This window comes from Heloderma suspectum, chromosome 8 (genome assembly GCF_057233095.1).
Source record: "Heloderma suspectum isolate Gila_16-S chromosome 8, 16-S_ref, whole genome shotgun sequence".
In the NCBI taxonomy this organism is placed as follows: Eukaryota; Metazoa; Chordata; class Lepidosauria; order Squamata; family Helodermatidae; genus Heloderma; species Heloderma suspectum.
In genome coordinates this window covers 38,273,736-38,400,584 of record NC_139465.1, presented here as the reverse complement: position 1 = coordinate 38,400,584, position 126,849 = coordinate 38,273,736, and the positions used below count along the sequence as shown (strand labels likewise).

General features: G+C 43.5%; 1 protein-coding gene across 2 annotated transcripts; it reads right to left on the bottom strand.

Moving 5' to 3' along the window:
* Window positions 1-11,996: 11,996 nt before the first annotated feature.
* On the bottom strand, window positions 11,997-88,892 carry NFATC3 (nuclear factor of activated T cells 3). Of its 2 annotated transcripts, XM_084812009.1 has the most exons (11): window positions 88,348-88,891; window positions 76,099-77,221; window positions 66,045-66,207; window positions 41,147-41,346; window positions 37,989-38,161; window positions 36,107-36,247; window positions 33,792-33,847; window positions 32,852-32,978; window positions 30,237-31,298; window positions 14,760-15,923; window positions 11,997-14,623 (listed from the first exon to the last, which is right to left on the bottom strand). In XM_084812009.1, the coding sequence occupies exons 1-10, from the start codon at window positions 88,463-88,465 to the stop codon at window positions 15,802-15,804; spliced, it is 3,285 nt and encodes a 1,094-aa protein (XP_084668135.1). In that variant the 5' UTR covers window positions 88,466-88,891; the 3' UTR covers window positions 11,997-14,623; window positions 14,760-15,801. The 2 variants fall into 2 exon arrangements, with proteins under 2 accessions (XP_084668135.1, XP_084668136.1); XM_084812010.1 differs by lacking the exon at window positions 11,997-14,623 and having other exon boundaries at window positions 15,830-22,455; window positions 22,591-31,298; window positions 88,348-88,892.
* Between the last annotated feature and the right edge of the window lie 37,957 nt (window positions 88,893-126,849).

Sequence of the window (126,849 nt, the reverse complement as noted above, 5' to 3'; positions counted from 1 at the left end):
GGCCGCTTAACAAGATCAGCCTCGGATGGCCTTCTCTCTGTCCCATCAGCCAGGACAGCTAGACTGGTGGGGACGAGGGAGAGGGCCTTTTCTGTGGTGGCCCCCACTCTGTGGAACTCCCTCCCTAGGGAACTCTGTCATGCCCCCTCTTTAATGAGCTTCCACCGTGCATTAAAAATGTGGTGGTTCAGGCAGGCATTTGGGGTGGGTTAGGGTATTTTAGAAAATGTTTTTATTGTAGAATTTTATTGTTTTAAACTGTTTTATTATATGCTTTGTACATCGCCCAGAGTGGCTGGGTGACCAGCCAGATGGGCGATTAATACATTTAATAAATAATGTTGTCTGAATGCAGCCAGGGTGGCTTGTCAACCACCCCGAACAATCCCACAACAGACCACGGGTTCTCAAGGTGGCTTGTTTGAGAAAATAAGCCACGCTGCATGGTTAGCAAGCCACCCTGGCTGCGATCAGGCAACAGGCTAACCCACGGTTCAACAAACAACCCACGGTTCAAAACAATCCACACTCAGCCACTGAGTCTGGGTTAGCATGTTGTGTGAACAGCCCCACAGTGTTTTTAACGGCGGGCAGGCAGGTGGGCAGGCGGGCAGGCATGTTCTTGGGAAACAGTGACACTCAGAGGGTATGCAAAGGATCAACAGTAATAGTGAGGGGCGAAGCTGTCCTTCAGGGAACAATTGTCCACTGTAACTGAGAGTCTCGTAGCGAGAGAGCCAAGCTTCCCGATAAGTTTGAAAGCCACTGAAAAGTTTGTCATCCTTTATTGTTGCAGATGCATCGCAGGAGGAAAATGCCTGGTGCAGTGTAAACGGGGAGCAAATACCTCCTTCAAGCAGTGGTGCAGTCAGGGCTCAAGTCCAGGGGCCTGCAGCCGGGGGGGGGGGGTGAGCACCCAGACAGGGGCAGGTGATGAGGGCATCCAGGCAGCAGAAGCAAACCCCACTGGATTCCTGTAGTCATGATGGTGCTTTGATTTGAGTGAATTTAAAAAGCAAAGCCACATGTGCTCAGAGTATTCATTTTTAAAAATGGGGGTTGGCAAGCAGTTTTGTTGTTCTAACCCATTAGGACAGCGCAAGCACTTTTGAAGCATGTCATGGCAGTTGCGCAGCAGGGTGGGGGGAGAAAAATGTTGGTTGTCTTCCTCACAACTGAATATGAGTGGCTATCTAAAGCCCCCCCCCCCCACACCATTAAGTCCAGGGTCTAAAATTACCTAGCTGCACCGCTGCCCCCAAGGAAACTTTGGGGGACAAAAGGACTACAATTCCCACGGGGACGTCAGTTTCCAGGTTTCTAATCTCTTTGGTATCTCCCGCTAAGTGCACATGCCCCAAAGGAAAGACGAACCAGAACACAAATCTCATACAAGCAGTCTACTCCAATCTGGTGCCCTCCATATGTATTGGACTACAAATCCCATCATCCTCTAACACACATGGGCATTGGGCATGCAACCTTCCGAAAAATCCTGCTTGCCATGCTGTGTGTGGCAGAGATTAGATGTGCTCAAACAGAGCCCCTTAGGATCTCAGGAGCACAGCGGGCTTCAGAACAGATTTGTGATACTTCTTAGCATTGTATTCAAGATTGACACCCCACCTTTAGGCCAAAGGATCTACCAGCTAGCCTACCACAACACACACACACACCTACGCAACATCCTTGCTGCTCTGGCTAGTGGCAGAAGGTGGAACATCTTTACCCTGCCAGTGCTGCAGTGTTTTTTCTGTGGGGGGCGGGGGTGGGCAGAAAGGTACTTGCAGTCACATTTGGGAGGGCAGACATCCGGGGCCAGGTTGGTCTTTCTCTTCCATGTTCTAAGTGCCTGGGGGTGCATACAAAAAGTCCTCTGTGGCAGTGCATGCACCATCTTTTGTTCACCTAGACAAACCTCTCCAGGGGAAATCAGTTTTGCATATTGGCCAAAATCTGTGCCCCTCCCTGGAGCAATCTTTTAGCTATTTTAAGTTGTGCTTTTTGTTGTGTGTGTGTGTGTGTGTGTGTGTGTGTGTTTTAAAGGGAACAAATGTATATCGAATTGGATGAACATGCACACAGAAATTGAAAAAAAAAAAAGTAGGTAGCTGTGAAGAGACACTGATTTCATTATTTCCCATATTTCGGAGTTAGCCCTCCCTGTCCATGTACATATATCTATGCACCCGCACTCACAGGGTTATTATTTCTGAACAAGTTTGCAGAATTTCACCCAATAAGCCCTAACCACCCCACCGCAACCTAGCCCTACCCAATCTCTCTGATTACCGTACAAGTATGAAGTCAATGGATTAAATGCACTCTTTATGGTGTAGTAAGATGGGGTGGATAAATCTTTCTTGCTTTTTTGTCCGGGCATTTTATTTTATTGTGGGTTCCATTTGTCCTAATGCACGATACAGAAAGAAACTTAATGAATGCTTGGAAATGTACAAATGAGGCTTTTTGCTCCAGACCTGAAATAGTAATTTAATGGATGTTGCTAGCAGAAGAGTGGGAGAGGCTGGTCTGAGAGGTGTCAAGGGAGGACACGGAGAACGAAAAGTGCCTCTGCCAGCTTTTAATAGCTCTCTGATGAAGCTAAAGGTGAGACCAGCTCCTGCACAGAAGTCAGCAAGGGAGGAGGAGGAAGAAGAAAGGAGGCGGCCTGCTGACCAAGGTACCCCTTCCTAGTATGGAGAATAGTAAAACAGCTCCCATGTGTACTCCCAAGCAACTATGCTTTTATTTATTTCTCTCCCAGTGCACAGAATTCCTGGAGCTGTATGATACAACTTGCCTCTGTCTGTCTGCCTAGTATTTTGCACGGAAAGTGGTATCTGCTGCAGAATCTCATGACTCGTAGTGAACACAGAGAGCTGGTTTGCACATAATAAGAACATACGAACATGAGAAGACCCATGCTGGATCAGACCCAGGGTCCATCTAGTCCAGCATTCTCTTCACACAGTGGCTAACCGGCTGTCTACTGGGAGCCCACAAGCAGGACACAAGTGCAACAGCACTTCCTGCCCATGTTCCTCAGCAAGTGGTGCACATAGGCTCACTGCCTCTGGTCCTGGAGGTCATCAGGACTAGTAGCCATTGATAGCCTTTTCCTCCAGGGATTTGTCCAACCTGCTTTGAAAGCCATACAAATTGGTGGCCATCATCCTGTGGTAGCAAATTCCATAGTTTAACGATGTGCTGTCTGAAGAACTTCCTTTTATCTGTCCTGAACCTCCCACCAAGCAGCTTCATGGGATGACCCTGGGTTCTGGTATTTTTGAGAGAGGGAGAAAAATGTCTCTCCATCCACATTCTCCACACCATGCATAATTTTGTAGACCCTACCCTCCTTTTTTCTAAGCTAAACAATCCCAGCTGTTGTAACCTCCTCTCACAGGGGAGCTGCTCCAGCCCCTTGATCATTTTAGTTGCTCTTTTCTGCGCTTTTTACAGGTCTACAATATCTTTTTTTAGGTGCGATGACCAGAGTTGTACACAATATTCCAAGTGTGGCCACACCATAGATTTGTGAAGGGGCAGTATGATAGTGGCAGTTTTATTCTCAGCTCCTTTTCTAATTATGCCCAACGTGGAGTCTGCCTTTTTTTTTTACAGTGGCTGCACACGGGGTTGGCATCTTCATTGAGCTAGTCACCCATGCTAGCCCATAGTTTATGTGACCCATGTCTTGTTGCCCTTCTCAGGGTTTGTCTCGCAGATGATGTAACAAAGCACAGTTTTGTTTTTTCAATACCTGGGTTGTTTCCCTCCTCCTTCAGTTGCACCCTTCCTGTATCCCAAATGCCGTTGTGGTGCTGTAATGTAGACCAGTTGGTTATTTTTTACTGCTCCTGCCTGCCACCTGCGTAGCCTGGCAAAACAACCCATGGGTATGGGTTCACCCTTAAAAACAACCCATGGTTTAAACAGCCCAGTGTTCACAAACCAACAACAAACCATGGGTTGTCTTTCTGGGTTGTTCATGGTTAACAAGCAACGGTTTGTTAGTGTGGCCACATTTGCACAACAACCCATAATTTAACCCATGCGTTAAATGAACCGTGGGTTGGCATTATGTGTGAACCAGGTCAGAGTCAAAGTGGTATATCGTAAGGGCCCTGCTGGATGAGACTGAAAGTCTATCCAGCCCAGCATTCTGCTCCCACTTTGGCCAACCAAATGCCTATGACAAGCCTGCAACCATGTTCCCCAGCAACTAGTAACTGGCATTCAGAGGCATACTGCCTCTTATACTAGAGTAATATATAGCTGTCATGTTTAGCAACCATTGATAGCCTTATCCACCATGAATGTGCCTAATCCCCTTTTAAAGCCATCTGAGTTGATAGCCATCACTAAGCCCCGAGGTAGTAAATTCCCTAGTTTAACAATGCACTGTGTGAAGAAATCCCTCCTTGTCTGTCCCGAATCTCCTTCCGCTCAGCTTCATTAGATGACCCTGGGGTTCCGGTGTTACGAAACACAGAGAAAAACTTCTCCCACTCCACTTTTCCCCACCCCATGCAAAATTGTATACATCTTTATCATTTGTGTGGAAGTGTTCACACCAACCAAGTCACCAGCCCTCATGGTTGTGCGTATCTGTTGAAGGAGATACAAAGACCATAGAAAAGGAGGCGGGATGACTACACGAAAAGGAGAATCAGAGTTGGTCTTTTTCTGAAGATGTGCCACCAGCATCACCTGCCACCCCCTCAGGCTTCCCTGTTTCCTCTGATTTTAGCTGCAATCCAGAGAGCCAGTGTGGTGTAGTGGCTAGAGTTTTGGACTGGGAGCCTGGAGATCCAGATTCTAGTCCCCACTCAGCCATGGAGTGAGCCAGTTTGGGCCAGTTACTGGCTCGCAGCCCAACCTTACCTCACAGGGTTGTTGTGATGCTAAAATGGAGAGGAGGATTATGTATGCCACCTTGAGTTCCTTAAGGAGGAAAAAAGGTGGGATAGAAATGTAATTAATTAATTAATTAATTCCTCACAGCAGCTGGGGGACACACACATACATTTTACCAGCAGTGGTGGTTGGTGCCCACTGGGGCTGGTGAGGCAGGGGCGGGGCAGATACTCATTCTTCTTCTGAGATTGTCACGGAGAGGAGCAGAAGATCATGTGTGGCAATCAGCAGCGGCATGCATTGCACTGGAGCAGAAGTGCCTGGTTGTAGGGGGATTTTTTCTGCCACAAGCAGGTGGGAAAGAGGAAGAGGGTTGCTGCCCCATTCACCCCAAATATAGAGTCACCTTTGCCAGCAGCGATATTTTGTTCCTTGTTGTAATAAAAAGTATTTTGGGGAGGCTTGCTCTTCAAATGGCAACGAAGACCCATTAGCCTTACAAAAGAACTGCTCCTGGTGGAGAGGAAAACTGCTGGAACTGGTTTGTTGAGACGGATCTACCCAAATTTTGGGACTCTCTTTGGGGGCGAGGCTATGGGGATTGTCATGATGAACACCTGCACTTCAAAATTTACCACTATGTCTCTGTAAACTATGTGTGCAGCACTTGCCTGATGGAGTCCCTCTCATGAGATGAGTCCAAGATGACCTGCTCTGATCACTTGTTGTTTGCAGGTAGGAAGTGCAACCAAATACACACACACGCACACTTCACTCCCACCCATGCAAGTATGCCCTTGAGTATGCCCTCTAGTAGCTAGAGCTGAGGGATCAGAGCACAGACCCCGCAGGAAAAAGGCACCAGGTTTGGTCCCTGGGATCTCAAAGTAAAAGGATTCCAGGTAGCAAACGATGGGTGGGATGCCTCTGTGCCCGAGACCATAGAAGGCTGCACTCGCTCAGAGACAACACAACTGGGCTAGATGAAAAAAAAAAATAGTCTGCCCTGGTTTTAGGCTGCCTCCTGTGTAAACATTGCGGAACCTAGATGGACAGGTGCTATGCTTATTGGAAGCTGCAACTGCTGCTTCAGTGAGGCTCAGGTAAACTTTTGCGACACAGAGGGGGACATGCATGTGGCATACTCATAGAGTGCCTGTGCTGGGTTGGGGCAAAGAGCTGCCAGAAATAAAATTAAAAAACACTGATCTTGTTCAGTGGTATTGCTAATGGCCTGAGCCCCAAATCTATTTCCCAGGGCCCCAAATCTATTTCCCAGGGCCCAAAACCTATTCTCCAGAAGACTGAGTGTCCATTGGTCCCAGTGGAAAGCTTTTTCCCACCCCAGCTTAATCCCCCCCCCCCGAATGGCAAGTAAGCTTAGAAAAAACACTTCCATTAGAGCCAATGGAAATATTGGGCCCCAAATCTGAGAACCTAGCAACAGCCGCCCCTGCCCCCCAATCTTCTTCAACAGAGTGGTGGAGAATTCTTTTATCTAGCAAGGGAAATACAACCTCCTGTAGCTGTAAATGAAGATCTCTGGATCCAGCAATTTCGGGCTAGGATTAAAAAAAATACTATTTGCATAGACTAATTCTTTTAGGGCACAATCCTATGCATGTTTAGACAGAAAGAAGTCCTACAACTCCCAGCATTCCGAGCCAGCCCTTAGGCTGCAGTCCCATACATGTTTACCTGGGAGTAAGTGCCATTAAACTTCATAGGACTTACTTCCAAGTAGAAATGTATAGGATTGCACTGTCAATCTCTTTTATTTGGGGGCATGCTCCATCACTAAGAGAGGTTAAATTGGGAGAAATATGGGATAGGGTCTTGTCTGTAGCAGCACCCTGGCTGTGGAACTCTCTCCCAAATTAAAATGGTTCACACTGTTTTCAAATGGTTTTAGACCTGTTGTTTTGAAAATAAATGTTAACATTTTTAAATAGTTGCAAGTTTCAACTGGAAGTTACCTTAGGGACCCTATTTGGGCCAAAAGGAGACTCAGACATATATAAATATAAATAAATACATTCATATTTAATATTCCCATCAGCTAGCGCTGAGACTAAGAAAAGTGTGTGTGTGTGGGGAGGCAGGGGGTTGGCTGGAGAGGGGAGACAACAAAGAGTACCTACTCTGCCATGAAGCTCACTGGGTGACCCACACAGCATTGTTTAGATCAGCACGTTATATGTACAATATATACACACAGCGTACTTAATTATACATAAACTCAAAAAGAAACCTAACATGACCGCAGAGTATCTGGCTGGTGGAATTGTACTAATTTGCTAAAAGTTTGCAGCAAGCACTAGCAGCTTCACAAAACCTGGCCACCTGATCTGTGATCTGAGAATCCTGATCAGAAAGAGGAACAAAGAGAAAATTCACTTGATCTGCCTGGCATTTTTTGGAAAATACATGTAATAAAAGCACAAATTTCTCGATAAACCCCCCAATATAATAAAATTTGTTGTTGTGAGGATAAGGAAGAGATGAGGGGGGTCATGTACAGTGCCTTGGGCTTCTTGGGGGAAAAGGACAGGATATAAATGTAACAAATATATCAATCAATCAGCCAAGCCAGCTACTACCCTTCTACCTCCTGGCCCACCCCGAGGAGGCAGCCTTACTCTCTTTCTCTTGGCACTTATAATGTGCTGCTTTGCCTACTCAGGATGATGGGAATTGTAGTCCAACACATCTGGAGGGCACCCAGCCTTCCCCAGCCATTGGAGAAGGCTGGATTACAAGGTCTTCCTAATTCAACAATGGGGTTGGGTGTGCAGATGGGAAATGGTTCTTCCTTCCTGTATGTGCACCTTGGATCTCCTCGCCCAGAACAGCAGGTAGCGGTAGACCCAATTTTGACATGCCCTGCCCCAATTTCCACTGTGACGCCATCACCTAATTAATATTAGCACAGCTAATTTGAGCTTGAGAAGATGCCAAGTGGAACAAGATTGCCAACAGAAAAACAAGCCAGCCAACCAACCCCCAAATTGCACAGAAAATTGCGCTGTTCTGAGTGGATGCCAATATCATGCAGCAACATCCATAGGAAGCTGCCTTATACTGAATCAGACCATGGGTCTATCTACTGCAGTACTGCAGACCTTAACTGGCGGCAGCTCTCCAGGGTTTCAGGCAGGGGTTGTTCCTGCCCTACCTGGAGACGCCAGGGATTGAACCTGGGACCTGCGGCATGAAAAGCAGGGGCTCACCATTGACCCCGTGGCCCCTCACAAAAGGTGGTCCCCTGAGCAGGCACCAACATCACTTGGGTACAAAGTGGTCAAGGCGCTGAACTGCAGACCGGAAGGTCGGCAGGACAGCAGTTCGAGACCCGAGTGCTGCGTGACAGAGTGAGCTCCCGTCTTCAGTCCCAGCTCCTGCCAACCTAGCAGTTCGAAAGCAAGAAATTGCAAGTAGATAAATAGGTACCGCTTCGGCGGGAAAGGTAACAGCGTTCCGTGCACCTCAGTGTTCAGTCATGCCGGCCACATGACCACGGAAGCGTCTTCGGACAGCGCTGGCTCTTCGGAGCACCACACCCTAGAGTCGGACACGACTGGTTGGGGACACCTTTACTTTTTTTTTTTACCTGCCAAAAAACTGCAGGAAGTTTTGTGAAGATCTTCTAACCCAAGGATTGAAGGTGGGGTTTAGTTCCTTTAAAAGAGTTATTGCCTTTTTAAAAATGCAGATTACGTAGTCCCTCTGTAGGGGTGGTGGAAGGGGTTTGCCATGAAAAGATGTAATAATGGGCCTCGCCTCATGGCTTAATACAGATTCACTTCAGGTCATTAATTGGGGAAAATATTTTTTTATTCAGCAGGGGTACAAATCGAGGGCACATTTCCTATTGATGTTGTTTTGGTTCTGCTGTAATGGGCATTTCAAAAGACTCTTAAAGATGACCTTCCCTTCTAGCACTGAGGCCAGTTGTATTAAATTAATGAGAACCTTTTCATCTCCGTGTGTATACCATTTATTGATACCGTGAGGTTTACATAGTGCTTTTAGGAGGTTCTGTTTCACGGTGGCTTCGCACTAGCTGAAAGGCACTTCCACTTTTGCATGGTGGGTGCGCTGGTTTCTGCTGATCCCTCCCTCTCTCCCTCCTGCACTCTTCTGCACCAGATCCTATACTGCTCAAAGGTCCCCAAGCTTCAGGAGCAGCTGAGAGCACATGGGGGGGGGGGCACTCTAGGGCACCCTGCCTTGTGAGAGTGAAGATGTTCTCCACCAGTGCAACACATCACCATCGGATACAACCTAGGGCATTTAAAAGCACATTACAAACCATCTGGTAAGGTAGCTCGCTATTATTCCCATATTGCACACAGGAGGCTGAGGCCAAGAGTTAGCGGCTTTGGGTCAGGCCTGTAGCTAGAAATGGAAGCTTCTCTCTTAAAAGCAGTTGTTTGGGGTGATTTTCATTAGGGCTACTACAGGAGTGGGGGGCAAGAGTAGGTTAACCCCCCCCCACTTCCCTGCATGCCACGATTCCTATCCTGATCCGCTGCTGTATACAATCCACTTAGCTCAGGGGTGCAGAACCTCTTTCAGCTTGAGGGCCAGATTCTGTTTCAGAGACGCTCTCGGGGGCCACATTTCAACCTTTTAGAGCATGTGTGTGTGTGTGGGGGGGAATAGCACCAAAGCCAGGAAACCACATGATTGGGGAAAGTGTGTGGGGCCAGGGAAACAGGTATGAATTTCTGGGGAATCCCAGAAGACCGGATATGGCCCTCTGGCTCTTAGTTCTGCACCCCTGGCTTAACTCCATGGTGCCAGAGAGATGCAAAGTTTTTTCCCAGTGGAGGCAGACTAGTGAATCTACCTAGATAGCATATGAAAGGCAAAGTGCTTCCATCACAACTCTTCATCTTCAAGGTGATGGTGCCGAGAATGAGTTATGGGCTAATTGCCCCCACCCCCATGTCACACAGCAAAGGTGTGAAATGGGGGTTAAGTGGCATCTCCCATTCCTTGGGGAATGTGAGCCATTTATGGCACTTCCCAGCCTCATCCACTTCAAGCCCCAGCTGATCATACAGAAAAGCCCAGTCTAAGCAGCAAATTACCCTTCCGTAATCCATCCCCGGTTTCAGGGTTGCATTCTAATTATCTCTTAATTACATGGCAAGAATGCGGAGCAGGGTTCAAGCCTCCCAAACTATATTTAGAAAGCCTCAGACATCACTGCTTAATATGAAATACTGGCAGGCCCTTCCAGTCCCCGCTATTTATAGTGCAAGAGCCATACATAAAGACAGAGGCGCCATCAAGGAGACTAATCCTGAATTGGTCAGGGGGCTCTTGCTAGGGCACGGGATTTGGATCCTTGCTTTTTCCTCTCATGCACAAGGAGGCAAATACTACCAACCTCAAGGGATCTGGAATGTGCAAACCTATCTGCAAGTTAACACCTTAGTAGTACAGGCACATGATCCATCACTAGGTGGCTGTAGCTTTGGGGGATTATCAACATACTCTTCATCTTGCCCTATATTGTTTGCTTGACTAGCTGTGACTTGCTGAAATCTCGAGTACAAGAATTTTGCTGCCCAGCTAGCTGGGATCCTTTTAAAACAAAGATGTCAGAAAGGAACCCAATGCCTTCTGCATGAAAAACAAATACACTATCATTGAACTATGGCCTTTCATTAAAGGATTATAGAGGGGTGAATATTCATTAGGCTATGCAGCTGGAGAGGAAGGTGAGATGGTAAATTTATCTTTACTAGCCCACGTGGGACCAATCACCATGACAGATTAAAGCAAAGTCTTGTGGGACCCACCACTTGCGCAACGGGAACTAGCGCTTTCCAAAGGTGACCCCAGAAATGAGGGGAAATACTCATTTCTGAATTGGGACAGGTCAGCAGGGCCTGAAATGCCTTGGAAATGAGTGCTATGCTTTTTTCTGATTGCTGCAGGATACTGCCTATCATTATAGTTATAGCATAAGCTTTTATGGACCAGAGTCCACTTCATCAGAAGTATGAACTGTTATCTTCAGTTGGCAGGACTACACACACACAGGTGTAGGAAGAAAGTTGTAATAAGTGGAGTCAAATAGTAATAAATTAAAGCTTAAATGTTTGCACAGTGACCATTCACAAAAGCAGCAGTTGGTGAAAACAGTCACCCTGTAGTAGTAGGATGGGAAACCATTGTCCTTATTCATGCCCAAACAAGTTGAAACTAAACTTCATCCCTAGCTCCAATTCAGCTGTTTCATGCTGGAACCTTCCACTGAAATTCCTATAGGAGAATGGCAATGTTCAAGTGCCAAGAGAGATTTAATCCAGAAGACTTCATTTTTGTTGCAACGGAAGTCCATTTCAGACAGAGCACCACACATTGGGGGGGAGGGGGAAAAAGTGCAAAACCACACCTGCTGCCTGTGCCATCAGGCTCCCCGCCCCCCAATGATTCAGAACACTGATTATACCATGAAACCGGTACTGAAAGACAAAACTCAACCGGGATCATCTTTTTCAATGCCCATTAGCTTTTTGAGCATTTGTAGCAAATGCCCACAGCACCAATCTCAAAGGCATTCCAAGGAAATCATACCCATCCTCTGAGGTGTCAATTCTGTGGCAGGATCCATGACTGGCCTCTGCCCATATGGTTGGGTAATTTTAAATGTTGCCACAGCTTATGGAAAAACAGCCTGGAGTGCTGTATAAAGGGCACCACATTCAAGTTGCTGTGGAATGGATACTTATTTGGATACTTGGTCTCCTTTTGTTGAAGTTTATATATAATTCTTAGAAAGCCGTATTTTTTTATTTATATACACACACACTTCACATGCATGCAAATTTATGCAGTTACATATTTTTCTTTTCCTTTGTTTTGTTGAAATTTTACAATAAAAATTCATTTTTAAAAAGCTGCTGTGGAATAAACCACCCCATCATCTCTACAAGTCTCTGAGGCAAATTTGAAATCTTCCAAGCACCAAGAAGGTCATGAGAAAAGTCTCATTCCCTCATACAAAACATGCCAGAGCAGGCAAAGGTCTCCCAAAATAGTATGCACAGTTAAATGAGGACACACTTGTATGCATTTTCTTGTTTATTTCAACACTATGATTCAAGAGCCTAAAACACATTTTTCCCTTTGTATTTCTGCATATAGCACTGCAATCATAACTTACAAAAGGTTTAATACACAAAATGTACATGAAATTACAATACAAGGCTCTGTAAACATCTAGAATGTAACCTTTAGTCTTAAATCATTATTGTCCCACATAGTTAAATATAAAACTTCAATTTGAACAATCTCCAAACCTTAAGGAATGACATTCATTCTGTGTATCAAAAATAGAGTTTTCCAAGATTTGTTTGCATCCAAACAAATGTTGTCGTTGTCTTCTTTAATCTTTGGTTTATAAAGGATGGCAGTTCCATTTTTCTGATGAACAGTTTATTACAATGAGTGCCAGATTGTGGTCAAACTTTGGTAAAACCAAAACTACTTTTAGAGCCCATGTCAAATGGGCCATTGACTGCCCCCTCATTTGATATACAAAAGCCTCCAATCTTTCTGCAAAAGATGTTACTTTATTAATGCTTCCCATCATATTTTTTAAAAATTGGACACCAGCATAGAAAGCAATTGTCAATTCGGAGGCAAGAGAGGCTAGCAAGGTAGATGCCAGTCACAGGCTGCTGCTGAAAATTGTAAGTTGCATAGTCCAATGGAGATCGTGTGCTTTTATATCCACTACGTTACACAAGATTAACAGTCTTATCTATAGCATCACACAAGCAAAAAAATAAAATTAAGACCCTTGTACTGAAGCTTTTACAAGGCAAATACAACCATTTTAGTACCCAAAGTCTATATTTTTGTTTTAAATAGGAAAGCATTTCTACATCTACAGGCATCAAGGTATTTAAAGGCATCAGAAGATTTTGTGAACAATTCACCAACTCCACTGCTGCAAAATCTCCATTTTTTCCAGTAGGCATTTACAAGGGGCTCCTATGCAAATCTTGCTGAAATGGAGAGAGGCTGTGACTCTGCAGTACTAGGTGGATTGCTCACTTAGTGCATAGCAACTTGGGATTGCTTGGGTTCCCGCATTTTAGATACAATATAAATCCAAACTACTCAAGAAGACCTAGAAGGGAGAAGAGACTGTACCATGCACCACCAAGGAGCATAAAATCCCACAGAGTGCAGAAAGCTCTGAAACATGAAATCTCCCTGCAACCACTGGTTACTGCAGACCCATTATAAGGAGTGAAAACTGTAATACAGCCACCATCACAAAGTATACATTACAGGCTTCAGCTATTTAAAAAGGAGCGAAGTGCTACAGTGTAACTAGCCATACTTCAGCTTCTTTTAAAACTGTCTGAACTCAGTGAACAGAAGACAGATTTACTTGCAAAGAAACACTAGAGAGAAACTACCTTCTCCAAATGACAGAACTGCCCCCTTTGGTTTACTGATATTTATGCATGGTAATCTAGTACTCACAGAACAAATGAGAATGTTACATATCTCAGGAGCAAATGCAGGTCTGCTGGGGACAAGGGACCGGGGGGAGGGGGGGAGGAATAACACTGCACCAATTTAGGAGATACCCAAATGTGATATCCACCTGATTACAACATTCAAGATAGCAGCTCATCTGAAGGCAGATTCCTTTCCTGCTCTTAAAATGTGGACTCTAACAAAAAAAACCCGATATATTAGTTTGGATGGTCATCTAATATTATCATGCTTAAATATTAATTCTAAACTTTACTGGAATTGTTTTGTTGTTCTTGAAAAGGACGGGCAAAGTTTTCTGCTGAAGCTGAAAAAACACACCTGAATAGGCTATATTTCATTTTTACAATAGGGCAGTATGTAACTTGAAGACCAAAATGGTCTCTTCACAGGAGAGGAGACTGCTTAAAACTCACTGGGCTTCCTATTCATGTTTCCTGGAAAGTTCCCAAGACAGGCATTTCAACTTCTGTCAGGAGGCTGATGATAACATGTGAGTAAAGAGCCCACCTTGCTGCTAACCATTTATCCAAGGAATCAAAACTTCAGATGCACTTAAGACTTACAATGCAATGTAAATGAGCTTAAAAAAATAGGAGAAAAGTCGGTTTTATCTTATGCCCGTGGCTTTAAAAAATATTTTTAATGTTGATTCCAATCTGGAGCCTCCCATTTTATTTGGTCAGCCAAAGCTGAATAAGCTTGATTTTCAGTTTTAGTAGAAACATTATCTATACACAGACCAACAGAAATCAACTTTATCTATTGGGCATTCTCATCTGAAATGTTTGGATTCCATATCAGCCAAATTCTGTAATCAGACAAGCCTATAGAAGTTATACCATTGTATGAAATACAAACAAGAAATGGTGTCACTTGGCAGTTTCAGTCCCATTCTTAATTTTTTTTAAAATTCAGATTGGCCTGACAATTCAAAGGCAAAGCGTAATCATTATTCCTTGATAGTGTGGGCTACAGGAGTTGCAAAAGGGCACAGACCCCATTATTTTCAATGGAGCTTGCACAAGAGTTCATGGTAGACAGTGCCCCTGATCAGTGCCAACTACAGTAAGCCGCCTTTGTTAGCAGTGTTAAGCACCTCTGTTGCAGCATGAAGGCTTCAAAAACTGTTCAAAGTCTGAAATATGTTCCACTATTTTATCAAAATGTTACATTCCTTTTACTATATACTGGGACTACATAAAACAGGGGTGGGCAACTTGTGGCCCTCCAGATGTTCTGGCCTACAACTCCCAATAGCCTTCACACCATAGCAAATGGTGAGGAACTATGGGAGTTGTAGGCCAAAAGATCTGGAGGGCCACAAGTTACCCACCCGTCTTAGAGGATGAACTCCTGTGAACAGAAGTGCTACAATGCCATAACATATTTTAGAAGCTAATTTTAGTAACAAGAGATATAAATCAGATTTACCTAACAGAAAAAAACCTAGCTGAGAGATTTCAAGACAGTGGGGATAACCCTTGCTTAAAACAGTTCTGACCAAAAGGTCTCCTTATAAAGTATGGCTTTTTTATATATCCAAAAATCTTAATTGCCATCTTAAAAATGAGCATTCATAGAAATTGTTCTGAACAAGTAAAGCTGCTTCTGTTAAAAGGGGCCCGTGCTAGCATGGGGTATAAAGTTATAAAAGATAGATTTTGGAATGTCATTTCTATCCCAATATTTCCATGGTGGAATGGTCTCTTTGCAGACTACCAAAGGTTTCAATGCATGAAAGACACAGACCGACATTTGGCTTTGCTTCCTAAAAATCCAAAGAAAATGCTAATAATCTTCTATACACAAGACTTCCAAAGGCATTGGCTTAAGATGACAGGTACATTTGTGCCTCTGGAAGATTTCATTATAAAAAAGTTCTCTTTTAAACAATATAAGCTTAAAGGCTCTTCAAAAAGACCTCCCGCCCAAAGGTATACAAATGTATATTACAATCCTAATATCTCTTCTAAGGAAAAGCAGCATATGAAGATGTGTATTTCTTAAAAAACTCCCCACATTCATTACTGTGCATATTGAGAGCAAAACTAAATTTCTCCATACAATTAAGCACTTAATATAAAAGAATTCTATTAAATGCACAAAACAAGCAAAGCTCATTGGTATTTTTTTCAAGGTTAAAGTAGCTTGTGCCGTTTCTTTGTGTCCATTTTTACAAAGAATTTTTACAGCATCCTAAAAAGCGAAAATCAGTCTGCTCTGTCCCTAAATTAGACGTGTAACCCCTTCCCATTCTCCCAGAACAGCTCTGCAAGGATCCACTGTTCCAGATCATCAAGGCCACAAAGTCGAAAGCACAGTACATCTAAAGAGGGGATGAAGCATTATTCAGAGAAAAGTGCGAAGTTTTCTGGATCACTTAAGTCATAACCTTAGTTGCTGCTAAACTCCATCCGATATTCCTGCCTCCAAAGATGCAGAGCATGTATGTGGAGAATGGATGGCTACGCCTGCTCCATGGGACACGGAGATCTGCGACATGTCTCTTCCTATTATTTCATTCACTAAAGTGGAAGAGAGGGAAAGGATTAATGTATTTTTATAGTTTTCATAAATATTTTCTCAGCAGCACATTCTAGAGCTCTCCATATAGGTCGATACTTATACCATGTCATATTAAATGAAGTTACAACTCTTCAGGCTTAATGATCCCTAAGATACAAGGCTTTTAAACACGCACAGTGAAACTAGGTTTCTAAATATCCTAGAGGAGCTGGAGAACACACCTTTTTTGGCAGACTACAGTAGAATTTAAGACAGTTTACCCCACTCCTCAAACTACAGGGCTCCCAGAGTACCTTACCCCCCAAAATCAACAAGAAATCAGTAAAACAAGAGCAGTCATTTTATGATAAAAACAGCATTAAACAGAGGTTTCCACCTGATGCCAAAAATAAAAATAGACTCAGTGCCAAATGAGCATCCCAAGGTTGGGGTGCTACAGCTGACAAAGCTCTATGTGTGATTACCACCCCGCCTCACTGTGAGAGCTGTGATCTATATTCTCAGTTTCGGTTAGCAATATAGCTGCTGTACTTTACACTAACTTGCAGTTTAGAGGCAGCCCCACAATGTGTTTTGCACTTGCTAGCTTTTTGTTTTAGCTTACCCTCATTCTATTCACTGCGTAAAATAAATACACAGCTGAGCTCTGAAGAGGTGGCAATCCTCTCTCCAGCTGCAACGCCCGATGTCATGAGGCAATAGCCATCAGATGAGGAGGACCACACAGTAGGACATTCTGGGCACTGCTGACCTCTCAAAAAAGATATAGACAACACTCCAGCAGTCTAAGGTACACTTGGGCTTCACTGGATTTCTCAGCTGCAGCACGTTACTACATTCCCTACCCTAAAAGCTCTTCCATTCTGTCTACTTGTCACTGACTCCAAGCATAGTGATTTTGGCAATACTTAATAGGAAGAGCCTGCCACTGCTGTGAGGTGCCTTCAAAAAACCCTCAAGGGACTGAGAGCTTCAAGATCTTAAGAGTGCCAGGTCTAAATATGCCAAGATCAGGATTTAGTACAGATCTGTTTCTCTTCTTAGTTCCTTATGCCTGGCCTTTTCTACTGGACCATGAGCTAATTATTTCTTATTCTGCTTCCATGTTAGCTAAAAATCTCCACTTTTAAAATCTTCCTGCAGAGGTATGTTATTTCTCAGCTGAGACTCACAACATGCCCATACACAGAGGATGTCTTGGAGATGCTCACTGTAATTACATAGCAACGACTTGATTTTAAATTTTGGATGTTTTAAAACCCCAAGTGCCTTGGGGCCAGGGTATCTAAGAGACCACCTCCTCTTGTATGAACCTGCTAGGAACCCAAGTTCTTTATCTGAGGCCCTGTTATGTGTCCCACTTCCTGGAGAGGTGAAGCTGATGGGGACCCAAGACAGACCCTTCTGTTTAGCAGCACCCTGGTTATGGAACTCTCTTTCCTAGTAGGTCAAGTTGGCTCCCTTGGCCTTTAGTCACCTGGTAAAAACTATGCTGTTCTGCAAAGCTTTTACATATTAAGTCTGCTCTTTAATTTTAGAAGGTTCCCCTGTTTTACTGCTATGTATTCTATCAGTGTTGTTTTCATTTTTGCAGTTAATGTTCACCTCCTTGCAGGGATAAAATCACACAAATGTATATATTACTATTAAGTGCCTGTGAAAATCTACAGGCAGGAGGGAGGTAAGCAGACAGTCTCCTCTTCTCCTCCATTATCCCCACTCCTGCCCTCCAACCCTTCTCCCTTTCAGCACTTACTCTTCCCTACACTCTGCTTCATCATGTGTTTGGCTTTGCTCTGAAAACCAGTATACATATATATCACTGGAACTTATTCTATTATAAAAGAGGAGCAAGTGTCTCCACATAAATTTAGATGCACAAAATGGGTGTGGACAGCATTCTGCACTCTCTACCAACCATAGTTGCCACGAATTGGCTGAGTGTGTCAGTATTTGTTCTTTCCTTAGCCCTAGGGTATTTCTAGATCAGGCTTTTATTGTGCAGCGACCATGCCTCAAACAGGGAATTTTATGGAGGTCCAGATGATGTCACCTTCCATTTGTAACCCTCCTGTGTTTTCTCACTGCTTCTTCTGCCTTTTCTTACCACAAAAAAACCATTAAGGGGGGAAAGATGCTGCACAGTGTCCTTTGATTGTTAGTGCTAGGAGCCGATCATCTGGAAGCATCCCTAAACTCTGCAGCCTGTGCCAAATCTGCCAGGCTAGGAAATAGTTTGGGGAGTATGGATGAAGCCAGTTTAGCGGAAAATAAAATGTTTAAGAGCCTACAAACTTTAATTATAAAGCACTGAGGAATTTTTAAAGTACTAAGCATATAACATGAAAGATTTTGTCAAAACACATTCAAACCAGTCAAAATGCAGTTCTTTCAGTCATAACTGAAGGCCTTGTGTAAAGCTAATAACGCACTTTGCTTCAGAGAATGACTGTCACATTCTGAAATTACAAGCTGATTAGTTAACAAGTCAATCTATTGATAAGTGACATCAGATTGTATATATTTTGCAAATTTATTCTTTATTTCAAGTTTTACTATGCATTTTTCATGCTGGTTTTGATGCCTTAGTACAGAAATAGAATAGTCTCAGCCTGCAATACCACCGAATTACAAATGATATGTTGCCCTTGGATGTGCTGCAAGCTATTGAGTACAATTGCTGTACAAGTCAACAGCTGCAGCTGCTCGTTAACTGTTAAATTTTTGATGAACAGCCCAAACAAGGCAACAATTGACTCGAAAACCATACATTCGATTGTTATGAAACTTTCAGGATTTGTTCTACCTCTATCTGGGATGGTTTTAGGCATAGTGAAAATTTTGTCCCCCATCTTGAAACAAAATGGCAGCCTATCAACATTTGTAAAGATATACTGCTTCAATACCATTTGATCAATTTCAACCAAATCTCTCATCCTGATTCAGCACTGCAGTGAGCAGATTTTAACCATATAACATTCGTGCTTTTGACATTTTTTTAAAAAACAAGCACCAAATATTGAAAAAGAAACCCATGTTGAAGTATGAAAAAATAACAAGCACAGTTTGAAGCCAGGGAAGATTATTAGGCCAAGTTATAGGGGCAGGTCCATCTAAGGGGATGGAGTGGACAGACCCTTCCCTCAGTGGGCTATAGGGGTGGACCATCGCAGGAACCATGTCTAGGTGTGCCAACAGGCATGCCTTCACTATGCTGGGCCAGGCACAATGGGTCCAACTGTGACAGCTGTGTAAGTCTGCTTGAAGGCTTCTCTGTATCAAACTAAGGGCAATTCCAGCCCATGCAAAGTTGGGTCCATTTGTGCGCACGTGCACGCATATATATATATTTATATATATGGAATTAGATTGCTTCTGCCCTCCAGCTGTGAGATTTAGATTATGCTTAGTGAGTTGGATCCATTAGAGAAGGTCCATTGAAATCAATAGTACTTATGTTAGTTATGACTAACTTAAGTCCCATTTATTTCAATAGGCCTACTTACACATCCTTCCCCTTCAATACTCCATCTGGTCTCTAGGCCTAGAGTTCATTTAAATGATCAGTTTAAACATACTAACACATTTCTTAACATCTTAGCAGTTTAGCCAACAGGTAGGGACATCCCAAGCTCTCACAACCAGCACATAGACGTTTCAGTGTGCAGACTGGGTTTACATGTTCCCCACCTCCACTTTGTTGCATGTACTCAAGTTGGGGAGCTAATTTTCTCCACTTCTTCAAATGTTTTGTTCTGATCCCTTACTCATCTTGATGACCATAGTAAATGCCCTTAAAACAGGGGTGGGCAACTTTATGGGGCCCAGGGGCCAATTTCCAACATCACCCCGGACCTGCCTGGGCACCCAGGCATCGTGGCACTGGCAAAGGAACTGGCCGTTTGCTGCCAAATTTCATAGGCGTGACACAACAGAGGCTAAAAGGGGGCAAATGTAACTTGTTTTAAAGCTACATTTGGCCCCTTTCAGTCTGTTGCATTCCACCACTGACATTCACAGCAAACCACTGATTGCTTTGCCACCACTGACGCAGGCCCAATCCTGTTGCCCAACCCTGCCCAAAGCAATTCAGAGTTCGTGTTTGACTTGTAAGATAGATATATAGAATAAATTTTGGATGAATGACACTAGAGGTGCTGAAGTCCTATATAAATCACTATGGTGTTTTCAGTTGGCTCTTCAAATAATTGGATTAAATTTGTATTTTACAAACCTTTACATTGAATGATGCCAAAAATAAGGAAAGATATGGCTAGTATCAAGTCATAGGATAAATCATTAGGGAAAATGCTGTATTGCTAATATGATCTGCCTCTAAAACATGTATGCGACAGATTCCGGAGCACCACTGTTCACTTTCAGTCTGATCTGGAAGGGTTACATCCCTCTTGCATTGTCTCAATATTTTTACAGCAACTAGTGCTGGCAAGCTAATCTGTTTCAAGGTACCCAGGGGAAAACACACACACACACACACACACACACATCACACAAAGTTGGCTGCAGTCCTACAGATACTCTTACTAGGAAGTAAGTACAATTTATATCAATGGCCTTATTTCTGAATGGATCATTAGAATAGTTATTGCAAAGGAGGGCCCAGTGTTCACTGCAACAGAATGTGGCGACAGTTTATCTGATAAATATTGTACTGATAGAAGCATCAGTTAGGAAGAACTCATTGTTATAACTCCATTATAGTGTTTTATTTCTTGTTCTCTTTATAGAAGTATCCTCAATTTCATAAACTTCTAGGCTGCATGTATTTTATACAAGATATTCCAGAGACAGAGGCTTTGAGAGGAAGAAAAGTAAAATGGGAATCCTGTTTACATGTAGCTTGAGAACTTGGAATTACAGACTACTTGATTACCTGCTGACCATTTGGAAATTATTTTGGGGCAGTATAGCTGTTAAGCACAACAGGTGGCAAGTGACATTTGATAAAGTTGCTGGAACGATCTGCTTTGCCTTTTGATCTTTGAAGTTGAAGTATATTGGCAAGCTACACAAACTTGCTTTCAAACTGTAGAACCTCTCTGCAAACACAACTGAATCATACAATAGTTGGGCTGTTGTGCGCATGTATGTAATCAATTAGAAATGGCTAATTTCTGGACTGAAAAAAATCACAGATGTTCTAGTGAAAAGGGAACAAAGTCAAGCAATTGCGGTATTCATATTTAAATGTTAACATATTAAAGCGAAACAGAGCTGAGCACAGAATAATTTACATTTCAGAAAGCCAATGTTTTGGGGAGGAAACCTAGATAAAATGCCAACACAAGACTTTTTGGTTACATTACTTCTGAATTAAGAACACAGAAAATAAATGCACCAGCCACATCTGGATTCTAATGTAACCAACACTCTAAAAATCAGGGATAGGCAGAAAGTAGATCTCCAGACTTCCAACTCCCAGCATTCCTGACCATTGGCCATGCTGGCAGAGGCTTCTAGCAGTTGAAGTCCCAAAAATCTGGAGATCTACCTTCTGCCTACCCCTGCTCTAAACAGCCAAGAGTGTTCCCAAGTGAAATGCAAACAGAGAAATTAACTAATTTAGTTCTAGTCACAGGTTACTTGGGTGTGTATGGCATGTCTATGTTGAGTGGGGTTGTTTGTAAAGGAACCCCAATGTATGCATGGCAGAATGGATGTTGGAAGCCGGAGACATGACGCTGGGGCAGGGCCTACTCCTGATTCAGCATGGAAATGCCCTACACCCAAGCTCTTAGGAGTTCCACTGTACCATTACTAATCACATGAGAGCCAGTACGGTGCAGTGGTTACGGGGTTGGAATGTGACACTGGAGACCCAGGTTCAAGTCCCCACTTGGCCACGGAGCTCACTGGGTCTCTGGGCCAGTTACTGAGCCTAACCTACCTCACAGGGTTGTTTTGAGGATAAAATGGAAAGGAGGAGGATCACGTATGCTGCCTTGGCCTCCTTGGATAAAAGGCAACATATAAATGCAACAAATAATAAATGAATAAGATACATATTCTTCTGGGATTAAATGCCTTTGTTAGGAGCTTATGATACCTCCTTGTAAAAGTCTCCAATATTGAAATTATGTTCTCCATTCACAACTTCTATCCCCATGGAATTACAACAGAGCTTCAAAGGTCAATGTTAATCCAAAAATGGATAAAATTACTGTATTGCATTTATCAGCGAACATTTCCGCCCAGCTATTAAGCTGTATTAGTTTCAGGTAGTTTTTCCTAACATTTAAACACACCTTAAATCGGTTTAAGCCAGGAGTAGGAAAGCTAGCACCCTCCAGATTTGTTTGGACTACAATTCCCATCAGCCCCAGCCCAAATGGTCAATTGTCAGTGGTTATGGGAGTTGTAGTCCAAAACATCTGAAGGGCACCAGGTTGCCTACCCCTGATTTAAACAATGCTTTTCTATGGCGTTCAGCAAGACCAGAAAATGCCAAGACTCTTAATAGCTGCCGATGAGACACTTGATGCCATACAATATATGGCAGCCTTCCCCAACCTGGTGCCCTCCAGATGTGTTGGAGTGCAACTCCCATAATTCCCAGCCAGCATGGCCATTGGCCAGAGTGGCTGGGAATTGTGGGAGTTGCAGTCTAACACATCTGAAGGGCGCCAGGTTGGGGAAGGCTTATACATGGCATATATGAATTCTTTACATCCACTTTCACCAACAGCATATAGCAAGCTCAAACACACAATGACTAGCCAATCACTGGTAACTGTAGGCCACACTTAAGGATAGCTTTGCAATGGGCAATTGCTCACCTCTTCCTCTGTGTGCTTTGACTTCTCCCCTTCAAAGTTCTCTCCCTACCACCTCCTCTTGCCATTGTTGCACTCTTTCCTTCCTGTACATTGCTGCTGCTCTGCTACTTGTAAGTAGAGAAACAGAATACTGCTATTCTGGCTATCCATGCCCTCACTTCAGGCTTTACAGATTAAATACATGAATTCTGAATTCTAAAACACAAAAGCATTCTTTTGAATCCTGCCATTTTCTGTTCCAACATTCATTTCACAGAAGGCAAACTGATAGGGCTCATAGATAAGTAACTTGGCCAAGAAACTGAGTACAAGGCAGAGATGGGGTCTGAGCCACAAATGCCAAATTACATATTTGCCCTGAAAGCACAACAAAATACCAGTTTCACAGATGGCAAACTGGTGATGCTCAGGGAAACACACACGCAGGCAAAACATGCAGCCACACCACACACCCAAGCAAAAAAACAAAAACAAGCAAAGGGAGGTTCTCCATGATTTGGAAAGATGTCCATGCTGATTGGCTGGCAGTCTAATACATATGATTTGCATATTAATATATACACGATATAACCATGTGCATCTCTTAAAATGTTTGTGATATCTAAGTGGCAATGTTTTATCCATTGCTGGTTCTTTAACAAAGAAAAGCAGATTAACACATTCAGTAGGAGGGCCCTGGATTCAATTCTATACGTCTATGTATAGATTTTCATATGTGTATTTATATTACATGCAGATATTTTAAACCAGATTTTGAGGTATACTTTATGTATGCTCCCTTTACAGTAATTTTATTGTGAGCCACGAAGTAAGACTTACAAATTTGTAGAATAAATGAAATCCGTACAGGAATACTTTCCAGCCCTTTCAATATATGTAACGCTGACAAAAAATCTTTTAAAAAACCCTGTTCTTTCTCATTTAAGAACATCCAAATCTTCAGCATTGTAAACTCCTCCTTTAGTGAATATGCACTCACCTTTAGGAAAGTAAGCAGTGAGCCAAAATTAAGAAGCTTTTATTTTAAAAGCATAATGAAAGCAAAAAGTGATTTAGGATGCACAAGATGGACAGGAAACATATAATTTCTAGGTTGATATTAATAACGCATGCACAGTGGAAGACCGAGAACATGCCATCCAACCATGCCTGATGTTTGTGCATTTCAGGTTTCCATAGTGGCCTGTATACACGTGTACAGCCTAAGATGCACAGGCCTAACCTGCACACCTTGAATTTGTACTGTATAAATCTCACACATCAGACCAGGGCAGGCACAACATAGCAAAGGGGGGGGGGGGAGTGAGGACACAAAATGCAGATCTGATCTCACACGTACACTTTGAAGGCCACATAGGGTTATGGACACCATCCCCAGCATAAGCACAGAGGCAACTGAAGTCAGTTGAATTTACTTTGATCCTCACTTACAGTACACAGGATTGTTTTCTAAATGAGTAATATACAGGAGACACTAAGGTTACAAGGGTCAACCTTCTGTGTTTTGTTCTTTCTCTTCACTTATTAGTTGAAGTACAATATGCTGAATCAAATCGGTGATTAAAGTTGTAAACACTCTTACTTGGAAGTCCACCACAGTTGCACTTCTTTCTGCATAAACATGGCCAGAATACTGCTGTACACCTAATTTGCAGTATTAAAATACTGCTGATATTGTCTTGCTTTATAAAGATAAAACCGATTAGTTGTGCTTTTTGGGTAAACAAACTCACAGATGCAAAAAAAAAAAGGACTTAGTTAATCAAGATTACTAGTAAACCTCAAGGAACGCTGAAGTCCTAATATAGCCTATGTTTCCTCTTGCATTCTGCGCCTACATCTACATACAAACCCTAACAGCTGTGGTGATGTTGTGACAATATATTTAGCTGCGTCTTTGTTGCACACAACCAGTAAGTGGTAGCATGTCAGTTTTCACTATAGCAGCATGCCAGGATATAATTAACTTGTCCTATTCTGTACTGCTGCAGAGAAGCCTCTGCAACTCAGCGCATTTGTTATCAAGAGGATGTGTGGAAAATAGCTATTTCACATGTAGATGCTGCTGCTTTGAAAAATCAGCAATCTTCAAAGCACCATGACAAACTGCCAGGGACCTCCTAATATACTATTAGCTTCAAAATTAAAAGCTAAACTAAGTTTACATTGTCTCGTATTATTATACAAGCCTCTAATGCACTATACAAAAGTGCTACACTAACAAAGCGCCCCATTTCTTTTACCAATCAACTTTGTACACTATAGATCTAGACCCTTTAAAACCAAGATTCTCCAATTACAAGATGCAAAATGTCTTCAAGTCATCTCAACACCAATCAGTAGGACAATGTCCTACACAACGTCTCATTAGAAGGAATAGTTCACATGTCACCCCCTCATTGAGGGCAGGCTTATATTCAGGTTCTGGCTGTTTTGAAATGGAGATGGGAGCAGACTCCTTTTTCTTAACGCCCCACCGGGTCCATGGAATGAAGAGAGACCCTGCAACAGGCTCCACACCTAACACTACAGATCAATATATGTCCTTTGCAGCAGCACCAACTAAGGAACTGAAATTTGCTCACTCCAGCAATGGCTTCTCTCTGTACAGTGTCTCCATAGCTGCCAAAGCAGTTAGAATACACTAGAGAATCCAGCCTGCTAACGCAAGGAAGGTGAATGGCATATAAGCAATTGCACAGTGCATCCTCTGAGAACACAAGTTACAGGTAAGCAGACTTTCTTTTTGGTGTCTCTGCATTCCCACATTTTGGAGCCTGACCAGATGCCTTTCCTGGAAGCTTCCAGCTGAGTCTCCCCAATGAGCATGTACCACAGCCTGCTGTAAACTTCCAGTGTTGGCTTGCTACACCTTACAGGGAAGCCTGGGGCATTCATGGAATAAGCATGCACAGGGAAAGTTTTGTCATCTTATAGCACAAGCAAGTTCTCTGACAATCCACTTCTGGACTTTCTGGGAAGATGTATGGTATCCGCTCTCAGGAATACAGCAGTAATGTCCTGAACTACTGGAGTATGGTCCAGGTAGTCACCAGGAGATCACTGCATGGGATTTGGCAGCACCTAGCTCTCTATCCTAAGGAAGGTGCAAATCCAGGTAGTTCTATTGCAAGGGGTTTGCTTTCTATAAATCCTAAGGAGGCACATTTGTCCAAAGAAAGACTCTTCCAAGTAGAAAAGCCACAGAGCAGGGAGTCTCCAACCCTGTTGGATCCATGGGCACATTTGAGAATTTGTCAGGGCCCAGCCCCAACATGGCAGTGGGCTCTATAGTTTACAGTCAAAATCTGATTAGAAGTGGCCTGGAAGGGTTTGGAGCCCAGATCAGTAGTGAGAAGCCCAGGGCCTAAGAGTCTGGCTATGCCTAGTTATTCATGCAATATGGGGTGGGGGTGGCTGGTTGGGCCAAATCACCCTATGGAATGTCAGAATAAATGTGAGAGTATCTGTCAGTTTTCTCATAGAAACTAGCAGAAGATGAGTGAGTCTCCCCAGTCCAGCTGCTAGTGGTCAACCTCGAATGCCATGCCTACAGTTAAGATAGCTAACAGCCTCTCCATGGGAAACTGGTAAAGTGCTGAAGTGCTCCCAGCCCTGAAAGGAAAGGTTTTCCCTACCTAGACCCCAGGATCAGCCACTCTGTTCCCAATGTGGCACTCCTACCACCTCCTCTGCCATCAGAGCCCCTACCCCGGAAGACAGTGTGTCTGTGTGTGCGCGCGTGCGTGTGTACGGACATGTGCGTGTAAAGAAAGAGAGAAGGGGCTGGGAAGGGAGAGAAAAAGAGCAATGCTAAGGGCTGGGAGGAAGAAATAGCGAGATAAAGGCATAAGAGGGAAAGAAAGAGCAAGGCTAGGGACTGGGAGGGAGGGGGAAATAGCAAGAGAAAGAGTAAGGCTAGAGGCTAGGAGGGGGACAAAAAGCAAGGTGAAGAGGTGGGGGGAGAGAAATAACGAGGCTAGAGGTTGGGAAGGTAGGGGAAATAGCAAGGCAAAGAGGTAGAGGGAAGAGAAAGAGTGAGGCTGGAGGCTAGAAAGGGAAAGAAAAACGGTGGCTAGGGACAGGGAAGGGAGAGAAATAGTAGGAAAGGGATTGGGGGAGAGAAATAGAGAGGCTGGGAGCAGAGAGAGAGAGAGAGAGAGAGAGAGAGGGAGGGACAGACGGATGGACGGACAAAGACAGAGAGAGAGCGTGTGCGCAAAACATCAGTGTGGGCGGAAGATTGGGCTGGGCCAGGAAGCAACTCTTTCCTTCTCTGCCTGCCCACCTAATACTTGATCTGTGGCAGGTTCAGGAACAGGAAGGAGAACTTGGTGCCCTAACATTTTTCAAGGATTTTTTAATAATTAAAAATAGTTTTGAAGGAGGCAGGGAATGAAGAGCTTCATGGGTGCCACTGGAGGACCCTGTGGGCACCATGGCACTGGGGACCCCTGCCATAGATTGGCCAATTGCATCTATCTGCCACAGCTAGTGCACCTCTTGAAACTCACTCCCTGTGCCATACACCATACAGCCAGCCTTAGGACCGGCCACAGCATCTACCCCACTAACTCTTTATCAAGAAATGCTAATTAACTAAAGCGGAAGGCAAGAACTGAGAAGAATACCTACTTCAACCTATGGTATATGAACTTCAATGCCAGCCAGCCTCATGAGCAGGGACAGAAGCTCACTGACTCCTGCTTGCTCCCTAGAACATTCAGACTTGTGCATGAGCATGCCAGAATTATAGAGGTTTGCATGATTAAACAACCATGTTAACCTTGAGTTGTTTGGGAGCACACATGCAATAATAATAAAAAACCCGGCTATGGAATGAGCTCCCTAGTGAGGTTCGCCTGGCACCTACATTGTATTCCTTTCAGCGCCAGGTGAAGACCTTTTTATTTTCCCCAGGCACTTTAGCATTTTAGCTTTCTAGACTTTTAGCTTTGCTTTTTTAAATCTGTATTTTAAATTCCTGCACTGCTGCTAGGTTTTATTGTGGATGTATTGTTATATTGTGGTTTTAATGTTCTATATATTTTAAATTGTTTTATTGTGCGCCGTTTGGTTTTAATTTTTGTGAACCACCCAGGGAGCGTCGGCTATTGGGCAGTATAGAAATAAATAAATAAAATGTCTCTCAACCACTTGCCCACTTCCACTCTGGATTGCTGAGAGAGAAACAAACCAGAGTTCTAATCCATGGTTTGTTCTTGGGTTAAAACTCTGGGTTGTTTCTCCCTCAACAACCCAGACTTCCAGGTTCAGATGTCAAAGAGAACAACCCAGGAACAGGGCATCCCTGGGTCATTTTGCAAGGCAGAAGTGGGTGGAAGCCAGCATGCTCTCTTTTGTGTGCTCTCAAATAACCCAAGGTTAACAAACTATGGGTTATTTAATCATGCAAACTGTGTCAGAGATAAGGAGAATTCTGCTAGTAGGGAAAGTGAATTAAGTCCTCATTGTGTGCTCACGGACTAGATCCAAAGCAGACTCCTATTCTGCAGAGAAATCCAACTGAGACCTAGCTTTGCTCTAGAATAAATGCACAGCCCTATTACGTGGCTTTCTAATCCATAGCTTTATGTAAGGGGAGATACAACAGATAAAGAAATGAAAGAAGATTACCAAAAGGTCATTATAATCAGATACTGAACATAAACTCAAGCTTAACGCAACCTCGGGTTAACAAAGATCACATAAATTACTGCTACAATACCAAAAAGGGATGATTTTACATAAAAAATCTCAAACATTTGTCAACTTTTAAAAATCTATGTAACTGTGCTATTCATTCTATTATTTAGATTCCTTTATATCAGGTTTTAGGAGTAATAGCAGACGGGTTTAATTATTTCAGTCAGTTGAACATTTATAGAAGCAACTGCATGTGTATGTTTGCTGGAAAGTTGAGCATCCTTGTCAGTGCATGCATCTGAAGCTGCTGCCACCCAGCTCTTCATTCATTCAGCAAGTTGAAAAAATTGTCTAGACTTAATAAGTATTTAGGAGCTTCATCAATTCTTTCCTTATCTATTATTAATTTTAAATTGCCTGTTCCACCATATGCTGATAACGTGAAATTGTTACTGTACACTCAGATGGTCACTTTTAGTAGCATTCAAGGTGTACTGATTCACAAACCAAGTGGGTTAAATCCTATAAATATCTGGGGATTCACTGTAAAACTACTATAAATTGGAATTTGCATTTTAAAATAAACTAAATCCAATGCCACTGCACCACAGACTTTTGGAAACAGCATGTAAGTAGACTCATTACCTGAGTTCTAAAAATCTTGAACCTAAACTGTTATTTAGTGCAGAAAATTGAAGTAATCTTGCATGATGTACCTGGAAATGGCCCCAAAGAGCAGCCTAAGCCACCCAACTCACATTCTTTTCCCCCCATGTTGGTAAGCAGGTAGGTGTGTGTGTTGTTCCTACTGAATTCCTTTCTTTTGCTCCATCTCTGCTACATTTTATGGTGTGCATAATTCCATTCCCCAACTACACTATCCTGATAACCCTGAAGCAGTTTCTTTCTACAGCTTATCAAAAAGAAACAGAGAATCCCTAAAATGTATGCTTCTGAGAACCAAGAGTTACTCAGCATGGTAATTTTTAGACCCAAGAACTATATAAAGGAACAGCACAGGATTATGAAAGCAGCAGCAGTCCCTTCTAATGAGATGCTTTTCACTGATTAGGCATAGGCCATATGCATTAACTGTTTCAACACATTTGGATTTGTCTGAATATACAGTTTAAAGTTTGGACAGTGCTAGTTAACTAGATAAACTGAGCAATTACAGCCATAGCATAGATTGCCAGATTTTAGAATAACTGTGTTGTCAAAAACATTTTGACTTTAGTGTTCTTCTATAACTTCAAGAAGTCATTATTCAAAATCATCATTTCAACTGGTGTATACGACAGATGACACCCATGTTCTGCATCTTGCAGAGGAAAGCACCACCTGCCTCATCTATTCACAAAACAAAGTATACAGTGCCAAGCAGTGCTTTCTCCAGCTACCACGATTTGTACCCAGAGTATGATACAAAGGCATATTTGAAGATGCATTTTGAAAACTTGCTATCATGTTACCAAGTCTGAACACATGCCATACTATCAAGCCTTAAGTACTAAAATAATCTATTCTTTGTTTATGTAAACTTAAAACACTAAAATAAACATTAGCTTACCAAGATATAGCTGACCGTCTTTGTGCACACTATGACACTTTGTGCAGATGAGCACACCAGCAGGCAAGGACTGAGCAGGCAAGGACTTTCATGAACACCAAGCACAGACCCAAGCACCCATTTCCCAGTTGCATTTGTGGTTTTCCCCAATGCTGCAGAGAATGGGAAACCCCATGACAATTTGAAGTGCCATGTGTGCGGTGCTTGGATCAAGGTCTCCAAATGCAATCTTTTATTACACTGTTCTTCTGAAAGCAGTAAGCCATTTAAACTTACGCCCCCAAAGTAACATCACTTACCATCATCTAAGGTGATGTCTTGCAGTCCCATTGTCTGAAAATTCAACTCTCGATCTTCAGGTTCAGGTTTAACATTAACAGCTGACCCCTCTGATGAAAATGGAGATGTATCACATATGTTATGTTGCATCAGGGATGAAGCTGCAGCAATTCCTCCCAAACCTGGGCTATGTGCCTGTGGGGACTGTTGTCCAGAGTGACTAACAGTAGTTGGAGGAGGAGATGAGGCAGGTCCTGAGCTAGGAGACTGGTAAGGCATAGGCTGCAACTGTGGAGAAGATGGCCCAGATCGTGGTGATTGGACCAAAGAATGAGAAGATTTGGGGGATGGTGATGAAGTGTTACCTGGATTTGAAGAATGGTAAGTGACTTGCTGCAAATGTGTGGAAGGGTGTCCAAGGGACTGAGTTATTGCAGAAGAGACAGAATTTTGCTGAGGATTTGAACAGTGGTACCCCATTGATTGCAGATGAGGCGATGATTGTCTTGAATGAGCTGGGTGTGTTGAAGGATGCCCTCCTGTTGCAGCGGAAGTTGACAGTGAACCTGGATTTGATGAATGATACGGCATTGGTGGTAGAGATTGGCAGCTAAGGTTTATTAATGGAGGTACAGCTGCATCTTGCTGAAATGAAATTGCATCATATCCTTGGCTAGAAGAGGCAGAGTTCATGGGAAGACCAGACTGTCCATTAAACATAACATTAGATTGCATAGGCTGGTAGGAAGGCCTCACAGAAGAAGCTGATGTTACCTGAAAAGACTGGTGAACTACAGCTGGAGACAAAACAGGATGCTCTTCACCTGGACTAACGTTTCTACCTTGGATGTGTGACAACTGGGATACTGCTGAGGACACCATGGGTGTGTATGTTTGCTGAACTGGGCATACAAGGCTCCTGGGTGAAGTAGAAAGTAAACTATCACGTGAGAGCCCTGGATCTGCTGAAGGCAGCTGAGTTTGGAGAGAAGGGAGCCCTTTAACACCTGTACAACGAGTAAGGGACAACGATGGAACTGAAGACAAATCCATTTCATCTCTGTTCTCTTGTTTCAGTACAACTGTATAATAAAAAACAATAGTCAACTAAAATGCACAGATGAAGGTCATATATATCCCTCTGTAGTCAGCCCTGTCCACAGCCATACTGCCCTAGGTCAATTGTTAAAATATACATGTTGGAGATTGATCTTGGGGCTTTCTGAATGCAAAGCATAATCTGTATTATAATTTATATGAAAATTAAGTATACTGTTAGAAGTACAAAAACCTAGAAAAATATCACCAGCTGCAGGGACCAGAAGATTCTGCCCCCCTCAAATATCTCCCTAATGCTATTACAGTATAACTGTGTTAGCCTTCTGTTTACAAGTTCAAGGGTTAAGTATAGCATATATTTTAATAAATTAGCATGAGCTTTCGTGGATTACAACCCATTTTCATCATATACTGTAAGTGGAACTGGAGGCTTCGAGTCTGAAAAGCCAGTTTAATAGGTAGATCTGCAGCAAGCATTCCATTCTCATAAAGTGACCGTTACAAACCACAAAGTGCACTAAGATTCAATAGTCCCTATTCAGGCCCTGATTGACGCAATCAGATTTCCTTATCATCAGCATTCTCATGTTCCAAGTGAGCTCCTGATTCTATTGTAAGGATTCTAATTGTAAGCTTCTTTGGAAGCCAATCTTAGTTGACAAATGGGATGCAAAATACGCTCGCTCACTCTTAAGACCACGTAGATTTCTGCTACGCAGACAAAGTTTTTTCCCATTATAGGCATTAGAATTTTTGAAGAATAAATACAGTTTTACAGGCATTTTAGGCAGAAAGCTGAGAACCATTTCAGCATGCCAACTCAAAATTCACTTTAGGAACAATGATTTTTGAACCAGCCCCAAATTGTACAAATCATGCCATAAGATATGACAAGTTTGCCATCAAGAGACATAGATAAGGTGGAAAAAAAAACTGCTTTCAAATTTTGGTATGTCTATCTGTGTATACCAAGATAGTGTTAGTTTAGAAGTATGTGTACTGCTGTTTTAGACATTCCAAAATGTTTCACTCAAAACAATACATAGGTATATACATCAAAGTAAGTTGTGTAATGCTGGATTGTGAGAGATGATGTTGAGTAGGAAAGATGTGCATCATAAATAAGAATAGGAGACTGAGAACAATAGTTCTATATAGGCTACAATACTGTACTAATATTCACATCTATTCTGCATAAAATAAAGTCCCAGATATCCACAGTGCAGGACAGCAAGAAGCATGCATGTAGCCAGAGATAGCTGGAAGTTTTTACTGCAGCTGTATCATCCAGCCAAACAGGTAAACCATTTTTCTATTTAAAACTGTTTTGCCTTTTTAGCTGCAGTTAAAGCATTCAGAAAACCTCTGGCTATATAAATCACTTTTCTTCCAACTCATTGCAGCTACCTAGAATTGCCGCTTTATGGAAACCTTCAAAAGCAGATTTAAGTACTTTTTAAATGATCATGCACAAATTTCATTGTAAAAAAAAAAGAAAAGAGTCAGGTACAAAAAACTGCAAAAAACAGTTTAAATGCTATAGTCATTTGAAACAAAGAACAAAGATGATATGTACCTGGAGTGTAAGTAAAACGCTGAGACTGGCTTTTTTTCCTCTTGCCATTGCAAACATAGAACTGCACTTGCACAGCAGCTGTAATTGTTTTGTTGTGATATGGAGGAATTTCAAGAACAATTGCAGTCTGAATGAAAATGAAGAAAGTTACATATTAAAGGTAAGGTGTACTTTCTTCCACATAAGCTTCTTCACACACTAAAGTAATCTGGCATAGATTCCTCAACATTTTGGCCCTTTTACATCTCAAGCCCCTATGCTCATTTCCACTCAATATTTCATCTCCATTTTTAACTTCCCTTCCCCACATTTTGGAAAGACAGCTTTCTAATATTGGCCATTGCTTGAAAGCCTCTTTCAGTTCTAGAGCTCAAGTTCTGAAAGATATGAAGTAGAAGAAAGAAGCAGGCATCACACCCCCCTCATAGGAGGGAACTTAGGAAGCTGCCTTATATCAAGGCAGATGATTGGTCCATCTACCTTAGTAGTGTCATCACTGACTAGCAGCGGCTCCCCAGAGTTTCATGTAGGAATATTTCCCAACCCTACCTAGAAATGCCAGGAATTGAACCTGGGACCTTTGCATGCAAAGCAGGTGCTGTAGAACTGAACTACAAACCTCCCCAAGTAATCACAGCACTCACTGGAGGAAAAGCTTCATGTCAGAGATTATGACTTCCAGGTAGGCCTGAGCCCTCCCACCTCTCAGAGAAATACTGCTTAGAAGGTTGGGGGTAAGGAGGAGTCAGAATGCACCAGAAAATCATGAACCCACTGGCACATGCAGATCTAATGCCCTTCCTCAAAGCTTGGTCCTAGGAAAACTGGCTAATGTATGGCTTTCCACAATACACTCAAATTTTTGCCAAGCTAATTACAGGACTGCAATATAAAACCTCCCCCAGCTAACATAATTTCCCAGTTTTAAAAGAAGTCTCACCTCTTGACTCCTCTCTCTAATTATTTTTCCTTCTACCTCCCACTGGGGCCGTCCATCTATCAAGAGAAAAGTTTTAATTCAAGTATCAGTTTATTCAAAAGTAATAAAGGCAGGCGAAACATAGACTGTACAATTCTCAATAGTAATTTTCATTTAACATAAAAGGCTTCTCTCGCTGAAGTGAAATTGTCTTGATTTAAGATGGCTAGCAGGGTAGGGTTTAACTGCTAGCAAATACTCCAGAAAGGCAAGAGGGCTTCAGCTATTGGGTGGTATAGAAATATAATAAATAAATATATAATAGATAAATATAGCGAAAGTGGGGTTCAAAGCGAAATTTGAATAGGGAAGGGGAATTATTGTTGATGTATGGCATGGGGCACATAATGTTTAATTCATAGAATAGTGGCTGGTGGAATTACAGAACAGTTTGCATGAAAAGCAAGCAGTATAATGAGAGGGAGCCATGAAATGTAGCCATGAAATTAAAAGACGCTTGCTCCTTGGGAGGAAAGCTACAGCAAATAGGGATGTCAGAGAATTTCGCCACGAATCTCGGGGAGGCCAAATGCCAGCGCATTCGGCCCCCCGAAATCAGTGGCGAAATGGTCTGCCACACCCCCCCCGCCACCCCCAGGACGGGACTTACCTGGGGTGAATCTCCCTGGCGGCGGCAGCGGCTCGGCGGTGGCGGACGGTTTTCCAACCAGCTGCTGCCGCCGCCGCCATTTCCAAGTTTAAAAAACAAAACAAAACGTGATAGGCTACGTAAATATTTACGTAGCCTATCACGGCTAGATTTTTAAAAAATACCGTGATAGGCTACGTAAATGTTTACGTAGCGTATCATGGCTGAGTGAAAAGAAAAAGAAAAAGAAAAAAACCACGCGTACGCAAATGGCGGCGCCCATGGGCGCCACCATTTGCGTTCCTTATTTTGGCACGTCTAGTCTACGTAAACATTTACGTAGACTACGGCGAAAATAAGGGGAACGCAATAGCATAGAAAATAAGGGGAACGGCAATAGAGTACGCCATTTGCGTACGCGCGGTTTTGTTTTGTTTTTTTTCACTCAGCCGTGATAGGTTACATAAACATTTACGTAGCCTATCACAGCTGACTGCAGGGACCCAAACGGCGGCAGCTACGGCCACTGCCATTTGCAGACCCAGCCGGCCAGGATTCGTGGCGGGGGGGACGGGGCACTTCCCCCCCGGCCAGAATTTCGGGGGGGGGGGAGGACAGGGCGCCTCCCCCCCGGCCAGAATTTCGGGGGGGAGGGACGGGACACCTCCCCCCCACCAGAATTTTGGGGGGAAGGGACGGAGCGCCTCCCCCCCACCGCGAAACAAATTTCGTAAAAGGTAAGTGACTTTCGTACATCCCTAATTGGCAAACCTAGACAGCATAGTAAGAAGCAGAGTCATCACCTTGCCAAAAAAGGTCCATATAATCAAAGCTATGGTTTTCCCAGTAGTAATGTATGGCTGTGAGAGGGGGACTATAAGGAAGGCTGAGCGCCGAAGAACTGATGCTTTCGAACTGTGGTGCTGGTCTGGAGAAGACTCTTACGAGTCCCCTGGACTGCAAGGAAGTCAAATCAGTCCATCCTAAAGGAAATCAACCCTGAGTGCTCATTGGAAGGACAGATACTGAAGCTGAAGCTCAAATATTTTGGCCACCTAATGCGAAGAGAACACTCCCTGGAAAAGACCCTGATGCTGGGAAAGATTGAAGGCAAAAGGAGAAGGGGATGGCAGAGGATGAGATGGCTAGATAGCATCACCGATGCAATGAATATGAATTTGAGCACACTCCAGGAGACAGCGGAGGACAGGAAGGCCTGGCGTGCTATGGTCCATGGGGTGAAGAAGAGTCGGACATGACTTAACAACAACAACAACAACAACAACAACAACAACAACAACGTGACATGGCTCTTCGGCGTGGGAAGATTCTGTACTAATTCTAAACAACTAATGCTTCCTGAACATGTGCAAACATCGTGAATTGCTCTACGCTAGTCATAACGCCATTCTGAAGTTCTGCCAATACCAAGAGACACAGAGAGTGGCAACAAGTATCTGGAGAAGATGCTAATAATACTGTATCTACACTTCCCACATGAATGCATAAGAATTGAAGAAAGGAAGCAGACATCTCCCTACACTTGTGTTTCAGTGTAGGGTAGCAGGATTAATTATCTTGAAGAGGAAGAGAGGACAGATGCTTAGTTACACCATATAAACCTTTGGTCGTTTCACTTCAGTCCTAAAACTAAACCCTTTCTGCAGCCTGAAACAGGTTAACTTACCTTGCCCCTTTTCAAGAAATATTATTTTTGATTCTGGAAGGAAGTTAAATCCCGTAACAACCATTTCATGGCCTCCATTTACTGAGCAACTATTGATGCTGTATTTCTCTATCTGAGGAAGTTCTTGAGCTGATCTCTGAGCTTTGTGAAAAAGATATACAAAAATACATAAGCATGCTGGAATTATAGCTAAGAATTTATGACAATAAAAAGACCTATATTTACTACTTCAAACAGAATATACATCATAAGAAGAGCCCTGCTGGATCCATCTAGCCCAGCATTTTGTTCATACAGTGGCCAACCAGCTGTCGACCAGGAACCCTCAAGCAGGGCATGAGCACAACAGCACCCTCCCACCCATGTTCCCCAGCTACTGGTGTACATAGGCTCACTACCTCAGGTACTGGAGGTGGCGCATAGCCATCAGGACCAGTAGCCAGCGACACCTTTTTCCTTCAGAAATTTGTCCAACCCCCTTTTAAAGCCATCTAAATTGGTGGCCATCAGTACATCCTGTAGTAGCAAACTGCATAGTTTAACTGTGTGCTGTGCGAAGAAGAACTTCCTTTTATCTGTCCTGAACCTCCCACCAATCAGCTTCACAGGATGACCCTGGGTTCTAGTATTGTGAGAGAGGGAGAAAAATCCACACCATGCATAATTTTGTACACCTCTATCATGTCTCCCCTCACCCTCCTTTTTTCCAAGCTAAACAATCCCAGCTATTGTAACCTTCTCTCATAGGGGAGATGCTCCAGCCCCTTGATCATTTTAGTTGCTCTTTTCTGCACTTTTCCCAGGTCTACAATATTTTTTTTAGGTGTGGTGCCCAGAACTGTACACAGTGGTTCCAAGTGTGGCTGCACCATAGATTTGTATAGGGCCAGTATGACATTGGCTTATACATGTTTACTGTTGATTGGTGCTTATAACCACTCACATTGTTCACTTCTTCCTCAAGGTGTGGAAAGCATGCACTTGTACAAGACAACCTCCCTGTACCTCTGTGTTTCATATTATTACACACATGCTGCATTCATATCAGATCTTCTCCCCACCCCATTAATGGCAGTATTGATATTTCACATTATGTAGTACCTGCTTTATAGCCGACTAGCTGCATAATGTTTTGTGGCCTTTATTTCAAATAATTTGGCTCATAATACACATCAGCTGCAGCATTTATAACTCCTTGCATTCCTTTATCATTTATTACCAAAGCTGTTTCCAGTTCACTATCCCCCTTCTTTGAAAATTAAACACCAAATTAGAATTGTAGAGGTTGCTCATTAAGGGGGCCAGTTTGGCTATTGAGACTATGAAACCCCGAACTAAAACAATGCTACTAAGTTCAAAGCATGATTTGTATAAGATTTGTAAAATGTTAAAATGCAGGCTATATTTATTTTGTCTCAAACTGTAGTTTGTTTTAATATAGTTGATAGTTTAAATTTGGTGTATTCAAATATTTTCATTTATACCCAGCTTTTCCTTTTAGTCAGAAGCCCAAAGCACTTGCTAATTACAAATCAATACAAAATATCCAAATTGATTGTTTTATACTTATTGCCAATAGCTTACCAAATTCATGAAAAATAAGCTTACATAAATTTTAACAAATATCAATATTTAATCAAACGAAGTATTGTATCTAACCTAATAATCCCTTTATGTACTAAAACAAAAGGCAAAAAACTCACAGCAGCTACAGATCAATATATTAAGATCAACAAAGAGGTTCTCCCAGAGCAGCAGCAATAGGGGAACAGCCTCATCTGGAAATTCAATTTTATAAGACACAAGTTTTATTCTATTGCCATATGACTTATTAGCAAGCGTAATTTTATCAGGGGGGACCAAAAATGGAGAAAAAACTTACAGCATTCAACAGGTATTGAAGCAGCTTGAAGGGACAAGACTTTTCCACTAGGCTGAGGGATGTGTACTCGAAATACAAGTCGCACTCTTGTATTTTTCCTTCCAATATCTGTCTCCCCTTTACGAAGTTCTATGTCTGAATTGCGGAGTTTCAAAATACCTGCACAATCAATACTGTGGAAAACCAGAGGGTTGAATGAAAAAATGGCAAATCATGTATTACTTACTAAATAACTCAAACACAAGTCATACATATTTTACAGTGGGCTGGTTCGCACATCACAACAACCCAAGGTTTGTTTAAAGGTATTGTACACTCCTGACACTCTTGAGTGTTGTACACAATGCAGCATGCTGGTCCACACTGCCCAATCACCCGCAGGATGAGTGGGAGTGGGTCAACAACTTATGAATTGTTGTTTTTACATTTGCAACACTAATCAGGTACAGTGCTACCTAGGGATGGCAGAGAATTCTGTCACGGATCTCGGGGAGGCCGAATGCCAGTGCATTCGGCCCCCCGAAATCTGTGGCGGAACGGCCTGCCACCCCCCCGCCACCCCTGCGGATCCCCCTGGGACGAGACTTACCTGGGGCGGATCTTCCGGGCGGCGGTGGCTCCTTCGGCGGTGGCTGGTCTTCCGACCGGCTGCCGCCGCCTACGCTACCTACGTTTTTACGTAGCCTAAAACGTCTGGGTAAAAAAAAACAAAGGCGTACGCAAATGGCGACGGCTACGGCTGGCCACCATTTGCGTTCCTTATTTTGGGCCATCTTACTCTACATAAATAATTACGTAGACTAGGAAGGCGAAAATAAGGGGAATGCAAATAGCGCCCGCTACACTATTTGCGTTCCCCTTATTTTCGCCGTCATAGTCTAAGTAAATATTTACGTACATTAAGACAGCCAAAAAGAAGGAACGCAAATGGCGGCGGCCGTAGCCACCATTTGCGTACACGGGTTTTTGTGGGGGGGGGTTACCCAGAGCCCTCTGCGGACGGAAATCCGTCTGTGGACGGCTCTGGCCTGGCCGGCTGCTCTGCGGAGCTGCCGCGGAGCACAGCCGGCCACGGAGGATTCCGAGGGGGAGGAACGGAGCACCTCCCCCCTGGCCAGGATTCCGTCCCTCCCCCCTGGCCTCCCCACCTCCGGGGGGAGGGACGGAACACCTCCCCCCCCCACCATCAGCATAATCCACGAAAGGTAAATGATTTTCGTACATCCCTAGTGCTACCCACAGTCTTGTGGAAGGAAGGCATAACCTATCCATCAGTAATGACCATTCTGAAAATGTATCTTGAGCTGGAGAACCAGGGATGACTGGCATATGTTAGCTGTATCACTTATCAGTGAGATTTACAAGTGATTCTTATGAAAGTTACACATGCCAAACTACATCTGGCATATATCATAGAATCATAGAATAGTAGGGTTGGAAGGGGCCTACAAGGCCATCGAGTCCAACCCCCTGCTCAATGCAGGAATCCAAGTCAGAGCATCCCTGACAAATGGCTGTCCAGCCTCATCTTGAAGGCCTCCAGTGTGGGAGAGCCCACCACCTCCCCAGATAATTGGTTCCATTGTCGTATTGCTCTTACAGTCAGGAAGTGTTTCCTGATGTTCAGCCGGAATCTGGCTTCCTGTCACTTGAGCCCATTATTCCGTGTCCTGCACTCTGGGATGATCAAGAAGAGATCCTGGCCTTCTTCTCTGTGACAACCTTTCAAGTACTTGAAGAGTGCTACCATATCTCCCCTCAGTCTTCTCTTCTCAAGGCTAAACATGCCCAGTTCTTTCAGTCTCTCTTCATATATGACACGCTTGTTACCACACTCATTCACCAACTGTTACCTTCCTATGTAATGTTTTTTACATCTGAACTAAGAAAGCATGAGGGTTAAAGTAAGCTGAAATTCACTCGGTCAGTTCAGACGCAACATTCCTAATCCTCCAAACCACATGCTGCAGGCTTGCAGGTTCACTCTTCCTTCCATATCTCCCCGCCCCCTGCTTTTCCTTAATTTAAGCAAATCATAGTTTACTGTAGCACACAAACTGGGCAAACTATGGTTTGTGCAAACAAAGAAGAGAAAGAAGGGAATATGAGTGTACAAGAGCAATGGATGGGAAGATAAGAGGAGTGCATGAACCAATGGCATTTTCCTGATCTCACCAAATATGTTTAGAGAACCAAGAGCATTACATCTGAACCAACCCATTTTAACTTGCCTTTTTTGTATTTGATCTTAGTATTGCATCTGATCATAACTATCACATGGGCCAGAGACTTTTGTTTTGTTTGAAGTAGATTTAGCATTTTCTGGCATCAACATGAGTCAGTAGGCCACACACAAATGTCAAAGGGGGGCAGGGGAGAGAAGAGAGCGCAGCTATTCCAAATAAGGTTTCAGGCTAATGAAAAAGTTGCTTCAGAAATCTGTTAAATAAAATGAAAATATATTTAACAATTCCTAGATGTTTGTAGTACACCAACAGTCTCAGGGCACAATCTTATCGGGATAGTCAGCCACCTCCGAACTCAGAGGCAGCCGATGTGGCTAGACAGCCAGTTTTGGCTGTCTAGCTGGGGACCTCGGAGCAGGGGTGGGGGAACAGGCTGCACAGTGCATAGGAAGCGTCGTAATGACACTTCCGCAGTCTCCTCCCGTCCCCTGGGAATACCCTTTTCACCTGCTCTGCACTGCGGCTACGAGCGTGGAGATGGCGAAGAACCGTGCTGCCTACAAGGGAGGGGAAGAAGGGAAGGAGAGCTCAGTTCCCAGAAATGGAAAAATCTTATGGCTATCTAGACAATGTCTAGCGGTCATAAGAATTGCTCTCCTCACTGTATTGTTCACATAAAGTCACCAGCAGCTACTGCATCCTAAAGGACCTGAACTACTGTGACAAACCAGTCACATTCAATTTTTTTTTTTAAGTACAATTTTTCAAGGTTCTATTTCAGCCTTAAGAAAAACAGCCCAAATTAAGTTTTGCATCAGGCTGGAGTGAGCTTTCTTTAAAATGAAGTGATTGGAGAGAAACTGATATTAGAAGATATCACAGAGTAACTTTTCTAAAAGGTCTCTCCCCACACATAGCTGAGAAACCTGGCATACAATATATAGACTTACTTAGAAAAATCATCTGACATACCTGGCTGACATATTGTTTTCAGGAAGAAGTGGAATTTCCAAGACCTTTGTGCTAGCAATAATTATTTCTTGACTAGCGGTAGCAACTGTTTTCCCCGTGATTCGATGCACCTGGTAAAAGGCATGTGGCCGTAAGTAACGATCATCTGCTGTCCCAATGAACATCTGTAGGTTTACTGGTTTTTCACTATAACCCAGGAGCTGATGGGGAAAGAGAAAGATACAATCATGTGTTAACTTGCATTATCTATTATTTGTGCAAAAACAATTCCTTCTACAAAAATGGGATTTTGAAGGTAAGTCACAGAAATGTGTTCACTCTCATGAACCTAAATACACAGAGGCATATTCTGCAGGCAGCTAAGGTTTTATATTCATCACAATGTAAAATTAATTGAACCTGCAGCTACTTAAAACTGTAAATATGAATTCAAATACAGATGCATAGATGACTCGTTCCTGTAAAAAGATTTCACAAGACTCCATGAGAACAATTCCAAATTGCAAATTAGATCAAAACTACCCTGTGACACGTTACTAATTATTGCTGCTCTCTGGGCAACAGCATCGTTCTGCGAAATCAAATAGCATGTGCATAACTCTGCCAAAATGACTGGCTGCACTGGCAGAGCTTGTGCAAGGTATTGTGCACTGTGCTGGCGTAGCTTCCGCTAGCGGAACACATTGCACTAGTTGAGTTTGCACAAGTGATATTGAGATGTGCTAGTGGAGCAGTTGCGCAAGCAGAATTTTTGTTGGATTCTCCCCTTGCACACAATTGCAAACCTAGTTTCCACAAGCACAACATTACTTGCACTAGCAGAATCATACTTTTAGGTACTGTCCTCTATTCCTTTCATATTATAACGCCAATATAGTTTGATATTAGGGCTCTATGCTTTGCTGTATATAGTGTTTAATATACTTGTCATTTAAAAGGAATGATATCAACAATTATCACAAATTAATAACATAGCACAAACACTTGATTAAATATTACACTGAGATCCTGAAAATGAAAATGTATATTTGTTAACATTAATGTACATGGCTTCTGTATTTTAGCTTATATATATGAAATGGTTGCCACATTTTAGAGGAATGCTCCACAGTATACTAGCTGAGATTTTGGCCACTAGGGTGGGCTCCCCCAGGCACTATCTAAAGTTCCTCTAGAACTGGGGTCTCCAATGTAGTGCCCATGGGCACCAGTGTCCTCACAGACACTTATCTTGGTGTTCATTGGGCTCCCTGCCTCTGCTGATTTTTTATTTTACTTCTTTTACATGTTTTTTATTCTTTTTTTGTCTATACTGCCTTCCAGATTGGTTCAAAAGACTGGCTTTTGTGTGTTGGAGCTCAGACCTCAGAACCTCAGACTTAGGTTCTTGGGCAAGTTACATTTCTTTAGCCTCACCAGTTTGCCTTCTTGGAAACTAGTGGTCATCCACTCCCTCCATAGCAGCTGTTTTGTGAATGGGCACCACACCATGGCAGCCATTTTGTGAGAGCACCCACAACACTCAAGACTCAACACTCCACTCAATGAACCCAGTGGCCCAAAAAGGTTGGGGACCTCTGCTCTAGAATGTTAACCACAACAACCTTCTTGGGTTGGTTCACATCCTGGAGAGCAGTTTTCTCCAACCCAGTGCTGTCCAGCTGTGTTGGATTAAAACTCCCAAGATTCCTAACCATTGGCCATGGCTGGCTCAGGCATGCTGGGAATTGTAGTCCAACAAAGCTGGAGGGCACTAGATTGGGGAAGGCTGCTGTAGTGTGTACATGCAATAAAGTAAAGAGCAAGCCATGGGACTGCACATCCTCCCCCATTAGGCATACAACTTGAACGTTAATCAGAGCAAACTAACATTAATGCCTATGTGAATAGGCCCTTCCAAGTGCAAGGAACTATACTGGCTCTGTACCACCTATGGATTCCACCTTATGCAACATAGCTGTTGAAATCAGCTTCACTGTTCAACCTGCCATATTAAGAACATTCTCTATTTTGTTTCCCATTTCAGTTTCTTAAGTACAAAGCATAATTTTGCAAAGTGATTTGCATTATTTCCATCTAAGAACTGAACTACTAGAAAAGGAAAAGCAATCAGGAATATAAATATTAGCATTACTGAGAGACAGAAGAGCTGTAGAGCCTTTAAGCGTATAATTTAAATAAAGTTTCTACTCAGCACTGGTTAGGCCTCATCTGGAGTACTGTGTCCAGTTCTGTGCACTGCACTTTAAGAAGGATGCAGACAAGCTGGAGAGGGTTCACAGGAGGGCAACGAAGATGATCAGAGGACTGGAAACAAAGCCCTAAGAGAGACTGAAAGAACTTGGCACGTTTAGCCTTGAGAAGAGAAGACTGAGGGGAGATAGGATAGCGCTCTTCAAGTGCCTGAAAGGTTGTCACAGACAGGAAGGCCAGGATCTCTTCTCGATCATCCCAGAATGCAGGACACGGGATAATGAGCTCAAATTACAGGAAGCCAGATTCCGGTTGAACATCAGGAAAAACTTCCTGACTGTTAGAGCAATACGACAATGGAACCAATTACCTAGGGAGGTGGTGGGCTCTCCCACACTGGAGGCGTTCAACATGAGGCTGGACAGCTATCCGTCGGGGATGCTCTGACTTGGATTCCTGCATCGGGCAGGGGGTTGGACTCGATGATCTTGTAGGTCCCTTCCAACCCTACTATTCTATGATTCTATGATTCCATCTTTTCAATGGTAACATGGAAATGTGTTTTGGGTTTTTTTAATCACTGTGCTTCAGATGTCTAGCTGACATACAACTTTGAAAAAGTTTTGCCTCACAGACTATGGCAGAGGTAGGCAACCTTGTGCCCTCCAGGTGTTTTGGACTACAGGTTATCTAGCCCTGGACTATAGAATGCTTAGGATTCTTTTTATTCCAAATAAAACAGAGGATTAAACGTGAAGAAATTGTTTGCTTCGAAAATAGAATTCTAAAATTGCTTAAGTGGTGATAGTATGTACTTATTTATAGAACTTCCAAAGGCACAGAAAAGACCAAACTTAGCACAATACTAATGGGACTAAAAAAGATGCTTTCAGCTGTGCCGGTGAATTCTTTCCAAGGAAACATAAAAAAATACAGTAAATACTGCAAAAGAGCAGAAAAAAAGGCAAACTGCTCCCCTTTTCTGCCTGTGCATAATGGTGGTGGCCAACCATCTTTTTCTGCCTACCATTCATGTTTATATGACATGTAGTACTGTAGCATACCACCTTTCCCCTCCCTGTATGCTGTGGATAGGAAATGGAGGACAGCAATACCCTTCCTTACCTCAAGAACCCCATGTAGATGCCTGACTTTATTGTGCCACATTGACAAAGATGCTCCCTCTTTTTCTGCCTCATGTACCATGAACGATGAGCTAACTTGCAAAGAAATGTATCACATTTTTTGGCTAAGATTGGAGCCAAGGTGGGATAAGATACACAGGGGCATAAATATTTACATATGGAGAGGCTTGAAGAAGCTGTGGCTTCACACTACAAAGACAGTTCAGGAGTGTTGGGCAAGCTGTCCTCCAGCTGTTCTTACTGAGGAACCCTTAAGTTCCCAAGGAAGCCAAAGCCCTCCAGAAGATAGCTTGCAAACCACTGCAATATATTTGACAGTATTTGATGGATGGCATGGAATCGTGTTTAATATTAGATAGCATCTCATTGTTGAAAGCAATGAAAATTTTATCTGTTTTTTAAATCTCATCACATTTGATAGATAATGTGTATATGACATCTAAAAATGGTATTTCATATCTGATGGCATTTTGGATACGAATGTGCAAAGCTAATTAGTATTTGAATGTTGACAGCTTATGAGATTTCATATGTTTGTGTGTGTATATAATATATACATGGCAAGGAAGCGGGCTGTTTGGGTCTAATTGTTGCTAGTTAGGTATAATGGAGCAATATAGGAAGGACAGACACACGGACACACAAGGGGCAATATAGGATCAGTGGGTGGGAAAGTGAAATTCCATCTCCATTATTAGGTGACTGATCCAGGATATAATCCTTTTAAGCAGGTACCTGGCTTTGAGTGACTGAGATAGAACAAGGATTCCCTGAGTTGATAGTGGTGGTCTAAGATATGGTGTTAAGGATCTTAGACCACCGCTATCGACTTCCAGTCCTGGGAAACCTCAACATTCATGCCAAGACATTCCTAACAAATGCAAGACAGGGTTTCATGCCCACTGTGCTCAAAGTGGAATGGGATACCATCCCACCTCTTTACAGTCTTGTCTGGAGCTGTTTATGAACTTCACTGATTAGTCTGAAAATAGCCTGATAAATCCAAGGTGTTGGTTTTGACCTCGAAATCCCTAAACAGTGTCCCAGGTATCTTAGCAGGCGCCTTCTCTATATACATTCTTCCTGGTAAACTAAGACATATTGCTTCAGGTTCCACCATAGTCACCCTGGAGATTATCTTCTCTTGGAATTGGGTATTTTTGATGGTGGCACCTGTACTGGATCATCCTAGAGAGGAAGTGTCATATCAGGATCACCCTACTGCAGTTTTAGAAGCTTCTTACAAGTTCTTTGTTCCACCAAGTCTTTTAAGGATTTTTCATTAAACTGATTTCTGCTTTTGTAGCCTCTTGATGTAAGTTATTAATAATATTAACTTACAGTTTTAATGTTTTAGTATTCTGTTACAGAGGTCAGAAACTTTTCAGGGTCAGGGGTCACATTTACACTTGCAGAACCCCTCAAGGGCCATGAGTTGGTGGGATGGTGGTGGGTGGAGCTAGGACAGATGCACACTCACACCCATTCATTCATTAATTCTCTCTCTCTCTCTCTCTCTCACACACACACACAAACACACACACACACACACACACACACACACACACGGTGATCCCACTCAAGATTGCCATTTCCCCACTGCTATTAGCAGAAGTGGATGGGATTCATCAGGTCTCACAAAGGGTGGCCAAGAGCTGCATGCACCCAACGGGCTGCATTTTGCCACATGTGTTCTATTATAAGATGCTTTGAGGACTTTTGTTGTCAGGCAGAAAAGCAATCTATAGATTTAAATGTAAGTAGAAATAAAATATTTCAAGACTATTAAAATCAAAACAATCAGGAGATGCAAACAAGTCTGTAGCATTCAAAATTTAAATTAAAAATTCCAAATTTAAACTGCAAATTTGAATTTTGCTTCAAAATTATTCATATAAAATTAGAATGGCAAAACTGGAAACTCACCAAACTGTGCAAATATTAATTTCATCTCTAATTTACAAGTGACATCTACCCTTAGTTACCATACAGTCAAATTCTATTCATTTTTCCTTAGAAGTAAATATCTACACCCAGTTAATTGCACATAGAGTTACAACTAAGGAGGCTTGAAAAATTAGAGGGCCAGCATTCCAGGGTGAACTCACCTGATCCGAAGCTACCTGTTTGATTTGCAGATCAGAACATGGTCTGCTCCAGAACCACAACCCTGCTGAATCCTATGAGGTGGTCAAAGGGTTGACTTAAAAAAAAAAAAAATCTTTTAAATAAAACTGCTAGAAGCATAGCAGCTGTATCACAGTTTGAAATGAGGTCAGAAAAGCCCCTGAGACGGTACATGATGACACACTCACAGGGACATTGTACAGAATAAAAGATGGCTGCTGTCATGCACCCATGAATGTGTCATGCACCCAGCCAACGTTTCCCCAATACAATGTCCCTGTGAGGGACAGTGTGCCATTACGTGCAATCCCTCCCAGGGGCATTTCTGGTCCCATTTCAACCAGCATGGTAGCTGCTGCTCTTCCTAGTGGCTACAAGTTGTTAGAAAAACTTGTTAAGCAGAAGCATTAAAATAAATTTAAAGGCAGCCCTAGGACCACCTCGCGAACTTGTTCTAAGTACCTTTAGTTTAAGCATTATCTGTTTAAGAAAAAAATCCACACACGTTGGTTCAAATGAACTTAAGAACAGACTTAATATTGGTCACATGAGAAATCTGCACGGACTGAGTTGAACATGATCTGTCCATCCCTAATTTATTTCATGTTTTCCCTGTATCTAATTCAGATTATACAGGAAAAAGCCAGTAGTGTACTGTGAGAGTGTTGGGCTAGGACCAGAGACACCCAGGTTCAAATTCCCACTCAGCCATAAAGCTCACTGGGGGTCTTTGAGCCAGTCACTGTCTCTCAGACCAACCTACCTCACAGGATTGTTTTGGGGATAGTCAGGATAAAAGGGGGTCGGGGGGAGAATGGCTCCTTGACCTCAGTGGAGGAGAGGTGGGATATGAATAGAATAAACCACTGTAGAGTGTTCAAAGCACTTCCCATACATTCATAGTAACCTTTATACCTACTCTGTAATGTAGTTCAGTATTTTGACATCCCCCTATTGCAGATATGGAGCAGAGGCTGAAGGGTATAGCAGCTTACCTAAAGCCACCTAGTGACTTCATGGCTGCGTCTAGATTTGAATAAGGGGTTTCCTGGCTCAGAGAAGTTTTATTAAGTACATGTGATTTGAAAAGATAACCTATTTTCACAATCAGTTTCCACTTTCAGGGGATGTAGTCACTGTATCCCAGGAATAAGATATGACACACCAGTTAACTAGGCTGCTATACTTGGCTCTTCTGCTGAAACTTCAGAAGGACAAATCCAGATGCCAAAATGAGGGTTAAGTGCACATAGAGAGCAATTTAAGGGGGGGTGTTCATGGCAGGAAGGGTGACCTTCCTGCCATGTCCTACATGGCAGGAAGGTCATCCACGTGAATTGGCCCCCAATAAGGCAGTGATAAGAACTAGATTTTCACTACCACAATATTTTCTGCAAACCAAACCCCAACAGAGCTGAGGACATATTATAAACTAGGGTATTTTAAAGAAGTGGCAATGTGTGGTATCAACTGTACTACTCTTAATTTAACTACCATATAATGCAAACTGCTTATGAAACACCCTGTAGCAGATACTATTTATTCTCCAATATTTTATTTTTAAACAGTTAAGACTAGCTGAAAGGAGTTAAGAGTTGTCCTAGAAAAACAAAAGGAGGATGATTCAACACATCTTGATCTCCGTATGCTGGGTGGATAGATTTAAATCAAGGCAATCTGAACCACTGATTTAAATCAGCAAGGGAAAACTGATTCAAATCACTTATTTAAATCGTGTTTCCTAATGAATTTTTTCTGACCACTAAACGATTTACTAGTAAATAGTCAATTATTTACATTTTCATTCTACAAGCAGGCTCTGCATCTGTTTATTTCACTGTATATATTTTGCATGCTATCTTTTTTACCTATAGAAGAAATGTCTTTAAAATACTCCCATATAGGTTCTTCCTTATGACCAGCACCCATGACAGTTGGAAGTTAACAGCACAATCCTATACGTATCACCTCAGAAAGACGTTCCACTGAGTTCAATGGGGCTTATTCCAAGGCAAGTGGTTATAGGATTGCAGTCTAAGTAAGGGAATACAGAAAGATGCACATTGGACAATTTTATCTCCTCTTCTTTCTAGTATTGCTCCTTTCTGTTTTGTCTGTCTTGGCCCAGCCTCACCCTCACAAAAACAAAAGTAGCAAACAAAAACAAAATGCCCATGACTGATAGGTTGAAGCAGGGTTTGATAGTTACTGAGCAGAATAGAGCAGTTTATTTTCATCAGGTGAAAAGGAAATGAATATGTTTATTAGAAAGAATGTAAACATTCACATTTGAGAAGTGTTCATATTTGTTATTAATTTCTACAAATACGCCTCCTTTAACTCAACGGCTTGGTTCACACGATATGCCAGACTCACCATGGGTTATTTATTCCATGATGCGCTGTACGGTGTGCCAGGCACTGTATTGAATATGCAACCCCCAATAAGGTTGCAGGGTGTGATACTTTCAATTTGGCCCAGAAACAAATTGGCAAGCAGTGAAGGTGAGTCAGAACTGGACCAGTCTGCGAGAAGTGTCCCTATGAACTGTTGAGTTCATAGGGACACTTGAGATGAGACAGCATTTTCCTTTGTTGACCTGCAGTCCAAGAGATTCCAGAAGCATCAGGGCTATGTTGATGTTGGCGCTGAGGCAGTGGTATGAGGGAGCTATGAAGAGCCAGTCATCTATGTATGGAAACACGACGATCCCTTGAAGTCTCAGGTGTGCCACCACTTCTTCTATACACATTGTAAAGACTCTTGGTGCTGTGGCTAGGCTGAAAGGGAGAACCTTGAACTGGAAAAGCTTGTTGCCCAGGGCAAATCTGAGAAAAGGGCGAGAAGCAGAATATTCAGAAATGTGGAAGTAGGCATTGTGAAGATGTATTGTAGCGAGCTAGTCTCCCTGACACAGGATGGGAAGAGTATTGTCATCCTCAATTTCTTCGGGCAAATGTAGTGATAGATGTCCCAAAGGTTGAGTATAGGCTGCCGACCCCTGTCCTTTTTGGGGACTGTAAAACACCTGGAGAACAAGCCAGTGGTCTTTTGTGCAGTGGGGAGCTTTACTATCACACCCTTGCTCAAAAAGGTAGCAATTTCTTCTCTTAAGGCCCAAGTGGGACAAGTAGAGTGGAACAGCCCCATAGGAGGGGTGTCTTTGAATTTGATGGAACAGCCTCAGGCAATGACAGAGTACCCATTTGACAGTGGTGATGGACCTCCAAGCAGGAAGACAAGGTTCGAGTCTGTTCTGGTGAAAGAGTCAATGGTCAGGCTTCTCTGTAGAAGTCAAAGACAATGTTTCGATTGGAGAGCGTTTTTACCTTGTGTAGGTTTGCAGTTTGCTCTGAAAAGGTCTCCTGGAATGGAAGGAATACGAGCCTGGTTTAGAAGCTTGATTCAGACCCAAGTCGGGTTGGCGCCAAGGTGGCCAATGGCATTGTCAGTACAGATATGGTCAGTTGGCAGAGGTCAATGAGGATTGGGATCCATTCTCATTTTTCAGGCAGGTATCTTCATTTTGTAGACATGGTCAAGAATATCATCCACGAATGAGCTGGAAAGGCCTTCACCATCGAACGTGAGGTCCTCTGCTCTTGATCTAGCTTCTTGGTGGAGCTCTGCAGTACAGAGTCAAGCATGACATCTCAGAGAGATAGCAGCCTTGGAGCCCCAGTCAGCCATGTGGCAGGCTGTGTAATTCACTGGCCTGTGAGCTTCAGTTTTGAATATCACCACTAGTTTTCCAGGAGATGGTTAAGATGGTTGCTGCTTTTTCCTCATAGGAATTGTTGTTAGGCTTCCATGCATGCCTCATGGCTTGCCACGCAGAGTGCCAGGGCTGCGATGGAATAAAATCTGCATCCCACAGAGTCTAACTTTCTTCCCTTGGAATCTTTGGGGGCAGAGTGAATTTTTGGTTCATCTTTGACTGGGATGCTTCCATGATTATGGAGTTTGATTTAGGGTGTTTGAAGAAGGAACAATCCTCTTCCTAAACCCTATATAGGTATTCTATCTTTCTAGATGTGGGCAGGAGAGTAGGTGGTGTCAACTAGGATTGCTTTATTATGTGCAGAAGTGTTGGAAGCATTGGGATAGTAACTGGTGGAGCTAAAGGGCTCTGGTTGAACCCTTTTAAAGACTGGGTCTGTGACTGGGACCGGAAAGACCTTAATCTCTAGTCCAAAAGATTTTGCCATTCTGAGGATTTGTTCCACGTATGGCCTTATGTCAACTGCTGGGGAGAGAGGGTTTTGATCCCCTATAGTGGCATCTGGGGAGGAGGTTGAAGACCAGACAGATGAGGTGGAGGAAAAGTCTGAGCAATAGTCATCCTGCGCTGAAGAGGGGTCGTTAACCAGTGTCTCCATGTTACGGGACAATGATGTTGGGTAAGTCGTACTGCTAGTGGTGACTGTGTAGCAGCTGGTGGCTCTGCGATTTTTCCTGGAATCACATCCTGAAAGAAGTTAGCTGGAAGAGGAGAACCCTAGGTTCTCTTTGTGGGCTGTTCATGGGTAATAACCCACAGTTAACACATAGATCCAGGTTCGCACATAATAACAGCCCACAATTCAACAAATTATGGTTTGTCATTACATGAGAACCAGGTCATTGTGACAAGAAGCCCTGCATCATCATGAGCAGTGCCACCACCCCTTAGACCAAAATTGTGCTGCCAAACTTCCCTGACTTAAGGGATCTGCACTTGAATACCAAATATCCCTACTATGTAGGCAAGATGGAGAGGAAGCTGGATAAAGGTGGAGGAGAAACTGAATGTGTGGACGAGAACACAATGTAGATAACCACTGGGAAATTTTGTGGCACTGAGCAGTGCAGAGCAGTCTCTCAGTAATGAGAAAAAGATCCATCCCAATCTAAGGACCAAGTGAGTTTGTTGGAATTTGCCTGCCTAGTGTCTTGGTGAGTGACTGATGAGGCTTTGCACAGTATCGCCTTGTGACCAGAGGGGGTGAAAGAAGAGGCATGGCTCCTGTCTGAAACACAGTAAAGATCATTGCTCTTGGTTGCCCTGGGTCTGCAGGAGGGGAGAGAATGTTCTGGCTCCATCCATTGGCCTAAAGAACAAGAGCCTCATTCAAACAAGAACCAGTGAGAGCCAGTGTAGAGCAGTCGCTAGAGGGTTGGACTGGGAGTCAGGAGATCTGGGTTCTAGTCCCCACTCAGCCGCGGAAGCTCACTGGGTGACTTTGGGCGAGTCACAGACTCTGAGCCCAACCCACCTCACAGCGTTGTTGTTGTGAGGATAAAATGGAGGAGGGTTATGTAAGCCGCCCTGGGTTCCTTACGGAGGGAAAAAGGCGGGATATAAATGTAATTAACAACAACAAAGAACACCTACAAGGGAAGATCAGCCTAGCTTGAAATGGATTTAAATGCCCACTTATGTTCACCACATTTTTCCTCCACTATCTTTTCCTTGTATGTCTTGTCATATTAGTTTATAAGCCTGATGGCAGGGCCCATCTCTCTCTCTTTTTTAACTGATGTGAGCTGCTTTGGGAGACAATAACTGTCTGAAAAATGGGATAAATATGTTGTAAATAAAAAAATTAACACACACAGGAATCAGCTAAGATATTTTTACAGGGTATTTATGATACAGAATTGGCTTCTAGTACAATGAAAAAATAGACTCCCTTCTCTCTTTCTGATTATTCCAATGCAAAATGAATACATCCCCAGTGCTTTTCATGCTAGCTGGTTGGGTTCCCCTTCCTATGCTCAGATCAGATGCAGTAAGTAGCTGGCCCTGGGTGGGCATCAGTCAGTGCTTGAAATATTTGTAGCCTTTTCCTTTTGGGCAGAGAACTTACCCATTTAGTCCTGTAAATTGAAATTTTTGCAGTGTGGGTTAGACTTGCAGCCTAAAAAGGGACCACCTTAGTAATCCTGGTGAATAACCTCACTTGAGAGACAGGGTTGCCGGGGAAGGGCAACTGGGTCATTTTGCCTCAGGCCCCTCCAAAGCAAAGAGCCCCTGTCTCAGCTCCTATGTGTACTGCTGGCCCCTAACACCAGCGAGAGCCCCACAAATGCATGAGTCCTTGTAGGGGCTGTGGCAGAGCCCCAGAAACTCCCTGGAGGCAACATAGAGGTGTAGGAGTAACACCACCTCCTTGTTCCTTTAAGCGTGTGTAGAGAGAGAATAGCAGAGGACCAAGAACAAAACCCTGAGGACCCTCAGGGGAAACTAAAGAGGAGCTCCCCCCACTGGAAACCTTGAAGAAATTGATTTGAGAAAGTACAAGGGAAAATCTTAGCGCTGAGGAAACCAAAGGCTTAAAGGGAATGATGCAAGAGAGGGCATCCAATGGTATTTTGTACTGATTATTTTATTGTACCTCTTATTGGGAAGAGATTTTCATTGGAGACGCAGCTAAGTTTTAAAAAGGAATAACGATATTACCAATATTGTCTGAGTTATGACAGTAAAGTTTGTTGGAGTATGTCTGAGAGAAATCTGGCCATAGCTCAGTGGCAGAACACATGCTTTTCATTCAAAAGATCCCAGGTATTCAGTTAAAAGAATCAGGTAATGGGAAAGACCCTTCTCCGCCCCAGATGCTACAGGCCAACTGCTGTCGAAACAGACAATACTGGGCCAGGTTAACAAAATAGTATGACCCAGTTTAAGGCAGGTTCCCATGACAGTTCTGCCCCCTACAATTTTCCCAGGCTAAACATATAGCCAAGGATAAGAGTTCAGGGGAGTGTTGCACACTTTTTCCAGGCAGAAAATATGTACTTCTTCTTAAAATGACATGGAGCCACTGCATTGTTAATTGTTCTTTAAAATCCAAAATACTGAAGAAGAGCCAAGGGTCAGACCAAGGGCTCCATCTAGTCGAGCATTTTGTTCACACAGTGGCCAACCAGCTGTTGACGGGAACCCCACAAGCAGGACATGAGTGCAGCAGCACTCACACCCCATGTTCCCCAGCAAGTGGTGCACATAGGCTTACTGCCTCTAATACTGGAGGTAGCATAGAGCCATCAGGACTAGTAGCCATTGACAGCTTTCTCCTCCAGGAATCTGTCTAACCCCCTTCTAAACCCATCCAAATTGGTGGCTATCACTACATCTTGTGGTAGCAAATTCCATAGTTTAACTATGTGTTGTGTGAAGAAGTACTTCCTTTTATCCGTCCTGAATCTCCCACCAATCAGCCTCATAGGATGACCCCGGGTTCTAGTATTATGAGAGTATTACTTATACAGGTTAAACACTTATAAATCACCTCATGACTATTAAGTTGTGTTAAATAACTGACATGAATACCAGCCTGGTGAATATGCAACCACATGTCCTTTACACAAAGATAGTAAATTAAACTGGTGGTTGGGTGGAGTGGAGTTAGAAGCATAACACTGCAAAAGGGAACCGAGTATATTTTAAATATATTTATATTTGCTACCAGCATCTGTTCCAGTCAAATATAAACATGCTCATATGTAGCAGAATGTTTTATTTTGTAGACTTAATCATGGATTCTTCACCATTCATCATACACAATGCTGTAAATAATGAAAACGTTACAGCACACTGTCACTACTGACCTCTAAAAACCCTCTGTTAGTAACTGTATACTGTGACACACAACCCACTGCTTTGTGGAGGACACTCTGCCAAGCTGTTTGTGTGTTTCTTTATCGTTTCCATAGCAAAGGTCAGTGAATGCGTAAGTTAAACTAAAGCTGGAAGGCTAATAAGAGAAGGTCACCACAGGATAAGCTACAATAGCGTTCCTCTGAGAAACCTCTAACTGTTACAGGTGAATAACTTCACTTATAGCTCTATCATGACTACATATAAGAACTGAATTTATGGAAATGATTATGCTTTTTAATATTTTCAAACCTTTTCTGAAAAACACATCTAGAACTATGATACACATGTGCTTGCAACTAAGAACACAGATTTTCATTTCAAGGTCAACCTTTGGGCCGGGTTGTTGGTAAAACTGAAATTTTGGGAAGCAATATTTTGTTCTGACCATTTTAAACAAGTTGATTAGACTTCTAAAAGCCAGATCTAAAGTCACTCTCTTATGCAGGTCCTTACAGAGAATGGAACTAGCAAAACCCTTTAACTTGCAAGGATGAATTGTCTTCTTATAAACTGAAAAGGCATGAACTAATTAGCTTTACTCATAACTCATTGTTTTGAATTAACAGTACAGTGGTCAAAATATATAAGAACTTCCTTTCACAGCATTATGTTTTTTAAAAATGTGTCCTTTGTCTCTCATTGCCCTTTTTTGTTCCTGTGCTGGCTTTGTTTTTTTTATTTGCAGAGATATGAGGGGCACGTGTTCTGATATAAACAGCACCCAGACAACTAATTTTACTTGCGAGGTAGACACCCCAGCTGCTTTTGCTGGGCTGTGCTGCAGCAGGCTTTCTGCTACCATATATAGTGGGCTGGATCCAGATTTATGCTGATCAACTGCACTTCCTTGCCCCCTCCTTCCTACAGCAGCCCCTCTGTCTTTAAAAGCTTATAACTTGAAATGGCAAGCTTAGCTCACTTAAGTGTCTCAGCCTACAGGGTCAAACAGCAAGATGGTCTGTGTACAGCAGGGCTGGAAACTTCAAGTGGTCCATGGGTCAATTTCCCCTTCCTTGGACCTGCTGCAGGGCACACTCCTGCCTCTACCAGAAAAGGGGTAGGGGGAGAGCAGCTGTTTGCTGCTGAAGTTCAGTGGCAAACCACTACAGCAAACAAGCTAAATTTGTCTGATCTAAGCCTCTGCAGCACTTTGTCACTGAAATTCAGCAACAAACTGCTAGTCCCCCCACGCCGCCACATTTTTTCTTTATCAGCAGTGTGGCTGCATGCACCACATAGCCCATGTGTTGCCCACCCCTGGTATACACATACACAAGCAAAGATAGTCATTAAGTAAGCTCCTTGATCTGTTGTGTGGTCATTCAATTAATTCCTGTATCATTATTTATGCAGATGTGCCTTTAAAAAAAAAGGATAATGGAAGCAGTGGGAAAAAATTATTACAGAGACACAACAGTTAACAGTTGTCTCAGCTTAGTTTGGTTGGATGGAAAAAAGCTTGTAACCCAAATGCAGCGGCACCAAGATGCATCACCGAGGGTGACAGTTCTAGAGGTGCCCATAGCCTATTATTGCTTACAACGGCAAGTGCAATTAGTTATTCACTTTTCAAAGTCAGAGTACAGCAGCAGAAATTGCAAGTAGGTGCATACAGCCTTTCTAGTTTCCCAACAGAACTGATAGAAAATCACAGGGTTAGAAGGGATCAAAAGAACACCTCTGTGCAGTTCCCTACAACAAAGCAGGTTAACTCATCTGTCAACCTATCTCCTCAACTGAATAACCCACACAATTCAGATAGGACACCACAAGCACAGAGCTAGTGCACTGGAGGTAATTGCAAAAATGATCACGCATACAGCAAAGTGAATAGAATCGGTCAATTCTTAAAAATACTCACTCAAAGTTAGACCCAGTTTGCACATAATGGCAGCAAATTATGGGTTAGCCGTTTCCAATTTCTGTAAACAACCTCCTATCGGTGCAACCAGAGGTTGTCTGCATGACATGCAAACCCAGACAGATGAGTTGTTTAAGGGCTAAAAAACCCATGGTTAAGCCATGGTTTGATACTCACAACCTCCGACTGAACCGATCCGAGGTTGTTCACAGTAGACAGAAGTGGCTCGTGTGCAGTGCATGTCAAAGCAAACCAGGGATTAATTAGCCCAGGATTTGCCACTGTGAACTGGGTCTAACTTTGACTGAAAGTATTTTCAGTCCATTGCAAAACTGGGAGGTAAAGGTTAACCCCCCCTTTTTCCTGTGCCCAACCCTGATCCAACCCCACCACCCCCAAACACACACAATGTAGCTTTTACATTTTTAAGAAAAATGAAGCAAATATGTTCACAGATCTCTTGTATCACATCTAGTTTACCCCTAAAATAGACACTAATGATGGAACCCTTAGAGATCTCTACTGAGAGAATATGAGGAAGAATAGCCACCAGAAACACAGAGGGAATGATCGGAGACAAGAATTTAAATATAGCATCATCTCAAAAGCATAAGAATGAAGATCAAACATGACAGAAAAGCTGATAAAAGTGTGGAAAGATACTTGGTAATCATGGCCAGAATTGTCCTAAATTCAGTTCTAAGGCTGAACTAAATTTATTTCATCATGTTTTGATCACATTTCTAGCCTACCAGTCCTCCAAGAAGCTCTGGCAGTTTACACTAGGTTATGTTAGACAGTATCCAATAAGACATAAGCGCTAACATAAATCATGTTGTGCTAGCACAAGAAACCTCTACCACAACGCCAATAGGGTTAGCTGGCACAACTGGACTCCCCAGAAAACCACTCATACTAGCTAACAGTACTGGGGTTGCACTAGAGGACCCTTACGCTAGCACAATATAAGTAAGAAAGGAGCTACTTCTTCACACAGGGCACAGTTAAACTATAGAGTTTGCTACCCCAGGATGTAGTGAGGTCCACCAATTTAGATAGCTTTAATAGGGGAAGAGACAATTCATGGAGGATAAAGCTACCAATGGCTACTAGTCCTGGTGGCTATATTCTAACTCCAGTATCAGAGGCAGTATGCCTATCTACACCAGTTGCTGGGGAACATGAGCAAGAGGGTACTATTGCACTCATGTTCCACTTGCAGGTTTCCCAAAGGCAGATGGTTGGCCACTATGTGAACAGAATACTAAGTTGATGGACCCTTGGTCTGACCCAGCATAGCTTTTCTTATGTTCTTAATTTATGTTAGCACTCATATCTTATTGGATACTCCCGCTTGTTTTATTCTCATAATAATCCATGAGGTAGATTAGGTGGGACAGGGACATGAGCAAGGTCACCCAGTGAGCCCCATGACTAACTTGATATTTCTTAACACTTTAAGGTATCAATAATTCCTTCTGCCACTATTCCTAGTAATGTCTCTTTTCATTGGTTGGTTACAAAGACTCACATGAGGCAACTTATTTCAAGAATAAAAACAACCCATTTTAACACTTAGTGCTAAAATGGTGCTCTATAAAAGGCTCCGTGCATTGTGCTTAGGATTCTATGAATCACATCACATCACAACACTCACTGATCTTATAGGCCCCTTCCAACCCTACTATTCTATGATTTAACTGGCTCTAATAGCCATTTATAGAACCAGAAAATCCTTGTAAACTGTCAGCTAATGCAAAGTTAGTTCAATAATCCCAGCTGTACGTAAACTACACTGTTGGCAAATAGCTCAAAGAGGCTGTTTTTGAAGACTGCATCCCTTGCAAAACAGTAGGAGTAGCACAGATAGCCAACTAAGCTATTGAAATAGAAGAGACAATAACTCAATTTGGACACATTAAAGCACACTTGAAAGTGGAGCAAACAACATCATCGTGCTATGGCAAGTCTTTTAATAACAGGAGCATTGCTCTAAAATTAAGCTCACACAAGGGGAAAAGGGAAGGTCTCTTGCGTCCAGTACATAGGGATGAGCAAGAATGCAAGGCAGCAGTCCTGGTCTGTACAGTAGTTGCCTAATATGTATAGACCACAGGTCATCAGGCTCCTCGCACTCCACCGGGGGATAGTGAACAAAAACTGCCCAGATCAGCAGCTAGTTCTGAGCAGAGGTGAGGAATAGTAGTGCACCCCACCTGCATGGGCTGCTACTGAAGCAGACACAACTTGGCAAGTTACCACCACCTATTCCCAGTGGTGGCCCCTCCCTTCCCCAAATGCCACCAGAAGGGTGTCTGAAGAAACATCTTGCCCGGAGGGGATGGGAGAAGAAACAGAATAGGCTTTAACTCAAAAGAAGAGAAACTGCCTAAGAGGAGAAAAGAAAGAGGAACAGACCAACAAAGAGCCCAGAAGGCAATAGGTGCAGTGCAAACCTGCAGCGATACAATGCACAGTCCTGCAAACAACCACACAGAGAGTGGCAGTGATGGGGGCAGCAGCAAACTGGCCCAGTGTCAGCACCTGGGCCAGTATGGGAACATTGGGGCCCATCAGGACAGCCTCTGCTCACTGTAGCATCCTTTCTTCTTATTTTTAGAAACATTCTGTAACAAGGGGGCAGCCAGCCGGGCACAGACATTGGTATAGATGCTGATTTATTATTTTTACTTTAACAACAGATTATCCTTTTCTACAACAAAATGGTGTTTATACCCAAATAAATGTGTAGGGCAGGGCAGCAGAAGCAAGCTCCATTTATTCCTGTAGTTATGATGGCACCGTGATCTAAGTGAATTTAAAATGTGAAACTGCAACATACTCAGATTTTTATTTTAAATTAGGTTTGGCAAACAGGCTAACAACTAAATAGTTGTTTACTATTTTACTTTAGCTTGAGCTCTAACAAGAAATGTTAGTTGTTTATTCCATAACTGAGGCAATACTCACAGCTGTCTAAAGGGGTGGGAGTAAGACTATTAAGTCTAAAATTACCTGGGTGCACGTCCATAAACCTCAGTACAACTGATTCCAGAACAGGTATATTTCGATCCATCTGAGCAACTGAATCAAGCATCACCATCACGCTTTTTGCTTCCTCCCTCCCAATCCCTTCCCTTGTGTCTCTGAAGGCAGGGACTAATTATTGATTCTTGTAACCTGCCCTGGGAGCCTTTTGACTGAGGAGCAAGGTAAAAATGTTTTGAATAAATAAAAATAACTACTGTCACCCTTTCCCACCAGTTCTCCCCAAGAATCAATCATATACATGTCAAGAGAAGTTAGTGAAACAGTTTCAGGAAGTTTACAAACAAATGCACAAATGGGAGGTGAACTGTTGCAGACATCCCAACTTATTTAATTACACTTCTGTTAGGGACAATAAGTTATCTGGGAAGTTCACAAAGTGAACTTAAAACCATAAAATACATTAAAACATTAAGTTTGAAATGAAATAAAACCAAAGTAAAAACCAAGGTAAAAGTTGGCCACAGTGCAAAAGTTCTCAAAACGCACTAATGCAATTTAAAACTGAAGAACTACAAAGCCCGGCTTCACCTGGCACCTGAAAGATCACAATGTAGGCACCAGGCAAGTCTCTCTGGGGAAGGTATTCCACAACAGGGCAACACCACTGAAAAAACTCTTTTCTTAGTAGCCACCCACCTCACCTCATTCCACGGGGCACCTGGAGAAAGGCCTCTGGGGATGATCTTAGGATCCAGGCAGGTATATACAGAAGGAGACAATCCATTTAGGGTTTTGTAGGTTAATACCAGCACTTTGAATTGGGCCCAAAAATGGACTGGCAGCCAGTGCGGATCATACAATCTTGCTGCTCTAGTTTTGGACCAACTGACGTTTTAGACCATTTTCAAAGGCAGCCCCATGTATAATGTATTGCAGTCATCTAAAGGAGAGGTTACCAGAATAGGGATACCTATAGCTAGACTATCTCTGTCCAGATAGGGTCATGGCTGGTATATCAGCTTAAGCTGATGAGAGGTGCCCCATGACACTGAGGCCATCTGTGCCTTCCGTGATAATGCTGGATCTAAGAACACTGCGAAACTACAAACCTGATCATATGGGGTAGTGCAAGCCCCTCCAGAACAGGCTGAATATCACTCATCCAGGCAGAAGAATCACCCATTATGAGTACCTCCCATCTTGTCTGGATTGAGCCTTGGTTTATTGACCCTCATCCAGTCCATTACTACACTCAGGCACTGATTCAGAACACCTACTACCTCACCTGGATTTGATTAAAAGAAGAGGTAGAGCTAGGTGTCATCCACATATTGGAGATACCTCAATTCATATCTCTGGATAACAGCCCCCCATGGTTTCATGAAGATGTTGAACAGCATTGGGGGGGGGAGGGGGTTGGAAATAAAGCCCTGTGGCACCCTACTGCGTAACTGCCAAGGGACAGAGCAACCATACCCCAGCACCACCTTCTAGAATCAGCCATCCAAGTAGGAGTGCAGATACTGCAATGCAGTACCTCCAACACCCAGCCCAAACAGCCTACTCAGAAGGATACCGTGGTTGATGGTATCGAAAGCCACTGAGAGATCCAAGAGAATCAACAGAGTCACAATCACCCTGTCCCTCTCTTGGCCAACGTTATCTCACAGGTTGATGACGATTTGTAAGAGAACAGGAATTCAAGCTTTTTCCACAGCAGGAGAAATGGAAAAATATAAAATACAACTGGTATTCTCCCCACTCCAGCAGCCTGTTTGGCAAACGTTTTCCTACAACGCACACACATTTGAACACCAGTTCACCTTAAAACAGTATGACCTTATTTATTTATTTCCTATAATGCCCAATAGCTGAAGCTCTCTGGGCGGTTCACAAAAATTAAAACCACAAGGTATAAGATTTGCACAGGATGTAGGGTAAAGGCCAGGCAGTAGGACTCTGTATTAAAAATGTTCCTGTCCAGTTGCAAACTTGAAAGAAAAAAACCCTATTTCTTGCATGTTTCAAACTGAATGAAGGATTCAGCAAAATTATTTTGAACAGTGAGAAACATTCAAAATTAAATGGACCTTAATGGGCACTGTTAAGAAACTATATTATGCCTATGCTAAAAAAAAAAGCCTGTTACTGCCAAACTCTAAAATAAATCACTTTAAGGCTCAAAACTTTAACAAACTACACAAAGGAGATATTCAGTCTTCAATTTCTCCACCTGTTACATGAGAAGCAGCTGATAAAAACATCTGTGCCAAATGTAGCTATCCTAAACATACTAGGGAGTAAGTCCCACTGAGTACAATGGAACTTACTTCCAAGGAAACATGAATAGGATTGTGCTGTTAGCCTCCTACCAGGTATTGTTCAATACGTATGAGTCTGTGCCTGTACTGAAACTCTGTACTATTAAAGTTCAATAAAGTGTCTCAGTACATATATAACATACAAAGTCACTGATATTTTAAAGTTTATCTAAACCCGGAGTGGTCAACTTCTGAACCTCCAGATGTTTTGGCTTGCAACTTGCATTACTCCCTCGCCACTGGCTGTGCTGGCTGGTGCTGATGGAAGCTGTGGCCCTTCAGATGTTCTGGCCTACAAGTTAACCACCCCAGTCTAAACACTACACACTGTTCCCATGTCTTAAAGTGTTAATGTAACATATTTCTTTTTTTTTTTTATGACAGTACGTAAGTGTCCACCTACTGATCCAATTTTTAAATCAGACCATTTTGTTTAAGTTATCACATGTAAAATACAGTTTACAGCACAATCTACTACAATTAGGGTTACACCTCTGTTGGCCTTCCTGAGTACCAAAATCCCAGCACACAACAACCAGATCACACCTGCTGGAGCGCATGCATTCCATGCAAACCTAGTTAGTATCAACAGCAGGCTCCATCTCTTTTGCATTGCTGATCAGGATCAGAAATTATTTTTTCTTACTTTAAATACATGTAATATGGGCAAAAAGCAGAAAGCATTCTGGGCGCATTCATATATCCTGCTAGCCCATAATGGGTGACTAGCCATGTAGGGTGGGTTGTTTTGTGAACAACCTACCCTGGTAGTTAGTCCACCCCCCAGACAAGTGGGTATATAAGCCACAGTGCATGGCTTGTTTTCCCTCTCCCACCCTCATTCCTCTCCCTCAGGCCTCCACCCAGCATCCCAGGGGACCTGGCAGCAGACCCGTCTTTTCTACCACCAAGTCCCCTTTCCTGGCTCTGATCATGATCTTGACTGGGGTTGGAGCCCTACTTTTCCTGGTCCCGTTTTTGCCCAGGGAATATACGGGAAATGTTGTATTCCCCCTTTGATTTTCCGCTGATACACAACAGCAGGAAACCAAAGCATACTGGCTTCCCCTCCTTCACCCCTGTATGTTGCACTTGGCAAACAAACAGGGGTGCAGGAGGGGCAAGCATGTATCAAGTCCCCTTCCCCAGGGCAGGGAAAAGATCTTTCTTGTGGTGTAACCACCAGAAGTCAAGCTGTGAGAAAAATCTTTCCCCTGACCTGGGGACAAACCTGCTTTTTTATGAGAAGGAGCGGGGTGCTGGGGGGGGGGGGCATATTGGGAAACCCCTAAAAGGGCTCCATCACCAGGGCACGAATAGGAAACCTGCAGGTAAGTGGGTAATTTTAGCCCTTCTCCTACCACGCGCCCAGAAAATCTGATGTGGGGGGGAATCCAACCCTTGCCATGGGTCCTGTTGCCCCAAGGGCCCATGGTGGGAAGTTGGACTCCCCCCACATCTGATTTTCAGGGACGGGGCACTTTAATAACAATAGAAGCCTATGGAGATAGTTACCTCTATATACTGGCATTCGGATTTAAAGCAACCTGTCCCTGAAACACAGATTGGAGGGGGAATCCAACCTTCCACCATGGGTGCTGTGGCCCCAAGGGCCCATGGTGGGGGAGTGGATCCCCCCATCCAATTTTCTGGACGGGGTGCTTTTAAAAAAGTTTCACAGCCCTGTTTGTGCACAAAACAGGGCTGGGGAATTTGTTTAAAAGGGTTCCAACCTCAACCAAGATCACGATCAGAGCCGGGAAAGGGGGGATCAATTGGGGCGAAGAGGTTGCCCATGACAGCCCCTCCATGGTGCCATTTGGGCACCACTGGAGGGGCTGTCACAGGCAAGGCGGAAGGGCACTGGCAGGGCCTTGGCCATAATCACAAACGGCAATCACAACCCCACTCAGCAAGAGCAGCAGGGGTTGCTGCTGCTTTTGCTGAACGGCTCACTGCCTGATGTTACCCACAATGGGTTGGCATGTCATTGGTTCCCAGGGTGGGCTGTTTGGGAAAAACAACCCACCCTGATAAAAACAATCTGGATTCATATGACACACTAACCCATCATGGGCAGTCACTCATGAGGGGTTAGCATGTCATGCAAACCCAGTCTCTGTGTAACTTGGTATGTTGATTGCTCCTTGCCCAAAAAGTGTAAGGAAAGAAGTACCCCCATTAACCATATTGTTTTTGGTTAAAAGCCCAAAATTAGTATTGCATCTAAGTGAATTAGATATTTCTAATCTTGCACATTTCTAGGCTTCCCATCCTGCCCTCCCACCCCCTAAAAAGGTGCAATCCAGAACTACCTGAAGTACCAATCTGAATGAGGCAGAGGTAAGTAAGTCATGTGTTTATCTTAATTAACAGAAATAACTTGTATTTATCTGAAAACAGAAGGCATGGGAGTCTCATTTTGTTTTCTAACTTCAACAATAGCTGTAAGGCTAGAAAGGAGAATACAAGAATTACACATACAGACTCAGTAATGCTGCCCATCCACACCTCTGTCGCATACTGACACAGGGGGCATTATGGTAGCAGTGGAGATGCACTTGGTCCCTTGAATGCAACCATCATTTGCCAAAAGTAATCTGTAGAGTGCTAAATTACAAAGCATTTTGAATAGTGGTACAAAGTAGGGCTGCGCATTGCTTCGGTGCCAAATTCGAATCCCGAAGCAAACTGGGGTGCCTCGGTGTGATATGAAGCAAACCAGAAGCTAACCGGGTCACCTACGAAGCACCTCGGTCCACCTCAGAGATTCAGAGCTCTTCTGATGACTTCTGAAGCCGACAGCCTGTCTCCAAAATGTATCAACTTGAGAAAGATCAGGGAGGAGGAGAGAAGAAGGAGGGAGGGGGGAAGAGAGGAGGAGGTGGGAGTGAACTCTGGCGAATGGCAACTCTAGTTGCCAAATTAGGGCTGAACATAACCCAGCAGTCTCTAATCAGTGACAATGGTAGTGGTGGTGGTGGTGGGAATACTGGATACACTGGAGAAAAAAGCCTGCGTTTGTTCATGCAAGAGAGAGATCTGGTGGTGTTACTGGAGAGAGCTCTGAAATTATTTGGTTAGATTGTGGGGGGGTGCGCGTGCATGTGCGCACGTGAACAGTGGACTCTATCCCACCCAGCCCTTCTCAATTCAACTATTTCCTTGCTTTCTTTTCTACGGTATTTATTTAAAAATCAAAAACATCTTTGCAGTTTTCTATTTTTCTTGCTAGATCCTTTTACAAAAGATATATAACTTCCCTTTGTTTCCTTGTTCTTGCTCCCCGACCACCACCCCTCTCAATTCCTGTACTCCTTCCCTTCCCACTTTTGGACTATATATCTTTTCCTAAAAGAAAACAAATTAAAACCTCTTTTCTTTGCTTGTAGGTAGTTCTGTATTTTATTTTGCACGTGCGCGCGCGTGCGCGCACACGCTTGTGTTGTGGTCAAGCAAAGCACTACACACATCCACATTTCAAAATACAGTGGGCAAAGCACTACACACATAACATCTATTATTTAAATAATACTCCACTGTGTAGCAAAACAAGCAAGCCCAATATGAGGCATAATTGGTATATAGGACTTCTCTGTAAATGTCTGTTTTGTAACGCTTATCGCTAAGGACAATTGCAGCATTACATCATAGGTTGTGGAGAGATTTGAGCATGTGATGGACTGGGACGCAATGAGTTTTTCTTTAAAATGTATAAAAGCGTTTGGTAGACTGCTACTACTATGGACATTTCTCAGGCCTCCAGATAACACCTTATGAAAGTCCTTTGATGAAAAGAACAGCAGTAGTATCTGAGGAACAAACCTCAAACAGAGTACTTGAGAGAGAGAGAGAGAGAGAGAGAGAAGGAAGTTATATGGATTTAGAAAAGATGGAGCTAGGCACATTAAGTTGACCAGTCTTTAGAAATCCACCATATATTTACCACAGTTGCATGAATCAATAATTTCTTAAATGCAAGATGGCAGACTGGCAGTCCACAGCCTGGCTGCCAACTTTATCTGGCCCCAGATTACCAACTTTAGTAGTCCTAGGGGAGAGGGGTTATTTCCACTTCAAAGAAACCTACAGCACAGATTAGGGATAGTGACCTCCCTCCTAATCACTTCTTAAACACCTAACTTCCCTGATTATCCCTTTACAACCTTTGGTTTGAGTTTCTGAGAACAGCAGATTTTACCTGCACTGAGCACAAGAATTACTGGGCCAAACTGTCTGAGCGGTGGCAGGTTGAATCCCCTCCATGGGGGCTGAGATGCCCCCAAATTTCATGTATGTATCATGAAAACTGAAAAAGCTATGTCCGTTTTCTATTTTCCAATGCAAGTCAATGGGAAAATGTCATATCAGAATGATTCGGATATCTGAATCTCTTCGGGTCCGAATCTGAAATGAAGCAGATGGGGTCTGAATCAAAGCAGGGCTGCTTCGGAAGGTCCGAAGCAGCATCTGAAGCGAAGCAGGGGGACAGTGCACAGCCCTAGTAAGAAGTATTAAGTTAATTTCATTCCTGTAGATAATTCTCTCTATCCCAGTCTTCAACATTCAAGAGAAATGGTAGTTCAGAGAAAATACTTATATCAGCATTTCTTACCTTCACTACAGGATGCCCACCAGTAGATGCTTTTACTGCTCCTCTACTACCTTCAGTTTCATAATGTGCTCTATGATGTGTTTTTGGTTGTACTTCTATTTTCAATTCACACTGTCCATATTGAGTCGGCAAAGGCCAGTCTAGGGGAGGCAACGAAGATGTGCTAAAAACAAGAAGTGCATAGATTTCAGTATTTCACAAATATATATCCTGCACTTTCAATTCCCAAGACTTCTGAAAGCAGCAAACAATACAAATATAGTAATAAAAATACAAACACACAGCAGCACAAAAATATACCGAAAAGAGTAAAATACTTAATGCAAAAGGAAACCAGAGTACAACCAGCATCAGACAAGGAAAAAAAATGCTGATTAGAAGTCAACTGCCACCATGTAGAGGATATCATTGCATGTGGAGAGAGATCATTGCAAAAGCCTGCTATAACCATGATATTTCACTGTGTGCAGACATGAGATCAGCTGCACGAGTTAGATGAATTGCAAAATGTAACTTGCAAGATCAGCCCTTACCAGAAGCCTTAGAGGCCTTTGGTACAGCATGCCACAACGAGCACTTCTTCCTATAAGAACCATCTTGCCCTTTAAGAACTATGGGGGAGGCCTTGCTCTAGAGAGTTCTCACCTCTTGGGCAGATCATAAGAGTGGAGAGAGTGCCTTTTTCATGGCAGCATGCATCTGTGGAACTCTTTTCCCAAAATAAGTCTAAGCTCAACCCTACAATCATTCCAGAGGAATCTAATATGGGTTGTAGTGTTACTACAACCCGTATTATAATATGGGTTATAATGGAGCATTTATGTTTTTAGCAGCCACACAGAGGTTATTAAAAGAAAAGATATAAATATTTTAAATAAAGAAGATTAGCTGACAAGGCAGGATTTAGACTGTTGTCAAAACAAGACAGAAGCCTATCAGAACCAGACTAATACTGCAGATAATAATTTTAAAATTATGTACTCTAAATACAATGTGGCTGTCATGCATACTGAAGTCTGCATTCAGAACCATGATTCTTATTAAATAATACTAGCAGTAAACATTATCTTAATCTAAAATGTGTTATTCAATGAAATATGCAACTACAAAGCCAATAAATATACTGGAGGGGGTTCTCCCCCCCCACGAATTTCTGTATTATTAAAAAATAGTCATTATTACTAGGCTAGAAGAGCTCAGATTTCTCAAGTTATGAAAAGACTGCTGCTTTGTAATATAGGTAACGTATAAGTCTTCCTCCAGAGCATAAGCAGACTCTTACAATCCATAGCCTACTAAATCTGGGCAAGACTGATTTTTCCCCACTAGACATCAGGATAGGACACCTCTCTCTTTAGTAGGTATCTGGATTACTTAAACTCACCTTCCAGGATTAAGTGCTGTCCTCCTAACTTAATGAAATCACCACAGAGCTTTGCCAGGTTAAAAGGAGAACCACTACTTCACTTCCTGCCCAATCAGGGGACTAAGCTATCCTACCATCCACCCTTTTCCACATTTTCAGAAGATGAAAAATCAAGGAAGTAAGCAAGCATCTCTCAGAAATTTAAGACCAATTTGTTCACCCAAGTTGCAAGGCCAGGGGAATGCACATATAAGAGAAATCATATGCAACATGGCATTACAGTCAACCTTTACAGAAATCCTGAGGGTTCTTATCAGAAAGACCACCACATCTTGAAAACTGCTCTGTTAATAGGATAGGCAAGGAACTAGTGATATTAGCACCAAAGAAATAGCTATTATCAATAATTAATTGCATACTTCATTCACTACTGCTGTTGTCTCCACTAGAAGATTAGAAAGAATGAAAATGGAGTACTGAGAATCCTTACAAAAGTAACAGAGGGAGTAGCTGTTTACAGAACAGGCTAACCCACACTCAGTGATTAAATGTGGGTTGTTTTGAACTGTGGGTTGTTTATTGAATTGGCTTGTTAACTACCCTGAACCCAACAACATACCATGGGTTCTCAAGATGGCTTGTTCAAGAAAATAAGCCTTACAGCATGGTTAACAAGCCACCCTGGCTTCGTTCAGACAACAGGCTACCACACGATTCAACGAACAACCCACGATTCAAAACAACCCACACTCAACCACTGAATGTGGGTTAGCATGTTGTGTGAACAGCCCTGAAGTGTCAACATTAACCAATACAAGAGGCAGATTTTTAAACAAGGGGAGGTGAGGGGACAAAGGCAAAAAGCAAACCTGCCAACAGTGTATTTTCATGTAATCAAACTCTCATCACAGGGAAGATGCAGACTTGCAATATAACCATTAGGAAGAATAACAGTCTCCATGAGGCTGTATTGTTTATTAGTATTTCTCACTTCCCATATTAAGATGAGTCTGTGGTGATGGGCCCTGTACTACTGGGGAAATCGATACATTAAACTGATCACATTCATGTAAAACAAAAACACTAAGTTACACACACACACACAGACACACAACTTTGCCATAACAAGCTTAACTCCAATTACTTATGGTGAGTAATGAAATAATTTGCTTGCCTGGCCACACAGCAATTGACAGTGGGTAGCAGCTGCATCTGAGCTGACTGAAGGAACACCAGGGCAAAGAGAGCATCGCAAAACTATTGCAGCAAACATGCACTACTCCAACACTTAAGCATCCAGAGAGTGGAATGGTCAACCACAAAACGCTTTCCAGTCTTGGGCTCTAACGTTGAGCAACTGGGCTTCCTGCTCCAAGGGTACTATTGCCAAATACCAGAAGAGCTTTTTCATGCTTGTTAAACCTGAGCTCTTTTGTCAAATTGCCTCAGAAGAGGAGAGCAGTTGTTGCAACAGCATCAGCTGCCCAAGTCCTATTCACAAACAGCAAATAGGATTTTTAATGGTTGCCTTAGTCTATTCTATTCCTTTTAGACCTTACACTAAACTATTTTAAAGAATCAAAATTTTCCCACGTTATCTTTGGCCAATATTGGGAGTTAAACGTAAGAGTTTCACTCAAGGTAAGTTTGGAGGCACCAATAGCCAACCAATAGCCATCCAATAAGTTGCCTTCACTCTTCTCCAATGTAGTGGCCCCTAGATATTTTGGAGTACAACTCCTATCAGCCCCAGTCAGCATGGCCAAAAGTCTTGGATGATCGTGGTTGCAGTCCAAAATATATGGAGCACACTAGTTTGGGGAAGGCCAGCAGGATGAGATATAAGAACAGTCTTTCTTCTGAATTTACCCATACTGGTTCTAATTCCATAGGAATCTAGGAAAACACAAATAATTGTGGTTTCAGGATCACCAATGGCACCAATGTTTATTTAAATTCTGGGTGTTAGGATGTTTGCCACTGCTCAACAACTGAAAACTGAGCAACACAGGGCAAACATATACACCTATATTCAAGTGTTTAACCTCTTAAAATTTATCTGTATTTAAAAAGAGTCATTAAATAGTATGCAAACTTTTGAACTGTGTATTTTCTAACATGCAGGGACTTCAAAAGTATCTGCTTAAGTTATGTGGACACTTATCACCAGGTCAACAAATACTTTTGAAGACTATGTTTACTTTATAGCCTGACTAATTTATATAGGAAATTACTGAACAGAACAAAATCAAAATGGTCCAGATATGAATTTTTGTTCAGCTTTGTTTCTGTATAGGCACTCAGCAATAGCTTTGGATGATAACCTTATGAGGACTAAAATCCCTTTGAATTGCGAATTCAAAATTAGGGTTAATCTTGAAAAAGCTTTCTAATTTCATACTTCTGGCTAGAACCCAAATGTTAAGTAGTAATACCCAACTCCCTGCACTGCTGATAAAAGGAGAACACCTGGTAGGCATTACTTACAGCACTCCTCTTTTTCTATAATGCAGATCAAGAGGAGGAGGATTTAGTTTGACATATCCAAAGTGAACTTTCTATATTTGGGGAAGGAGAGGGTGAGAGAGAATAGAAACCCTTGACAGTTTTACTGGGAAGTAGAAACCAGACCTCTCAAACAAAGCAAACAGAGCACCCAGACTGAGAACACTGAAGCCTGTGCTAATAGACACCTGAAGAGACACTGCAATGTGCAAGACCAACTCTATTGTGTCTAATATACATTAACACTTTCTAGATTCTACTAGCTCTCCCCCTACCATAAGAAAAGCCTTGAACCCATAATAAAAGCAGAACAAATAAGAAAACACAAAAATATACAATCCAGAGCCTGCCTGCATGCAATGCTGTTTTGAGGACATAACCTACAACGTTGGTTTTCAAGTTTAAAGGAAGCTATTCTATTGCAGAGAATACTAGGACATATTTGACGGTACATAGCCATCACACTACCTGTGTATTACTATAAAACCTCTAATGGATGCCACTAAAATAAATCCTCTATACTTAAGGCATGGGACTAACAACACCAGAGACAACATTTCAAAGTGAACAAAATGTAAAATGTTTATTAAGGGAAAATAGTTACAAAAAGGAATAAAGCATCAGTCTTCAACTAAGCTGAGATTGCTTAAAGGATCTTAAATGAAATGTGTTCCTCATAGGTAAGAGAGTCTTCCCCAGCAAAATAAGCTCTCAATAGCTTTTTCCATCAGAATTCCCTAAATTCCACCCCAACCAATTATTCACAAATAGGAGCAGATGCTGTCTGCCTCCAGCTTTCCCTTCTTCTTCTGGCATGATTCAGATGTTTTAGAGACTACTTGCTGAAGTTTCCTCTGGTCAGACATAACATAACAACCTAAAATGTATTATGTATAGCTTGGTTTGCTCATAAATTATCAGATTTGGTAAATTAAATTCAAAAGTATAGTTTATTCAGACAATAATTACACATGTACTGAGTTTACTTCTAAATGTTTTAATTTTAATGATAATTTTATGAACAAATAAAGTTATACATAATACATTTTATATTCCTAACATAACGGTGACTTTAGATCAGTGAAAAGCGCTAAAAAAGGAACGTATTCACAGCAGACTTAGAAAGGTTGAGGAGAGGTACAACTCATTCTAGAATGATTCAAAGGTATAGTGAATATGTTCCTTTTTCAGGAACCTATTTATCTACACAGACACCTTCCCAAACATTAAGATAATCAACTGAGGCCCTTCTCCAGGTGCCCACACCAAATGATGCGAGGTGAGCGGCTTCAGGAGAGATGGTCTTTCCAGTAGCGGCACCCCATCTGAGGAATGCTCTCCACAGGGAGACTCATATGGCACCTACATTATGGTCCTTCCAGTGCCAGGTAAGACCTTTTTATTCTCCTAGGCATTTTAAGAACTGTGTTAGTGCTTCTAGTACTTTATTCTGCTATTGGTTTTAGTTTGGTTTAATGATATTGTAATGGTTTTATTCTTTGTTGCTGGTTTTAACTTAGTTTTATTCTGTGCCAATTTTTTTTTAATTATATTTTGTTTTTAATGTATTGTACACTGCCCCAAGAACTTTGGTTATTGGGCAGTTTAAAAGCACAGAAAATAAATAAAATAAATTATTTGAGACAGGTTTTTTTATAATATAGAGAGACTTCTTCCTTCATTAAGAGAAGCTGTGATAACCAACTTTTCATTCACCTTAGACTGGCACTATCAGAACCTAACTATAAACCAGCGTACTGAACCGGATGAAATATCTAGAACAGAACAACCATCTAAAGGGAAATGTAGTAATGAATAAGATGGTAGGTCAGGGGTGGGGAAGCTTTTTCAGCCTGAGGACCGAATTGGTTTTGGGCAAGCATGTTGAGGGCCATCACAAAGTGTGCAGGGCCACACCACTGCTGGCATGTGGCCCCAAAGTGCCCCGATGCACGCACGCGCACACACATAGCCCCTCCCTCCTGCAATCAGACTTTTAGAAAGTCTCCACTAGCACCAACAGAGGCTCTTTTCAAACCTAAGCGCAGTGGGAGGGGCAAGTTTTCCAGGGGGGTTGCTGCATCAGGGAGGGTTAGCCATTCCCTCCCCAGCAACAACCCCCACAAAAATGCCCCGACACACTATAATTAGGTGTTTTTGTCACCAACTGAGGCTTTTGAAAAAGCATCACTTGCAGCATGGGAGAGAGGAGGGGAGATTCCATACCTTGGATCAGAGATTGGAGATAAGAGTAGGGGCCAGTTCGGGACTTCTCGCAGGCCATATCCAGCTGTTGGAGAGCCCCCATCCATGCTATAGGTGAATGTGTAAAAACTGGAATAATTTTGAGAGGTATTTCCTTTAGCACAAGGAAGTCTCAATTTCATTCAACAAACGAGCACTAAAGTTTCTTCCACTTGGAAAAAATAGTCAAATATACATTTGACTGGTGGATATAGGATCATACTATGCCTTTGCAGTTGGTAATTCAGGTCACTACTGGATGTCAGAATTTTTCCGTGTCTCACATTGATCAGGACTGGATCAAAACACATCCAGTTGTTCTGACCTTGAATGTTAGAATTCAGTTTATTCCTTTTCACTGACTCTTAATTTTCCGTGCAATTTTATCAGGCTACTTGTTAAAAATGTGAACATCAGATGTACTCGATCTGGAAGGCTCCCTTCTCCCATTGGAGGAAGACTATCTTTGGATTCAATGCAGCCCACTGTGTTTAACAAAAACCAGTACTGTGTGTTTAGGATTCTTCTTCAATGCTGCTGCTGCTGGCTTTATGAGAGTGACCCATTTTGGTATTGACGCAAATCACACAAGCATAATCTATCAAGCTTCAACTCAGCTTTCCATCAACTCAGAGAAGCCAATACTCCAAACACCCAGCCATGGCAGCAGAAATAGAAGTTGAAGATAAAAGCATAATTCGTACAAGAGCTGGCAAGGACACTTGGTATGTTGCACTGTAATAATTTATTACGGAAATGTCCTTATTTGGGATTCTATCTACAACAACAAATCTACAAAGAACTCAGGCTTTGCTCCCTAAAGTTACAATACTGATGAGGTTCCCAGATAGGTTCTGGAATATAAAATAGCAACTGGTACACGACCACTAGTATACCACATTACATGCAAAAGAAATGCAGGATTATAAATCCACCTATGTAATTGGAGAAAAAAGGAGAGGCACTTGCCTAGTCACTTGTGAAGAGTAAAAACCACTGCAGGAACAGACTAATTTAATCTGAAGATCCTGAACACAGTCTATATTCTGGAGGAGAAAAGGCCAAGTATTTTGTTGGGGGGAGGAAATAAGATGAGAAATTCCAGTCTGTTTCTGCACTACATCTGTAGAATGTTTATCAAAGAAATGGAGTGCACCATCATAGTATCAGCATGTGTACTCTCTTGCTTACAGCTTGAAATGGGACAGCATATGCCTACATGTAACCACCACAGGCTGTATTCCATTTATCTGATCAGAAACAGCAGCAACACAGGAGTAGGGAAGCCAGGCAACACAGTGAAAGGGAGGTCATCGGTGACTGAAAAATAGGGAGACCAATATGCAAGCTGTGAGGAGCAAATGGGAGTGAAGAGAAGCCCCAGCATGCCTACCAGAAAAAATAGGCTGTGTACGGATTTCCCTCCATCATCATCTGTGCAGAGAATGATACAAAAAGTCATTCAATTTCTCTGCAACCTCCCAGTCTTCTTTCAGTACTCCTTTTACACCTGTGACATTTAACAGCCCCTGGCTGTTTTCTACTTTTGACACATTGGTTTTTATATCTTTAGCAGTTTGCTCTTCAAATGTCTGACATTTGTAGAGTATTTCTTCTTTCAGTCATGACCTAAAAGGATCATATTGTCTTTGCTGAACCATGCTGGTCCAAGTACTCTACTCCTATTCCATAAAAATTCTATGGAATAGCTTTGTTTTTGAATGTGCTTCTTTTATCATGTATTACTTACTTGAACTCTTATTTTATACACAGTGAAACAGTATACGCAATGTTCACAATATTTCATAGTTAGAAGAAAAGCTGTTGCACCTTTTCAGGTATATATTTGACAATTTCTGACAGAATTTTGCAATATGCAAATATGTATGTTTAAGATGTACCCAGTACTCGGAAGTAAATGAAACAAACATAAAATATTTGTACTGTGAAACACTGACAGTTAAATTCCAACATTCCTCATGAAAACTTTGCGCTTTCATTTTTTACCAAGTAGCAGAAGCCAGCTGAGTGAGGATGTGTGTGTGGCCCAACTATGTTCCCACCCACATTACAGTACTACAGCAATGTAACTTAGCAAGAATGGACCATACACAACAGGAAAAATTAATTGGGGTAGACCTAACCTAAAGCAACATTAACCAACACCCAACACTTACTGGCTTCCCACACCATTTACTACAAGTTTGAAAATAGTAAGCAGCATGTAAGGATTATCAGACTTAATACACTATCACTCCAGTTAGAAGGCTTTAGGTTAAAAAGGGGGGTCAATTTTTTAAGAAGCTTTTATATACTGTTTTGGGATGGAGGTGACTGACCCAACAAATCCTAGTGTGAGCTAGCAAACACATTTAATCTGATTTAAGTTCAAACTGCTTCTTATCCTATCACATACTTAACCTTACGTAGAACAAGAGTAATGTAATGGGTATATAAAGTTTGCTTCAGTAAATGCAACTAACGGGGATAACTATTTCATACATAGAGAAGGTATTCAATTTTTTAGAAGCTATATGTATCTGGATCGAATCTAAATTACTTGAGGTATAAATACAATAAAGTAGTTGTTAAATTATGATTGCTTCAGCAACTGAACTTATTTCGGTATAGGCATATCCAATAATATGTTATTAACTGTTGCAGGTGACAGAACTTTGACCACACATTACAAAACCTCAATAAAGAGGAACATCTTCCTGTTGGGCCAGGTTTATATTTAAAATTTAAGAAAGATCAGTGATATTTACCAAGACAACAAAAAAGTTGTGCAGCACCATGAAATCTTAATAGGACAGAAATGGGCAGATATCTCAACCAGAAGATTAATTAAGCCACAGCTGCTATACTTCAATACTGCACCTGGATGTTCAGACTTAAGCTCCCTCTCATCTTCAGAATAATTCTAATATAAGTTAGAATACAATTTCAAACATGTGTCGTATTTATGCTTGTTAGATTGTCCCAAAGCTAGGTGCCTAAACGCTTTTCATTTTAGACAACTTTGCATTCAGGTGAATTCCTAGGGCTGTCTGGGCATCCTAAGTGTGTGTCAGTGAAACTGTGGCCTGCTTCAGAGATAACACTAAACTGTGGTTTAGTGTTACATACATGAGCCTTGGGCTCACAGGCTCTTCCCTCCTCCTGCAGCAAGACCACAAGGAGGAGACTGGAAACTTTCACTTCCATTTTAAATTAGCCAGTTTAGTGCTGCATCCAAATCCAAAACTCTAGTTAAGATTAACTATGGCTTAGACAGGAAACAAGCCAACTTCATAAACCAGTTTGTTTGTTTATTTATTTATTCCATTTATATCCTGCCTTTTTTCCTCCTTAAGGAACCAAGTTTGAAGTTGGTTTCTTTAAACCATACAAGACTAGCCATAGTTTGACAGGGTTCAAATATCTTTACAAACTGTGGTTAGTTAAAAAGGGAATGAAAGCCTCTAACCCCCTCCTGGCCATGCTGGGGGGTGGGCGGGAGCTGATGAGCTCAAGACTCATTCATGTAATACCAAACCAAAGTTTAGTGTTATGACCAAACTAGGCCTGTTTCTAGGCTAAATTGTCTCCATACCATTAAAGAACAAAGGAATAACTATACACTACTTAGTAGTAATCATCAAGGCAATATAATGGTTTAGGGTTTAGCAGGCACTAGATAACTTGTTTATAACAAAATATCTAAGGAACTGAACTATCTAAATAGACTTAGGGCACAATCCTATGCATGTTTAGACAGAAAAAAGTCCTACAGCTCCAAGCATTTCCCAGCCAGAAAAACATGCATAGGATTGCACCTTTCATATGTTACATTACAGTATATAAATTCTTATCATGTGCACACCAACACAAAGGCACAAGTACTCCAACTCCCAAAGGTCAGAAAGTCTATAATTTCATTATCTTTAAACTACTTACCGAAAAATAGGAGTATGGCCAGGCTTTGGTTTGTTCCAGCTAAAGTGTGAAGGAACAGAAAGAAATTGGTCACCAGACAAGTCTTTTTTTAATGTATGCTGGGATCCAGAGCTATCATCTATCGCAGTTTCAAGGGATGGTGATACGCTACCCTGTTCTTCAGAACAAAGCTCTATTTTTCCTGTTACAATGGCAGTTTGATCCTCAGAGGTCTTTCTTGTTTTAAGAGGGATGTCAGTCTCTGCACAACACTGAAAAGGTGAGAGGCCAGGAGTTGGACCATGGAAAGAAGAATTTAGCCATGTGTCTTCTGTTATACTTCCCCTAGGAGAGTGTCCTGGTGATGGAGTTGGAGAATGGTGAGGAGAAAGAGAACCAATGTAACAGATCTCAGCACTAGAATGTCGCCGTTTCCCACATGGTGATGTAGGCCTTGATGATGGTCTTGAGGTTGGCCTAGGGCTAAGCCAATTTTCATCTGTGATACTAGTCCTAGGAGAATGACAAGGAGATTGTCTAGGTGACAAGACATGCCCAAATCCATATGATGGTTGCCAAGGTTCATCCACAGGACAGCCCCTTGGAGAACCTCCAGGAGATGCCAAAGGTGACCCAAGGGTAAAACGAGCAGCAGCTTCATTCAGTTCTGAATCCACATCATCATAAATATGAGAGATTGACTCACAAGAGGAGGCATCCGAGAACCAGCTCCGAGAGGAAATGCTGCTGGCAGGACTTGGACTAAGGGACGACTCCCTGAAAGATGGCTCAAGAGGAAGATACAAGTGATCCCTTGAAGGCCTTTCCATATATTCATTTTGAGGGCCATTTGTGTGCAATTCATTTTCATTGGCTTCGATTCCTTGATGACAGTTAGGGGAGATAGATGTAATCTGAATACTAGGACACTCAAACGGCTTAGGACCACCTAGGGGACTGTATTTGGATTCTGGTACTTCACATGTTCCTTCATAGCTTTTATGACCCTGCAGTCTAGTAGGTGAAGACAAAGGAGATGGGTGTGACTGAAATCCATGACAAGGGATACAAATAGGATGATTTACAGATGATGAATGGTCTACGCTGAAGATACACACAGATGCACAATCATCAGTTTCAAGATCTGAAAAAGGAAAGCAAAAGTTGCAGTTAATATACCAAGGTAATCTATTTAAATACTTTGCCTTAGAAAACTCTCATTATGTTGGACATTTCTAGCATTTCCATTAAAAACCAACACATTTATTTAAAACATTTATACTTCGCTTTCCTATGAAGTGTCCAGGGCTACTAGCAATGTTTCAAAACATTACAGCAATAATATAAGAGGGGACAGCAGATAAGATTCAGATAACAAGGTTCTTATAAAAAACTGCAAAAACCGTTCAAAAATGTAAAAATTGCCAAAAGATTTAAAATGCCAAGATATCACTACCACATTAGCTGCTACAAAATTCTACTATTACTGAAAGAACACGTCCTATCCCTGAAGGCAAGTAGCACTCACAATTTAAAACAAAAAAATGAACAGTCTATCTATCCCAGGCTAGATGGACCAATAATGAAAGAGCAACCTAACTGTACATCCAGAGTTTTCTTCTAAAGGTTTTTGGCTCATAGTGCAGATCACACAACTGGCCAAACTTTGCAACAGAACTAATCCACTTACTGAAATTCATATTCAAGCTGGATGGCACCTTTCAACAAGGGCATCTTATTCTGAAGCATATCACCAATGGAGGCAGGGAACCTCATATTTAAAGACTTCCGTTAAATATAATTTGATTCATTAATTATTGCTAGTGTTTAAAACAAGGAGCAGGTGCTTCCAATCTTCACCTTGAGCCATGCCAGAGGAGGAGAGGAACAGCAAGATCGTGAGGCTTGAGTAGGCTCATTCACATGGCACTAAATCTGGTTTAGTGTTATATCTGAATAGGGCCTATAACTACACAGGTTAAGTGAAACAGACATATGTGAGCAGTAGAAGTATCGCACCAACAGAATTTCATTGCTTGCTGTCAACCCCCAACAATATTCAACTCACTGAATATTGTGGGACACATTTCTCCTCTGTATCACAGTAAAAGGCCTGGTTCACATGATCACAAGCCATGGTGACCCATGGCGCATGCCAGGCGCCTTTTGCCTAATTATCTGCCCAGATGCAGCTTGTCATGTCATCTAAACCCAGGCTGCATGGCTTATTTGAGGGGGAAACAACCCTCAAATAAACCATGGCCTGTTGTATAAGCAGTGATGATCATGCAAACCAGGTCATTCTGTCTGTAGTTTAGTTCGATACCCAAAATTTTCATCAAAGATACATTGTCAATCACAAAGGCGACATGCTTTTTTCCTCTACCTCTTCATTCCCCACCAACACTCCAGAGTTAAACTGGTCTGCACAGCCATCCTCACTAGCCCAAAGGACAACAAATACATATTTAAGATGGAGCTACAATAACACTGAGGACAGCCTCATGCATTTTTAAACAAGTTGATATCTTCTCAGTAGAGAACATGATCTATGCTAGAGGATCAAATCCATAATACCAGACTACTTCTCACATCACACAATTATTACATCAAGTGCCATTCTTGTATACAGACCATGAGGTGATGCCCTTACATCCGGGGTCCTTCTGTCAACTATAGCCACTTGCATCTACATCTGGCTCCCTCCCCAGCATATGTATACATGGTAGAACACCCACGTGTACAATTGCCACTCCATATCTACACACAGGTTTCCTACAAAGAAGTGTCTTCTGTGCAGGAATTGGGAAACAAGTGACATGGCCTTTGGTACGGTAATCTTTGCATTAATCCAATGTCACAGTAGTACAAAGCTAAGCTTTCCACTGTTTGTATGTACACATCCCAAATCACATTGTGCTTGGTAAGCTAACCACCGGGAAGTGAAGTTAGGCTAATTCAGCTTCAGAGTCCAGACTGCTGTGAAAACAAGACAGCCTGATCTAGACTTTACGAAATTTTGTGCACATGCATAGTTGAATTATTATGAACATAAAAGTTAAGATAAGACTTTAAATACACAATAACAGTAAAAACACTCTAATCCTAACAAATATACTAGCTTTTTGTAGTAGGAAGCCATTATCAAAAGAATTCTTATTCGGCAAAAACTTTTGTGTCTATTGGGCACCGCAATGTCTCTTTAATAAGCAATTGTCTCAGTCAGCTAATTGCTGGCAGTGCAATACAGCTAATGCTTCTTTTAAACATACGTTTTGACAGCTGTCAAACTCAGAAACAGTTACTGAGTTTGGGAACAAAAAACAGGGTGGCGTGTTGGACACCCTGAAAAACAGTTGCTAGGACTTGGGCAAGTGGGGATTCTTAGCAGGGCACCCTCAAGGTTCAGGGAAACCCTCTGAACCATGGGGATAATCCTGCTAAGAGGGTGATCTACACCCCGTTTCCCCACCCGCCAACTGTCAAAGGCTGCCAAACCAGCATCTATACAGTCTAGCATTGCCTGTTACGTTGTATGTTTGATAGCACAAACATACAAGGGTCCAGGCAAGGCAAGCCTGTATATTGGACAGTTGGAGTTGCGCCCTTATGCAACTCTGAAAATCCAAATAATAATGAAAAAATTTTAAGGGACATTTGTGCACATTTGACAGGGCGGGTAAAACGCAAAAATAAAAATAAATTTCCAGCCCAATTTTTGCACAAAAATGGGGGTGAGGGATTTTTTTAAAGGGCTCTGACCACAAATGAGATCACAATCGGAGCAGGGTGGAGGGGATCGGCAGGATGAAGGGGCCAATGACAGTTCCTCCAAAGTGCCAGTAGGCTTTGCTCTGATCCAGCAGGGCTCTTCTTACGTTTTGTTACACCTCAGCCACCTGTTGCACGATCGCAGAGAGGAGAATGATCTGGCAATGCTCCTCCTCCCTTCCCTCTGCTGGCTTCCTGCCCTCTTCCACATCTAGCACAAACTTCAACTTTTAAAAGTTCTCCATGGCTGCCCCAGCGACCTCATTATCTTTCTGCCCTCATACCCCAACATATCCCTGTCCATAGTGATCACTCCTCCAACTACCAACCTTTTGAAGGCTTCCTGATCTCCTAAAATTACAAAACTATTTTCCTGTGCAGCGCCTCCGGCCTGGAGCTTCCTCTCAGAATACACGGATCGCATCACTCCTTCTTCCATCAAATCCCTCTTCATAACCTATCTCTTCTATGAAACCTCTAGCTTCACAAAGACTAAGCATATAAAACTGAACTGATGCATAGTCATCCTGTTTCCCTCCTCTCTCCCTTTGTTGCCTATGTTGTAAGTTCTTTTGAGCAAAGAGCTGTATTTGCTTATATTACTCTATAAACTGCTGTGTACATTAATGACACTACATAAAAACATTTTAGGGGTAATTTATAAATCTCTTAACTATACACAACAAAAGCTTTTTTTCCTTTAATCAAGCCAGGAAGGGGAGAAGGGGGAACCCTTTGTTCACCTAGCAAACTTCATCATCATGCAAAAGCCACTGCACTCCTCAACAGCTTCCAGAGGAAAAAGGCTTTAAAATACGCAGTGTGTGGATTTGACTTCAAATGGCAAAAGGGCTCCTTCTCGTTTCTACCAAAGCTAACAGATATGGTATTAACTTAGTTATTCAAACTACCTCCTCCATTCTTCACTGTATCACTTATGGGGGCAAAAGGGTGGGTATAACATTTTAACTAAATAAAAACAATATCCATCCAACAATGTCTTTGCAGAGCATAGTCACAGCCTTCTTAAAATGGGATAATAGAAGTGCCACCATAATAACCATCCTCTCAAGAAAAAAGAAAATCCATATTACTTTCAGGTAAGGCATCATCGTGTGATCAAACATTACAACAGGGGACTTGAAAAAGCATTTTACTTTTAACTCCTACCTCTAGAACCCAATGTGGTATCTGTTACCTGCCCCATTCCTTCTCCTGTCAAGTAAGCTTATCTAAAAGGAGACTGAGAAGTACAGTGAATGCTGTGGTCCATTCACCACACTGTTGCTTCTACTCCACTCTATGGTGAGTAAAACAAGAGTACTGTCGCACCTTAAAGACAAATAAATTTATTCTGGCATAAGCTTTCAGAGAATGAAACCCTTTGGGATGCAAATGGTAAACTGCCATCTTTTATCACGTCTGATTACACCATGTACAGCTGTCATAATTTGAAGCAAGTGAGACTCATAAATATGCTAGATACTATTCTGGACAGCTTTACATAATTAGTCTGTCTTTTAAAAAATACAAACCATTTTAAGAGCAATTACTACAGATTTATTTCTTCCTCTTTGTATTAAAAAAATATCACTAAGTCACTATTACCCATGCCTTCAGAATTCCAGGAAGTTTTACATCTTTTCTTACATAAACTACAGAAATATGGTTGCCTCAACTTGATGTTTCCTCTTTTGTGCTATGTACAGCACTTTAGCCAATTGTGATACACCAATATTTTTGCATAAATGCAAAGGACTTATACAACAACAAAAATAGAGCAGCCAGTGAGAACAGACCAGGACTAATTCTGTGGGACTCATTTCAAGTGGTCATCTACAAAAAGAATTAAGTAGTTTGTACTGTGAAAAAGTTTGCAGTACCAGCTTATAAACTCAATATTACACTGCCAAACTTTTCATCTCCTCTCTGTATTGAAATCATCACAGTCCTCAAGGAGCAATCAAAAATCTATCTTGCACTTCCATAAATACTGGCTTGAATTCTGCAAAATGTCTTAATACATTAACAGTTTAGGCTATTTTAGTGCCAGTCCTGTTTTTATTAGCAGCTTCACATCAGCGGTACTGGCAGTAATGGGAACAAAAGTTTTTTATCTCTGAATTTTGTACTACTAGACCACCACAGCTACCTGATTGTAGCCGATTATACACATTTCACTGCAAATAATTGTATTTAGTAAGAACATTATGAGCTGGCTTGCACATCACGGCATAAATCAGTTATTTTAATTCACAATTCATGGGGATGCATGCTGCCTGTGAGCCACTTCCGTTTTCTGTAAACAACCTCTGATCACTCAGATCAGAGATTCTGAGCATAACGTGCGAACCTGGACTGATGGCTTGTTTCGGGGCTAAACAACCCAGGATTTAACCTATTGTTTGTTGTTTGGTTAATCGCTGCGTCGTTTAGCCCCTAAACAACTCATCGGTTCGGGATTGCACATTACGCTCACAACCTCTGATGTTGTGACTGAGTGGAGGTTGCTTATGGAAAACAGAAGCGGCTCACCTGCACCACACTGTGACATTTGAACTGGCTCTATATTTAGCAAGTATAGCTAAGGCTTACACCTAAGGCTCAGCCATCCCTGCAAGTACATACTGGTATAATAACAGGGCCCAGAAGACTGCAGATCAGAGGGGCTGGTTTTGTGGATTTACATCTTTACTGCCAGCCAGCCTCTGAGTCCATCTAGGTTTTCTGCCCCCTCCATCTAGGGGGAAGAATCTGGAACCTGAACTATGGCATCAACATCAAGTAACCAGAAGAGGCTGCTCCCTCAAACACATTCTAATATATCCCTAATTAAATTGTACATTTGTATGAATTTTAATTGCAAGCCACTTTGGGAACCAATCTGAGCTGAAAAGGAAATATAATTAATCTATCTCAACTCTAAAATGTCTCTACTCATATCCAATTATTTAAGGACTTATACTCTATGGCAAACCAGTTCAGCTCTCATTAATGACTTAATGATTCCATCACTTTCATGCAGATACAGAGCCTGTCTGCACAAGGCACAACACAACTTTACATCATGGGTAAAATCCAACATAAGTTGTATTTAGAGTAGACCCACTGAAATGAATGGGACTTAAGTTAGTCAGGACTAACTTAAGTCCCATTCATTTCAGCGGGTCTACTCTAAATACAACTTACGTTGGATTTTACCACATATTCCCACAAGTTCCTCTTCAATGCACAACATCTTGTCCACACATTCAGCAGATATGCACTCTAGCATACCTGAGAATGCACTCTAGCAAACCTGATAATACAAAGACTTGCAATAATAGAAAGTAAAAATAAACAAAATGATTAGGTTAACTGCTGAAGATTAGCCTTTGTGTTCCTTGCCACTTTAAAAGGAAAATATTGCTTCATTACTGAATGTGCACAGCAGAAGCATGCGCAGTGTACTCACAAAAGATTTTAAAGAATGCTAGAGAAGATTACAAAATGGTGCAAGTGTGAACAGGAGGGGGGTAGCTATGGCACTGGCCACTAGTTACATCCCAAATGATTTCCATACAACACAGCAGTTAGGAGGAAGTACAGTCCATCACTTCGAGTATTGGGAGATGCAATATCCCTCCCAAGGAGGGAAGACGTGTAGAGCATGGACACTAAATGAGAAACCAACATGCATCTGTGGCGCAAGAAACCAGTTATGCAGCAAGGTGAAAAATACAACAGACCTATGTAATATGCAAGTCACAGCTACCTCAGAACACCACTCTACAGAAGAACGCCAACGATACAGGCTAAAGAGCATTTTAAACTTACAAGGAATTCGTATAAATATATTTCATTTATTTTACTTTAACATTTTATACAGAACCATAATGCTCAGGCTGACTGGCTGTTAAAAACAACAGATGTTTGGGATGAAGATGTCACTACTGCTCCATTATTCAAGTGTGCTTGAACTCATAGTTAGTCCAAATACAGCATGCCCAAATTTCAATCAAATATAAATACTGCCAGTACTCATGTTAGCCTTGCAAATAAATCAGCACAAATGAGTGCCCCGTCCCATTTTTACTAGCTATTTATCCATACAGGTTAGCATAATTTGTGGTACATCAGCAGTCTCTAAACAAACAAGAACCAACTCTCTTCCCTTAGAAAACCTTCCATGCCTAGTACCAGGAGGGAATTTTTACTAGTAACAGGCGACCAAGGGAGCCGCTCTTTACTATTTAAGATTAATAACAAAGAAATATGGAGGTGGGTCCTGGTGAATACTGAAGCAGCACCTTTGAATAAAGAACACTAGTCAACACATTTTCCGAGTTTAATCTAGTATGTTTTTAAACTGTTTTCCCCCCAAATTGGTCTCCAGAGATAGTTCTACATTATTTGCCTACAATCTTCTATAGCAGGGGTCCCGAAAGCACCTACAGGAGCCTCCAATTGTGCCCACAAAGATCTCCGCTCCGTGCTCCCTTCACAAAAATTGTTTTTAAGAAAAACCTTGGAAAATGTTAGGGCAATCTTCTTTCTCTCCCCTTCTAGCCTTGCTCATTCCTCTCTACACTTTCCTTTTCCTTGCTCTTTCCCCCTCCCTCCCAGCCTCTAGCCTCACATTGTTTCTCCCCCGCCCCTCTTTTGCTCACTTTTAACTAGCCAGGCCCCTACGGCAGCCATTACATGACTAGCCACATCCTCCATGGGAGCCATTTTGTGGTGGTGCCCACCACAGTTTCTCAAATTCCCAAATGTGCCCATAGGTACAAAAATGTTGAGGACCCCTGTTCTATAAAGTTCTCACCACTTTTGCCTTATTCCTGGCTTTCTGCAAGTTTTCTGGAGATTTCGGGGTACATTTTAGCAGCTTCTTGGTTATTCAAGTCACAACTGTAAATATTAGAGAGCTAATAATGGCATTATTTCTTTACTTTTAGGAAACAATCAAATGTTTATGACTGAACAGCACAATCCTATACATGTCTACTCAGAAGTAAACCCTATTAGTTTCAATCAGGCTAAACCCCAGGTAAGCTGGTACAGAAGACAGCCTCAAAGATGCACAAATAAGGATCAGTTATATTAACATTTTTATCAAGGGGTATAATATATAAACAGCTTTAAAAATATGTAGTGTACACCAGAAAGAGATGCAAATGTCATTTATCTAGGAAAAAGCTATTTAAAAAGAAGCGTGTTTAACAAGTAGTAAGATTTGCTGTTTACTATGAACCTTAGTAGAATAATCATGCAATTCATGTATGTCATTGCAGGAGTGTAAATAAATTGTTGGGGGGGGGGGGTTGCTAATGCTCAAGTACCAAACACTTCTTCAGATTCTAATTGCTTATATGCTGTTTTCTCATATAGAGAATTTAAGTTATGGAGACGTAAATGCAAATGTTTTACTATATATTTTTATTACACAAATGTATAGGTTGTATTGGACAAGAAGTTTAAGTACATTTATATTTTAAGCTTCTTTTTAAAATTATGTTAGAACGTGTAGTATACACATTTCTCAGTTTTCTGGAGAACTACAAGGTAGGACTGTTCCCATAGGTTTAGAGTCCTGTGAAAACACTACTACGTTCAAGAACATAGGATTATTCTCAAATAACAGGATCTGAATTTCTTAAATGTATGACATGCTGTAAGATAAAAACTGCTGAAAATCAGCCCAGCAGTTTTGAATCTATTTTTCCCGATATTCATGTAAAAAGGCATTTAGTATTTATCAGATTCTGCAACTGAATCAGGCATGAGGAACTCTTCTAGATTTTGAGCTGCTCTGCTTCAACGTGCAACATATATGCTTGAATTACATTTTTTAATGGAAGTTATACAAATATTCTACAGCAGCACAATTTATTAAAGGGAACATCAAGGACAAAATTACCATTGCCATTACTATAACTAGCATAGTAAACTTGTCAGAAATTCCTTGAATGACACAAGGAAGTTGAAGTCCTTACATTAAGCTCTTCTCTAGAAGTAACCTGCCTCAAAGGCCCATAATCTTAAGGGAGGCTCCCAACAAAATAGTCAGTCTCAGTTCTTTCACACAATTGCTACTGTTTGTTTTCTTTAGTAAGAGGCAGGCCTTGTTTATAATTAACAGGCATGTGGTGCTATTGAAACCATGTTGTGGTTGTTTCTCTAAGGCACTTCAGGGTTCCTCAGTTCTGGATACACAATGGCTCAGCTTACTGGGGGTGGGGGGGAGGGAAAAGATGGTACTATTGGATTTATTTGGCAGCCAAGGCAATTTGAACACATCTATCCCCCACTGCTCTCCCTCCCCAAAGACTCCGAAACAATTCTTTATTTCCCAGCAAGACAGTTTGACAGATTACCACGCACTAAACTATTTCCACAATGCACAGATGGGCTGTTTCCTTGCTGGCTTCGCTGGCTAGTCTATTCAGGTTTTTCAAAGAAATGTGTTACTTTTTGTTTCTTGATTTTGCATTGTGTTTTAATCTCTTATTTTGTCTGCCACTTCAAGCATTGGAAAAGGAGCATAGAAATGTTTTAAACAGACACCCTCCCCTGTCCAATATCTCCAGTCTTTTTTCATTTCTTGCATAAAGCTCCCACAGGCCGCACATACTAAACATCAATAACCCACCTGTCCTTTATTTACCTGTCCTAAATAAACCAAATGCCTCCAGAAAACAGAACGAGGCGACTTCCCAGAAATTCACACACTGATCCACTGCTTTAAATCCTGTATGTTTAAACTGATAGTCTTAATGCCCGAGGGCTCCTAGTTTTGAGACTTATATTTGTAAATATGACAGTAAGTTTTAACATCAGTCCACAAAAGCACCACTTGGCCTGATAAAGTCCTCAGTTCAGCTCTCATTTGGTGGCCTTAGGTAAGCCAACTGAAATCTGTTATATCAATGAAGTGTTACAGGGGGGTACCCTAATATCAACACACAGGTTTTTCCATATGTGAAGACAACTCCAGATGCAACCTCCAACCAAACAAGGACCATAGCTCTCAATCTTTTCTCATCATCTTCCTCAGGTTCAGTCAGCCACCCCAATGCTTTAAATAAGCTAGGAACCTCCCGACAACACTGAGAGCTCATGGGTCAGTAGTAGAGGATATGTTTTGCATGCACTGAGGTGCTTAAGTTCAAACCTTGACAGTTAGGAGAATCTCAGATGACAAGACTGGGAAAAACCCTGGCCTGAGACCTTGGAGAGCCATTGCCAGTTAGAGGCAGCAATAGTGAGCTAACATGAACCACTACTCTCACTACATACAAGGCAGTTTCGTATGGGGGGGGGGGGAGAGACCAGGTTGTTCAGCCCAAGGCATCTCCTATGAGCTCCAGAGAACTTTCCAAACAGGATATACACACTGTCACTTATGAAGAGCTGAAACATCTCAATACCTGCCCCTCCTTTCCTGGGCTCTCGAAACCCAAACAAAGCAAGAATTCCTCCCCTGCTCAGAACCAACAGTCTGATTCTACGCATATTCAAAACAAGCCTCACTCCCCGATCTATTTGTCTTAGACCATTTGTGCAAAGGAGAAAGAGTATTTCACCGGGGAGCAGAGGATGGGGGAGGGCACCTAGCGTTCCATACCAAGACTATAAAGTACAAACGGGATTTGCTTTCGAATAAGCGCATTTAGGGTCGCAGCTGCCATGCAGCCCATCCTATGCACGCTTACAGAGTTTGACGCAAATGTGCCTAGTGCCAGCGTGCATAGTACCGCACACTGACCCTATGCACAACTTCTTTAAAATCGCAAACAACTGACCTATATCCAATTTTAGCCTGTAAGCTCCTGCAGGAGCGCCATCCACGCTGAAGGCGCTACATCCACGGGTGAAACGCACACCGCATTTACAGCAGCCATATGGTGCGATCGCGCGCTCACACCCAGCCCAACCCCGCTGGAAACCGCGGGGCCGGACTCCCGCGCAAGCGTGCGCAGGATCGCCGCGATCCCGCAGCCGCTGTTTTACCTCCAAGCAAGTCACCGGCAACGAGCCTCCTCCTCTGGTTAAGGCGGCGAGGCGCGCCGCGGCCCCGACCCTACGCGCCTCCGCCTTTCCACGGGCCCCGCCGGGGCTCGGCCCCAAGAAACCCCGCGACGCGTTTACGCGGGAGGAAGCCCCCGAACGGGGCGGGCGGGCCTGCGAAGCGCGCCCAGCCTCCGCGGCCGCGCGGCCCGATCCTGAGGCACGCCGAAGCCGCCGCCCCCCCCCACCCACCCCGAGGGGGGAGCGGGGCGTTGAACCACGGCCTTCACCTCCCGAGTACGCGGGTGCCCGCTCCGTGCCCTGGCTCGGTTGGCCAGGCGCTGGCGGGGGACGGCGCCGGGCTCCTCCGCGAGCCAACCCGCCGCCGCCGAGCCCGAAGCGGCCGCGCGGGGCCGGCGGCTCGGGGGCCGCTCCCTGCGGGCTCCGCCTCGCGCCCCGTCCTCCCGCCTCGGGCCGAGGCGGCTCCGCCGGGCGAGCGGGGGGACGCACCTGCTGCGGAGGCGGCGGGCCCCGGCGGCGGCCCCGGGCCCGGCTGCTGCCCGTCCTCCCCGAAGAGGAGCCTGAAGTCGAACTCGTCGTGGGCGCCGCCGCAGCTTGCCGCAGTCATCGGGGGGCGGGTGAGGCGCCCAGACCCCGCCGCCGCGCCGGGCTTCGCTGGGCTGGGCTGGAGCGAGGAGAAGGGCGGAGGGAGGGGCGCGAGGGCCGGCCGGCCGGCGGGCGAGCGGGCGCGCTGCCCTCCCTCAGGGCCGCCTCACGGCGCGAGCGGGCGGGCGGCGGCGGCGGCTCCGGCGACGACTCCTGCGGGCGCGCTCAGCTCCTCAGCGCCCGCCTGTCACTCACAAGTGCCGGAGGTGGGGGAGGGGAGCGGGGCCGGGGGGAGGGAGGGAGAGGCGGCTATCAGCCGGGGCGGAGGCCACGCCCCGCCGGGCCGCGCGCCCGCCCGCCCGCGCGCTCGGCTCCGCCCCCGCTCGCCTCGCCTCGCCTCGCCTCGCGCCGCCATCACGCTCCAGCCCGCGCTCCGTCGGCTGGCGAAGAGGTAAGGAAAACACACGCGCGCTCGCGCAGGAGCTTTGCGCAGCCCGCACGTCCGGCGCCCGATCGAAGCCCCTTTCCCTCTCCTCCTCTTCCCCAGCCCCCTCTCCCCGTCCCCCCCCCCCGCGCGCCAGACTTCTGAAGGGGGCCGTAAGTAAGACCAAGGGTGGAAATCCTAAAAAGAAAAATCATAATCATAAGAAAAATCATAAATCGATCTAAGAGACCAGTCATACGGCCAAGACCAATCCAAAGTCGGAAGACCAAGGGTGCCGGAAGACCAAGGGCCCACCTCGTCCAGCATGCTGTTCACGCAGTGGCCGACCAGCTGCCCGCGGGAAACCCACACTCAGGACGTGAGTGGAGCAACACCCTCCTGCCCATGTTCCCCAGCAACTGGTGTACATAGGCATTGTTAGAATCATAGACTAGTAGGGCTGGAAGGGGCCTACAAGGCCATCGAGTCCAGCCCCATCCTCAATGCAGGAATCCAAGTCAGAGCATCCCTGACAGGTGGCTGCTCAGCCTCGCCTTGAATTCCTCCAGTGTGGGAGAGCCCACCACCTCCCTAGGTCATTGGCTCCATTGTCGTATTGCTCTGACAGTCAGGAAGTTTCTCCTGATGTTCAGCCGGAATCTGGCGTCCTGTCACTTGAGCCCATTATTCCGTGTCCTGCACTCTGGGATGATCAAGAAGAGGTCCTGGCCTTCCTCTCTGTGACAACCTTTCAAGTCCTTGAAGAGCGCTATCCTATCTCCCCTCAGTCTTCTCTTCTCAAGGCTAAACAGGCCCAGTTCTTTCAGTCTCTCTTCATAGGGCTTTGTTTCCAGTCCCCTGATCATCTTCGTTGCCCTCCTCTGAACCCTCTCCAGCTTGTCTGCAAACTGAACTCTCTCCAATTTGTTGTTGTTCGTTCGTTAAGTTGTGACTCTTCGTGACCCCATGGACCACAGCACGCCAGGCCTTCCTGCCCTCCGTTCTCTCCCGGAGCATGCTCAAGTTCATGTACATCGGCATACTGTGTCCTATACTGGAGGGAGCATATAGGCATCAGGACTAGTAGCCATAGATGGCCTCCTCCAGGAATGTGTCTAACCCCCTTTTAAAGCCATCCAAAGAGGTGGCCGTCGCTACGTCTTGCGGAAGTGAGCCCCATAGCTTATGCGCTGTATGAAGAAGGACTTCCTGATGTTGTAGTTGTGTTACGGGGCGGTTGTGTTTTGGGGGATACTTGTTTTATCTGATTTGTACCCCCACCTTTCTACCAAAAAACGGCACTCCAGGAAGCTTACGCAATTAAAATTGATTAACACAATACATTAAAAGACAATAAAGACATAATTACAAGGGGGGAAATAGGAAACAGCACCCAACCCAACAGACCCACGTACAGGCCAAAGGCCTTCTTGAATGAGGCATTCTTTGCCTGCAGGCAGAAGGACAACAGAGGGAGCAACCCTAGCCTCCCTTGGGAGGGAGTTCCACAACCTAGGAGCAGCCACTGAGGAGGCCCTTTCAGGTTGCCAGCAAACGGGCTTCTGAAAGCAGTGGTCTCGAAAAAAGGGCCTCTCCAGAAGATCGTAAGAACCGGAGAGGCTCATGTGGGACAAAATCCTGTATGTTTAAATTTTGTTGTAAGTCACCTTGAGGTCACCTCTTTTGAGAAAGGCACCTAAGGGTGCAGTCCTATGCATGTTTAGACAGGAAAAAGTCCTACATGCTGGCTGGAGAATGCCAGGAGTTGCAGGACTTTTTTCTGTCTAAACATGCATAGGACTGCGCCCCAAGAAATCTAATAAATAAGAGTAAAATAATAATGGATATTATATAATCTATTATTATTTCTCTCTCTCTCTCATTCTCTCTCTCTCTCTCTCTATATATATATATATAAATTATAATAATGGATATCTTGCCCCGCATCGAAGGGTTTCGAAGTAAATCGGAACCCTGAAGTGTAGTTGTTAATCACAGAGACTGATCCCTCAGGTAGCGAGTTCCTCCACCCACCAAATCCGCCTTGCTGCTTAGTGGCGCTCGTGGGCCCCGCCCCCTTGGCGTCTCGTCTCTGTCACCACGTGTCCCCTACCGCCGTTGCTTTTGGCTTAGCCACGCCCACCCTCACTTCGGTCCCCTCCCACCTCCGCCCCTCACACACAAGCGACGCTTGTTTGCCCGATGACGTAAAAACGACTAGGATCTTTCACCTCGTGACTAGAAAGTAGCGGGAGGGGGAGGCAACGGCGCCTTTGGTCACGTGGTGCTGAGTCGCCTCTCATCCCCCCCTCGCCGCGTCAGGCCTGCCGGGAATTGTAGTTTAGACCGAAACCTTCGTTCTTTGCCTCTCTGGGGAGCGACTAACTCGATTTGTGGATACAGGAGCGGTTGTACCTGAGCACATCAGCTAGTGTATGTCCTTTTAGGGTGCAATCCTATGCATGTTCAGACAGAAAAAAAAAAGTCCTACAACTCCCAGCATTCCCTAGCTGCATGGCTGGCTGGGGAATGCTGGGAGTTGTAGGACTCTTTTTTCTGTCTGAACATGCATAGGCTTGCGCCCTTAGTTAAGCGGTGCTTACATTCTGAGGTGTCTTAAGTCAAGCCAGGTCTCAGCCTTGCAACATGAGGTGTGAATAAAGATGAAGATGCCTCTGAGAATATACAGAGTGCTTTTTTTTTTCTTTTTCTTTTTGGCTTTATAGCACTAGCCTAAAGCATGTTTACTGACAAGTAAGTCCCACTGAATTCAGTGTGAGTTACTGTTTAGAAAATATGTTTAGGACAGGGGTGGCCAGGCAGTAGCTCGGGAAGTACTGATACACCTCTGGTGATTTGCAGTAGATCAGCAAAGGTTTCTGGCTCCCAGTTATCAAAGGGTGCTTCCAGATGAGGCTTTTATTGTGCAATTGCCATGCCTCATTCACATGCTTCCATTTGCAACCTTCCCTTGGTCTACCACCACTTCTTCCATCTTTCTTTCCACCAAAAAGCCTGTAAGAAGGAAAAGATGGAATAGCAGCCCACTGCCTTCTGATGGATAGGCTAGGAGCTGGAACCCGAACACACACACACGCACACCCCATTTGACTGCTGAAAAAGAATGGGAGAAAACTATGGGCATCTCTACACCAGCCTAAAATCCTGCCCTAGGAGTGGGTTTTGTGTGTGTGAAAGGACTTGTGAGCTTGGTGTGCTCAGAGGCACCCTGTTCATTCTTAACATATATCTGCCCACCTGGACCACTGTCTTTGCACCTGGCTCTGCCTGGTGGATCTCAGGGTTCTAGTAGAAACAAAGGAGATCCCACAAGCCTGTAGTCTGTCCACCTCTGGTTTAGGATTCCAGTTTGAGATCCCCCCTCAAGCCCTCCCAGAGATCTATAATTGCTCAACAGGATCACTACATCTCTCCTCCTTTGAGAGGGAAACTCTACCACCAGCCAATCCCACCATACACATTCAGTGGATCCTGCTCCCTCTCCTCTCAAGGAGCCCCAGACCCCAGAACACTGTAGAAGATCAACATGGTGCAACTACGTTTGGAATACTCCAAAGAGTCTTGTGGCGCCTTAAAGTCTATACAATTTATTCTGGCATACGCTTTCATGGACACTGTCCATGTCATCAGATGCATCCAAAGTTTTGTAGACTTTAAGGTGCCACAAGACTCTTTGGAGTTTTTGTTGGAATAGACCACCACGGCCACCCCTCTGGAAAGAGTTGCTTGGAAAACGGTGTACAGTTCAGGTCATGACATCTCACACAGCATATTGTAGGGTGAGAAAGAAGGTATAGAAAAAGGCGATCAAAATGACCAGGGGGCTTATGAGGAAACGCTACAACAGTTTGGGGTTTCTTCATTTTGCGTGTGTGTGTGTGTGTGTTTTTAAAGGCAACCTAAGAGGGAAATGATAGCTTCATAAAATGTATGCATGGCATGGGGAGAAGTTTTTCCTCCCTCTCTCATAACACTAGACGAGAGCCAGTGTGGTGTAGCGGCTAGAGTGCTGGACTGGGAATCGGGAGATCCAGGTTCTAGTCCCCACTCGATCATGGAAGCTTACTGGGTGACTTTGGGCCAGTCACAGACTCTCAGCCCAGCCTACTTCACAGGGTTGTTGTGGTGAGGATAAAATGGAGAGGAGGAGGATAATGTACGCTGCCTTGGGTTCCTCGAGGAAGAAAAAAGGCAGGATATAAATGCAGTAAATAAATAAATAAAACCCAATGGGGTCATCCATCCAATGTAAATGATTGGCAGGACATTCAGGACAGAGAAAAGAAAGGACTTCTTCACACAAGGCAACTTAGGCAGCAATCCTATGGTTGCTAGTCAGTGGCTAGACAGCCACAGGATATGAAGTTTTCCGGGAACCAACCTCGGAGTCCGCACTCCAAGGTCGGTTCCCAGAGAACCAATCTCCTCCCACTTCCACTCCCTCTGAGGCAGTGCGGAACAGCCCCGTCCTCTGTGCTCGCAAGAGGAGCACGGAGTGGCCGGAAAGGGTCGTGTCTGGGGGCGTTCCAGGGTGGGGAGATCGTAGCTGCCTTTACAACATAGCCTATGTGTCGTACATCAGCCTTCTTCCCCACTCCGTGCTCCCACGGCTAGATAGCTACAATCGGCTGTCTAGCCAAAAAAGCAGGGCAGGAGGAGCACAGAGGGAACGATCCCCTCCATGCTTCTCCTGCCCTGCTTCTCCATGCTTCTCCTGCCCTGCTGATGGGTAGGAGATTCAGGACAGATCAAAGGGAGTCTTTCTTCACACAGCACATAGCTAAACTATGGAATTCGCTACCGCAGGATGTAGTGATGGCCACCCATTTGGATGGCTTTAAAAGGGGGCTGGACAAATTCCTGGAGGAAAAGGCTATCAGTGGCTACTAGTCTTGATGGCTGTGTGCTGCCTCCAGAACCAGAGGCAGTGAGGCTATGTACACCAGTTGCTGGGGAACATGGGTGGGAGGGTGCCGTTGTGCTCATGCCCTGCTTGGGTTCCTGGTCAAGTGCTGGTTGGCTGCTGTGTGAACAGAATGCTGGACTAGATGGACCCTTGGTCTGATCCAGCAGGGCTGTTCTTATGTTCTTAATAAAGCGGTCTTTGCCTGCTGGTGGAAGGACAGCAAAGAGGGAGTACACCTAGCCTCCCTCGGCAGGGCGTCCCACAGCCGGGGAGCAGCCCCGAGAAGGCCCTTTGTTGTGTTGCCACCAGAAATGCCTCTGAAGGTGGCGGTCTCAAAAGAAGGGCCTCTCCCAAAGATCTTAAGAACTCAGGCTCAGGTTTTTGCCACACCCTTTTCTTTACCCCATTCTCCAGCCAAAAAGTACACCCAGAATGGCTTATAAAGATCAGAAATAAGGCGTTCCCTGCCCACAAGCTTACAACCCAAAAGACACAATTAGAGAAAAGGAAAAGAGATTGAGAGTTAGGAGAAAAACAGCAAATACAGGTACTAGTCCTTAGGTACAAAGTACAGCAGGTAAATAACCCACCAAAACGTAAAACAATGCCTCAAATGAAAAGGAATTTAAAGTGAATGAACAAGTGAGTGATTGAATGAACACATTTTCAATCTATTTTTATTTGTTGCCTATTTGATTTCACTGTGAAAAGAATGAGCCAATGCGGGCTAATTCATTTTGTTTTCGCCCATTTTAAAAGAAGTGCACACCCTAGATTCAAGGCCATGCATCTGATCCGCCAGTCAGTAATGTACTGTAAGCCATAAGCCTGCACAATGTGATATAAGACATATACAGTTTTACATTATATTCGTTTTTGTTTCTTTCAGGGTGGAGGCATGGAAGAAAAGAAACAGAACACAGACATTCTGACCCTTCAGTGTCTGCCACTTTCCTATTTACAGAGTGCTAATTTTAGCCACTAAAACAGCAAACTGGCCCAGTTTTAAAATTACATATTTATAGTATACACATCATTTAACAAATATGTTAAATGGCATCTAAATAGCCAGCTTGTCGTAATGGGGGTGGGGAGGTGGCTTTATGATGGTGCAACATGCAAACGTGTGTTGTGCCCATGGGTTTGAGAGTCACACAATAATCATACGACACCATCTCGTAGGCAGCATTCTCAGTGTCATCAGTGTTGCTGGTGGCTTTAAAAAGGGATGGAAATTTTGGACGCACTTAAGGGATGGAAATTTTTTACTCTCTTTGACAGTCAAGATGTCCAACATGTGCTTCTCTTTAAATGGTGTCCCAATCCAGAGCATAAACCCCACTTCATCCTCAGTCCGGCCTTGGAGATCTTTTTATAACTTTTCATAGGATTTCAGGGTATTTAGAGAAGCATAGACTTCAGAGCACAAGAGATGGTTTCGTGTAAATTGGGGATGTTTACTTGGTTTACCACTTCATTGTTCCAGTTGTTCCACTGCTTTTGCAGATCATGAATGTATGAGTTTTTAACAAAAAGGGACAGGTGGTGAAAGAGGTATCTGCAGATAATGTATCAAAAACTATAAAGGGTGCTTCAGTGTCAGAAGAAGATGTTCAATAATATGCTTGTAACTCCTCTAATTTGTACCTTGATCCTTTGATATCGGTAGAATTACTCCCTAGTAAGTATTCATAGATTCAGGGTCAGACTGTTTTCATTTTAAGAAATGTCCCAACGGGGTCTCATCCAGCCGGCCACAGAAATGGCTGCTTCCGATGGACAGCCAGAGGTGGGCAACGAAGATGATCAGGGGACTGGAAACAAAGACTGAAAGAACTGGGCATATTTAGCCTTGAGGAGAGAAGACTGAGGGGGGATAGGATAGCACTCTTCAAGGACTCGAAAGGTTGTTACAGAGAGGAAGGCCAGGATCTCTTCTCGATCATCCCAGAATGCAGGACACGGAATAATGGGCTCAAGTTACAGCAAGCCAGATTCCGGCTGAACATCAGGACAAACTTCCTGACAATTAGAGCAATACGACAATGGAACCCATTACCTAGGGAGGTGGTGGGCTCTCCCACACTGGAGGAATTCAAGTCGAGGCTGGACAGCCATCTGTCAGGGATGCTCTGACTTGGATTCCTGCATTGAGCAGGGGGTTGGACTCGATGGTCTTGTAGGCCTCTTCCAACCCTACTATTCTCTGATTCTATGATCACTAAACCCTTGTAATGTGTGCTTCTCTTTAGCAGTTTGAACAGCTGTGCCCATGGCTGAGGGAGATTGTGTGACCCATTTTATCAACTTCAGATTGTGTGTGTGTGTGTGTGTGATCTTTCTAAAACATGCACAGTATTTTAGTATAAGAACACGATGGTAATATCTCTCCTTTTGTATTCAGCCCAAAGCAGTTCACAGTACCTGAATAATATTAGATAAATTGCATGTCAGTTTTTATTCTTAGCATGCTGTTTCAGAGCTGGGTGGGAATTAATTGTTGGGAAAAGTGATTAAGTGATTTAGAGAAACAAAAGCGCAAATATTCCATTGTTGATTTACACTGTGCAATGTGATACTTAGATATGAACTGTAAGAACAGCTGCCATATCATTTAACAGCAAAAGAACTGGATTAATTAAAATATAGCTGCTTAGGCTGCTGAAAGACATGGTATGTATATGCAGCAATGGTGTGATTACAGCGAGGCTGAAGCTGTTAGTCACAGCTCTGTCTGCAACCTTCGCGTAATCTGATTTAAATGAGTTTTAGGTTCTTTCTCCCCCACCATCTCTTTTTGCTTGTTGCTGCTTTAAAAAAAAGTGAGCAGAGAGAGTAAAACAGAGTTAAAATTGTGACTATCACCTGAATTTCACGTAGATATTCCCATGATCATTACCTCAGAGTCACCCCCAAACATTGTGCTGGAATAAAATTGAAGAGCACAACGACAGCAGAGTTATGTCAAACTTTTTGCATTGCCCCAAGATGTACCAAAACATGAGCTGAAAGCAGGCCTGTAACGGTGCCTATTTAGGGTTGGACAACCAGTAATGGTATCTATTTGGGGCTATACAACCTTTGAAGAAAGTCAGGAGGGCTGATGCATCCTCTCTCCCACACTCCACACTAGGAATGTACGAAAGGTACTTACCTTTCGTGAATTATGTTTATGGTTGGGGGGGAGGCCTCTCACGGTTGACTTAAAAAAAACAACAACGCGCGTACGCAAATGGTGGCGGCCATTTGCGTTCCTTATTTTGGCACATCTTAGTCTACGTAAACATTTACGTAGACTAAGACGGCGAAAATAAGGGGAACGCAAATAGCATAGCGTCTACGCTATTTGCATTCCCCTTATTTTCGCCGTCTTAGTCTACGTAAATGTTTACATAGACTAAGACGTGCCAAAATAAGGAACGCAAATGGTGGCGGCCGCGGCCGCCACCATTTGCGTACGCGCGTTTTGTTTTTTGTTTTTTTAAAGTCAGCCATGATATCACAGTTTGTTTGTTTTTTAAACTGGAAATGGCGGCAGCAGCAGCCAGTCGGAAGACCGGCCGCCACAGCCGTCACTGCTGAACCGCCACCGAACCGCCGCTGCCAGGAAGATCTGCCCAAGGTAAGTCTCGTCCAGGGGGGGCGGGCCGTTCCGCCACTGATTTCGGGGGGCCGAATGTGCTGGCATTTGGCCTCCCCGAGATCTGTGGCGGAACTTTCGTACATCCCTACTCCACACCCCAATCCAGACCACCAGCATTCTTTTTCCCCCAGAGGATCATCTCTATCTCTAGCTAACTCACTGGCTCAGCGCTTTGGCTTGGTTGAGATGGAACCATCTCCGTCCGATAAACCATGTTTTATCGTACAAAGGACAAGCTTTGTGTTTGTGTATTCCCTCTTCCCCTTGCCTCCTCCTTTCTCTTTCACGTCTTAATGCAATACTTCTGGGGTTTCTTAAGCCACACTTGTCTATTATTTCTGAAACTACGAAAAGGTGGTTTAGGGCGCAATCCTATGGCCGCTAGACAGCGGCTCGATGGCCATAGGATATTTAGTTTTCTGGGAACCGAGCTCAGAGCCAATCTCTTCATTTCAACCAGAGAGTGGCTGCTTTGACCTTGTGTTGATGCTGCTAAAGTCATTATGAGGAATAAAAAAAGTAACCACAACAGATGTTCTTATAATACTTTGGGTAATTTTTAGTTGGTTGTTGGTTTTAATATTGGATGTTTTATTGTACCATTGTGGTGATGGTTTTTTGATTGTAAACTGCTTTGAGAGAATTTTGGTCCTAAAAATACCATAGAAATTCTTTAAAATAAATAGAAATATTATAATACAAACAATAGATACATAAATACACAGCTCTTCCCCCCGACCTGCAATATAACCATGAATCTTGCTGAATTCCCTACCTACCCAACAAAACCTGAAACATCAAAATCATCAAACATTTGAAACATCAACATCTGAAACATCTAGACATCACATATATCACATTCCAGATGCAATATGTACATGGAGTGAGGTGCAAGATGACAGCCCTCATAGTTCCAGGACCCTCATGTCAGTACAAGAAAAGCTCCCAGTTCTTTAATGAACATCAACAGTGTTGTGTTTACCTGGGTATTTTGCCTAGGCTTCTCCAGAGCAACTGCGGGTGTTCCCTGAGCTACAGGGTGCGGTTCCATTATCGTCTTGGCATTAAGCACTATTCTCCCTCAGGTGTGTGGGAAGTAAGGTTCTTATTTTATTACTATTATTCACAGCTGTCTATTACTCCAAGGGAAATAGCACAAAACATCTGGTTGGCACAGGTGTGGTTCCGCTGACAACAACAGAGCCCCACCTGAAGCGTTGGGGAAGCCGCTGGTTTCGGTCTGGAAATGTCAGGATGGCTGCGGTGCCAAGGGAAACCCAGCCAAAACAGCGTGCCTGAAAGACAGCCTGAGGTAATGAACCTTAGACAGATCAATCAGAACAAACCAACCGGTGGAAGAAAGGAACTAAAACAACCACCTAGCGGGATGCTGTCCCCCGCAAGCCCCATTGAAACAAACATTTCAGTGGGGCTTGCATCTAAGGAGATCCCTGCTGGGTTATGCCCCCAAACACTAGGCTGACCATATTTCCTTGAGACAAAAACAGGATATTGGGATGACAAAAACGGGATGGGGTTATGTAATATTCTGTATTCATGACAAACCACAATATAACAAAACAATTGCAGCTCCCTTTGTGGTCTCTCAGGCTATGAGAGACCTAAAAAACAACCTAAACTCACTGCAAAACAACATGGAAAGGGGCGCAAATGAATAACACTATTGCATAGACACAAAAAAAACACTCATAAGTATACATATATAAAATACTTCTAAAATATCACATGAGCAGTAAACAAATCTGTATGGCACACCACACTGAACACTCTAATGCAAGACTGCAGTGGCCAGAGTGCAAAAAATCATAAACATGCACCAAAAAGAAAAGAAAAAGGAATGAATACCCCGACTGCTATCACAAGCCGGTATATGCTAATGTCCCACCGGAGAGTTCTGCTGTAATAAAAACATAGCTAACAGCCTGTTGAACTGAAATATGAGTCTGAAAAGTCTGAATCAAACTGAATGTAGGGCAGGAAGAATCTCTGTGGGCGGAATGATGGTAGAAATAACAGTGAGATTCACCCTCCTGGCTCCCACACGCTGAATGGGGCTTGGCCACTGCCTCTCGAGTTCCCCGCCACTGCAGACAAGCCAGGGGGCGGCGTCTGATCGTCGCTAGCTCAAGAAGCCTGGCCCTGACTGGCCAAAGGAAATGGAACATCCTCTTTCGTCACACTAGTAGTCTTACTGCACGCATTGATTAGCATTGAGCCTTATGATAAACGTGTTCAGTTTTTTACAAAAAATTAAAAACGGGACAAAATTGACATTTATATTAAAACGACGGGACGGTCAGGAAAGATGAAAAAAACGGTACTGTCCCGTTTAAAACGGTACGTATGGTCAGCCTACCAAATGTAAAATAGGCCAAGTGTATTTCATACCCTCACGGCATAAAATTCCTCCACACATCAACTTGGAAGTAAGCCCTATCAAGTTCAATGGGGCTTACTCCCAAGTAAGTGGACATAGGATATGCAGTCCTATACACAATTACCTGGGAGTAAGGTCCACTGAACTCAGTGGGGCTTACTTCTGAGCTAACAGCAATCTAAAGAGAATCAGCATTCACTAATCTCTTGTACTAATCTCATAGTACTAGCACTATTTGAGTTTGCGGAATGACACCAATGGATACCGCCATTGATTGATTGATTGATTGATTGATTGTATTTTTATCCTGCTCCTCAGCCAAAAAAGGCTCCCAGAGCGGCTTGCAATCAATGAACCAAAAAGACAGTCCCTGCCCTCAAGCTTACAACCTAAAAAATACAAGACATACAAGGAAAAGGTGATGGGGAGGGAAGAGGGGGGGAAATTACGTAGAGTGTCAGCAGGGCTGGTGAGATGGCCCTGCTCCCCCTCTCTCATCCCTCAAAGGAGGGGCAGTCCAACTGGAGCAGGCCTCGATGTTCCCTTTGCCTGCTCCTGTCTCCCTCACTCCTTCTTCTTCCCCACGGGGCCATGGATGTCAGTTAGCCCTACGGGGGGTGGGGTCCATCTGGAGCAGCATCGTTTCTAATCATGCATTTAGGGTCATGTGTAGTTTGGCTCTTAAAGTTCTTTTTGTCATACCCATCCAGAGTTGCTTTGTAGGCAAAACCATACACCCCTTCAGGGCAATGGCTTTTTCCAACAATTAATGGGATTAAAATGGAGGTTCTACAAAGGCATAATGGAGAAATTCAAGACAGAGTAAAATGAGCTCGGATTTCTAAGAATCCAACCTGTGGAATCCACTGTGGAGCGACCCCCTCAGGCCACGCAGTGTCTATGGACTTTTGGTTGTTTTTCTTTTTACTTTCCTGAAATTTACACATATTTATTTGTAGAAAATATGCAAGTTTCTGCTGAGGAATGGATTTTACACAGTCCGTCCATCCCTAGTTCTATGTAGCATAGTATTATCCAGCAATGGTGTTCTCCATAGCCAAGATTCTGCTGATAAACTCTTAAAACTGTACTATTTGGAAGTACCAAACAGTGACTTTCCAAACATTTGATTTTGAAATTGAAGCATCACTGGTGCGGGGGAGCATAATGTTGCAGGGAGACTACATCAAGAAGTCCTACATTTTTACAGTGTGGTGGGTACAGCATCGTTGCAAAAGAATACAGTTTTGACCCGCCTTTTTATGCAGCATCATTTGCGCTCACATTCCATAACAGCAACATTTTATCACCTGAAAGAAGATGCTTCGGTTTGTTTGTTTGTTTGTTTGTTTGCTGTACTTTAATAACCAAAGTTCTCTGGGCTGTGTACAAAACCTAAAATGCAAACATTAAAACAAAGAACAAAAATGGCACAGAATAAACGCAAGATATAACCAGCAGCAAAGAATAAACTCCTCCAGCACTTAAAACCAAATTAAAACCAGAAGCAGAATAAAACACTAAAAACACTTTTAAGGTGCAATCCTATGCATGTTTAGACGGGAAAAAAAATCCAAATGGCTGGCTGCAGAGTGCTGGGAGTTGTGGGACTTTTTCTGACTTGGATTCCTGCATTGACCACGAGGTTGGACTCGATGGTCTTGTATGCCCCTTCCAACCCTACTATTCTATGATTCTCTCTAAACATGCCTAGGATTGTGCCCTGAAAAAAACAGTTCTTAAGAAAGCAATCCCATGGCTCCTAGACAGTGTCTGGGGCAGGGGAGAATTGGATAGTTTGGATTCCTGGATGCCAGGTCAGAGAAAGAATCTGAACTCGGATCCAGGAGTCCAAGCTCCCCTCCCCCTCACAGCTGGTGCGGAGAGAACCATGCTGGCTGCCTTTCCAAGGTCACAAAGGTGACCTCAGAGAGGAGGGAAAGGAGGCAGTTCTGTGGGTTGGGCTAGGGAGGCCGGCTTACGAAGAATCCTCCAGCCTTCCCAGGCTCCTTCTCTCCCCAGCTAGATGGGCAAAAACACCCATCTAGCAAAAATGCAGAGAGGGAGGCACGTGGAGGCAAAGATCACCTCTGAACTTCTCCTGCTCTGCATAGGATGCCCATCAGCCTCTGAGTTTGGAGGCTGATGAGCATCCCGACAGGATTGCGCCCAGTATGCTTTGGAGAATAAAAAGGTCTTCTTTCACCTGGCACCAAATAGACCACAAAGTAGGTGCCAGGTGAACCTCTCTGAGGAAAACATTCCTCGAATGAGGTGCCACCGCTGAAAAGGTCCTCTCTCTTGTATCCACATGCCTCGCCTCACTTGGAAGGGGCAGCTGAAGGAGGGCCTCTGAAGATGATCTTAATGTTTGAGCAGGTAAACATGATCTTATCCGCCCCGCCCAGTCTTTATTAACTCACTCCTCCCGGTTGCCATACATCTATTCTAGAGATGTGAGACTGCAGCCACATCTTATGCAATGGTTAATCAAGAGGTTGATGCTTTTGCCAAAGCAGGGAACACTTTCTCCCCAAGAAAGCTCATATCTTTTACAGAAGCTTATCCACTGCTTGCCAGGAGCCTCCCTACGTCACACATACACATACATTTGCATGCCCAGAATATGAACGCTGTGCATGTGCTCGTAATAAATGTAAACTTCCCAGCCTAAAATCATGGAGCTAGGCATACTGGCAACCGATATGTAATTAGATTAAGCAAGATGTAGACATAAAATAAAACGCTTTAACTACACATGCATTCCTGAATAAAAAGGAGCCAAGAAATACACAGCGAAACAACACACAATGTGGTTTCCTGCAACCAATGGGCTACAGTTCTTATGACTCCATAAAACCGTCTGTGTCAAATCGTTGCTTGGATTCCCATGTACCTGTAAGGCCTCAGGCCTGAACCAAGCTATTAGTAGTTTTAGAGGGGCTTAGATGATCCATAATGCTCTCTGACTTTGCATTCCAGTTGGCTGCTGTTTTCCCTAACAGGCCTCTTGATTTACCAGGATGAGTCAAAGGTGAATAGTGCAGCCTCAGCACAATCCATACTAACAAGCTGGAATGTCTTATCAGAATGTGCCTGAGAAGTGAAGCTTGTTTGCCTTAAAGCTGCAGGTGTCTGTGCTGGGAAAGTTCTGATTGTTTCCCTTCTGACCAAGCACTGTCAGCTTATGCTGGGAAAGTTGTAGATGAAGGCTAAATAATGCTTGCTATTGTCATGCTGCCTCACTGCTAACATGTATGGTATAAAACCCATTTTTCCCCATGGCTCTGGGTTCAGAGAAGCTGTCCGATCCAGCCATTGGATATGCCTGTGTGTGCTGTAAGTTACTCAATAAAGTACTCTTTGTAAGCAAACCTGGATCTGATTTATCACTATCTTGGTACCTCTAAATTAAGAGGCCAACTGCAGGGGCAATACAGCACCCACTCCACCTCAAACCTCTGAAGAACATGAAAGCAGAGGTCAGGCCAGGGAACGCCAGTAGTCCTTTCAGCACAATGTTTAATGGGGCATTTTGGCACCATACATTTATTTCTTATTTCATATTACATTTTTATCCAATCCTTCCTTCGAGGAGCTCGTGATGGCACATGGTCCTTCCTTCTTTAACATCACAATGTCCCCATGAGATAGACTGAAAGAGAGAGTGTGAGCATGTGTGTAAGTAACTGTCCCATGATCACCCAGTGAGCTTTGTGGTAGAGTGGGGATTTGAACCTGTGTATATCTGGTCATAAACCAACACTCTAGCCCTGAGGTCTCCCACAGGTGACAATACATCCACAGATCCTTTAAGGTCCCCTGCTACCCCACATTTTTAAATATATTTTTTTAATGTTTCAATTTTTTTTACCATGGGTAAAAGTAAAAAGCCTGTTTGCAGCCACTCACCACCTTAATTTCCTTTCCCCAGAATGCTTCTTGGCACCAATTTCTGGGTCACAAAACCCACCTCTGCCTTGTACCGGGGTTCTTGGACAAGTTACTTGTCTTCTAACCTCACCACTTTGCCTTCCTGTGAAATGGATGTTTTGTGACTGGCTGTGCCCACCATGGCAGCCATTTTATGAATGGACACCCACCGCATGGCAGCCCTTTTGTGACAGTACCCATGACATTTCCTCAAAATACCAGATGTGACCACCAACCCAAAATATTTGGGGAGCCCTGGTCCTGCCACTACACACCATGGTCTGTTTTCTCTGCTAAGGCCAGTCATAGGATAGCCATGTGTCCTCTTTTGCAGAGGACAGTCCACTGTTTGAAGTTCCGCCAAAGGACAGTCATCTGTTTTGAAGGGCTGTCCAGGCCAAGACCAGTTTAAAGGTAAAGAACCATCCGAAGGAAGAGCTGGGCCTTGAAGCTGCCCATCAACGGCACCTGGACAGCAGACTGAGCAAGGCACTCAGCTCACCTGGTCGCAGTCTGCCACACTCTGGTGAAAGGTGCTGTATTTCTATTTAAATTATACTAATAATTTCTAAATGTGCATATATACTGCATATATTAGCATATGCAGATTTTATGCAAATCAATCCCTCTTTTGTCCTCTGTTTTGCTGATGCATGTTACCTCTTTTTTTGGACGATTCACAAGCCGGTCATTTCCCAAGCTGTACTAGTCCAAACCCCTTCATGGATCACTGCCTTGTTGTGGCGAAGGGGCTTGCGTAACTCATTGAAGCCATAAGCTATGCCGTGCAGGGCCCACCCAAGACGGACAGGTCATGGCAGAGAGTTCTGACAAAATGTGGTCCACTGGAGAAGGAAATGGCAACCCACTCCAGTATTCTTGCCAAGAAAACCCCATGGAACGTATCACAAGGCTAAAAGAGATGACGCCAGAAGATGAGCCCCTCAGGTCGGAAGGTGTCCAATATGCTACTGGGGAAGAGCAGAGGGTATTTCCAAGTAGCGCCAGAAAGAGTGAAGCGGCTGGGCCAAACCCGAAAGGACACTCAGCTGTGGATGTGTCTGGTGATGAAAAGAAAATCCGATGCTGTAAAGAACAATATTGTTTAGGAACCTGGAATGTCAGATCAATGAATCAAGGTAAGCTGGAGATGGTCAAATATGAGATGGCAAGATTGAACATCGACATCTTGGGAATCAGCGAACTAAAATGGACAGGCATGAGTGAATTTAATTCAGGTGACCATCATATCTACTATTGTGGGCAAGAATCCCTTAGAAGAAATGGAGTAGCACTCATAGTCAACAAAAGGGTGGGAAAAGCAGTACTGGGGTACAATCTTAAAAATGATAGAATGATCTCAGTACGAATCCAAGGCAAACCATTCAACATCACAGTAATTCAAGTCTATGCCCCAACCACTGAGGCTGAAGAAGCTGAGGTTGATCGGTTCTATGAAGACCTACAACACCTTCTAGAACTAACACCAAAAAAAGATGTCCTCTTCATCATAGGGGATTGGAATGCTAAAGTAGGAAGTCAAGAAATCACTGGGATAACAGGCAGGCATGGCCTTGGTGTACAAAATGAAGCAGGACAAAAGCTAATAGAGTTTTGCCAAGAGAACATGCTGATCATAGCAAACACTCTTTTCCAACAGCACAAGAGGCGACTCTACACATGGACGTCACCAGATGGTCAATATCGAAATCAGATTGATTATGTCCTTTGCAACCAAAGATGGAGAAGCTCCATACAGTCAGTAAAAACAAGACCTGGAGCTGACTGTGGCTCAGATCATGAGCTGCTTCTTGCAAAATTTCGGCTTAAATTGAAGAACGTAGGGAAAACCACTAAACCGTTCAGGTATGACCTAAATCATATCCCTGATGAATATACAGTGGAGGTGAGGAATAGATTTCAGGGATTAGACCTGACAGACAGAGTGCCTGAGGAACTATGGACGGAGGTCCGTAACATTGTTCAGGAGGCAGCAACGAAATCCATCCCAAAGAAAAAGAAATGCAAGAAAGCAAAGTGGCTGTCTGATGAGGCTTTACAAGTAGCTGAGGAAAGAAGGGAAGCGAAAAGCAAGGGAGAAAGGGGAAGATATACCCAACTGAATGCAGAGTTCCAGAGAATAGCAAGGAGAGACAAGAAGGCCTTCTTAAATGAACAATGCAAAGAAATCGAGGAAAACAACAGAATGGGAAAGACTAGAGATCTCTTCAAGAAAATTAGAGATCTCAAGGGAACGTTTTGTGCAAAGACGGGCATGATAAAGGACAAAGAAGGCAGGGACCTAACAGAAGCAGATGAGATTAAGAAGAGGTGGCAAGAATACACAGAAGAACTATACAGGAAAGATCTGAATGTCCCTGATAGCCATGATAGTGCGGTCACTGAACTTGAGCCGGACATCCTCGAGAGTGAAGTCAAGTGGGCCTTAGGAAGCATTAGTAACAACAAAGCTAGCGGAGATGACAGTATTCCAGCCGAGCTATTTAAAATCCTAAAAGATGATGCTGTTAAAGTGCTGCATTCAATATGCCAACAAATCTGGAACACTCAACAGTGGCCACAAGACTGGAAAAGGTCAGTTTACATTCCAATTCCAAAGAAGGGCAACGCCAAAGAGTGTTCAAACTACCGCACAATTGCGCTCATTTCACATGCCAGCAAGGTGATGCTCAAAATCCTACAAGCTAGGCTTCAGCACTATGCGAACCGAGAACTACCGGAAGTACAAGCTGGGTTTAGAAGAGGCAGAGGAACTAGAGATCAAATCGCCAACATTCGCTGCATCATGGAGAAAGCAAGAGAATTCCAGAAAAACGTCTATTTCTGCTTCATTGACTACGCTAAAGCCTTTGATTGTGTGGATCACAACAAACTGTGGCAAATTCTGAAAGTGATGGGAGTACCAGACCACCTTACCTGTCTCCTGAGAAACCTGTACAAGGGTCAAGAAGCAACAGTAAGAACCAGACATGGAACAACCGATTGGTTCAAAATTGGGAAAGGAGTACGACAAGGCTGCATATTGTCACCCTGCTTATTTAGCTTATATGCAGAGTACATCATGAGAAATGCCGGGTTGGATGAATCACAGGTCGGAATTAAGATTGCTGGGAGAATTATCAACAACCTCCGATATGCAGACGATACCACCCTAATGGCAGAAAGCGAAGAGGATCTCAAGAGCCTCTTGTTGAGGGTGAAAGAGGAGAGTGCAAAAGCTGGTTTGAAACTCAACATTAAAAAAACTAAGATCATGGCATCTGGCCCCATCACTTCCTGGCATGTAGAAGGGGAAGAAATGGAAGCAGTGACAGATTTTACTTTCTTGGGCTCCAAGATCACCGCAGACAGTGACTGTAGCCATGAAATTAAAAGACGCTTGCTCCTGGGGAGGAAAGCTATGGCAAACCTAGACAGCATAGTAAGAAGCAGAGACATCACCTTGCCGACAAAGGTCCGTCTAAGCAAAGCTATGGTTTTCCCAGTAGTAATGTATGGCTGTGAGAGCTGGACTATAAGGAAGGCTGAGCGCCGAAGAATTGATGCTTTCGAACTGTGGTGCTGGAGAAGACTCTTACGAGTCCCCTGGACTGCAAGGAGGTCAAATCAGTCCATCCTAAAGGAAATCAACCCTGAGTGCTCATTGGAAGGACAGATAATGAAGCTGAAGCTCCAATATTTTGGCCACCTAATGCAAAGAGAAAACTCCCTGGAAAAGACCCTGATGCTGGGAAAGACTGAAGGCAAAAGGAGAAGGGGACGGCAGAGGATGAGATGGCTAGATAGCATCACGGATGCAATGAATATGAACTTGAGCACGCTCCGGGAGAGAGCGCAGGACAGGAAGGCCTGGCGTGCTATGGTCCATGGGGTCACGAAGAGTCGGACACGACTGAACGACTGAACAACAACAACTAGTCCAAAATTTACCCCTGCTCTTGTTTTTTTAATAGTTGTGCACAGATTATCTGAGGGAAGCGTGAGAAAGAAGCTATTTTAGGCTCAGACTGAGTAATACTCGGATTAGCTTTTTTAGCACTGAACAACGGGAAAGAAAAATATATGCTGGTGAACTTCAGCATTCAGGGGAGTTCTGCGTTCAGCACAGAAGGTCATAGGTGGCTTCTATTTAATGCATGACATCTGGCTGTTTTAATAATTTCCTTGGCTAATTCCCAGGGCAAGGGTGAGCCATGAAGCTCCTGGCACAAGTAAATAATATTCAGTTTTTTACAAAGTTAAGGATTCAGCACTGAAGCTTTGGTTAAGAGCTCAAACAGCTGGTCCCTCTCAAACATTAGAATCTTGACTGTTGGTTGAAGCATTTGTAAAATATGAGGGATTTCACTGACAGATTTTTAAAAGACGTTCAGACAAGACGAGAGTGGATTCCAGCAAACACAGACATTGTCCAAGAATGTCTGTACTGTTAACTATTCCAGTCCTTTAAGTGTGTGTGTGAGAGAGTGTGTATACACACACACACACAAAGAATTTCTAATCAATGGGATGTTTGTCCTACAGCAATAATGGTTTCCCACAAGGTGAGCTCAGATGAAAACTTAGCCCCCATAAAAACTCCTAGGGGCCATGTAGTCCCTCATAAGCATTTTTACGGCCTTCCTTAGGAAGTCTAACGGCTCCTCAGAAGTTGTAGGGTGCGAGTAAACTACTTGAGTGGTATTTTTCCCTTCAGTATATTTCTGATACGAAACAAACGCTGCCTTTCTTTATTGTGAGGTTAGCATTCTACCACACGAAGCAGACATGACTTCATAAAGTTCTCTGCTGTTTTATATTTCTGAGCTTATTAAGGGGAAGACAACAATGGTTGCCTCCTACTGGCCCTGCCTCTCTGTATGGGTTGGTTTGAGAAACTAGGGGCCTAATGTTTGACGAAGACCCAAACGCGGAGCAATTTGCTTACTTCATTCACAGGCACAAACTTACCACAAAACAGAGGTTGATTTAAGCAAACACAAAACACATTGACAGACCGGATAGAAAAATTAGATTTGAATCTCATAGGAACGTCAGATTTAGATGCCTTTTAGTAGTGTCATGTGTCCTACTTTTCAGAGAACAGATCTCTATTTGAAGGGCTATCCAAAGAAAGTACTCTAGTCTGTTTGAAGGCATTCTCTCTTTGAAGGGCTGTCCAGCCCAAGTCTGGCTTAAATATAAAGAACCAGAAGAAGGGCGAGCTAGCATCTGGAGAGCAGACTGAGCTAGCACATGGAACACCCGGTCATAGTCTTTCCCTCTATGGTGAGATTAGGGATGTGTGGATTTTGTTAAATCCATTCCATCTGTGTTTCACAGATAGTCAAGCATGTATCATTCTGTCATTCGCTCATTGACAGAATCGGTGTGTTTTTTAGGGATGTATGAGAATTTCATGCCTTTTTGCACTTGTGCTAATGTGCAGTAGGGCTAATGCACATTTGCGCAAGCATGCATTAGGGCAAATGCGCACTTGTGCAAATCTCCAGAAAAAATAAAACAAAGGTCTGCGACTCCGTGGAATCCATGCAATTCAGGAAAAGTCCATCTGCTGCAGACTCAACAGGTTGGATTCATAAAAATCTGAACTTATTTGAATTCATTGTGGATTTCTCCAACATCCCTACTTGAGATGTATTGTATTTCTATTTCAATTATAATCCTTATTTCTAAATTTGCATCTAGACATAAACATTCACTAATGCAAATTATATTTATTTCTTATTTATCACCACTATTTATATCCTGCCCTCTTTGCCCTCTTTTGTCCTCTTTTTTGGGACAAGAAAAGTCCAAATACCTTATACCAGAGGTGCACAATACTGATTTAGTATAAGATGAATCAGATCATTGGTTCATTTAGCCCAGTATTATCTACTCTGACTGGTGGTGACTCTCCAGGGTGTCTCTCTCAAATGCCAATGGGAGCTTTCCTCCAAAGTAAATAGTGGCTTCAGAGGAGCAGTTCTCATCAGGGCTGCAGCACGGAGGGCTAAACTCCCACTCCCTGCCTGCTGCGATCCCAGAAGCGGCTATTTGCATGTTTTAAAATGTGCATGTTAAGTGCCTCCAGGTAAAGGGTTCACACAACATGCTAACCCACACTCAGTGATTGAGTGTGGGTTGTTGTTGAACCGTGGACATTTTCTACATGGTGGCTTGCTAACCAGGCAGTGGGGCTTGTTTTTCTTGAACAAGCCAGCTTGAGAACCCCTGGTTTGTTGTTGGGTTGCTCAGGCTGGTTAACAAGCCACACTGCATGGTTAACAAGCCACCCCGTGGAAGACATACTGGGTTCGGACAACATGCTAACCCACAATTTAACAAACAGCCCACAGTTTAACAACAACCCACAGTTCGAAAACAACCCACTCAGTGCAGGTTAGCATATTGTGTTAACCCAGCCATAGCTTACAATTACATTATTGCTGTAAGCTGCCTCAGGAGGGCTTCTGCCCTGAAAGGCAGCCAAGAAGTATTTTAAATAAATAAAAATAAATAAATTATTTTCTCTCCCGTTTGCTGTGACGTTATGCATGCAAAGCCTCTGCTCCTCCAACTGAGCTTTTGGTCCATCTAGTCCAATACTGTCTACACTGACCGGCTCTCTGGTGGCATCTTTCACATTAACAGCTACCTGAGACCCCTTGAACTGGAGATGCTGGGGATTGAACCTGGGGCCTTGTGCGTGCAAAGCAAGTGATCTACCACTGCGCTATGGGCCACCCTGCAAATCTCAGTGTAACTTCACATGCTACAAGGAAGCACTGAAAGAATAAACACAAGTGGGTTTATGCTTCCAATTTTGGTTTGGATGTTTTGCTTCTGGGCTAATATGCTGAGGAGGAAGTGGCCCAGAATTCCCCAGTAGCACTTAAACAAGGCAGGGAAGGAAGCACAACTCCATGTCGCTTCCTCTTTTGGCCATTACCCTTCGGGGTTGTTGTAAGGATTGCTGAGCTAACCTAGGAGAAGTTCTTTGGGTACAGACATAAAAAGGAGAAGGGCTATTTTCCAAAAAGGCCACACAAGAAAAGGGCAGGGGGATAATCAAGAAGCATATAATAAAATGAACTAAATTTATAAAATAAACTAATAAAATAAAATAAAATGAACCCATGCTGGCTGGGGCATGCTGGGAGTTGTCGCCTTTTTTCTATCTAAATATGCATAGGATTGCACCTATGTTGTATTTATGAAAAGGTGACATTAAATCAATGGTTTGGATCCAAAGTCCTTCATGCACTGGGTGGAAGGCACTTCATTCAGACTCTGGGGGTGAATGGATGGTTGATTCTACCACCCACCCACCCAGGTGCAGCCGCCCTGCACATCGTCATACATTGCTCTGGAGATTCCCTTCCTTCTCAGGAGGGTGGTTATTTGGATCTGAGCCACTGTGAATATGAACACTATGCAAATAAGCAAGCTGATCAAAAGTTGCAGGAAAGTTCGACAGTTCGAATTGATTTTTGCACTGCTGCACGGTGGATTCGTCCATCCGTCTGCTTTAGGAGTTCTTCATCATGAGCAGAACTGGAGCTACCAGGCATCTGTATAGACAAGGGACTTTTCAGTTTTGTTTTGTTTTTTAAATTATTTATCATTACTCACTGTATTTGAGAAACCCAATTACGTGGCAGCATTTCTATACTTCTTTTGAGGATTTCAACTGACATTAAGAGGGATTTACTGCCTTGATGTTGTTGGTCAGAGAGAAAGACATATGGAACAAACCTCAGTGTCTCCTTACTGTGTTAACATTTTAAAAATCAGCTCACTCTTGAACTTAACAGTTACATTTACTCTGATTCTGCTTATGATTAAGAACTTTTGAAAGAGATGGACAGACTGGACTTTGAACAGTTTGCTTATTTGCCTGAGGTGCTAATTCATAATGATTTGATGTCATGCTTTTAATATATTAAGGGTGCAATCCTATGCATGCTTAGACAGAAAAAAGTTCTACAGCTCTCAGCAGTCCCCAGCCAGCCATGTTGGCTGGGGAATGCTGGAAGTTGTGGGACATTTTCTGTCTAAACATACATACATACTATCAGTGTTCATTATATATTTATATTATAGTTTTAAAATTTCTTGGACACCTTTCAGGGCAGACGCCCTCCCAAGGCAGCTCACAGCAATAAAATACATAAAAACAGTTAAACTATTAAAAGCGATAAAAAACATAAACAATAAAATAGCAATAAAAAGAACAATAAAATGATAATCAAAAATAATAATCAAAATAATAATCATTATTTTATCAGTAATTCGATTTTCCCTGCCATTCCTCCTATAGAGATCAGAGCAGCATACATGCTCCTCCCCCCGCACCATCATATGCTCAAAAGGACCCTGCAAGATTGCTTAGGCTGAGAAATAGTGACCTGCCCCAAGAACACCCAGTAAGCTTTGTGACAGCGCTGGGATCTGAGCGCAGATCTCCCTGGTCTATGTCCAAAATTACACTGCTCTATCTTATTGTGATGTGTGCTTCCTTTCTTCTGTAAAGTTATTTGTATATTCAGAAAGTGACATATACAGGTATTATTACCGCTACGACAATCTTGAAGCTCACAGAACTGGTCAGATTCAATTCCAGCTTGTTTACCCCATAGAGAGGGTGGACAAAACTCACCTGGATATGCTTTTTCAGCACATTCTCAAAATTCCAAAAGGTACCCAGATAGCCCTTGATTCCAGGCCCATCAGGAAACATCTCTACAGGAAGGGATGTTTGAGTGAATTCTTCGTTAATTCCAGTCTGAACTGCCCAGATCCAGCCCTCCTAGATTAATGTATGGCTGAGAACTTAGCTATCAACTGGCATTTGCATATCCTGAATGTTCTGACACAGTTTTCAGCTCAAAACACATTTAAAGTTTTCTCACAAAAATATTTGGGAGAAAAATATATTTAGAAATGTATTGTACTGCTACTAAGGATGTACGGATTATGTAAAATTTGTTCTGTCTGTGTTTCGCAGATTGTCAGGCACCGTTCGTTCCGTCATCTGCCCATTGACAGAATTGGATTCTTTGTTTGTGAATTTGCGCAAATGTGCATTTGCAAAAGTTCGCACTTGTGAAAATACACAAATTCCCCCCAAATGTGCATTTTCATGCTTTAGCCTATGGGGAAAATGCGCATTTTTGGCCATTTTTTTTAAAAATTGCATAATGTGCAAAATTCAGGAAAGTTAGAAAAACAATCCGCAAGTCTGCGGAATCTGCCCAACAGGGGCAAAGCCAGTCTGCTGAGGAATCCATGGGTCAGATTCATGAAAATCCAAACTCATTTGGTTCCGTTGCAGATTTCTCAGACATCCATAACTACTACCACCTTGTAACTAGTGTGGTATAATGGTTGGAGTCTTGGACTAGAACTGGGGAGACCCAGGTTCAAATCCCCACTCAGCCATGAAGCTCAAGCTCACTGGGTGCCTTTGGGCCAGTCACTGACTCTCAGCCTAGCCTACCTCACAGGGTTGTTATGAAGATAAAAATGGAGAGGAGGAAGAGGAACATGTATGCTGCCTTGAACTCCTTAGAGGAAAAGTTGGGATATAAATGTAATCAATAAATAATAAATGCATATTTTGAGAGAAAATAGTTTTTAAAATATGTATTAAATGTGCGTTTTCATGCAAATGGGACAGCCATATAAGTGAACCCATGCCAAACTGACATAGACTGATTTGTCCATCCTTACCTACTCTGATTTTCAACTATATTCCTGGGTTGATTTTTATAAGGGCACAATCCTATGCATGTTTAGACAAGAAAAAGTCTTATAACTCCCAGCATTCCCCAGCCAGCCATACTGGCTGGGGAATGCTGGGAATTGTAGGACGTTTTTTCTGTCTAAATATGCATAGGATTGCACTCTAAAACTGTATGAGATACACACAGGGCACTTCCATACAGAATGCTGTCCACTATCTTTTGCAATGAACTTAAATATTCTGCCATTTGAAAACCATTTACTTGATCCAGGTCACCCAATGGAGTTCTATCCCCTAAATGATGTGAAAGCACATAAGGCAAGTCTAAAATGGATTCCAACAAAATCTTCCAGATGGCCTTTGCTGGAAGGACATGAAGAAAAAGATTACTTAAGCAATACTTGTGGCCAGCTACAACTGGCCAAAGTGACTGAAAGTCAGCCTTGCTAAGACCATAGCATCCTGTGACAACCAATTTTTCAAGCCAAATAAATCTTGTTTCATTGATCCTTCATGTCTCACCAAATGGCATGCTCATTAGTACACACAACTAATTTTTCTCTGAAATCTGCGATGGAGGACAGTTCCAACCATTTAATCAGAGCCAATTGAAAGCAAGAAATTATCTAACCAGGATACAAAATTAGATAATCAATTTTCAGTGCCTTTCATCAGCTCAACCATTCCCTGTGATCGTAATCATGGCTCTCTATAGTGGTGCCAGCCGAGAAGTTCACATAAGGTGAAGATAAGGCAGTGGAGACCTTGAGGGGGTCAAAGGGGAAAAAAACGAGGAAGCAAAACTCCATCATATCTGGAAAACATGAGCTAAGTAATCAGAGATAAGTGGCTTAAGATCCAAAGATGAAAGATATTATACAGAAGTAGAAAATAAATTATGAGAAAGAAGAGTGGGATTTTAAAGATCAAAGTGTGTATATATAAATATATTTAAAAATCAGGGCTTGCTGAGGGGTTTTTTTTTCCTTCTGCAGCTCAAGCTCATCCATCTCTCTCTTTTGCAACTCATTTAACAGATGTACTAGCCAATGAATTGAACCTTGATTCAGTGTGTCTCGTCTTCCCCACCATGTGCTAGTCCACCTTGCCATTTTTATTCTTAAAGCACTGCATGTACAGTTGTTCCGTTTAAAAAAAGCTGAAGCAGAATAATAATTGAAAAACTGCTTCAGGGAGGACAGGGCAGTTGGGTTAGTGGCGTCACCAGTTTCAGCCAATCAGCACTGTGCATAGCCTGTGTCTAAAACACTCAGAACCAGTTTCTGTGGAGTTTAGTCTGGAAGAGGAGATTGTATTCAGTAAGCATTCTGCCACAGCTGGGTACAGAAGCACATATGTTTTGGCTCAGTTCAGGCTAGAGTTTATATGCCAGTCTACTGACTGGTCAAATATTGTCAATTGATTTGCCTGTTATTTGACCATGGTCAAATACTCCATAAAGCACAACTGCTTTTAAAAAACTGGACTTTAAAAAGTTGCTGTTACTTTGCTTTATTTTTGTTTTAATTTCTTTTCTTTTCCCCCTTTTCTTTGTTTGAAGAAGATATGAGTCCAGGACTCTTCAATGAATCGTTCACACTTTTAGAAAGCTTACTGAACACTGTCTGAATACAGCCAGTCTTCCAAACCATCATTTGGAGTTTGGGGAACATACACCATGCTCACACACTCCCTCCTTCCCTAGCATCTACAGTTTCAGGTTTATTGAAACCACAGCAATTGCCGTTGTGACCAAACTGGCAAACTATGGTTTGAGTGAGCTCTCCGAACCAGGACTGCAAACCCAAAGCAAACTAGTTTGGAGGCATACTTAGCCAGTTTGGACATGGCAGCATACTACAGGAAAGTCAATTGTTAAGTTGGGATTTGTAGTCCAACACATCTAGAAGGTGCCAGGTTGGGCAAGGCTGGGCTAAAGAGTCAGGGTCATCATTCAGCAGGATCAAGGAGAACTCAAAGTTTGCTGCCAGGAAATCCAGCAAGGTTAAAAAAAAAAAAAAGGCCAAGGAAAGGAAAGGGGGGAAAACCCCACCCATGAGCAAAAGCATATGCCACTGAAACCCCATTGTCACTGAATAATATTGCTATGGGTTTCTTCACACGGAGCTTTTATCCTGCTATTGAGATTGGTTACTCACGGAAGTTTGCGGGTCCTTTAGATGACATCGTCAACCTCCAGGGCATCTCCCGCACTAAATGACCTTTATTCCATTTTTTAAAGGATCAGAGACAATGAGCTATCAAATTGCAGCGCTTGAGTTCTGCTTGAGTTCCTTCCTGAAAAGAGGAAAACAGGCAATAAGAAGAGCTAGACCACAGCACCATCTAATGACTGTATAGTGAAACATATGGAAGACTCAGGTAAGTGTGTGTGTGTGGGGGAAGTGCGTGTAAAGGGAGTTTATCATGATCCTGCATTTAAAACGGAAGCAGAAAGCCCCATTTTAAATGCGGAAGTTTAGGCTGTTGTAGAGTTGCTCTATGTTTCCTGACTTGCCAAATTCCTTCTGCTACATGGAGTTATGTTTAGTAGCCCAGGCATGTGTCTGTGTGTCTGTGTATGAGAGAGGCAGACAGACAGACAGACAGACAAACAAACAGAGACAGCAGCTGTCAATCTGGAACTGACAGAGACACAAACAGCGCTTTGAACTGGCTGAAGGCAACTTGGGGCACAAAGTCCGTTTTTCTAGAGGTCTGATGTAAGCTATTGAATCTACTGTTTTGCAGCCATGCCTCCTGTTTGCCTCCGTTTATACCTTACTTGTATATTTGTAAAGCAATTATCACAAAGCTACTACAAGCCTACCACCCTCTCTTGCCCAAAGGGAGGCAAACCCAAGCAGCACTGCCCCTGAAACTGCTCAAAATTCAAAGAAGCGGAAAGTAGAATGCAACCATATGGATAAACAGATAATTATCCTGCATGGGTTATTATTACTGATGTCAGGGTGGAAACTGAGCCAATAGAACCCCAGAATAGTTCTGATTCTGAGGAGGAACAGCAATCTGTGGGAGAGGAGCGCGCTCATCTCTCACAGGCACAGCAGCTGGCAGAGATTCCTCCTGCCAGCATTCCTGGGAGAGATAGTGACCCTGGCAGCGAGAGAGTGCTGGAGTGGGGCTTGCTGGACGCTCGGCACAGACACAGGGAGCGACGACAGCTGAAGGGCGTGGAAAGGAGGCATAGCGCTCGTTTGGCGCGCAAGCAATGGTCGCGTCCCAAGGACCCAAGGGAAAGAGGGAGGAACTCTCCCTAGCCCATACGTTCAGGGTCTTCCCGTGATTCTCCTTCAAACGGGGACCAACTGCCTAACCCGGAGCATAGGCTACTCTGCTGTTCCTTGCTTAGTCACTGGTGATTAGCATCTGAAAGAGTCATTAAGTTGTAAAAGGATTAAAGCCTTGAAAAGAATCCTTTTGTCTGTGTCTTGAGTTAGCTATTGGAGTAGACTGAAAGAGGCCGCCAGGGCACTCCTGACAACTGCGGCTATAAGATTGCTGTTATCATTAATATCATTTTTGTCATCGTATGCTCAGCGGAATCATAGATGCTTTCTTTCGATCATACTGGATGTCGCCTTCCCCAAACCTGAGGTTAAGTTAATAAACTTCCAGATGTGTTGGACTGCATGGCTGGCTGGGGGTGATGGGAGTTGTAGTCCAACACATCTGGAGGTTGCTAGGGTGCTATATGTTTTTGTCGCAAAAGTGGATGTGATCTCTTAGTTAATTTATATCATCATCATCACCCACTTTTCAGGGCCACACCCTCACAAAGTGGTATACAAACTAGAGCATGGTCAGATGCAAGGTGGAACAACTACATCATGCCTGCCACAGCACTGAGGCCGACAGAATATTTTGCAAAGCTCCTTCAAACACGCGAGCAAACTGTGAATTCACCTGAAGGCAGCCTTCTGTAGAACGGCCTTTCTTGCTCGCTCAAGCGCCTGCACAGAAGGGGCTGGGCACCCCTCAACATTGATTCATTGTTTCTTCTTTGGTATTCCTTTGACCTTTGCATCCTGTTGATAAGCTCAGTAAAGAAGAATTATTGAGGCTGAGCCGGGAGGGAGAGACAAATGAGTGACTAAAACTACTGCTCCTGACATGCCGAGCAGACATTTAAAACCATGGGAAGGTGTTGGGACCACGTACCTCCTCGTGGCCGGTTTAAGAAGGTTGTTGACACTGCGGTCTCCGCAGCGGAGCCTGGTAGCTCTGATGTCAGTGGGGCAGTGAATCCTCTCCAGGTTTCAGTCAGAACCAGTCAGAAATCTACAGGAGTTCTCCAAGCTGCGGAGCAGCTCCTGCAGCTGTTTACATCTTTATTATTTCAGCAGCGTCAAAATGGTTTGGGGCCAGGATATCGGAAGGACTCCCTCCTCCCATGTGAACCTGCCTGTGATTAAGGACCCATCATCAGAGAGCCCAGAGTGGCTAAGTTGGTGGACACTCAAGATGGGGCCTTTTCCGTAGCAGCACCCCGATGGTGGAACTCTCTCCCGAGGGAGAAGAGATTAGGTGGGCAGACAAGCCTATCTTGTTCCACCAGGCTTTTACTGCTGTGTAATGTTGTTTTACAGCAGTGGAGGCTAGAGTCTCCGATGTCAGTGGGGCAGTGACATCGGAGCCACCAGACTCCATTGGTTTTCCACTCAAGACATTTTAGCCTCTGTAGCTAATTCTCTCCTCCACTCCCCACTGCCCTCTGCATGCACCTAAAGTCCAGAGAGCTGTCACACACACACACACACACACACACACCGGTCCCTTTTTTATGATCACACCCATGCCAAGGGCCTACAGAAGGCTCCTCACTTCTGTTTGCACCTTAAGATGAAAGCGTATGATTTGATTTTGTTCAGTGACGTGAGCAAAGGACAACCGGGGTTTGTTCTAAAAAGAAAGCTAGCTGGGCGGAGGAAAAGGCTCAGCGAGCAGAACTGCATGTACCCACGAATTCCGCCAAGGCAATGGCATCAGGTGATTCTCGGCTCCGACATGCTTCCGCACAGCAGGAAAATGCCAGAGACAGCAACAGCTGCCCTGCGTGCTGTTGCTCTCCTGCAGACTCTAATCCATCAGGTTTACACAGTTGCTGGACAAAGATTAAAGGCAAGAGCCATTAAAAGAGGGGGGCGCTGATTGGGGAAACGGTTCAAATTGTGACAATAAAGGTAGATCTATTATTTTGGCCACCTAATGCGAAGAGAAAACTCCCTGGAAAAGACCCTGATGCTGGGAAAGATTGAAGGCAAAAGGAGAAGGGGACGGCAGAGGATGAGATGGCTGGATAGCATCACCGATGCAATGAATATGGACTTGAGCACACTCCAGGAGAGAGCGCAGGACAGGAAGGCCTGGCGTGCTATGGTCCATGGGGTCACGAAGAGTCGGACACGACTGAACGACTGAACAACAATACATTGCCAGTTGCCATTGCTGTTTTTTACTGCTCTGGATCCTGCACCTTTAACACCAGCTTGCCATAAAGAAATGAAGGCTGAAATTCTAAACTCTTCTGAATAAATGGGTACAGTCTTGTGCTGCATGCAAGGGAAAACCCTTCTTGTTGTTAAAACTCAGTGTGACTCTGTTGCAAATGTCTGTATCGGGGTAAGCAATGTGGTGCCCACGAGGACCAAGGGTCCCCCCAGACACCTTTCTTGGCACTCACCAAGATGCCCTACACTGCCCATTTCTTTTTAATTAACATGTTTTCTTACGGTACCTGGGGTGGCTGCAAAATAGGTTTCTGTTGGTGTTGAAAACTGTGGGTTCGAAGGAGCTGTTTAGCGTGTTGGTTGTCAGACACCACTTCTGCCGTGTACACAGTCTTTGAGGCAGGTCACTTGTCTTTTGCCACACCTCCCATGACAGCCATTTGTGGTGGTGCTCATGACAGTTTCTCAGATTGCCAATCTGCCCAAGGCCCGAAAACGTTGCCTACCCCTGATCTAGATTAGGAATCCCATTGCTGCAATTTCCAGTGGGGTGGCCCTGTTAGTCTGTTGCAGCAAAAGCAACAGAGAGTCTTCTGGCTTAAAGAATCACCCTAAAGACTAGCACATGGAGGGAGCAATTGTATGGCCACTAGTCAGCAGCTAGATGGCCATAGGATATGTGGTTTTCTGGGAACCGACCTCAGAGCCCGCACTCCTAGGTCAGTTCCTGGAGAACTGACCTTCCCTGCCTTCTGCAGTCCCTCACAGGCAGCTTGGAACAGCCCCGTGCTCGGAAAAGGAGCACGGAGAGGCCAAAGTGGGGCATTCTGGCGGGAGTTCTATGGCGGGGAGGGCGGAAATGCCGGTATGGCACATCCAATGTGTCATCCAGCAGCCTCCTCCCCTGCTCCACCTTCCTGCGGCTCAACAGCCGAAATCAGCTGTCTAGCTGCAAAATGCAGGGCAGGAGAAGTGCGGGGGAAATGATCCCCTCCATGCTTCTCCTGCCCTGCATTGTATAGGCAGTTACCTCCAAGTTTGGAGGCAGCACCTATCCCCATAGGATTACACCCTTATTCTGGCTTTTATTATGACATAAACACTTGGGGACATAAGAAAATAAGAAAAACCGTGCTGGATCAGACCAAGGTCCATCTAGTCCAGCATTTTGTTCACACAGATGCCCACAGGAAACCCACAAGCAGGGCATGCGCACAACAGCACCCTCCCACCCATGTTCCCCAGCAACTGGTGTACATAGGCAGACTGCCTCTGGCACTGGAGGTAGCATAGAGCCATCAGGACTAGTAGCCATTGATAGCCTTCTCCAGGAATTTGTCTAACCACCTTTTAAAGCCATCCTAATTGGTGGCCATCACTATGCCTTGTGATAAAATGCCATACTTAAACTATGCATTGTGTGAGGCTGCTTCCAGACGGAGGGCTCTCTGTGCAAACAATCCAAAGGCCTTGTGCAGCAGTTCCGTCTTTTTCTGCTTAATGGGTTTTCCGCCATAAGAAAAACAATGGAAGAAGCCGTGTGTCTTCCGTAGTCTTCCAGGTGTCACAAGGCTCATTCTTGTTTTTATATAATGAATTGTGGATCTATATGATAGACTTGGTTGTTTTGTTTTAATGACTGTAACTGAATGTGTGAGATGACAACAATTTGTAAATGCGTCACAAGAAACATATGCGACGGCTTATCATATATTGTTCCAACTGATGACAAGGGGCTACAGTTAAACATATCCTCAATTCCCTTCTGTCGAAATCAGTGGGATTCAGAAATGATTAACTGGTTGGTTGGGTGGTGCGGCTGGTTTCCGATTGTGTGATGTTATTGTTTTGATCAAAGCCTAGATATCAGGAAATGGAATCCTTCGGTCTCCCTTCCTGCGCTTGCACGGTGCAGTCGCAAAACAAACACAGCCTGGATTGGAAGAGACCGTCAGGCTCAGTGGGGTACACGGCAAGACCACCCGCTCTTCCGCTGCCCCCACGCATGCCACAGATGGGGCCAAGGAATCCAGAATGCACTGTGACACACAAGCTTCCCCCCCACACACACACTGTGCCTCACCCTTACCACTCCTGTAGTGGATTAAGGAGCCATCTGTGAGGACTTAATGGAGGCAAGAACAGCCCCTGGGCCAAAATTGGTGTGTGTGTGTGTGTGTGTGTGAGAGAGAGAGAGAGAGAGAGAGAGAGAGCGAGAGCGTGCGCGAGCGAGAGCGGCTAGGGGGGAGGCACCATGTAAGTTTGAAACCTGAGGCAGAAAATACAGATGGTGTCTCTCCATGGTGATACAAGTAGAGAGCTTCACTAAGGTCTGCCCTACATGCAAATCCATGCATAACAGCAGCTATGAAATGCAGATAATCTAATACAGGGTTTTACAATAGTGGTTCACAGTCACATCAAGTGCTGCTCTCTGCCACTCTTCCTCTGCCTCTCTCTCTCTCTCTCTTTCTCTCATTCCAAGCTTTTTTACATGAGGCATTTATTGTGCGCTTGTGATTCCTTACTCACAGTTGACAGGTTCTTTAAAAAAGTCACGATCCTCCAGTTTTGCTTCTGTTTTTTAAGAGCACTTTCCGGGGAGTTTTTAAAGCAGGGGAAATGGGGTATTACTTCTGAAAATGAAAGAAAAGGCATTTTCCTACTTGTGTAATAGCTATTCTGCTACAGCACAGCACCTCCTAGAGGTTATGTAGCAGGAAAACAGGAAAGGAAAAGCTCTTTGTGAAGAGATTGGATCTCAATTCTGTGACGAAACCAAAAGCAGATACAGCGATTAACAGCCTCGTGTAGAAAAGCTCTCCCTCTCTCTCTGGAGTGGCTGCTCCCTCGTTGTTTGCTTTCGTTGCCTCGTTGTTTGCTTTCATGGGGGGCCGACTGCTGTGATCTAGGCTAGCAGAGGAGGCTTCCAGGGTGGAGAGTCAGGAGACCTACCTCTTGCCAGCTGTACAGGGGGTGGGAAGAAGGAGACTGCAGAAGCAATTGGATTATTTTATGTATGTATGTATGTATGTATGTATGTATTACATTTATATCTTGCCTTTTTTCTACCGTAAGGACCCCAAGGTGGTGTACATAATCCTCCTCCTCCTCCATTTTATCCTCACAACAACAACCCTGTGAGGTAGGTTGGGCTGAGAGTCTGTGACTGACCCAAAGTCACCCAGTGAGCTTCCATGGCTGAGTGGGGACTAGAACCCGGATCTCCCAACTCCCAGTCCAACACTCTATTACTATTATTATTATTATTATTATTATTATTATTAAACATTTATATTCTGTCTTTCCTCCAAGGAGCCCAATTCACATTTAATACATATTTTGCTTTCGTGGGGGGCCAACTGCTGTGATCTGGGCTAGCAGAGGAGGCTTCCGGGGTGGAGAGTCAGGAGACCTACCTCTTGCCAGCTGTATGGGGGTGGGGTCCTGCATTGAGCAGGGGGTTGGACTAGATGGCCTTGTAGACCCCTTCCAACCCTACTATTCTATGATTCTATGATAAAAACCATTTTCTCTCAAAATACACATATATTATTTATTGGTTACATTTATATCCCAACTTTTCCTCTGAGGAGTTCAAGGCAGCAGACACAATTCTCCTCCCCTCCATTTATATCCTCACCACAACCCTGCGAGGTAGAGTGGAGACTAGAACCCCAGTCTCCCTCGTGCTGGTCCAACACTCTCACCGCTACTCCACACGGACCCTATGCCACGATTAGTTGAGGGGTGAGTTGCCCAAGAGGCGAAGAGCAGCGTGACTGGCTAGCTGCAGCGGTGCACTGCGCCAGGACTGGAGGGGAAACTGAATGTGTGAGCAAGAAAGAGAGAACAACGTGGACCTTGCACTGGGAGGTTTTGCAGCACTGAGTAGGGCAGAATACTCTCTCAAGGATGAGAAAATGGTCCATCCCAGTCCAAGAACCAAGTGAGCCTGTTGGAATTTGCCTGCTTGGTGATTTGGTGACTGACTGATGAGGGGGATGACGTGGAGGGGGAGGGGAGGTTTGTGCACCACATCTGGTACTCAGCATCTCCACTTCATTAGCGAAGGCGGGGGGAGAAGCCCCGAAGAGGCCTCAGTGGTGGTGCCTGGAGCCATCTTGGCTCCTGGTTTAAAAACAGTGAAGATCATTCATCTAATATGTTTAATATGAGAGCCAGCGTGGTGTAGTGGTTAGAGCATTGGACTGGGCCCCAGAGATCTGGGTTCTAGTCCCTACCTGGCCACTGGGTAACTTTGGGCCAGTCACCGGCTCTCAAACTAACCTACCTCACAGGGTTGTGGTGAGGGTGAAATGGAGAGGAGGGCCATGTGAGCCGCCTTTTGCTCCTTGCAAGGGCAAAAAGAGTCAGGCTACAAATGTAATAAATGAATGCATGAAGAAGCTAAAGTGAAGATACATGACACAGGAAAGATAACATGGCATTTTAACAATGGCTGTCAATCTTCCCAAAATCTTTTCCCTCAATGGTTAAAACAATGGCACGTCAAGGAGGGTTGATGTTGTCAGAAGCGCCCCTGCTGCCTTCTGAAATCCTCAAGTAGCCAGAATCAACACGCAGTTGATAGGGCTCTTTTCCAAGGCTATATTTCCATTCAACCTAATGACGCTTACAGATGCTAACTGCATGAGCCTAATGAGGGAAACTTAAGAGAGCTGCCTCCTTGGGGTTTCTAGCCTTAGTGAATCAATTGATCTCTGTTTGGAGGGTAAAGGCGGGAAGCCTCTGAACTTAAGGGCTAGGAGGCGAAAGTCCACCCCTTTCCCGTGGGGCATCGGGGTGCAGCTATTGACATCGCGTCAAGTGGGCTGAGCGCCTCCTCTCGGTGCCCTCCATCTCCCGCTTTTCCCTGCGCCGGTGCCTAGCATCCCAAAGCTCCAGCTGTCCCTCCCATACCTGCCAGGGTCGCTACCACTCTCAGGAACTTGAACAGGGAGGGGCTCTCCCTCCGGTGGTACCTTTGAACAGCACGTGGGTTCCTTTCCCACGGTTTCTATCTCTTCCTCGGAATCAGAACTGCTTTGGGGCTCTATGGGCTCTGATCCAACCCTGACAGATGCCTTCAGATTGCAATCTTATCTGGGAGGAATTCCTACTGAATTCATTGTATGAGACTTATGAGTAGGTATGTATAGGTTTGTGGTTTTAATGACCATGTGGGTAGAAAACTGGGGGCATTTTTTTAAAAAATATGTTAAACGGTATATAATAATTGTTTTAAACATATTTTAAACATTTTTTTACATATTGTTGGCATTGCGATCTTCCAGACTGGGAGCTCTTAACCTTACTAATCAAAAAGCACTGTGCACCTATTTCAACTTTTTCCCTAGCAGTTTTTCAGCAGTTTGAAAAAAGAGGTGGGAAAACACATAGGAACATAGGAAGCTGCCTTATACTCTGTCAGACCATGGGTCCATCTGGCCCGGTACTGTCAACACTGACTGGCAGTGGCTCTCCACGTTCTGAGGCAGGATTCCTTCCTAGTGCTATATGGAGATGCCGGGAATCAAACCTAGGGATGTCTGAGAATCAAATGGAACCAAATAAGTTTGGATTTTCATGAATCCAACCCACAGATTCCACAGCAGACTGACCTTCCCCCTGTTACACAGATTCCACCAACTTGTGGACTGAGTTTCAACTTTCCTGAATTTTTTGTCATAGAAAAATATGTGAAATTTTAAAATACCTTTCCAAAAATGCACATGTCCCCCACAGGCTAAAGCTTGAAAATGTGCATTTCAGCAAATTTGTGCATTTCCACATGTGCAGAATTGTGCAAATGCAAAAGTGCGCAAATTCGGGGGAAATCCGATTCTGTCGATGGGCGGATGACAGAATGAAAGGCGCCTGACAATCCATGGAACACAACCAGAATGGAATTTACATGATTCGTACATCCCTAAGCAAATCTGGGACGTTCTGTATTAAAAGCATGAGCTCTACCCCTGAATTTCCATTCTGTGAATGAGGCAAGGCGAGGGGGTGATAAGAACAATCACTAACTACTAGAGACTTACTTTTATCTGCCATAACAAGGAAGCATACTTTTTTAAAAAAGTGAACATTCAGGAAAGGGGTGTGGAGCAGTGGGCGGGGGGAGAGGGCAGACACCCCCCCACACACCCGCTTATCACCCTGATGCCCATCCAAGCACAATATGCCTGACCGAACAGCTGCACATCAGAAAGTCAGCTCCAGCACACACATTTCCAGCACCGTTTCAAGTTGACTAGCTGCCAGAACATCTCTGGCGTCTACAGAACAGACCCTGAGCTACAGCTGACCTTGTTTGCAGGGATGCTGCCTTTGCCAGGCTGCCCATATCTCTTTTATCATGCAGGGTATACCAGGCTAAACAGGCAATTCATCTGGCAAGTCACACAAGGCTGAATGTAAGGGGCATCACTTCATTCCGTACACAAGTGGGTCAAACAACGGTAGAACCGTTGGCCTGTTCTGACCGATGAAGAATGCAGGATGTGCCATAGCAACAGGCAGCCATAAATTACATGATTGGATACCGTGTTTAAGAGCTCAATCAGGAATTCTCAAATTTCATTTCTCTCTCACTCTCTTTTTGCCAAGCATTCTCCCACCAGTTCTGCTCAGTGCTTCTGAACACATGATTGTTTCCAAAGGCATTTTTTTCTACTTACACCGTTGATCATCAGAGACATACAAACCATTTCTAGGGCTTTTCCCTCCTGCTGCTGTTTACATCTTTATTATTTCAGTAGCGTCGAAATGGTTTGGGGCCAGGATATTGGAAGGACTCCCTCCTCCCATGTGAACCTGCTTGTGATTAAGGACCCATCATCAGAGAGCCCAGAGTGGCTAAGTTGGTGGACACTCAAGACGGGGCCTTTTCCGTAGCAGCATCCCGCCGGTGGAACTCTGTCCTGAGGGAGAAGAGATCATTAGGTGGGCAGACAAGCCTATCTTGTTCCGCCATTATTTACTGCTGTGTAATGTTGTTTTACAGCAGTGGAGGCTAGAGTCTCCGATGTCAGTGGGGCCGTGAATCCGCTCCGGGTTTCAGTCAGAACCAGTCAGAACTGTAAAGGAGTTCTCCAAGGTGCTCTGCACCTTGGAGAGCTCCTTTACAGATCTGACTGGTTCTGACTGAAACCCGGAGCGAATTCACGGCCCCACTGACATCGGAGCCACCAGCCTCCACTGTTTTATAGTGCTCTTCAGTTTTAAGACCACTCTCTGATTTATTGCATGGAATGGTTTTGGGTATTGTTGATTCTTATTCTTATTTGATTACTGATTATTGTTTCTATGAGGCTCTTAGGAATATATGTTTTTATTGTATATCACCCCAGGGGCCTGGGATAGAAGGAGGGTGCAATTGATAAATTCATCAAAGCAAACAAACAAACATTTTTGCCCAGGCCATCCTCGCTCTACGTCCTCTAATCTAGCTACTACACCATGCTGCCTCTTTTAAAGTGGCAGAAGACCAGCTGAGCTGCTACCTTCCCAGAATAAATCCCCCACTCTTGCTTGAAGTTCTGTTTGGTTCATTCCTTGGAAGCACGTGAAGTCTCCCTTCCTGGCACTACAACACACGTCCTCTATTTTGTAGGGTGGCCAAGTGTCTGCCTGTGCAGAGGGTCACAGGCAGAGCCTGGAGGGTCCCAGGAAATGGGGCACTTGGTGGGTGTGCCACTGTGTGTGTGTGTGTGTGTGTTTACCATGCTGCAGTACTAAACGCGACTGACCAGTTTTATAAAAATGTATACCAATTCTTGAGCCATTTAGCGAAATAAAGCCAGTATGGTGTAGTGGTGAGAGTGTTGGACCAGGAGTCGGGAGATCTG

Bases quoted from the DNA above. Each gene is read 5' to 3' on its own strand.
- NFATC3 (XM_084812009.1), bottom strand. From the start codon at position 88,465: ATGACTGCGGCAAGCTGCGGCGGCGCCCACGACGAGTTCGACTTCAGG. The intron at 31,299-32,851 runs GTACATATCATC...TTTATTATACAG, and splicing joins GCGTTTTACTTACACTCCAG to TTGTACTGAAACAAGAGAAC. The intron at 15,924-30,236 runs GTAAGTGATGTT...CTTCCACTTTAG, and splicing joins AGACATCACCTTAGATGATG to TGAATGAAATAATAGGAAGA.